General features: G+C 50.7%; 3 protein-coding genes and 1 long non-coding RNA gene across 5 annotated transcripts; 1 reads left to right on the forward strand and 3 right to left on the reverse strand.

Annotated features, from left to right (window-relative positions):
- Positions 1-3,344: 3,344 nt before the first annotated feature.
- On the reverse strand, positions 3,345-46,447 carry LOC150045782 (uncharacterized). The gene is made up of 4 exons (XR_016532728.1): positions 46,093-46,447; positions 23,183-23,327; positions 5,487-5,745; positions 3,345-3,429 (listed from the first exon to the last, which is right to left on the reverse strand). It is a non-coding gene; the product is annotated as an uncharacterized LOC150045782 (long non-coding RNA).
- A 3,286-nt stretch (positions 46,448-49,733) lies between these two features.
- Positions 49,734-71,922, forward strand: Rab4a (RAB4A, member RAS oncogene family). 2 transcript variants are annotated; one of them, XM_090318706.1, is made up of 8 exons: positions 49,734-49,913; positions 59,355-59,435; positions 60,246-60,360; positions 61,508-61,570; positions 62,847-63,001; positions 64,571-64,666; positions 68,737-68,870; positions 69,325-71,922. In XM_090318706.1, exons 1-7 carry the CDS (start codon positions 49,883-49,885, stop codon positions 68,850-68,852), a joined length of 657 nt encoding a protein of 218 aa, XP_090174832.1. In that variant the 5' UTR covers positions 49,734-49,882; the 3' UTR covers positions 68,853-68,870; positions 69,325-71,922. The 2 variants fall into 2 exon arrangements, with proteins under 2 accessions (XP_090174832.1, XP_090174833.1); XM_090318707.1 differs by lacking the exons at positions 49,734-49,913; positions 59,355-59,435 and having other exon boundaries at positions 60,273-60,360; positions 62,885-63,001.
- A 2,952-nt stretch (positions 71,923-74,874) lies between these two features.
- Ccsap (centriole, cilia and spindle associated protein) lies at positions 74,875-84,049 on the reverse strand. Its single transcript, XM_090318708.1, has 3 exons — positions 83,650-84,049; positions 76,387-76,652; positions 74,875-75,100 (listed from the first exon to the last, which is right to left on the reverse strand). The coding sequence occupies exons 1-3, from the start codon at positions 83,978-83,980 to the stop codon at positions 74,927-74,929; spliced, it is 771 nt and encodes a 256-aa protein (XP_090174834.1). The 5' UTR covers positions 83,981-84,049; the 3' UTR covers positions 74,875-74,926.
- A 15,094-nt stretch (positions 84,050-99,143) lies between these two features.
- On the reverse strand, positions 99,144-102,557 carry Acta1 (actin alpha 1, skeletal muscle). Its single transcript, XM_090319161.1, has 7 exons — positions 102,432-102,557; positions 101,841-101,981; positions 101,422-101,746; positions 100,893-101,054; positions 100,585-100,776; positions 100,038-100,219; positions 99,144-99,394 (listed from the first exon to the last, which is right to left on the reverse strand). Exons 2-7 carry the CDS (start codon positions 101,967-101,969, stop codon positions 99,251-99,253), a joined length of 1,134 nt encoding a protein of 377 aa, XP_090175287.1. The 5' UTR covers positions 101,970-101,981; positions 102,432-102,557; the 3' UTR covers positions 99,144-99,250.
- Positions 102,558-104,172: the final 1,615 nt, after the last annotated feature.

Here is a 104,172-nt window from a genome sequence, read left to right on the forward strand (position 1 = left end):
CTGGTGCCTTACCAAGTTGTGCTTTTCTGTTTCATGTGTCAATGACATCAAGTAAAATCTTGTACTTGAAAATGCTGTAAATGAGATGGAGTGAAATAAATTCTGACTGAGGACACAATTGCTTTCGCCTGATCTAACACAAGCAGAAGCTCTTGGCATGGGTTGGGAAGCATTGTGGCATTTAGGTCGTACATCCCACTGATCACACACTTCATACCAAACCTTGTGAAGTCTCAGGATGACAAACGCCTCTGAACCTTCATTCCTGGCAGTAAGAGCTGGTCTCCCATGTGTTGGACTCCAGGCTCCAGGGAGGTTAGTGCTGGGCCCAGAGAGCTCAAGGGCCTCATATGAATACCCTGTTTTTCTTCCCTGGCTGAGGGATACCAGGCAAGCATCCAGGGTCCATAGGCACAGAGTAGAGGGAGGTGGAAGCTAAAAGCCTGGGACACTTAGTGATGGAGCTGAAGCCTGAGATGCCTGTGTTCCCTGGCTGGACCCAGGCTCCCCGTCTGGCCTAGGTTCATAAAACCCCAACTTCCTACTGGGCTCCTTAATCCTGTTCTATTTCAAGATATACCTGCCAGTTAAGCATTTTCAGATACCCTTAGTGTGCCATTTCTTTTCTGCTAGAAGGCTGTTTGATAGAAGCATTGCTGCACCTCCTGTGGTTGCTGTTTAGAGGCCCATAAAATCTGATAGAAAAAAGTCTAAGAAAGGAAAAAGCAGAAACAGAAGCACTGGGTACAACAGAAGAAAGCACAATTGTGGTAATCTGCATACTGATACCATCCAGAGAAGAGAGACCCATCCCAAGAGAACTGCTGGTATACTGAGCTACAGGGTGCACAGTCCCTGAAACAGTGTGTTTCATTGACCTACACACATTACTGCTGTGTGATGTATAAAGAAGAGGTAAAGGAGGGCTGGGAGGGTTGCCTAGTGGTAGAGTGCTTGCCTAGCATGTGCAAAGCCCTGGGCCCTGGGTTCAATTTCTTGGTACCACATGCACAGAAAAAGCCAGAAATAGTGCTATGGTTGAAGTGGTAGAGCTCTAACCTTGAGAAAGCTCAATGACAGTGCTCAGGCCTGGAGTTCTAGCCCCAGGATTGGCAAAAAAAAAAAGGGGGGGGAGGCTAAAGAAGTGGACGAGGCCTATGAGGCGAGGATAGATTTGGGATAAGTGGCTTCTGTGTCCACTCAGAGGTTCTTAGGCTCTAACTTATTCCAGTGGCCCAGAAAGCAGAGGAGGCTTCAGTGGGGGAGAGGACTGTGCTTCAAGTGAGGAACCATTGTAAGAATGTAGGGTCCAGAAAGAACATTAGAGTTGCAGTCATTGCAAGAAAAACCTCAGAGTAATTAGCAGTGTTTGATTGATTTGAGAGTGCTTTGTTGATTACAGCCCTAGAAATCAGAAAATGTTCCTACAAGTAGTCATCACCTCATCAGGCAGCATTCCAGGACATTAAATCATTGGAAATTAAGTACAAGGACAAGTCTAGTGTGTTTCAGCCTGGGGACTGCCTCTGTGCGTTCGTTGCCCTGTGGAATCTACTGGGGCTTAGCTGCAGTATTTGAGATGAATGGACCCTAAATCAGTCCTCCTGTGAGTGAACCTGCCTAGTCACTCCACTCTAAGACTACAGCAACCGGAGAGGGAACCCTGAGCACAGCCCCTAGAATTGTGGTGGGGTTGCACTCCATAGAGGCACTCACCTGCCTTCCTCCACTGGGTATTGCTTAAGGACAAAGACCACATCTTCATTGTTCTTTCATTTTACCAAAAGTTCAGGGATCAACTTACGTTTTCATAGAAAAGGGAGGAGGAAAGGGAAGGAACGACAAAGGTAATGAGAAGGAAGAGATGGAAAGATAAAAAATTTTTCATTAAAGAGATGACATTTGAACTGGCTGAAAGGGCTGTTCAAATTCACCACAAGGAGGAGAAAAGCAGGTGAGGCAAGAAGTCCACCTCTTACAGAGAGTGATAAAAAGGTAGAAAGTAGATCCATCATCCAGGGTGAATTCAAGAGAGATTACACTGGGTATTCCACTGTGACCCACTTGGGAAGACTCAAGGTAGACTAAATAGAGAACTCACAGAGTGGGGAGAATCCATTTGGCCTTGGTTAGAGACAGTCACCTGTCAAGGAAGGTTGAGGAAGAGAAGTCAGGAGGTCAGTCAGGACCTATCATAGTGGCCAAGGTCTGGATGATGACAAGGTAGTGGGGGTGGCAAAGTATAACCTAGTGGATACAGTCTCCAGGAATGGTTAACCTGACAGGAGCTGCAACCCACAGGACTGCTGAGGCACTGAGCTCAAGAGGGAAGATGACTGTCCAGAGGGAAGGTGTATGATTTGGGATTAGAGAAGTATGGCAGACATGCTGTATGTTTCAGGGATGAGAGGATGTGGAGAGAGCTCTGCCCTCTGGCATGGATTGGCACCACCCTGGCCCCCACTTCCAGGCAAGCAGTATCAGTAGATTTCCCACATTTGACCCATCCAGTAGCAGTACTAAACCATGAAGGAACACACTGGCCCCATCACAGCCCTCACCCTCCCATGCTTTCCCTCAAGGAAACTTCAGTCTTGGTTTGGCTATGGGGCTATAACAAACACTTTTAGGACTCCACAACTCATTTCAAAAAAGAAATGCTTTGCATTACACACCCAGCACAGGTCACCTGAGATTGCTCTGTGTCATCATTGCCTCTCTGGGGGAGCTTCAGGAAGGAGTACATGAAGAAGCCTCTGTGTCCTGGAAGCAGGCACTATGGCCAGCACCAGAAACCAGTCACTGGCAGCAGTTACTTCATTAACAAGAGGAGAGTGCCTCTGGAGCCTCCCTCCAGCTTGATTGTGAGAAAAGAATCCAGCAAGCTCACACTGAACACCTAGCAAGGTCTCCTCAAAACTCTCAAGGTCATAAAAGATAAGAAAAATCTGAGAAGTGCTCATGGGCCACAGGCTACGGAGAGATGATTAGCACATGTGCCAGGGATCCAGGATAGCCCTAGAATATAAGAATGTAGGGGAGCTGGTGACATTTCATGCCCTGTGGACTACATCAGCAGTGTCAGACTGGAGCTGTCATATGCTAGCATAGAGAGAACTGGGGTTTATCGGGGGAGGGCAGGGGGAGCTGTGTGCCATCCTTGCTAGTTTTCCGTAAAACATAAAGTAGAATGTTACTTAAACAGAAAAAAAAAAAGAGTGTGCCCTTTTCACTTACAGAACTGACCCAAGAACTGAGCTAGAGCTAGTTACTTGGCAAATCTTATTATTACTGGCATCATGATATTATGGAAGCAAAGTCTGCTTCTCACCTGTAAACAGATGTGCCAAACCCACTGAATGTCATCAGCTACCTTTCACTGAAAGGTCTTCTCTTTTCTCTGCATCTCAGGTGTTCATAGCTTTGTTCCTAGAAAAGAGAGGAACAAGAAACAGGTAGGTCAAGGCTGGGGAGGAAAATGTGAGACTAACAAAACAGAGCCCAGGTCCTGTGATTGACTTCTTTCTTCCCTGTCCAGGAAGAGGAAAGACGAGCAGGTGAACAGCAAGCAAATCAGTTGCAGGATAGGCATTCACCATCTGACAAGACCAGCCCGGGTCTGTGGCAGTACCAAAAAGGATCATGCTTCCAAACCCAGAATCTGGAAAATCCTCAGGAAAGCATTAAGGTGTGAGGGGTGAGGTGGCCTCTTGTCCTTTCCAGCTCTGCCACTTATTAGTTATGTGACACTAAACAAGGAACCTGTCTTTCCACTTTCTGCCTCTATAAATTCATGAAAGCGGGGGGGGGGGAGCGCAAATGACTAGCATTATCTGAAGGTCACTGAAATGCAGTAATTGTGCATTTTTCACTTCCAATTATTGGGAAATACATTTTAAGGTAGCCAGAAAATCTTCAACTGATAAAGGAAAGCTTCACAGAAGAATGTTAGCCAATTAATGCAGAGGGGACAAGTTAGAAAAGATCATTTATTTCAAATTTCTAAGGCAATTATTACATAGGACGAAAAGGGAAAAATTAGAGTAGAATCAAGCAATGATTGATATTAACCCTCTTTCCACCCTAACAACAGGGCTCTTGATTTAAGAGATGCTGATCAGTCAAAGCATCTCGGTAAACAATGGCGGCAAAAGGAGCAGGTTGGAATAGGCGGCTCTGTTCCTCACCGGGCCTGAAATACATCCATATATCTGCTCTTTAATCTGGCAGAATAATAGTAGAGGCAACAGTCCTCAATGAAAGAAAGAGACTGGTTAGAGTTGGGAAGAGAGAACTAAAGTGAAGTACTGAAGAGACTGAGCCATTAGCAACCATCCCGAGACCATGTGCCTATGTGGTGTGGTCCGCACCAGCCTGACTCTTGGGCCAGCTGCTGTACTAGAATGGTCATGTAAGACATGGCAGCCCATCAAGTCCCTCGCACTCTCCAGCGTGATGGGTCCTGCTCTCTTCCCCCTATCTCTGACTGCACAGTCTGTATAGCGACTGGGCACCCTGGGCACACTCGACACCTCCCAGCTAGATCCAGAGCAAACTTCAGTCAGAGAGCCCCGCATTCCCATGGTCGTTCTGAGAACCTGCAAGAAGACCAACCCAGGAGGTGCTGTGGCACCTGTGTGCTGGGCCCTTAGCAGTGCGGCTGTGCACTTGAGCACAGCACAGGACTGTGCTCGCCAGTGAGCCTGGGGAGTGCTGTTCACACAGCCCATGAAAGCCCTGCTGTGCAAGGTTTCCCCTAAATAAACACAACAGCTCTGGGCTGAAGAGGATCCTGCTTCACTTCCTGTGCCATGAGCTCCCTGTAGCTCCACTGGTCTTCATTTCCAACATCGGCAATGGGCCTTTCTAGTTAGGGATTAAGCAAAGGAGACTGGAGGTAAACTGAGACCAGGCTGTTGCTTTGATCTCAACTGTCTAGGAGGAGATATGAGGTCTGCAGGAGAACAAAGCTATAAAAATAAACACAATATATTGTTTGGGAAAACATGGTTGTCTTTTCCAGAGAGGGCCTGAAATCCCTGCACTTGCACAGCCTGACATTTGGGCAGGTTCATCAGTAGCCAGGTTTTCTTGAAATCTTCAGGAACTGCATCTGGTGATGCATTTTCTCAGATGTCAATCCCCCCTCCCACCCAGTTCAGCATAAATCTGAGAGCCCTTTAGCCTGGCTTGGAGACTGCTCTACTGAACGGAGGCCGCAGTTCTCAGCAGTGCCTACTTGTGTGTTAGTACTGGAGACCCAATATAAAAAAATACAGAATCTCTATGAGTTGGTAACATGATAAAATGTTTTGTTTTCCTGAAGTTTTCATACTAATGGAGCACATTGTTTTGTAGCTATCAATCCAGACAGGGTGAAGGGCAACCATCTGCCTGCAGAATGTTTTCCCACACATGTTGGAAGAAGCACTTGCACAAAGGTGGACCCCAAGCTGACCAATGACAGGGGCAAGTTCCACACTCACCCTATGGAAGGAGCTGGTGCTGTGGCTTGCTCCGGATGTGGTGGTGGCCCAGGCCTGGGGATGCAGTGTGCATGCAGGGAGAAGTTACAGAGGAGTCCATTTGGGAAAGCAGGGAAGGACACCATGGAAGTCACCAGTGAATGCCTTGGGAGGGAAGTCCTGGATGCTTCAGTTAGCACGGAGGCACAGACTCAGGCGGGAAGCTGACTCCCCCTCGGCTCCCTGTTCCGTTTGGTTTCTTTCCAGCCTGTTGTAGGGACTGTGAGATGAAGTTACAGGTGAACAGGCAGCAATGGGATCTGCCAAGAGCCATCTGGATACTTTTAATGTCATTTGTGGGCCATACGAAATGATCACTGTAGGCAAATGATACATTTGGTACATGATGGGCAACCAAAGAGAAGCACACACATCTGTGCTGTCATCCACGAAATGGTTGTGCGGGCCTCGTAGGGCCTGAAGACTGAATGTTCTCTGCCCAGCCCCCTCCCTGCCTCTGCTGTTGTTTTCAACTCTGTGGTATCCAGGTTTCATTGAATTTGATGGGATAACTTTAATCACTAGATAACTTTATCATCTGTTTTCATGGCTAATTTAGCAGATCACCGCACAATAAGGCCAAGTCACCTTTTGTGTCATCTGTTCTCTATCTTGCTGTGTTTTTACTTCCCATAAGCCTTCCTAAATGTAAAGCCTCCAGAGCTGGGCAGGTGGGGTCATCACTCAGGTCCTGACTGTTCATCGAACCACTTCCATCTCTGTTCTCAAATGATAGCCAGGGACAGTGTTGTGGCTGAATTAAATGTTAAATGATAGCTGCGGACTGGGGTGCAAGCATTCTACATGACTAAGCACCTCACTACTCTCTCCCCCCCCCATACTCTCCTCCAGCCTGGATAGCCGTCCTCCTCCATTGCCTGTGCCAGATGCCCCCTCCAGAGTTTGCACCCTTGCTGACCAAATGTCTTGCGCCTGACTCTCCGGACTCCTAAGGTGTGCCAGTGATTCACTGCTTACATGTCTTCACTCTGTGGTACATGGAATCCTGTCCCCCCGACAATGAGTACAAGATGCAACGAGAGGAGCCTTGTTTCTCTGGAAATCACCACACTTATCTTTTGGGTGCACTTGCCTACTGCTCCCCAAGAAGGGAGTATCCCTAGGGACTGAAAAAAATCTCATTCTTTGTTTCCTCTGTACCTCCCCCACAGCCTGCCCCGGCCCTAAGCTCAAAGGTCGCTGATAAGCAGGGATCTTACGCATTTTCATATCCCAGAGCACAGAGCCAGGCTGTGCCAGTCCACATGAGAGCAGTCTGTCTGAGGTACACATTCAGTCTCAGGCTCTGGCCTGTCTGCCCAGAGGGGGAAGGGGGGAGGGGTAGAGGTGGGAGTGGGGGGAGGGAGAAGGGGGAGTTGGACTGGATAGTCTATAGGGCAATGTCCTAGGGCTGTGGGCCCTGAGCCCTGATAGCCAAGCTCTGCCAAGTGGTATTCTATTGGGTGGCTTGGCTTCTTTCCTTCCTGCCTTTCTCTCTCTCTCTCTCTCTCTCTCTCTCTCTCTCTCTCTCTCTCTCTCTCTCTCTCTCTCTCTCTCTCTCTCTCTCTCCCTCCCTCTCTCCTTCTTCCCTTCTCCTTCCCCTTCCTTTCTTTATTTCCCTTCTTTGGCACTAGGTCTTCAACTCAGGACCTGGGCACCGTTCCTTCATTTCTTCACTTAAGGCTGGTCACACTTCCACTTCTGGTTTTTTGGTGGGTAATTAGGGATTAGGGTCTCATCAACTTTCCCACACAATCCTGAGATCTCAGCCTCCTGAGTAGCTTGGATCCCAGCATGATGAGACATCCACACCAGCTTCAGGTGTTTTTAACTGGGAACACACTGCAGTTTCCACTTGCATGGAGCCTTCATTCTAGGCCCAAGTTCTGATTACATGTGGTACAAACAGCATTGGAGGGGAAAGGGAAAAGTTCCAGATTGAAACCAGTACTGGATTAATCACTAGGAAGTGTGTTTTGTTGCTAAATTAGCAGCTCTTGGGGCTATAGATATCTGACATTACATGAGCCCCAAGTAGGAAATGGAATTCACATTCTGCATATCTTTAGTTGTGGTGTCAGGACACATGCTAAAATACAGGAATTCCATAAACCCTCTTCCTGAAAATTTCTCCAAGAGCATGGGAGTACTTTCCAGGCTGCTCCCCGGAGTGACTGAAGATTTAATTCAGGGAGGTACAAGAGGGTTCAGTTTCAGATTCTGCTATAAACTGTTCAGGAAGCAGACAAAGAAGTTATCCTTCATGTGATATAACAACAAGGGGGATCCTCAGGTTATATACTGGCAAAGTCCTTCAGCAATGTGAAGCACCCTCTTTACATAACAAAGCTTTGTCATAGGCTGGTAGGAACCAGGTGAAGACACTCTCCTCCTGCCGCTTGTTGAGCACTTTCAACATCTTGGCTTGTTCTTTCCCCGCCCCCCCCCCCTCCTCATCTGATCTGTAGATCAAAACTCTACTTGCTTTGACCTGGAGCCAGAATGGCTTCAAGGGCTGGTGACTCATGCTGTTGCCCTGTAAGCCAGAACATCTGACTGTCCCTGACATAAAGCATGCCTTCCATGTGAAGGCAGGGCCAGGCTGGGCCACTGTCCTCTGGTTATAAACGCTCCCTGTGGTTTTGTTTAGAGATTTAAAACAGGCGTGTCCTGTAGGACTGCTGCCTTCCTTCATGAACCTGAAACACTCAAAGTGGTCACTAAGCTCTGAACGCACCAAGCATGGCAAGTATCTTCCTCCTCCCTGGTCTCCATGTTGTTCTCTGAGAGGTGGGTGCAAGAAACATCTTTTATTCAGAGTGGATGACTTTTGGTGTCCCTGGATGCTTTGGCTAGGCTGGTTGCAAAGGAAAACAATGGTGTATGGCAGGTTTGGACTCCAACCCCACCCTCACTTACAGAAGGAAATAAATAGGGTTGGAAGTAGAGCTGGTCACCCAGTGACAGGGACCAGCAATGCCACTGCATGAAAAGGAACCTCTATTAAAACCAAAACCAAAAACAAACACCAGGGACAGTTCTGGGAGCCTCTAGATGGAGGCTTCTGGAGGGTGGCATTCAAGAAGGCCTAGTGCCTCACCTCTTTCCTGGCCTCATTCTGAATCTCTATAATGGCATCCTTCAAAACGCCCTTCATTAAAATAAGGTAAACGCAACTGTTTTTCTGCATTTTGTTCTGTCGCGTTAGTTGAGCCCTGACCTACAGCCAGCCAGTTAGAAGCTCAAATAAGACACAGAGACTTTCAACTAGTATTGGAAGTGGAGTTTAGGGGACATAGCCTGAACTTGTGGATTCAGACCCTGTCTCCAGGCGGGCGGGGTCAGAATGAGTTGGCTCAGAGGATATCAGCTGGTATCTGTAGAAGAAGCTGAGGAATCTCTTGCATCATAGGAAAAACCCACCCATTGGTGGCCAAGGTCACACAGCATTCTGCATTCAGTGTGCTACGGAACCTGGGTGTGCTTTTCCCGTGACTGACAACCCCTGGCAGGCGCTTACTTTCCATCTGGCCTTAACCTGCAGAGGGTCCACACCTGTCACTTGATTCAAGGCTCTCAGTCTGGTAACTGTTCTCCTTCTTTTGAAACTGAGAACACCCTGAAAAGAAAACTTAATTCTGGAAGAATTTCAAAGCTTCTCAGCACAATCAGACTTACTCTGAGTTTCACAGTCCCATTGCCAATAGTAAGATGAGCTAAGGGGTTGCAAATGCCCTTCTACAGTGCCTGCACACTGTTTGTTCACTTCACAGGTGTCTCCTCAGTATTCCATATCATTCCACATCTGTGGGACAAGAGTGAAGCAAGTATGATCCCATTCTAGGTCCCAGAGCCTAGGTTCCTCTGAATGCTCACTCAACAAGAGATTTTACATCTCTGGCCTTTTCTCTCCGCGAGGAACTGTCTGGGTCCTCACACAGCCTCCAGAGTACCTTTTGACCTGTACCCCTGTTTGCCTCAAGGGGAGGGCATTTCTAGTGGACTGGGCAAGCCCCGGCTTCGGGCTTCACACAGCACTGAGAGCAGTGATGGAGAGAGCAGATGGGACACTGACCAAGGAAGGCAGAGGGCATGGGGTGAGGTCAGCCCACCCTCACTTCCTGGTTGACCTTGGAGCTCCAACTGTGTCCAGAGCTTTGGGAAAAGGTGGACAGGGCTCAGTACTGCCTTCAGCAGCAGCAGCACTGAGACCTAGAGCAGAGGGGGGCTAGCTATCAACACAGCTGCCATCCAGAGCCTTGGCTGACAAAGGTCTGGCAAGGGCCTCCTCCATGCTGGGGTGTGCACGTTACTGTGCAAAGATGACTGAGCTCCAACAAGGGGCAGATGCAAGGCCCACTGCAGAAGTGCCCACAGTCCTGAGGAAGGCCCACTGCAGAAGTGCCCACAGTCCTGAGGAAGGCCCACTGCAGAAGTGCCCACAGTCCTGAGGAAGGCCCACTGCAGAAGTGCCCACAGTCCTGAGGAAGGTACACTCCTGGAGTCCCTCTAACTCTTGTTTCTTTCACTTGGAAATTGGTATTCTAACACCTACATAGAAAACTGTGAAGGGGATCAGTGTGGCCTGTGCTACTGAACCAGGGGAGGGTGTGGCTCCCATCTCCGCAGCCCAGCTCCGACCCTGCTGCCTCCATGATGGCTACGCACTCCATACCCTATTCTGCATCCTGTCCCTCGCAGTGCACAGGCCAAGCTCGTTCTTGCCACCCTCCCCCTCAGCCTCATGACCCGCCTCCTACTCTCTTTATATTCTGTGACGTCTCATGCTTTCTGATTTTCCTCATCCTCCATGTTTGTGTCCTCATCTGAAAGTGTCTATTTCCTCTCCTGAACGTGGAAGTGACTTCTTGTCATTTTCCCTGGGCCCTCACATCTTCAGCCTGCCTGAGTGACGCCCCAGACTTAGTCTGTAGCCCTTCCTCTTCATTCTGCCCAGTATGCCTCTAGCTTCCTGCTGCTCCTTTCCTGGCTCCTCTATAGACGACACTGACCCTTCTGCACCCAGGGCTTCCTGATCTCTCCAGCAGGAGCTGCTTTCCTGGTTAATTCCTGCCCTGCCTTCTGTGTCCCTGCCACCTGAAGCCAATGGCCCTTCTGGATTTATTTTTCTCTGCCATTTTAGTTTGTAGAGTTTTTTTCCTTAGTTATTTCTGCCCTTTCACCTTTCAACTACAACCCCTCATACGCATATCCAGCTTCCAAGCTGCTGCTGGAACCTTAGAGCCCAAATATGTTTCATAGAAGACTCTGCTTTCTCCATGCAGGGATCTATTCCCGGCCACCACCTGGCCACCACCAGCCTTGTCCAGGAAGCCTTTTTCAACACACAGGCTAGACCTATTGTATCCTTTCACGAAGCCAAACAGAACCTTGTTGGCCTCTGAGGCCTGTCTCTGCCTTTGGAGGGACCCTCAGCATTCTCCACCAGAAGAGAGTACATGATGACTCACCAAGAACCTGCAACTCCCGACCTTCCACAGCTGTCTGTGACTTACAGACTCAGAGCTGATCTGACCAAGCCATGCTCCTGAACCAGCCTCTTTATAGCTCCCTTCTCTGTAGCTGTCACTCAGGAAGATTGTCACAGATCAGTAGTTAAGAGTCCTTCTGTTCTACTGAAACAGAAGTTATGAGCGAGGAAAAAGAAGTCCTTCTAGGGCTGGCAGTAACAGGCCCTCGTGTGCTCTAGGCCTAGGGACTGGACTGACAGACCCAGAGACCCAGGACCCCAATCACTGAGATGTTAGAAGCCAGAGACTTAAGACTCCAGGTACGTAGGTGTTAGGCCATTGCTCTAGACGTTAACCGTGGTGATCCCAGCACTTGACAGCTTCCAGCAGCAGCCACAACAGCAACAGCAGCAGCAGCAAGAATCAGAGGCCAGCACTGGCAGCAGTCAGTGACATACTGTTGCAGCTTCCAAAGGCACCTCTAGCGTTAGGGACTTCTGCCCTTAACAGCAGCCAGTGGTGAGCTTTCAGACTTAGAATGACTGACCCTTGGCCTTAACGTCCTGGCTGCTCCCCAGACCTCTTTCAGTGGTGGAGGCCTCTCGTTATTTGTCTCTAGGTTTTCACAGACTTCTTTCTTCAGACTTGGCTCTCTACTCTCTCCCTCTCTCTACTTCCATGGGGCTGCTGCCCCATCCGTCACTGCTGCTTCTAGGGGCTCAATGAGGGCAGTGGCTGCTGCCACCTCCACTTCTGCCACCATCTCCTCTTCATCTTTCCAGCTCAGTCCTCCATTAACGGTTAAGATCAAACAAAGACAAGAAAGAAAGCCTTTAAACCAAGCCCAGTGTAACAATGCCAGGAACGGTACAGGAGAATACCTTCTGGCTGACTAGAAAAGCTAGCCGACCAGCCTGATGATCTAGCCAAAAAAGGAGTGTGGCGAAGGTGTGTTTGCACCAATGACAGCACGATTCTTTGTGCAAATGAACATCCGTGTTCACACCAATTACAAGTCTTCTGCGAGAGGAAGGGGCCCAATGTCCTCCCGCACCCAGCCTTCTTACCCTGGAGCACGAACAGAGACGCCACACGGCCTCATCAAGGCAGGAAGACCTCTCTCTCTCCTTATTCCCTAAATCCCTCCTCCTTATATTGGGTGAGGGAGCCTATCAGTATACAAGGTGGACAGGACAAAGAGATCCACGTGTTTTATCCCTACTACAAGCCTCAGCAGAAAGTTATCAGACACGGCTTTACTCGGCCCCCAACAACCAGGGACAGTGATCTGAGTAAAAATGGCTGAAAAGATTCACTGAGGCTTGTCATGGCAGAAGGTCCATCCTAAGTTGTTTGAGATGGTTGTGGCTGAAACAGTGCCTTCTGGAGCCAGAGTTGTGCTTCAGTGGCAGCCACTGAGGTGGCAGTGTAGCTTCTTCACGGGGTCCCTGGAATGTTCCAAACACCTGGACTGACATAAGGGCAGATTCACCAGCTGCCAGTGCCACCCTTCTTCCACTTGAGGTTGTCTAAGAACCGGCAATTAGAAGACAAAGTTGTCCTGGTCCAACATCTGAGCTTATTTTAAATAAAAACAGATATTAAAGGGGATGCTTTGAATATGTGCCTATCCTTTTAATATTGATAGTGGTTTTATAGTACTTTAACCGTGCTCTATTCTTAGCCTAAAAGCTCTGGGGAGAGTTGGGTCATTTCATTTGTCTACAACTAGCAGCAGGAGCTCTCCGGCTTCTGGGTGTAAAACTGGGTTTGGAGTGCTTCCTACTTCAGAGACGATTGGGTTCAAAATTTTGTTAAGTGATAAATAATGAGAGACCTCTATCCTCTAAGGAAATCCTAAAAACGTGGTAGGAAAGTACACAGGCCCTGCAGTTCTGAGCACTGTCCAAGCCAGCCAGCTTGCTCAGCACAGTCTGCTTAAAAGGGAGTGATTGCTGGAGCAGAAGCTCCACCCGTTTCCTGCTGAGTAACACCGAGCTTGCACAAGGTGAGCAGGCAGGCAGGCAGGCAGGCAGGCAGGCAGGCAGGCGATTCCTAGATTGCTCAAGTCAGCGAGGGGCCGAGAATGAGGCCAGGCATGTATTAAGGGATAATAGATAACAGGAGTCCTCAGAGGCCAGATTTTTTTTCTAACAATACTACTGACAACAAACAGCCAATGCTGTTGATTATTGTCATCAAAACTCACAAAGAACACCACTTCGTGTGTATTCATCATAGACAAGAAACCAGGACCACCAGATCACTACTACATGGAGCAGAACCAGCAGGTCAGACAGCCTCTCCACGCAGCAGGGAGGGGCTGTCTCTTACCCATGCTGAGAAGGGTGATAAAACCTGCAGGTAGTTATTAGAAATGACTTGAGCTGGCTGGATTCCTCTTCCCCCAGCCCTCTCTGCTGCCCCATCTCTGAACTTCCCTCCCTGTTGAACTTCTCCAGTCTTTATAGCTGGTGACTCATTCTGGGCTGTGGCCAACACTGCCCTACACAGACTTCGGTTCCTTTCTCTAATTAAACCACAAACTTTCTGCAGGACAGGGTGTCCATCCAACATTTGCACACCTCATCTCTTAGGAAGAGCTGTGGCTGGTGACCAGATGCACCACGGCAGCTAGAAAGGCCTCCTCAGAAATCTCTGGTGAAGCCCAGCCCCTCTGATGGCAGTTGAGGGGAAGGAAGGCTGGAGTTGATGGCACCTGACTAGAGCTTCTCAGACTGTGGCACACAGTCCGATTCCTGATAATTGGATGGCTGAGGATTTCAACTAGGAGGTTTAATTTTAGGATGGAGCCCAGTTCAAGAGCAAAATGCATCTGCTAACTCACTCAACTTTGGAGCAAGGTACCCTTAGCCAGGTATCCATCCTGAGGCCAAGCCAGGCTACACATGCAGAGGGTACCCCCCAGCAAGATGGAGATCTAAGAGCAGGGCTTGCACCCTCCTGGCAGGCTGGCCTGCTCCCACCAAGAGGAGTCAGCAAAGCTAGAAGGAGAATGCAGTCATTCATCTCCATTACTAAGAGCAGAAAGAAACCGAGTTGTCATGAGAAGGGGAGGCCAAGATGCTGCTGCCGATGACTCCACACACAGAAGGGTGGCAGTTGCTCAACTTGTTACTCCTAGGTGTTTCCTTGGTTGGAATGGCTATTTTCCTAGCCCAAGAGGATTATTCTCAGGACAATAACTGGTTGTCAAAAGTCTCCAAGAGCTTCTCAAAGCCTTGGAAACCATGGTTGTGGCTATTTGCTAGGAAAATGGAGAAGCTAACAAGGCCTGGTGCTTTATCCCTTCTTAGCAAGCCCTTATCTCTGATGTTGAAATACCACAATCACAAAGGACAGAATGTTGCAGAGAAGCAGTGAGCTTGCCTTATCTCCAGGCATTGGGAGACATTTTTCACAGCACACAGAATGCTCACTTCCATGAGGGACAGAAAACGCATGCAAGTATAAAGAGCACGCTGTGCTGTGCTGACAGTGTGCTGTGTCCACTGCTGTGCCATGTGAGGAAGGGCTCTGCACAGGCTGAGCACACCCTGCTGTCCTTAAGACATTCTCTCGGACCTGGACAGAGACCTCCAGACTGAACACTGTCACCATGGAGGAGCACCACTCCGCTATTTGGTATTTTACTAAGATTTACTCAGCTCTTTGATATTTTGTTGAATCACAAATTACTCCTATAAGTGGCCTATAGAGTTAATAAATCTACCTTCATAAAGGTTGAATGTGATTGAGGACACTCATTAGAAGTTACAAATAAAATCTATGAGACCTTGAGGAAGGTGTTTAAAGCAGCGAGTGTGGGACTCTGTAGGATGTCAGGTATGAGAGGACCACAGGGACTTGCACACAAAGTGGGGCACATAGCAAGAGAGTGAGCAAACACACGGGTACTAAGGCTGGAGTTGAATGGAAGTCCACTGCTTCCAAAATTCCCATGTGTGTTTCCGGCCTGATATCATAATTAATTAGTATCAATAATAAGATATGATTACCGTCTAATCTTTGGCTCCCTTCCAATTCCAGAAATGTATACATAGCAAAGGAATACTAAGTCATAATTATGTACCAACAGTCTCCATTTGAAGAGAGTTTATCATTCTTTGAATATAATACTTTACTATCATAGGATGTTTATATCATAACCCTAAACGTGGATTTGCCTGGCATTTCCTCCATGTAGCTTCAGATGGAGTCACTCTGGTGAGAATGTAACAGTGGTGCATTCTTCTCATATCATGTCAGGCAACCCACGGCTTCTATTAATGAGCAATGAGATTGAGCCAAAAATTCTCAATAGTATTTGCAAAATAGAACTCAACAATACATTGAAAAGAATGTATACCAGGGCTGGGATTTTGGCCCAGTGGTAGAGTGCTTGCCTAGCATGTGCGAAGACCCAGGTTCAATTCCTCAGTACCACATACAAAGAAAAAAAGCCAGGAGTGGTTCAAGTGGCAGAGCTCTAGCCTTGAGAAAACCCAAGGACGGTGCTCAGACCCTGAGCTCAAGGCCCAGGACTGGCAAAACAAAAAGAGTACATACTAATGATCAAATTGATTTCACTGCAGGGATTCAGCTATTTGACATATGCAGATCACTAAACATAATATAGCGTATAAACAGAAAGAAAGGGAAAAGTCACATTTTCATCTCAGTAGAATCAGTGGGGCTTGACGAAATAGTGTGTACTGAAGATGATCACCACTCCCTACCTGTCTCACGGCTTTCCCAGGAGGTTTCATCATCTCATTTTACAACCATAGTGTTCAAACTGCCTTCCCCACTACACGTCCTCGAAGAGGGAGCCTGAAGAGCACAAGGTGCTTTATGCAGGAAGGATGTGAGGCCCTCATCTACGCTCATGATCTGGAAGGGCTGAAGGGGCTGGGGCCTCCGGCGGCGGCGGTGAGTACAGGTGCCGGGCCTCCTGAGGCTGTGTGTACCTCCCAGGGCTCTGTCCAGAATGTGATAAAGAACCACTAAAAGCCACAAGAGGCACAACACCCAAATGCCAAACACTCATTTGTGAGTTCATTTTTCTCATCTGGAAAGCCATCAATACTTCTGCAGAAAGAGGAAGAATCAAGAAGAGAAAGGAAAATGAAAACAGAGGGCACAATTATCCTCATCACCTAATACTGACAGCCTCTGAGTACTTACCTTGAGTCCCCGCTGCTGAGAGCCCAGCAACAGTAAAGTAGACAAACCTGTCTCCTTCCTCCTGCACGTGGCTGCCAGGAGCTATACAATGGCCAAGACCAGGGAGCCGTGAGCTGTTGGACCTCAAGGGTCAGGAGGTGGGCAGACTGGTAAAACCCGACCAGGCAGCCCCTTGTCCATCTGCAGAGGGCCTGGCAGAGGTCACAGGGGCTAGCATCCAGGAAGGAGAGGAGAGTTGAAGGCCAGGGCTAAGGACCCCACACAGGCGTACAGGGCTTGCTAGGATGGAGAAGCCTGGCACAAGGACCTGGCACAAGGTGCAGCCATGGACCTGTGAGCCCAGCAATTACCACATCTGTGCCTGCAGGTGGTCACACCGACCTCCTGGACAGGTCACGCAGATTTAGGGTGACAACAAGGGAATGTGCTCACTGTGGAAGATTTGGAGAGCAGCATGTGAAACAGAATGGAGGACTATGGTACAGACCCAGTTGTGGCTCAGGAGCAGGAGAAGAATGTCTGTTCAGAGCATCCCGGCAGCGGGTGTGTGATTTTCCTTCGATGGACTTCACTTAAAAGAGAGGTGCCATCAGTGTGCCACAGGGGTTCCTATGATGAAGGGCTCATCTTTACAAAGACCCTAAGCCTGGGCCCTGTCTGCCACTGGCACATACTTGGGGGTCAAGGAAGGGGCAGGAATGGGGAGGGATTTGCCACCTTCCAGGAGAGGGTCTGTTTTCACTCAGTGTGTGAGGTCATTATCTAGCAGCATGACACAGGACAGCCAGGCTTCTGACATGATGAAAGACATGCTTCCAAGGAAAACAACTTGGAATTAAGGCTGCCTCATCACCACAACAAGCTGCAATTCCAGCTGCATGTGATGAGCTCATAGAAAGTATCCGAGAGGCTAGGTAAGCCAAGGAGAAGCACTCTGCTAGGCTAGCAGGTAGCCCAGAGGCTGTGCTCACCAATGCCATGTGCTCTCCCTGCCTGTGACTTTGTCCTGTGACATTCAGCATAGGTTACAGGCCTATGTCATTTAACACCAGAGAAAATTTCTGAGCAAACAAAAAATTCTGGGCAAACAGCCTAGAGTACTCCACATCAACCTGTGTAGCACAATGTCTCACCGGACAGCCTCTTGGTGCCTCAGGAGACAAAGTCAAGAGGAGGCTGCTACTAGCAGAAATCATTTGGTGATCCGATAGGCCCAACATTATTAGCTACGTTCACTCTGCATACTCTCATCAGAGTGCTTCTTCGTCTCACTTAACAGCTGTCAACACAGCATCATTGGAGCCCATTGTTTTGGATCAGGCTTCTGAGTCCCCACAGACTAGAATAAAATTCAAAATGGGTCCACCCATGCTAAAGTTCCACATCACCGAACAAAGTGCACTGTTATCTGACCTGCCAACACATCAGGACAAATGAGAAGTAACAGCCAACTTTTCCAAACTTCAGTTGGCAAGAGAACGAAGCTTCCTCTCCTAGTCCTTCAGTAGAAGAGCAGCCTGCAGTAGCATGAGGCTAACCAGTTCATTTTCTGTCCATCATCTTCATTCCAGCTTCCCACCACAAAAAGAAGCACACTTTTATACGACTGCTTTGCTTTTTGTGCGTTGTCTTTGCTTTCTTCAATCTTTCTCTGGCTATAAAATCAGCCTCTGGGGTCGGGAGTTTGGCCTAGTGGTAGAGTGCTTGCCTAGCATGCACAAAGACCTGGGTTCGATTCCTTGGTACCACATACTTAGAAAAAGGCGGAAGTGGTGCTGAGGTTCAAGTGGTAGAGCTCTAGCCTTGAGAAAGTCCAAGGACAGTGCTCAGGTCCTGAGCTTAAGCCCAGGACTGGCAAAAAAAAAAAAATCAGCCTCTGCTTTGCCATTAGAGCTGTTCTTCTCTTCTGGGGAATGCAATGTTACCATAATCTTGAATCACAAATAAAGCCACCAAGATTTTTACCCCTTGGGACTGTCCTTTCTTACCCAGTCTACCCAGCTCAGAGTCTGCCATCCTAGCAAAGCAATGCGCCCATGCTGAGCTTCAACTTAAAGCCTGCAGTGATTCCCACCAGCCTGCAGAGTTTGCTAAGTTCTGAGCGAGCAGGCCTCAAGAAGATAGTCTCTTCCCTCCCAGGGCCACCGGCCACTGCCTATCTTATACCTGATCCCTGCAACCACATCTGTTCCTGCTCCCTGGACTTCCAGAGCCATTGCCTGGCAGGTTTCAGCCCCATCAAGGAGCCTGCCCAGAAGACCTCACCCACTGCACAGGCCAGGAGGCCATGGCTCAGGGATGCAACCCCACAGGCTGGGAAACATGTAGCCTGGTGCTGAGCGCACACTAGATGATGTGGATTCTGAAAACATAACTTATTCCTTTAAGATTAGCTTATGAAAAACATTATCCAAACAGAAAAATGTTGCTGGCACTGCAAAAATAATGCATATGATGTAATATGTTCTAATTCAAATCAAATCACTTTTTTCTCATCTGTTTTAAATTATCTGTCTTAGCCACAGAGTAACCTGCTTTAGTCATGAAGCAGAGCTGGACTGTTGGGGGGCAGGAGAGCTGCCTCCTGCATCCATCACCGACACACCGAATTCTCAGGACAGGTTTGCCTGGCCCCTGTAGGAGCCACCAGCTGGACCCGGCAGAAATCAGGCGGCCAGTATAGAAATGTTAGCCATTCTGATAGGTGAGGGTAGAGCCAGTCTTTCTGCTTCCTCAAGAGCACAGGCACACAGGGAAGGCACCAAGAGGAGGGGGAAAAAAAGAAACTGTGCCTCTATGAGCTTGATGTGCATAAACTAGGGTGAAAAGAGGGTGGGGAGCTCAGGCTCAGATGCACCCTTGGGGTTCCCCATCATGGCTTAGCACCATGCTGCAAGGCAAACTGTGTCCATAGGATAAACCAATGCACAGCTACAGGCAAGTTTTGTCTAGTAGGATGGTGCTATGTGCAGGCACTTGGTGTCCATGAACAGAATCCTCAGCCCAAAACCCCAAACAAAACTCTTGCAAGAAGTAACTTCTGAATTGACTCTCAAGAGGCTAACAAAGCTGAAAAAGACAAAGAAATGACGGTAAGAAAAGCCCAGGCATCAGGACGGCGCTCTTTTATTCTGCACAGCAGCCCTGCTGACCTGAGCACTGAAGACCTGGGTCTTGTTAACATGAGTCAATGACATCCACAACTGTGTTCCAGCCTTGGACTGAAATATTATGTTGCAACACAGTTCTTTTCTTTTCTTTTGCCAGTCCTGGGCTTGACAGGACAGGACAGACAGGGCTCAGGGCCTGAGCACTGTCCTTCGGCTTTCTCAAGTCTAGAGCTCTACCACTTGAGCCTCAGCATCAGTTCCAGCTTTATCTATGTTATGTGGTACCAAGGAATAGAACCTGGGCCTTCATGCATGCTAGGCAAGCACTCTACCACTAGGCCAAACTACCGGTCCCCTGTGCAGCACAGTTCTATGCTCAAATTCATTTGATATACATACAACATGCCTTTGCTATCCACAGCCATAGCTATTTTTTAAAACCAACACCATGATACAAACTTCATTTTCCAGTTTCATTAGCCCTGTCACAAGCAATGATCAACCAGAGGTACCATGGAAGGGACTGGTTCTGATCCAGCTGTAAACACTGCTGCCTTTCCTGTGGAAGAAAGAGCCTCTGAACCCCAGGTCAGGAGGGTAGGCTACTGAGAGTATGCCTAGCTGACCAGCGTGGAGATACAGCTGTGGCACCCAAGTGGGCCACAAAGAGCCAGGAGGCCTCTGCCTCCTCTTAGCCCTCCTTGTGAGAGCCCTTACTTGCTCAGTGGAGGGAAGACTTCCAAGAGGCCACAAAACTGCAAGGAACATCCAGCTCATGGAAGGACTACATGAAGCAAGTTCATCCAACCAGTCCTGCACAAGCTCCATTCATGAGAGGGTCAGAGGCTTCAGGGTCCCGATTTCCAGCCAACTGAGTTTCAAACTAAGATCCAAACATCCTGGGTCAGAGACCAGCCAGCTCATCTCTGGCCTTCCAAATTTCTGAGCTGCAGGATAACAAAAGGCTATTGCATGAGGCAGTAAATTTTTGTGTAAGCTCACTGGAAAGCTATAGGTGGGTCAGGGCATTTAGGAAAGGATGTCTCCATTTTGACATCACACAGACAATGTGGCTGACCTTGTTAGCAGGCCGGTAGCTTCCTAAGGGGAGGCCATGGAGGTCCCGGTTGAAGAAGGCTACCTTAAGATAATTTGGAACCATTTACTGCAAGGAAAGAATCTAGATTCTTCTTATTTGTACTAGTATGCAGCTTTAAATGTATGGAGCAGTCTTAAATTATTTATAAAAGACATCTCAATTTTTCCAACTAGATTTGAAGTGTCCAGAAGCCAAAGAGTATCTTATTCTCCACAGTCCAGCCTGGTGTCCTTGAGTCCTCTGAGGTCCCTCAGGAAGACAGTGAGGGCAGTTACTTGTCTCAGCATCCACTGCTGGCCTCAGAAGCAACTGACTGTCTAGATCAGGAAGTGGACAAAGCCAAGGTACGGTTATGGGCTCAAACCAGGCTCACAGCATCTACCTCGTGGTCCTGTCAAGTATCAACTTCTTCAAGCCTCTTTACAGCCTAAAGAGTCATTTTGAAGCTCAAATGAAAGATAAAGGTAAAAAGGCTTCACAAATTGAAATCACCATGTAACTAAAAATGAAGCATTATTATTACTTGTTGGGTACATTTGAAAAAATTGCATTGTCTTGGGCCTCTGTGAAATGATAATTGCATTGATCACCTCTTGCCAGGCTTATTGCAATAACTTCCTAACTGGTCTTCCTATTTCTATTTTTGTGCTGTTAAAAAACATTCTTCACAGAGCAGCTGGGCCATCTTTTTAATATGTAAATCAGGCCATGTCCTTCTGTTCAAAACTTTCCAATAACTTTATGCTGTGGTTAATGCAAATGCTAAGTCCTAGCTTCTCAGAACCTGTGCAGCCCCTTACCATATGGCCTGGTCCTCCACTCTGACCTGATCCTTTGGGTCTCTGTTCTGAACGCCCTATGATTTTAACAGACTGCAAAAGTGGTCTCTGTGCTGCCACATAGGGCACAAATGTGGTCAGCGCAGGATGAGTTGAGCTCTACCTAGTCTTCCATAGACGAAAAGGCACTGTGTGGTCAGCCAGGGTTTCTGAGGTGGAAACCACAGAGATGTGGAAATCTGACCCTTGACCAGCCCTTACTTCAGCTCATACCTGGGTAAATACAGTCCTCTGCAGAAGAGGGGACAGGGGACCAGTTCCAGGGGCAGAAGTTTGGATAGTGGTGTATCCCATGGTCCAAGTAGAAGAAACCAAAACAGTATCCCTCCTACCATGAACTCTTGCATGAATACTGAAAACACTTTGACTGCAAGACCACTCGTTTCAAACTTCCTCAAACTGGCCTCAGATGCTGAAACACAAGAAATATGAAGAAAGGAAATACAACACCTCCAACGGTCAACACCCCACAGCAACAGATACTAAAGATAGTGAAATAAAGAAAATACTAAGAACTCAAAAAAGCATGATTATTAGAATGATAGATTAAATAAAAAGAAAAAATGCATAAAAAGCTGAGTATAAATGAATGAAGAGCCAAATGAAGTAAGCAAACAATGCATAACATGAAAGAGGTATTTAGTAAAGATACAGAAATGCTGAAAGAGTCAAAGTGAAATTCTAAAAATGAAATTTTCAATTAGTCAAAATTAAAAAAAAATCATTTGTGCCAGACACTGATGGCTCATGTCTTTAATCCTAGCTACTGAGAAGTCTAAGATCTGAGGATCACAGTTCAAATCTAGTAAGGGCAGATAAAGCTGTGAGACCTTTATCTCCAATTAAGCACCAGAATACCAGAAGTAAAGCTATGGCTCAAAGTGGCAGAGTGCTAGCCTTGAGCAAAACAAGAAAAAAAGTCTCCAATAGAGTAGATCAAAGGACTACGGAATATCAGGGCTCAGACAAAATAAATGAGAACATTAAATGAAAAAGATTAAAAGATACACAGGGAAATATTAGGACCTCCGGATGCTAATAAAAGACCAAACTTATGAAACATGGGCATGAGAGAGGAAGAAATTCAAATTGAAGGAGTAAAAACCATACTCAATAAAATAATGGGAGAAACATTCTCCAGATTTCCAAATTTTGAGAGAGGAATGGCCATTTGGATATGAGAGGCTTTTAGGTTACTCCGCAGACCATACCAGATAAGAATCACTCCACATTCCTCCAGAGGCCAGTAGAGGCCAGGATGCTGCTTAGAAAGGCCCTGATTTAAAGGATCAGGGCTTTCTCTGGTCCTGAGGTTTCCGTGGTGGTCTCAGGAGGCCTAACACTAGAAACATGGTCACAGTGTTGTCCAATGCTGGGCAAAAATCTTGTCTTTTTATCAGAAAAGCAGAGCTCTTCAGTCAAGAAAAAGAGTGATTCTGACGCTGTTCCAGGGAGGATGGACTTGAGGACAGGCACACGGTGACATAGTGGACATGGAAAGATACACTGCAGCACTCCCTCCTCCAGCTCCCTAGAATTATTAGGTCCACACAAATAGGAAGGAGGATGGGGCAGAAATTTTACATATTTTATATATATATGATTTAACTATGTTTCAAAAACATTATTCCAACATAAGATCACTAACTTTTAAATCCTCTACTTGGCAATGAGTGTTTAGAATCCAGCCATCGCTCAGGTTGGTATTAGCATTGAAAAGTACTCAATGGTCACGTAAGCACCACCAGGAGGGCCAAATCAGGCTCTCACTGGCCTCAGGATGGTAGTGCCGGGCTGGGACCAGCCTGAGAGGAGCTACCCCTGCTACATCCCCATCAGGAGACAGCCTTATGAGGGGAATCAAGTGTAGACAGGTGATTAGGAATCAACAGGTATTGAACATGGGAGCAGCAACCGGACTATGCGGCTGAACCAGTGGGCCCACGCTGACCTGTCCCTGGACTGATCTCATGCAGCAAGTCACAGCACATCACTGGTAGGCCAGCAGGACAGTGAAAGCTGAGTTAAATCATACTGGCTGTGGTCTACAGTATAGCTGGGAAGATTTGCAACTTCGCAGCAGTCCTGCCTCCTTCCTAGGAAAACAAACACAGGGATTAGTAATTCAGCATGAGTATTTTTCATTAGAAACAATCAGCCATATGGCACTTTGTAACAGGCAGACATGTTCAACCCACTCTTCTCTCCCTTAAAAGAATATACTTACCTCCTGCAAATAAATCAGCTTTCCTGTCAGGGCCTCCTGTGAGCAAAGCACCAGACTGGCTACCATTGTTATCCTGTCCCAGTTCTTGAATCTGAAAAGCTGTGTAGGTCTTGGTTCTTGGCCTGATGTTTTGAACATTTGCTTCCCAGAGCAAACTTCTCAAAGGAAAGCTGATGGAAGCCCTGATGTGGTCAGGTTATTCCACAGGGGCTGAAAGGGTTTGGCTGTTTTCCTCCCCTCCAGCTCCTCTGTGGTTATGTTCCTGGAGAACCTCCACTGGAGGCAGCCACCATGGCTGACCTGCAGCAGGAGCCCTCCCACTAACACATCTTGGTACCAAAGGCACCTCTGGACAGCCAGAGATCTGCCACCACGATGGGACAGTGTGGGCGCAAGCCAAGCTCCCAGAGGGAAAGTCTTGACCACTAGAGGCTGACCTATAGGCAGCCACTGGGTGGAGTCCCACCTGCTCACAGGAATAGCCTGGTTCCCCATTCCCCTCATTCAGTCCAGGACAAGCTGAGTGGATCCTGATGATTGGACTTCTGAATCGCCCACAATCCAAGGATGCTCTTAGATAAAACAGCACAGTATTTGCTCATAACCTATGCATCTCTAGAGTAATGCACGGAAATGCTTTGCAAATAGTTGTTTAATATTATTAAACAATATTATTAATAGTTTAATTGTTGTTTATATTTTTGCAGATATTACTTCTAATTATTATATTGTCACATTTTTATTTTTGTATACTTTTTGATCTATGGTTGGTTACATGCAGAAATGCTGATGCCACAGAGTACTGAGTATAAACATACCTAATGAAGCAGGATTCAAAGCCAACTACTGAAGACAGAAGTAATCCAATAAAACTTCTTTTGCCAAAGTAGATTTGGCCACTGTTCAGAGCTTGTGGCCCCCATGATCTATAACACTAAATAAAACCAGTGGGGTTGCTCTGTAAACACAGCCAAGTTCCTAATCCAAGCCCTCTTTATAAACAATGGGGTTGCCCGGCATTCTGCAGAACAATGCCAGCCCCAGCTGAGGACTCTGTTCCAACTCCAGGAACCCCACGGCCAGGGCAGGAGTCACTGGAAACTAAGCCAGTCCTGAAGACAGCCAGAGGGCAGAGGGCAGCTAAGCCCTGGCAGTTGCTCAGAGAGGAAATCGGTTTTCTGGTCTTTCTCCAGAAAAGTGTATGGATAATAAACAGATCAAAGCCAATTAAAATAGGAAGAAAGAGTTGGCTCTGTCACAGTGATTAGCTGGGCAAGACTGGAAATCCCTGCTAGCAGTGAGTAGGGGAGAGGGGATCACCAGGCTACAGGGACCCTGAAGTGTGGGGGGAGACACAGCCCCTTGGGACCCAGGCCGGGGCTGCCCTTGACAGGAAGGCAACAGAGGGGAAACCCTCTCCGGACTCCATGTTTCTGGGAAGGACTCCACAGTCTTGTTTCCTTGAAACTTTCAGGAATGTTTCCACTGAGCAAGAGGATGACAGGAAAAAGAGGCCTTGAAGACCTGAAGGGCAAACTCCCCTGCAATTTCTCCCAGTGCTACTGAGACCATCATGAAGTCCTAATAGAGTCTATTTTTAAAATTTGGACCAGATATGTGATCTCAAAGTAACTGAGAAGGAAACAAAGATTTGAGATGTCTTGTCTAAATCTTATAGTAGGGTGGAGAACTGAAGGTGAACCCAAGAATTCAGGTTGTGAATGATGTGGGTTATTTTATGATATAGTCACACAATAATGTATTATAGACTTACACACACACACACACACACACACACACATGCACACCAGTGAGAGACATTTAATTTAAGGGACTTCATATGTGTGGACACCTGGAAATCTGCAAGCCAGTAGCCTGGAGACAAGAAGAGATGCAGTGGGAGTACAAAAGCCATCTGCTGGCAGAATTCCTTCTACCTTGGGAGATGTTCAGGTTTCATCTGCATCACCCCAATTCTATTGATTTAAGTGGCAATGTTATCTGAAGCACCTATGCAGAAGCATCTAGATATCTGCATTCTGAGGCTCACAGATGGACACGTGAGATGGCTGTCTTATTTCCTATCCAAATCAACAGCATTGCCCAAAGCTCACTGGAAACTTGGAGTCTCAGCACTGCAGACCTGCTGAGTCTGAATCCTAAGTCCTGCTGAGGCTGGGAAGAGCTAGAGGCACCAAGAGGACGATGAGGTCAGGACTCCGGAGGCTGAGCACATACCCCAACCACCACTCCAAACAGTATCAGACACCATGCAGATCCATTTTCATCTGTATCAATTCATAGCATTTTTCTTGGCCCTAGGTCCAAAAAAAAAAAAAGAAAAGAAAAAAGAAAAAGCAGAAAAGGATCCAAGGTCAAAGCACAGGCCTTCAAAGCTCAGGTGGAGTCCCTGCTGCATGCACAGGGGCTGAATGGGTGGGTGCATACTGAATACGTGTTTACCCAGTTAAGACCAGTTAACACTGTCTGGCAAGTCTGCCTGATAAGCCTTTCTGTGTGAGAACATAGTGCTCACCATGGAATTTTCATGAATCCGAAAAATAATATGTTCACTAGAGTGAGACCCAGAAGCTGGCTCAGTTAAAAAGAAATCAGAGACCAGAGACCGGGAGTATGGCCTAGTAGTAGAATGCTTGCCTAGCATGCATGAAGCCCTGAGTTCGATTCATTGGTACCATATACACAGAAAAGACAGAAGTAGCTTAAGTGATAGAGGGCTAGCATTGAGAAAGCCCAAGGATAGTGTGCAGGCCCTAAGTACAAGCCCTAGGGACTGGAAAAAAAAATCAGGCTCTAAGATTTCCAGGCCAACAGAGCACCATAAATGCCAAGAGACCCTGGCCTCCCATTCAGCTTACTGAATATGTCACAGAGGTTCCAGAAAGTGACCTAACAGCAATTCCCATGGAGTGGGTCCTTGAAGAGTCCACCCAAACCAGGATCTCTGATCTCTGATCCAAGGGCTCTGCAGAAACACTGTCATCAAGCCAGTCTTTGTCTAGCCTTGTTTGTTTAGCTGTTTTTGCTTTTGTTTTTTAAGACAAGGTCACCCAGGCTAGCATCAAACTCAAAATCCTCACGCTTCTATATCCCCAATTCTGGGACTACAGGTAGGTGCTGCCATACTCTTTGTTAAGACAAGGAAAGATCTGTCTAGTCTCCCCAGGGAAGTGAGAACAGCTCTTTCAAAGATGCCCAAGATGCATTGCGTCCTGGAGGTGTAGTCTATGGGAGAAGCCAGGAGACAGGCCGGGGAAGGGAGACTCCAATCACTGATGCCCCCTCTGGACAGGCAAGACTGAGTCCTGGAGGGAAATGGGGATAGAAAAGGGGAGCACATGAGGGAAGCTGAGTGGAGGAGTGTGGAAACAGAACTGAGGCTAGAGGGAGAGAGTGCTCAAGAAGGTGACTAGATGGGTGCAGGAGGCTGCAAACAGAAGGGACTGGAGCTCAGCTCTGTGTTGCTTTTTTTTGTTGGTTTTGTGTGTGTGTGTGTGTGTGTGTGCGCGCCACTCAAACTCCGTAGCATATGGAAGGATTTTATTTCTTCTCAAATGTTAATGCTAATTTTGAAATCTTTCTAACAAGACATAACTCTATAATAGGAGAACATGCAGATTGCTACCCAGGCGGCAGTTTTCAGAAGTGGCACCCACATGTTCTCTGTTACACTGTTCTAATGTGGGTGCTGGGTGCCTGGAGCCTCCGTGGCTGCCAGAAGTGTAGGCCCCAGCTTAACCTAAGTCTTCACACCTACCTCCAAACACTGTGAGGTTAAAGGTCACCCTAGACCAGGAAGGAAACCAAATGGCAGTGTGTTTTAATCTCTCGGACCCCAGAATAATTCCTGATGAGTGTCAGCATCCAAGCAGCACTGTGGGCAGGGGGAACCTTGATCACCATCAATTGCTCTGGAGGTTCTACCAAGTGTCAGCATCACATGAAGGAAAGGAGTAAAACCGGAACAAACCTTGTCAGAGCCTCTGGTCTCAGTGTGCATTCGGATTAACTAAATATTCTCCTTCTACGGTAGGATGGCTGCCCAACACACCAGAAGAATCCTACCAGCATTGCTCTTGTTTACACAGGGGATCACCTCTGCTTTCAGGCTGCCTCAGGCAGCCCCCACTCTGGGCCTCTCTGTCCAGCCAGGTTGTGACCACAACCTGCCGATCAAAACTTATAAGGGAGAGGTTAGCCCAGGCTCACAGCGTTCTGTGCTCAACTTTGGCACAGAGTTACTGACATGAGTTACTGAACACAAGAAGCCAGACTGCTCAGCCTTCGTTAAGCCTAGCACCCACCAAAACAGCCTTGAAAAACTGAAGTGCCTGCTCTCCGGCAGCCAAAAAGAAACAAAGCCCCTCCAGCTTCCTCCATCTCTAGAGACAAGACACTGGGCATCCACCAAAACAAGTGTCACCACAGAAGCATCTGTAGAGCTCACCACACAGCATCTCCTGGCCTGGATGCCAGCGTGTGGCTTCCTTCTCCTCACCCACACTCCTGGGCCACTTCCAGACACTGTCTTTGTAATCTTGAAAATGATGGTTACAGCCAAGGCATGATGATAGCCCTGTGTAGCCCCATGCCCAGCTATCCACTGTGGTGGGTTCCTAAAAGGGAGTTCTCGCCAGGGACCTTACAGGACACCTGAGGCACTGAGCCCACATTCAGAAATGCTTCCAAACCAGAGCTCCTGGTCCCCAGAGAGCTTCCTGATCCTGCACTAACTCCTAGCAAGTATCTACTGCCACTCAACTCCGGACCCCTGGCCTCAAGGTACCTTCTTAGACTGCACCACAGATGCTGAGGGGCTGAGCGGCAGCTGCCTTTCCCTGGTCCTCAGCTTCAGTCTGCAGCTTGTCTGCCTTATTGCTCAGGTCTCTGCCTACAGCCAGTGCTGCAGCCCAAGCCTCTGCCCCCAGCCAATCCTTCCCCTAGTCCTCAGTCACTAGCCCAGGTTCTGACCCAACCAGTTCTACAGCCCAGGCTTCTAGCTGTCGCCAGCAGGTTCTGCAGCCCAGGCCTCTGCTCTTGCTCAGCTCTGTAGATTCTCTTTAGCACATCCCCAACCTATACTCTGTCTCCTAGCCCTGAAAGGTCAGATCTTTGGATAGTGTATTCTGGTTCCACTTCAGAAGCTCTCCACTGTCTCCTGTTCACTTTCAGCTCAGCCCAGCCCCTGAGGGAACAGACGAGGCCATGGAGCAGTGTTGAAGCCAGCTCCAGACTACAGAGTCTGAGGCCGCTTCCCCTTGGGATCTTTTCACAGTCCTGGGAAATGGACAGGAATATTCGTATTTTACGGTTAAAAAAAATGAAAGCCCAAAGGCACTGAGGAATGTGCTCCACATGGTAGAGTTTGAACTTGAACCCAGGTCTGCTGCTTTGTTCTTCTGTGCACACAGAATGGTCCCTTGGTGGGAAGCAGGGCAACACACGTGCACAAAGGACAAAGCCAGGTACACAGACTCTGCGATGACCTGACACTATGCTCTGATGTAGACCTAGGGGCCTGACAAAGAGAACCAACTTGCCCACATCACCTCTGCACAAGAAGGGACTGCAGCTGGGTGAGAGAAGCTGGAGTATCTCACACTGACTCCCAGGCAAGGACCTGACCCTTCACCCTTACCTGGTAGGGGAGGGTGCCTAGGCAAGACCCAGCCGGAGAGGCCCAAGTTTTGTAACTCTGAAGGTGACCTACATGTGCTGGTTTCAGGGAACATGGGAAAGCCATCAGATGCCAAATCCACGCCTGCCCCAGCACCCTCAGTTAGAGATTCTGTTTTAGCTCTTGTTTTGTGTTTGCCAGTCGAGGGCCTTGAACTCAGGGCCTGAGCACTGTCCTTGGACTTTTTCAAGACTAGAGCTCTACCACTTGAGCCTCAGCACCACTTCTGGCTTTTTCTATGTATGTGGCACAGAGGAATTGAACCCGGGCCTCCGTGCACGCTAGGCAACACCCTACCACTAGGCCAAACTCCCAGCCCCAGATTTGTTTTTAAGATGACTCTTTTGCCTATTTATTTGGAGAAACTGACCATGTAACATAAAAATCTGACTCCTCCTTCTTGCTTCCTGTTTCCAGGCCACTCTGCTTGTTTCTTCACTCAGGTGCTCGCCAGGGCTGCTGGCTACCCCTGCCTTCATCCCTGCAGAGCTGGCGTGCTTTTGTGAGTCTTGGACCTGGTTCTGGCTTTATTTATGCCATGGGCAGAAATAATTTCTTCTTTCTGGGAGTCATGGCATGCTCTGGAATGTCTGGGGAGAAGACAGCCCAAGGACAGGCATTGGGCCTGGCACACAAGGCGCCCACTTCTGCAGACTGTCCCGATGGCCAAGGCCAGGGCCAAAGGACAACAGAGAAACACACGCTCCTTTTCTCTCAGCCAAGTCTGAGCTAAGAAAATTCTAGTCAGATCAAGACAATCCCAATTCACCCTGTTATCTCACTTCCCCTAAAGACCTAGAGTAACTCTAGGGCCTGGATATGGCTGGGTACAACTTGGGAGTTCCGAGCCTGCCACCCCCTGATGTTCCTTCCCTCCTCTCCCACTTGCAGGATCACCCCCGGAAAAGGATTCCCAGGTTGCTCTGATGCAAGACTTGTTCAGGGGAGGGCTCTAACCCTCAATCTTTGGTTTCTTCGCCGTCTGTTTCCTCTGCATCCCATTTCTACCCCAGGCAGCCTCCTCCACGCTGGATAAAGAGACTGAGAGGCTGGAGCCCACAGCTCCTGCGCCTGCTCACCACGCCCACCGCTGCTGCTGTCTGGGGACTATGATGGCTATCATGCTCGTGTGGCCAGGATTTCCCTGGAAGAGCAGAAGGCCCCGGTCTCCTGCTGTCCCTTCCTCCTAGCTGCCTTCCCTTCTGCATACTTAGAGCCCATCCTATTCTCTTGGTTTCTCCTGGAGCTTCTAGCATATTCCTTAAACACTTGCAGGGTGGAATGGAAGGGTCGAACAGCTTTCCTGTCAAGGAGTAAAAGCCAGCCAGTGCTTGTCCCTGAGTTTCCCTAAGAAGGACACCTGGGGACATGTTTGCATACAAAGACCCTGCTGCACAGAAACAGAGCCAGAAGTGAAGGGAATCAGGCAAGCTTGGAAAAGGACACAAATAAAGCCATTAAGATGAAGACGCTAGTCAAAACACAAGGTAAGAATAAGCGGAGGGGCCATTTCATAGGGTTCACTAGGCAAGTCCCCATTGGTTAACTGTCATTAGAGCAGCAGGCTTGGGGAGGTGTGGGACCAGCTGATTTGGGTGTTGACGTCAGGGGTTGTGTGATCCTGCCAGCTGCAAAGGCCTACGGCCAGCAGTGTCGCTCCCCAGTGCTGGAGTGCAGCCTGTGTGTCACAGTGACTCTGTGACACCAGGCTACTCTTCCTCCTGCTAAATCTCCCTTTGTAGCTCTCAGAGCTCAGGTCATGCTTCGAGATGTCTGTGGATAGTCTGGAGATGGATCTATCATTCCAGAAGTCACCTTTGACAACACAACTAGATGCAAGCATTCCTGAGCACCTATGGTGTGGAAAGGGTCTCTCTGCAGGCAATGGCTGCCCTGACGAGCTCTCCAAGGGCGGGGATGCTCCATGCTCATCACAAGTACACGGGGGTAGTTCTAGGAAGCATGTTGCTCATGCTGTTACAGCAGTGACTTTGTAGGGAGTAAAGCCCCAGGAGGAAATCCACATTCTGAATCTGTGATTGTTCCCACCTTCCTGCTACCAGGTGCCCCTTCTCCCCAGTCACCCACAGAGCTGGTGACACCTTCCCCACCCATGGAGGTCCTCTGGGTCACCTGTGAGATTCATTTTATGGTACAGTCACTGCCTCCCAACTTTACTTGACAGCAGATATGGACAGAGCAGCTGTATTTCAGATTGTGTTACCAGGAAACGTCTTTGTCATACAAAGGGCTGCTTATTCTCTTGGATACATACATTCCAGGCTTGCCCTAAATCTCTGTGCTTTGCTTCTTATGTTGGTCCTCGAAAAGTCCTGATGACAGCCCACGCAGGAGCAGGAACTCCGAGAGCTGTCACCAAATGAGGTCCTATGCTGTCTGCAGTCTCTCTGATGTCATTACCATGTAGAGATAGCAAGACATAGGAATGCCTGAACACCCACAGCTTGTTTTGGGGGGCAGGCAGGAAGCAGTGCCCATTGTGCACTTCCACTCCTAGATGCCAGGTTTTGTGTGGGCAGAGCTGGCTGAGTGTGATTCTACCTGGCTGGACAGCCCCAGCTCCTTTATTCCTGGCTGGGTAGTGATCCCATGGCCTTCCAGCCCTACTGGGGCAACATTGGAAGGAATCATACACACACACACACATACTTCTTAACTGGACAAGACCGTCCCGATGGGTGGGTGTGGGGATTCAGCCAATTCCAGTTCCATTGGCCCTCGGAACAACACACAACATTTCACCAAAAGCATTTTAAAAAATGGAGTATTCCTGTGGCAACCTTGTGGCTCCTGATTTTAGCCTTTCAAGTAATTTCAAATTACTTGAATGTGTTTTAGTTTTATCTGTGCAAAAGCTCACTTCACATGTGTCTATATAGACAACGGGTTGCTGCCAGTGCAAATACATTTGTTAGAACTTTGTTTATTCTTACCTTTCTAGAGCACACACCTGATGTGTGTGCAATGTGCATGCGTCAGTGATTCAAATGGAAGCAATTTATCAGTGGCTCAGTTTTTCTTTGAGCGAAATCTCCAGGTGTGAGATTCACCTGAGGATGTCCAGAGTGGAGCTATCCCAAAGAAGAGAATGGTCTAGACACCTCCTGCAACCCAGGACACTCCCACCAAAGCTCCCACCAAAGGCTCCTAGAATGACCCCTGGCTGACAGAGAGGCTGGTCACTGAGGACACACCACACAAGTCCTGGGGCCACAGCTTCTGAGAGCTGAGAAAAGTCCCTCTAATTAAACTACTGAGGCAAAAGCTAGAGGTGAATGGGCCTGATCGTGAGAGGGCCTGGGAAGAGATGTGGCTTGTTCCCTGCAGGTGTTGAAGAACAAGTGTATGACTTAGGAAAGGTAATACAAAAGCACACAAAGTGGACACGGGGCCAGTTTTCATGTGGTGCTGTGGAACTCACCTGCACCGACACCAAACAGGTCAGCTCTCTGTGAGCAGTAGCTGGGGGAAAGGACCACACCACCCTCTAACCAAGTTCCCATAGACGTGGTGGAAAGAGAAAGCACACTTATGGGTGAGGCCAGGGCACCTGAACAGGACGCTCCCACTGCTGGAGATAACAGTGGCTCTGGCTCCCAAGAGCCTCTCTGTTTACTTGATTATTCCTGTTGGTCCCCCGGTCAGAGCCTGGATGAGAGATGTGCTGCTATATTACTTACTCATGATTCAGAAGCCTTTAGGCACCTTGTTTAAGTAAAGAGCACTGTGAACTATGAGATTAGAATGCTGACCGGATCTGGGCAGTGAGGCAATGATCAGACAGACCAGAAGAGGATGGCTAAGGGACACTGAAGTGGGAAGTGCTGGACCCTGTCTCCAGTCATCTTCTGACTGTACCCACAGTCATGGCCTTGTCTCATGCAAGGAAAGGCATCTGTACAAACCAGGCTTTCAGAAGAAAATTCAATGAAATTTGAAAAGTGGGAAAGGACAAGAGCGCATGGCGATTACTGGCACCACACTCCAGTGCAGTCCTGACCCTGTCCTGGTCCTTTTCTCTCAATACCCAGATCTGGGCAAAGAGCTTCTCCTTTCCTAAATCAATCTATTCTAGATGCTACCCAGGTCTCTCTCTTATTACCTGTCAAAAATATCTCACAATTGATTTCCAGGATGGTGACATGTTCCTTGGGATCTTTCTTTCTTAACCATCAGAATTGGAGCAGGAGAATCTAGGCCTGCTAAGCCCCAGATTCACAGGTGTCAAGGAGACCACACCCACTCTTTGCGTGTCACAGGGACCAGCCAGAAGAGCAAAGAACCCCATCCCAGGACGCTGATGGATGCCAGCCTAGCATGCCCTAATGAAGCACCCCGCAGGGCCAGGGCTGCAGGCAGGGCCTCCCCTATGCACAGACACACAAATTGACTAACGGATAGCATGTTTAGGGGAGGAACCCAAAGATGTAACTCCTCTGAATAACTAATACAAAAATATCAGGAAGTGGCAACAGGTTTGGGAGAAGGGTTGGGGAAGAGGCCACAGGAGTGGAGCAAATGTAGACACTGTATTCAACGTCATCAGGTAAAGAGTCAACTAGGTGGGCAAGGAGCTTGGCCTAGTGGTACAGTGCTTGACTAGCATGCACCAAGAGCCAGGTTCCATTCCTCAGTATCACATACATAGAAAAGTCAGAAGTGGTGGTGTGGCTCAAGTGGCAGAGCTCTAGCCTTGAGGAAAAAAAAAAAATCCAAGGACAGTGCTCAGGCCCTGAGTTCAAGCCCCAGGACTGACAAAGAAAAATTAACTATATAACTTGAAGGTAGGGATGGGAAGGAAGAATGGGAAAGAATGATGGAAGGGGTGGTATTGATCAAGAAGCATTGCACTTATAACCTGACTTATCAAACTGTACGCTCTTTTTATAACTACTTAATCTTTAAAAGAAAAGTTAGGCATACATAGACAATAACAGACACATCAGCCCCAGTTCCCACAGGTAGAAAACTGTGTTGTGAGCTTATTGACAATTTCTGGTCTCCTAAGTGTCAAACAGAAGCTCTGGTGTGCCCAGGCATGTCCCGGTGTCACCAGGTATCATCACCCTTTCACCTGTGTGCCCTGAACTGGTACAGACTAGTCTGGGTCAGCTTCATTTCCTCCTAGCACTCAGCTCAGCCTTGTCTCCTCCCTGTGCCTTGGGGACAGAGTGGCGTCAGAAGCTGTTCAGATCTTTGTTGTCCCAGCTCAAAGTTCAGCTGTAGCAATACAGAATATTCCATAAGCACAATGTGTTGTCTAAGCTAGATAGCAGGCTAGCGAAGCCTGTGGGCCTGGAGGGAAGACAGGCCTGTGTTCCCTGTGTGTCATTTCCAGGGGTCTCTTATGATCATCCACCACCAGTGGATATGCCACTCTGACCCTGTCCGCCTCAGGGCCAGACTCCTGACCCACAGAGTCAGGAGTCATCCCTCCTATTTCCAAAGCACAGGAGGGAATTAGTTTGTAAAATAATCATCGACCCATAGCAAGGGCAGCTGACAACCCATAAATCTAGAAGCAACCCATAAATCCTGGCAACCCTAGAAAATGATTCCATTTCATGTCACCAGGAAGCTATGTGTCCTCTCTGACCACAGGTAAGTAGTGAGGGGCCTTCCATTCCTCACAAAAAGCTCCAAAGGCTGAACAGGCAGAGATGAGTGCTACTTTTCCATAATCCAGCCTCCATGTTAATTCTAGGAGCTGCATTGCTGCATAGCCCAACAGGAGCGTCAACAAGCAACAGACAGAGTCTGTGGGAGCAACTTGTTTGCTCTCTAGTTTATGTGCCTCAGTTTACTCAGGAAAACGACCCAAGCAGATCCATGAGACTTCTCAGGGGGAGGTGCCTGCACAGTGCTTGAGGGAAACAATCGCCCTGGGAAACACAGCACACTCCCTGGAGAGTAGACAGCCCTTGGGAGCCTCCAGGTCTTTAACAAGAATTCAGACTCCCTGATAAGAATTTTGTTGACAAAGATTGGTCTTTACATTCAGCTGCCCAAATTAGAAGCTACTCTTTGTTCCCTGGTGCTTAATTACCAAACATGCAGAAGAGAAAAAGTGTCCTCTGAGGGTGGAGGGTCACTTTATGGAGGAGGACATGTGCATTCCCAAGCCCTTCTGTCTGGGGACTACTTCCCAGACCTGAGTGGAGGATCTGCTGTCAGAGGAGGCAGTGACCCCAGGGAAAACATGAGCAAGCTTGGCTTAGTGGGTGACTACAAGTGGATGGACAGAAAAAGAGGAAGGACAGTTGGGCAGAATCAGACAGAGGAGGGAGAGGGAAGGAGACAGAGCTGTAAGGAGAGGAATGGAAGGAGGAAAGGAACTGATGATGAGTAGAGTGGCAGGAGACAGGTCAAAGGGCTCCTGGGCTCCACAGAGGGGAACCCTCACCACTGGGCCCACTCCGTTACAGCTATGGGAAAGGCAGCTTCTTTCCCCACTGTAGGACTAGATCCCATAAGGCCCTGCTGTTTGTGGACTGGAAGACCCACACAACTTCTGCCTTAGGACTCCTCTGGGGGAGAGGCTGCCCCCTGCTGGCTGCCCGCAGGCAATGGGGCCCCTGGGCTGCCGTGCTGGCCACTGGGCTGTACATGCTAGAAGGCGCACTCCAGATGTGAAGTGCTTGGAATACACAGTCCCGGGGGTGTGAGAAGAAGGGGCAACTCAAGTCCTCTGAGGGGCACATAGTCTCGGCCTGTAGTAGTAGGAAGAGTGATTTACACAGTCTAAGCTCAAAATGCAAAGAAGCAAAAGGTCCTTGATTACTGTGAGAACAACAGGAAAACTTTGTGAATACGCAGAAATTCTTAACAAAATAACATCCCAACTCATGCGGTGTCAGGCACTGTGAGGAGGGCTCTTTGCTAATTCACAGGCTTCTCACAGCAAGCCTGAGGACTGCCTTTCATCAGCTGAGAAATGTGGTGCAGCAGTGCTGGAAAGCAGCAGAGCTGAGACAGACCGTGGTGAGGGAAGGCATGTAGGAGGCAGATTATATAATGTCGCCCTCTGCCATATGTGACATGAGATGTGACATTGTCCCACAAGCAAAGGAGGTGCCTGGTTGTCTAGGGCCTACTTCATCCCTCCTTGGGAACCAAAACAAAGAGTATAAAGTCCAACTGTTAAGTCTGTTTTGTCCTCTGTGGTGGAGAGGAAACCCAGACCCCTGGAGTGGAGAGTTCCTGCCGCCTGCACCCTGACCTTACCCTGACCTCACCCTAACCTCACCCTGACCAAGCAGGGCAGAGGCACGGCACACCCAGGAACTGACTGCATGGGCCACTTCACTGGAATTCACTTGCTTGGGTCTTAGAGGGATTCTGGCTTTCCATGAAGGACAACAAGGATAGTGGCAGAGTTTCAGTCACCTGAATCTTACTCAGGGTCAGCAGAGAGGAAACATTTCCTACTCCACTCTGTCCTGCAAGGGTCTCTGTACTGCCTGCCCAGTGGAAGTCAGGGAGCTCAGGGCAGAGAATGGTAAGAAGTGCAGGGTGTAGGGGGCAGGGACTGTCAGGTGTTCTTTGCAAGGCCTCAAGGTCACCAGGGCCAGGTCCCCATCTGGCCAGAGGAGACACTTCTGTCCTGGAGCAGAGTGCGAATGGTCCAGGAGAATGAGCCTGAACCCTGAAGCTGAAAATGCCCTGGGGACTGCCGCAGGTCCAGCTACAGAGGACCAAGCTCTGCCTTCAGAAGACTACTGCTCTTTGGCAGTGCCCAGTGCTGGGCAGGGCTAAGCTAAGCTACAGCCTGGAACACACAGGGACCACAGTGTGCCAGGCACCTTCCATGAACAAAGCAAGGGTCAAAGAAAAACAAGGCAGCTTTGTCCCTGGCTAGACTGAGCCTCATTGTTTCACCTGGCACAGCAGAAGCCACTGTGTTGAAAGCTCCTTGTCACCTCTGCTGTCAAATCAAGTCTCTCCAAAGTCCAAACATGGAGCCCCAAGTGTGCTGTGAGGTTTTAGTGCCTTGTGGAACCCCAAGCATTCTGTGAGGCCCAAGTTTCTTGTGGAGCCCCAAGTGCTCTGTAACCTTGCTACAGCAGAATTTTAGCAACCCATATCACAAGCGAGCCACGACATTCACCCATCCTTCAAGGGAGATGTTCCATTGCTCTGATCAGCATGGGAAGAGGTCCCAAACCCAGCTAGCCAGGAGTCTGCTGGGCTCCACAGAGGCTGGTTTAGTTTATGGAGGCCTATCAAGGCCGGATGACAGCAGGCCCCTCCCTCCTGCTAATCCCCATCCTCAGGGGACTTCAGTGGAGATAACCACTGGGGCAGGCACTCTTCAACCCTGGGCAACCACTCTTCCACAGCTCATGCCATAACTTCCTGGACACTACCAGCTGCTGCTCACCAACTTAGAAAGCACTCCAACTGGAAATAGAAACTTAGGGAAAGACATGTGGGAAAATAGTTCAAGAGGCCTTATCCTATTGCTATCCTCCAAAGTCAACACCTGCTACGCCAAACAGAATAAATGCTAAATAACTTTAAGACACAACTTCTTCAAACAAATTCTACCACCACTTGAAACCTGCTGGACTAAAGGAATTTTCCAGTTACCCAGGGCTCTTAGAACCCATTATTTTTCTCTCTGCTGTCACATGTCAGATAAAACATTTGAAGTCCATCCTTTGTAAAAGAAGGAAAAGGAAGAGAAGGCAGAGTAAGAGCAGCAGCAATGGCCACCATCATATCAGAAAACCTAACTTTATTTAGGAACATCAAAGTAGTTGGCTTTCCATATAGTAACTACAGTCAAAGGCAAAGAAGAACAAAACAGGTAGACCTAGAATCAGCCAGGAAGTGAAAGCCAGGCTGGCTAGAAACTCAGAAGCCTGGAAGGAAGCAGTGTGAGGGCAAAAGGAAGCTCTAGGGTGATTCTGCCCCCATCAGAGGTAATTTCTTCCACAGCATAAGTCAAGATGTACGTGCAGTTGTTCCATGGTCAGTTAGCATGGAACAGGCCCCCATCCAACCAAACCTCACCATTGTTTGGCGTTTACCTTTGCATTATCTTGGCTTTCCAAGACACAGATCACCCTCAGCATGCAAATAATCTGATCTTACATGCCTTTTTCTTTTTGTTTCTTGAGATATGAAAGGTTCTGTCCTGAGCAGGAAGACCACAGACACACCATCACCCATAGGAGCTCGGTGCTACAACCCAATTTCTCAGATCAGCAATGCTGCCCACCAAGAGCACAGTATGGAGACGCAGCCAATTCTCCTTAGTCACAGGCCAGGCTTGAGGAGAGTGAAAAGAATCGTGCAGGGGAATGATGACCTCCCTAACGGAAGTAAGAGAGATAGGGACAAGATAGAGCATCAGAGCAGATGATTCGCTCCTTGGAATATGTGATGGGACCCAAGCAGCTTAGGTCTGGAGTCATTTGGAGACCTGACATTGTGAGAGACTATGCTTCACCCGACTGTCCAGGGGCATCAGACACAGACTCCGTCTGCATCGCTGCACTTTGCCAAAAGGCAGTGCAAATCCTATCCTTGTTGGTACTCTTTCTTCTACACAGCACAACAAGGGGCTCCTTTTCCCCCGAGTTTGCATTCAGAAATGGCCAGCACTTCCAAATGCAAAGCCCTTCCTCTGTCTAAAAGATAGGCACTGGCTGGAACAGCAACCTTCCCTCCCCTCCTCTCCTCCTCTCTCCTTCCCTTCTTCCTACTTCCTCCCACTCCTTCCCTTCCTCCTCCTCCTCCTTTCTCCCTCTTCTCTCTACCCTCTCTCTAACCTGCTTCCTGTCTGCCATGAGATCACTCTGACCCTAGAATTCCATTTCTGAGTAAATACTCTGAATATAAGAGATGTGCAGTCACCATGGACAAAACCCTGCACACTCACAATGAGGTCACACACGAGAAAAAAAGCACTAAGAACCATTAAGATGGCTAGATTTGTTCATCTCTGTCTTTAAGGCCACCTGTGATTTCCTGTCCCTTTTCTGATCCAATTTTACTCTCACTCTCATTACACTAAAGCTCAAAGCCCCAGGCAGGTAAGAAAGACTCCAACATCCTCCCTCCTATGTGCTGTCTGCTGTGTGTGGCAGGGTAATGACCTGAGGATGTGTGTCACTCTGCTTTTTCCACCCAGCTGGGAATGGCAGACAGCCTTGGGAATTAAAGAATTGATTACCCTGGGAAGATCTGCAGGATTAACTGCTGGGTGAGGTGTTTACACTACGCTGGGGTCCTTCTCTTCCTTCCAAAGGGCTATATTTACTCAGGGACACCAGTGCTGCTGTTTAAAAGAGCAAATAAACACATTAAAATGTCTAAGCTCACCAACAGAGAGAGAGACAGACAGAGAGAGGGGAGGAGGGAAGAAATCTCAATACTGCCTTTAATCCAACCCAGGCAGAAAATTGTAATCGAAAAAATAAATAATATTGTGGTAAAGTGGATATTTAACTTTTCTTCTTTCTGTGTATGTATATTTTCTAAACACTATGAAACAAATATTCATCAATGCAGGAGTAAGAAAAGCAACAAAGTTCATTGTAGTTAAGATCATGAAGTCAGCTAAGAACTGAATGCAGTCACTGGGAAGGAGGCTGTGTGGTTCAGTTTCTCATCTGCCCCCTTGGGGCTGGTCTACTTCCTCCTTAGCCCCATTTGAGAAGAGCGTCCAGCTTAATATCACAGAGGAGAAAGCTGATGTGCTGATCTTCATAGCCCCATTCTGCACTCAACTCTTGTTACTTGCCATCTCAAACTGGGTGGTGGTAGGGCCCTAACAACTCAAGAGTTTTTCCAGCTCTTACTTCCTGGCTCTAATTTCTGGTCTAGCCCTTTTTGGACGTATTGCTCTTAATTCTTCTGTCTCTTCATCTATCTAAACTGTTTCAGTAGAACCATTTCAAGCCCCCTGTAGTTGCAGTCCCAAAAGGAAATAGAAATGATCTAAGACCTAATTCTCAAGAAGTTTAGAAGCTTATTTAAAAGGAGACAGACAGACAGACAGACAGACAGACAGACAGACAGAAAGAAAGCCACAAATCCCTGAAGTCCAGAGAACCTTGAGCAGTATAGACGTGAGAACCACCTGAGTGTGGTCAGACTGTTGAAAACTCAAAGACAGATACAGAGAGGAACCACAATCAGAAAGAACAAGCCTTATGTTGGGCTGGTTTCTGCATAGGCGCCTTGGGAGCTGCCCAGAACCAGAGTGACATCTTCACAGAACTGAAAGGAAAACTTGCTGACCTAGAGTTAAAGGCCAAGAAAACCCATCTTTCAGAATGAAAGCAACATAATAGTTTTTTAAGCTGGCAAAAGTTGAGAAATGTATTGCTGGCATTCTTTCTCTTTAGAAATGTGCAACAAAGTTCTTTAGGGAGAAGGAAAGTGCTGCCAAGGGGAAGACAAAAAGTGCCAGATATGGGAAGTATATGGATAAATAGTTTCACATCTGGCACCCTCAGATGTAGTTCCTAGCTATCTAAAGAAGGGATAAATTCCACCTGCTATCTACCTTTGTACACAGAAAGCTTTATTTATGTGTTAATTTTATTTCTTTGTGCTCCTGACAGGCTTAAACATTGAAACAGAGATGTTGTGGTCTTCAAAACCTGGACTGTATATCATCTGGATAATACAGAGGTTGTGCCCCCTCTGTTCTAAAGCAAAAACCTACCATATGTGTTTATAACAGATACAGGTTATGTGGGCACAAGGAACACACAGGATGGCAGGCAGAAGTGAACTATACTGCATGCAACTTTATACTGTACCTGAAGATTGGCAGTAATGGGTTAAAGAGGTACACTATAGACTATAGTACAACCTCTAACAATAAGAGCAGAGTAAAGAGTCGTTTCCAATGAGCCAAGAAAAGAACTGAAATAAACAGTACAAGTGCTCAAACCTAGAAAAAGAGAGACAAAAGATAGCAGAAACCAAAGGGAAAAAATATACTGAACCTTCCTGTGTCACCACTTGTGGTCTAAATGCTATGATGAAATAGTGAAATTGTTAGATTAGGTTTTGGGGGCTTTGTGAGGTGATTCTTTTTTTTAACCACAGCAATCCCCAAACAAATCCTATCTAGCTATATAACATCTGTAAGAATTTTACTTCAAATGTAAAGACATAAATTGGTTGACAGAAGAAGGCTAGGGAAAGATAAATCATATGGACATTAATCAAGAAAAGAAGTTAGAGAAGCTATATTTGTAATGAGCCTGGCAGGTATCAAGGTAACCAAAAGTGCTGTGGAGAAGGCTGGGCACTGCATTGCAAAGGCGATTCAAGGCTCCAAGAACACAGGACCGAGTTAAATGTGTGTGTGCCACCAACAACAGGCTTGAGATGCAGAAAGCAAAGCCTGAAAGAGAAATGCAGCAGTGGTCCTCACTGAACACTATGTTGAAAATGAATTATATAATTTGTGGGTAAGGACAAGAAGGAAAACCTGGGAGAGAGTGAGGAAAGGGGGTCATGTTGTCCAAACAAAATGTACTGGTGGCCTCATTTATGCAATCTCTAGCCCCATTGTACATCACCTTCACAATAGCAATAAAAATCTTTTTTTAACTGAAAGGGAAGGTTGAGAATGTAGCTTAGTGGTAGAGTGCTTGCCTATCATGCATGAGGCCCTGGGTTCAATTCCTCAGTACCACATACACAGAAAAGGCCAGAAGTGGCGCCGTGGCTCAAGTGGTAGAACACTGAGCCTTGAGCAAAAGAAGCTCAAGGGCAGAGCCCAGGCCCTGAGTTCAAGCCCCAAGACTGGCAAGAAAAAAAAAAAAAACCTGAAAGGGAGAGAAAATAATTGGACTACTCCAACAGTAGTTGGATAAGTAGTTGGTAAGTACACAGAGTTGGTACCATGGGTGAGGATGAGTCTTCGACACCAGTGACTAGGCCCTGCCACCCCACAAATGCTTCAAGTCCATGTTCTCTACAAGCACATTGCCTCAGAGAAGACATGATGCTGGATTGTAAACAGCGAACAAGAGATGCAAAAGAAAGGATTTCACGTGAAATGTTTTCTGATCAGAATAAAATTAAATTAGAAGTCAGCAGCAGAAATACATGATCCTGGCCCATGTTATATGGAGTGGAAAAAACAGTACTTCATAGATGGTGGGCACATGGTCAGTCAGCATGACCTGAAGGACAGCAGCTCTATGTGCCAGCAGTGCAGGACACACGTTCTTATCTGCCTGCCCCACGGAGAGGGGTGCATGCTGAGCAAGTAGTCATGGGTGTGGCTAACGATTTAAGAACCAGAATGTTTTGCACTATGCTCTGCTATGGACAAGACAGTAGTGGATTGATAGTAGATTAAATAACTTTTGATGTAATTAAAATGTGTTACTGAAAAATACTATCATGAGCCCTAGCTGCTGGTGGCTCACCTCTGATGCCCTCACTGCGTTGTGGTTTGAGGACAGCCTGGGCAGAAGGAAAAGTTCACATGAAGAGCTGGATGTGGCAGTACCATCCTGTTAACTGGCAGGATGACTCACAGAGGCAGACTACATCCAGGCCTGCATCAGAGCAAGAGGCGAGACTGTCTCAAGAACAATTAGGAAAGACTGGGGACTCAGTGGTGAGACTGCCTGCTTAATAATCATAAGGCTCTGAGTTCAAATTCTCGGTATCACCAAAAAAAGAAAAAGGAGATAAATACTAGCATGAAAATGTTCGTGAGCTGTTAATGTGAAAGAAGAAGATTGTTACGTAATAAATGCAATTTGTTCTACTAGTGAGTGGAGGCCTGTCCTTGCTTTCTCTTAGAGAAGCAACCCTGGCAGGTAGTTGGCCTTCAGAGGTCACCCTGCTGGCCACTCCTGGACCCTCTCTCTGGGTAGTTGCTGATTGCTACACTGCAGGGTGAAGTGTTGTTAATCAGTGGATACCCAAAGAAAGGAGGGAATGTGGATGAGCATTCATGTCAAGTATACCTCTCCACATGTGCTTGCCAGAGGCCAGCATTGTCCTGACTGGGACTCCGCTGTTAGCAGAATACCTGCACGTATCACCCTTATCAGAGCCCAAGGGCAGCAGGGCCCAAATTTTGCTATTTATTTGTGGTGCTGTTTATAAACTGCACAAGTCATTTCGTTCTCTTTCACTTTGAGCCTCAAAGTAAATGAATGAAGTGCGAGCTAGAAACCAATCCAATCCTCTCTCCGACTCAGAATCCTAGACCCTCTCTGCGTTTATCTGCTGGAGCTATCAGAGCAAAGCAGCTTAAACAATAGGAATACTGCCTTGCAGTTCTGAAGGCTGAAGTCCAAAGTCAAAGCCAGCAGAGTTGGCGCCTGTGAGGGACCGAGCATTCCAGGTGCTTCTCCAGGCTTCTCCAGGTGCCGGTGAACCTGCATACACCGTGTCAGAGACATCACTCCAACCTATGCTCCTGTCCTAACACAGTGTCCCCCTTGCTGCCTCTCTTCTCATCTTAGGAGAACACCGGTCACTATGACGATCACATCTCACCTTCTTAATTACATCTGCAAGACCTCTCTCCAGAGAAGTTCATGCTGGGAAGTACACAATCAAAACCACAGCACTTTTTGAAATTACATCCCTCTGGGCTGGGGGTTTGGCCTAGTGGTAGAGTGCTTGCTTAGCAAGCAAGAAGACCCAGGTTCAATTCCTTGGTACCATATACATAGAGAAAAAAAAAAAAAAGCTGGAAATGGTGCTGAGGCTCAAGTGGTAGAGCTCTAGCCTTGAGAAAGCCCAAAGACAGTGCTCAGGCCTTGAGCTCAAGCCCAGGACTGGCAAAAAAAAAAAAAGAAAAGAAAAAGAAAAAGAAATTATATCCCTTTTCTGCCAAGACAGAGAGCCTCAGTGGCCAGCTCCCTGCTAGCTACAGATGGTTCTGGATAAATTACAGCCTGGAAAAATCTTCTGGAAGAGCACAACACCAGGCCACCAGAGGGGGCCACACAGTCAGAAAAGCACTCATTTTTAATCACATCTATCTTTGAAATTCTATCTTGGAAAAGGGGTCTTCAACTTGGATAATCTAGAGAGATTTGAAAACTTCTGAATATCAATAACTCTTTTTGTTGTTTTGGGATTTTATTTTCATTGTATTTTTAGTCTTTTTTTTTTTTCTCTTTGGTACTGGGAAATCAAACCCAGGACGTTGCACTTACTAGGCAAACTGAGCTACGTCCAAGCCCTCAAATGGCCTTTAAATCCAATTTTTCAGGAGACTTTCTGCAGACTGCAAGGACATTGCCTCACTAATGGGCCTGAGCTTCCCTCCAAGCCGGAGATTCCAGGGAGGTCATGTATCCTCCTGTTAATAAGTCGAAGAGCAAACAGCCAGCCTGGCAAAAGTCTAGTTCCGTCCCCGAAGTCCATTTCACACTGAAGCAGGACTTCCACAAACTATATTCCAGGTCCCTCAGACACATGAGTTTCCTGTCCCTCAGATAAGCCTTCCTGTGCCTTGGGCTCCTGGGAGGAGCTTCAGCCCTCCGGTCTCCCTCTCCAGGTTCTTAGAGCTGAGGACCTGCACTTTCACTCATGCTTCCACAAATATTGTTTGCATCCAGTATGTGTCTGACACTAGGGAAGGTACAAGAGGATGAAAAAGAGCTAGGAAGACCAGATCTCTGCCCTTAGGGCATTTGTCTAGAGCCAGAGGCCAAGTACTCACTCCTCACCTAGCCAGGTAACTCTGTTAGAGGAAGGTCAAGGGCAGAAGATCAACTGTGCTGGTGAGCTCCAGGAAGGAAAGAAACCATTCCAATGGGGTGAGAGGTCCAAGAAGAGCCCTAAGCTAAGACCCTCTCTAGAAAGGTAAGGTCCCTCTGGGTAAGGGGCCACACAGCCCAGAATTCCCCAGAGCAGGTTCCTGCTGTCGACCCCTTCCAGAGTGAGACATGAGGATTCCAATGACACCTGTGGCTGCCTGACCGTGAACACTTGTCAAGACATACATTTGTGTCATTATTACTGGCCCTTCCTCTCAACCATGAGTCCCACCTGTATGAAGGAGTGCTAGGGAAGATGGAGGAGGACAAAGTAGGAGCCATGGGAAGTGCTGGGAGGAAATGCTGGTGATGAGGCAAACACAGAGCCAACATGCCAAGGCTATGTGTGGGTGCAGGAACAGGAGCATTCAAGAAGAAGGAACATCTACCAAGGTTCTGAGGCCAGAGACAGCTTGAAAACACAATCTCCCTGAAACAGGTGTTTAAAAGCTGCTTTTCCAGAAAGCACTGACTATACATGTGGTTCATAAATTCACTGAAAGCACTGACCATGCACATGGTAAATGAATTAACTTAGCAGGAGAAAAGCTTGGCATCTCTGTCTTCATTGTGTGTGTGTCCTTTTTGCACTTACCTTAGAATCTAGGGCAGATAATGTTTTTATGACAAGGGACCAAAACCAGCCCTAAGAAACAATAGGGCCTTCCCAGGACAGGCCACCCGCCAGGCAACAGGGGCTTGTTTTCACCCTTCACGTAATAACAATATCTCTGGAACCTCTCCAAATCAAGGACTGAAAAAACGATCCACGCGACTGCACATTGACCAAGACAGTCTCATCCTTACGTAGACCTCTTTCACTCTGTCTCCAATTCTTTTTCTTTGAAACCTAAAGCTCAAGTCTATACTTTGAAGATGGCTGGTGTCAGGCTGATGCTTGCTCTGCCTCTTCTCCCTGCTGCCTGTGCTGTGTAAGGCATCTCCTTTCTCCACCCCCCACAATGTCTCTTTACTTAGCATGTGGAATTGAGAGAGAGTAGTCATATGGGGTCCTGAGGTCTACCTGGAATAAGGTTGGTTGGGAGACGTAGTAGCACATGCCAAGGCACTGAGGTAAAGTCAGCTTAGAGATCAACCCCTGACCCCTGCAGGCCCAGGGGTCACCTTCCTGTGCCCCCCCCCCTTACCTGCGGCATTAAGCAACATCAACTGTACCTCCCAGCAGCTCCCATGGCTCCTGCTTTATCCTCCTCCATCTTCCCCGACACCTAGACTCCCTCATACAGGTGGGACTCATGGTTGAGAGGAAGGGCCGATAACAACGGCTGCATACACTTGTTCTTCTCTCCTCTCCTTGAGGATGGGAGTTCTGACTCCCTGCCCGTCCTCTGTGGACTGAGCCGGCCCCCGGGCTTGCTCGGCCCGGCTCCGGGCTGCCCTCTGCTGGGCAGGGGACCCGGGCGCCGCCACGAGCTGCCTCTCCATGGAGCTGGGCAGGGAACCCGGCAACTCGTCCCGCTGGCCTCAGGGCAGGTGCGGGCTCACCCATCACCAGGGCCATTTTGTCTGGTGGCAAAGGGCAGGTGGAGGCCACCGCAGTGTCCGGGCAGATCGGTGCCTGGTGTCATGGGTGCCACCGGCCTGGGCGGGCGCTCCCCGAGCCTCCCCCGGCACGCGCAGAGCTCCGGGGCGGTCCTCAGGGGCGATCCCTAGGGGCAGTGTTCAGGCTGTCCTCAGGGGCGATCCCCAGGGGCGGTCTTCAGGCTGTCCTCAGGGGTGGTCCTCAGGCTGTCCTCAGGGGTGGTCCTCAGGCTGTCCTCAGGGGCAGTCCTCAGGGGCTGTCCCCAGGGGTGGTCCTCAGGCTGTCCTCAGGCTGTCCTCAGGGGTGGTCCTCAGGCTGTCCTCAGGGGTGGTCCTCAGGCTGTCCTCAGGCGGTCCTCAGGGTGGTCCTCAGGCTGTCCTCAGGGGCTGTCCTCAGGCTATCCTCTGGGGCGGTCCTCAGGGGTAGTCCTCAGGCTGTCCTCAGGGGTGGTCCTCAGGGGTGGTCCTCAGGCTGTCCTCAGGGGCAGTCCTCAGGGGCTGTCCTCAGGGGTGGTCCTCAGGCTGTCCTCAGGGGCGGTCCTCAGGCTGTCCTCAGGGGTGGTCCTCAGGCTGTCCTCAGGCTGTCCTCAGGGGTGGTCCTCAGGCTGTCTTCAGGCTGTCCTCAGGGGTGGTCCTCAGGCTGTCCTCAGGGGTGGTCCTCAGGCTGTCTTCAGGCTGTCCTCAGGGGCGGTCCTCAGGCGGTCCTCAGGGAGTCCTAAGGCTGTTCTCAGGGGTGGTCCTCAGGCTGTCCTCAGGGGTGGTCCTCAGGGGCGGTCCTCACGCTGTCCTCAGGGGTGGTCCTCAGGCTGTCCTCAGGGGCTGTCCTCAGGGGCGGTCCTCAGGCTGTCCTCAGGCGGTCCTCAGGGGTGGTCCTCAGGCTGTCCTCAGGCTGTCCTCAGGGGTGGTCCTCAGGGGTGGTCCTCAGGCTGTCCTCAGGGGTGGTCCTCACGCTGTCCTCAGGCTGTCCTCAGGGGTGGTCCTCAGGCTGTCCTCAGGGGCTGTCCTCAGGGGTGGTCCTCAGGCTGTCCTCAGGTGGTCCTCAGGGGTGGTCCTCAGGCTGTCCTCAGGCTGTCCTCAGGGGTGGTCCTCAGGGGTGGTCCTCAGGGGTGGTCCTCAGGCTGTCCTCAGGGGTGGTCCTCACGCTGTCCTCAGGGGCGGTCCTCACGCTGTCCTCAGGCGGTCCTCAGGGGTGGTCCTCAGGCGGTCCTCTGGGGCTGTCCTCAGGGGCTGTCTTCAGGCTGTCCTCTGGGGCGGTCCTCAGGCTGTCCTCAGGGGCTGTCCTCAGGCTGTCCTCAGGCGGTCCTCAGGCTGTCCTCAGGGGCAGTCCTCAGGCTGTCCTCAGGCTGTCCTCAGGCAGTCCTCAGGGGTGGTCCTCAGGGGGGATCCTCAGGCGGTCCTCAGGGGCAGTCCTCACGCTGTCCTCAGGCTGTCCTCAGGGGTGGTCCTCAGGGGCGGTCCTCACGCTGTCCTCAGGGGTGGTCCTCAGGCGGTCCTCGGGGGCTGTCCTCAGGCGGTCCTCAGGGGGGATCCTCAGGCGGTCCTCAGGGGCAGTCCTCACGCGGTCCTCAGGCTGTCCTCAGGGGTGGTCCTCAGGGGCGGTCCTCACGCTGTCCTCAGGGGTGGTCCTCAGGCGGTCCTCGGGGGCTGTCCTCAGGGGCTGTCTTCAGGCTGTCCTCTGAGGCGGTCCTCAGGCTGTCCTCAGGGGCTGTCCTCAGGCTGTCCTCAGGCGGTCCTCAGGCTGTCCTCAGGGGCTGTCCTCAGGCTGTCCTCAGGCTGTCCTCAGGGGCTGTCCTCAGGGGCGGTCCTCAGGCGGTCCTCTGGGGCTGTCCTCAGGGGCTGTCTTCAGGCTGTCCTCTGGGGCGGTCCTCAGGCTGTCCTCAGGGGCTGTCCTCAGGCTGTCCTCAGGCGGTCCTCAGGCTGTCCTCAGGGGCTGTCCTCAGGCTGTCCTCAGGGGCTGTCCTCAGGGGCTGTCCTCAGGCTGTCCTCAGGGGCTGTCCTCAGGCTGTCCTCAGGCGGTCCTCAGGCTGTCCTCAGGGGCTGTCCTCAGGCTGTCCTCAGGGGCGGTCCTCAGGCGGTCCTCAGGGGTGGTCTTCAGGTGGTCCTCAGGGGGGATCCTCAGGTGGTCCTCAGGGGCGGTCCTCACGCTGTCCTCAGGCTGTCCTCAGGGGTGGTCCTCAGGGGTGGTCCTCAGGGGTGGTCCTCAGGGGCGGTCCTCACGCTGTCCTCAGGCTGTCCTCAGGGGTGGTCCTCAGGGGTGGTCCTCAGGGGCGGTCCTCACGCTGTCCTCAGGCTGTCCTCAGGGGTGGTCCTCAGGGGTGGTCCTCAGGGGTGGTCCTCAGGGGTGGTCCTCAGGCTGTCCTCAGGGGTGGTCCTCAGGCTGTCCTCAGGGGTGGTCCTCAGGCGGTCCTCGGGGGCGGTCCTCAGGGGAGTCCTGGGGGGATCCTCAGGGGAGTCCTGGGGGTGGTCCTCGGAGGGTCCTCGGGGGGGGGGTCCTGTGGGGATTCTCGGGGGGGTCCTCGGGGAGGTCCTGGGGGGGTCCCCAGGGCCCACTGGAGCCCTCAACTGCGGCATCCGTGCCTGCAGCGTGGGTCCGCCTGCCCACAAGCTTCTCCTGGAGAGAAACAGGAAAACTGGGAAAGGGCAGCGCCTTTCCTTCTCCGTGAGCCTCACTGCCTCGGAAGCAGAGCCGTCTCCGGGAGCCCGATGTTCAGAGCTCCGCGGGAGCCTGCCTCGGCCGGCGACGGAAGGGTCTCTCCGGGTCCTCTCCACAAGGCAGAGCTGCTCTCCTCCTGGCCCGGGCCATTACCCTCTTCTGAACCGCTCTGAGAAGCCGCTGACGGCCGGGAGCCTCACAGCAGAAGACAGCGCCAGAAAGCATCCAGGCCTGCGAGCCCGGGACCCGAAGGCGATACAACACAATCCCGGAGCGACGCGGCTCGCGGGCCTCAGGGCGGCGGGAGCGACGCGGCTCGCGGCTCGCGACTCGCGGGCTTCAGGGTGGCCGCCCCTCCTGCGCGTCCCTCCAGCCACGCCCCTGCGCCCTCAGACCACGCCCCTTCCCCCTCTGGCCCCGCCCCTGCGTCCTCCAGCCCCTCTGATCCCCATTCACAGCCGCTCCTCCCAGCCACGCCCCCTCCCTGGCCCCTCCTCTAGCCACGCCACGCCCCTCTGGCCCCTGCCCCTCCCCGGCCCTGTCCACCGGGCCGGGCTCTACAGGGCGCCGGGCCGGGCTCTACAGGGGAGGCCGTGCGCGTGCGCGGAGCGGAGTCCAGCCGGGCCGCAGCCCCGTGGTCCGCGCACGCCGCGGACGTCGGCCGGGCGCTCCTTCCCTGCCGCGTCCCCGCCCAGCGCCGCCCGGACCCGCGGAGGAGCCCGCCGGGGCCGCGACGCCGCGGGATGGCGCAGACGGCCATGTCCGAGACCTATGGTAGGCGGCTCGGCGCGGGGTCCGGAGCCGGACCGCGGGGGTCCCGGGGGGGTCCCGGGGTCGGCGCGGGGATGGGACCTGGGGTCGCGGCTGCTGGCCGGGCCTGGATTTCTGGGGGCCCGGGAACAAGCGGGGCGCTGCCGGGCTCGTGGGCGGGTATTTGGGCCGGGGTTTCGGGGTGGGTGGGGGCAGGGCCGGGGTCTCGGGGCGTCATGGGTGCAGGGCTGGGATCTCGGGGTGTCCGGGGCAGGGCCGGAGTCTCGGGGTGTCATGGGGGCAGGGCCGGGATATCGGGGTGTCATGGGGCAGGGCCGGGATTTCGGGATGTCATGGGGGCAGGGCCGGGATCTCGGGGTGTCATGGGGCAGGGCCGGGATTTCGGGGTGTCTGGGGCAGGGCCGGAGTCTCGGGGTGTCATGGGGCAGGGCGGGGATCTCGGGGTGTCCGGGGCAGCGCCGGGATCTCGGGGTGTCATGGGGGCAGGGCCGGAGTCTCGGGGTGTCCGGGGCAGGGCGGGGATCTCGGGGTGTCCGGGGCAGGGCCGGGGTCTCGGGGTGTCATGGGGCAGGGCCGGGGTCTCGGGGTGTCATGGGGGCAGGGCCGGGATTTCGGGGTGTCTGGGGCAGGGCCGGAGTCTCGGGTGTCATGGGGCAGGGCCAGGATCTTGGGGTGTCATGGGGGCAGGGCCAGGATCTCGGGGTGTCCGGGGCAGGGCCGGGGTCTCGGGGTGTCATGGGGGCAGGGCCAGGATTTCGGGGTGTCATGGGGCAGGGCCGGGATTTCGGGGTGTCTGGGGCAGGGCTGGGGTCTCGGGATGTCATGGGGGCAGGGCCGGGATCTCGGGGTGTTATGGGGGCAGGGCCGGAGTCTCGGGATGTCATGGGGGCAGGGCCAGAGTCTCGGGGTGTCATGGGGCCAGGGCTGCGATCTCCGGGTGTCATGGGGGCAGGGCCGGGATCTCGGGGTGTCCGGGGCAGGGCCTGGGTCTCAGGATGTAATGGGGGCAGGGCCGGGATTTCGGGGTGTCTGGGGCAGGGCCCGAATCTCGGGGTGTCATGGGGGCAGGGCCGGGATCTCGGGGTGTCCGGGGCAGGGCCGGGGTCTCGGGGTGTAATGGGGGCAGGGCCCGGATCTTGGGGTGTCATGGGGGCAGGGCTAGGATCTCGGGGTGTCATGGGGCAGGGCCGGAATTTCGGGGTGTCATGGGGCAGGGCCGAGATCTCAGGATGTCATGGGGGCAGGGCCGGGATCTCGGGGTGTCATGGGGGCAGGGCCGGGATCTCGGGGTGTCATGGGGCAGGGCCGGGATTTCCGGGTGTCATGGGGCAGGGCCGGGATCTCGGGGTGTCCGGGGCAGGGCCGGGGTCTCGGGGTGTCATGGGTCAGGGCCGGGATCTCGGGGTGTCATGGGGGCAGGGCCGGAATCTAGGGGTGTCATGGGGGCAGGGCCGGAATCTAGGGGTGTGTGGGGCAGGGCCGGGATCTCGGGGTGTCATGGGGCAGGGCCAGGATCTCGGGGTGTCTGGAGCAGGGCCTGGATCTCGAGGTGTCATGGGGCAGGGCCGGGATCTCGGGGTGTCATGGGGCAGGGCTGGGATTTCGGGGTGTCTGGGGTAGGGCCGGGGTCTCAGGGTGTCCGGGGCAGGGCTGGGATCTCGGGGTGTCGCAGCCCAGTGGCGGCTGTGCATAGCCCTAACATTCTGGGCTGTTTCAAGTTTCCTCCTGTGTTTGTCAGGTGCTCCATCGCTGGTTTTTCTCAGCGTTTTATTTAAATATCTCAGGGTTTGGGGAGCAAGTGTGAGGTCTGATTACCCCACCACACATCCATGGCCTGGAAGGAAGGCTTGCTCCACACCTGCTTCTCGGGGTGGTCTGCAAACAGCCCCCCCTTTTCATTGGGGTTAGACCCCCTCCCTTCTCCAAAGGCATCTCCCTTCAAGTCCCCCTCCCCACACTTACTCCTTCTCCCTTGCTTTTGAGACGGATCTAGGTTGCATTATGGCTATTTATAAGCCAAACCATATTTTATCTTTATTCTCCCAGACTCGTGTGTGTGTTACACATGAAATTTTCCAGTGTATGTGCACATCATGTGGGATTGTTTTTTCTAATCCCCTGCATGACAAGAATAACTTGCATCTGAGTTGAGACCCCATCTGCTAGTCACTCTTTAGGTGTCTGTATCCTCAGGTTGATACTTTGACCTGCAGTGTGACAGGAAAGGCTGCTTTGTAAGTGTTTGGACCTCAGAGCTGGGTGTGGCACACCACTCTTGTAACCCAAACTTGGGAGTCAAAGGTCCAATGGATTATAGGTTGGAGTCAAACCTGGCAAAAAATTAGCGAAACTCCCATCTCAATAAAACAGGTAAGGTAGCTCAGAACTGCAGTCCCAATTACCTAGAGGCCTTAGGTAGGAAGATGAAGTCTGCTATCCGCCCCTGGCAAAAACAGGTAAAGTGACTTGGAAAGTGATTCAGAGGAAAAAGGGTGTAGGGCATGGCTCGAGTGGTGGAATACCTGCACAGCCAGCACAGAACCCATAGACACAGACACACACACACAGACACACAGATACACACATGAAGGCTAGACATGAGACCAGGTCAGCCCCCTCTCTGCCTGGCACAGAGCCCTTCCTGTCCTATGTGTGGTTGATTGGTGTCATGCCAGGCGTGCTCCAAGCACTGTGGCTCTGGTGGCACCACAAAGACAGCCCTGGCAAGTCCACAGTCTAAAGTGGAATGGATTGTTCATCTGGTTGTGATGCTAGCAAATGGATGAATGATGAAAAACCAGGCAGCATTTCTGAAGGAATGTGGTCTGCCTCAGACTGGTCCGGGAGGGTCAGGCAGGCAGAACTGCCATCCCTTCCTGTGGGGTGCGGTTGGGCACTACAGGAAGGATGTGGGTGAGGAGGAGCCTTGGAAGCTTGCATTTTGAGAGGTAGGGTCCCCAGGAAGGGCCAAGCACAGCGGTCCAGGTCTACCTCCACTGCTCCCTCCAGTGACATGGGGCATGACGCTGGTGACTGTCAGAACCCATGTTGTCAGCCCTGCAGGTGACCTTCAAGTGCTCTGACTCTTCCGCAAAGAACCATTCATAATCGTCGCTAGCAAAACAATTCCTTGAGCCATTTTTATTTTATTTCACTTTTGCACTCCTTTCCTTTCACCTAGTTAAAGTCCAAGCAAGAGAAGTGGGAGCATGGAAAAAGGAAGAGCTCAGGACAGAGTTTAGCACCTAAACTTTCTTGCAGGAAATGTAAAGCTGTAGGATATTTCAGACAAACATCACAGACCAACTAACTGATCACAAAGCTCTGGCCATTAATGGTCTTATTTTATGGTGCCTTCCACACAAACCTTTACTTTTTACTCACTCTGAATCTTTTCTTTCAATGGAGAAAATTAAAAAGAACTTTAAAAACCCACAAACTAGGGACTGGGAGTTTGGCCTAGTGGTAGTGTGCTTGTCTAGCATGCACGAAGGTCTGGGTTCAATTCCTCAGTACCACATACATTAAAAAAAAAAAAAAAAGAGCAGGGCACCGGGTGGCTCATGCCTGTAATCCTAGATACTCAGGAGGCTGAGACCTGAGGATAAGGTTCAAAGCCTGCCGGAGCACAAAAGGACCTGAGACTCTTATCTCCAATTAACCTCTAGAAAATGGGAAGTGGGGCTTGGCTCAAGGGTAGGGTAGTAACCTTGAGCTGAAGAGCTCAGGGACAGTGTCCAAGCTGAGTACAAGCCCCATGACCCATAAAAAAATAAATAAATAAATAAAGCCAGAAATGCTGCTGAGGCTCAAGTGGTAGAGCGTTAGCCTTGAGAAAGTCCAAGGACAGTGCTCAAGCCCTGAGTTCAAGGCCCAGAACTGGCAAAAGAAAAAAAAAAAAAACAACCCACAAACTAATAAAACGACTAAGTAGATATTCAGCCTTGGAAAGAATAAGTGAGCCAGTCACAGGTGGCTCACACCTGTAATCCTAGCGACTCAGGAGATGGAGATCTGAGGATCACAGTTTGAAGTGTATAAATACGCTCTCTAAGAACCACTGGAGTCACATGATAAATAAAGAATTCTCTCAGCAAAGTGGCCATCACAGGTCCATGTGTGGGGATAGGTGTGGTGCCACAGGGCTGCAGCTCCTCAGCTGCACAAACCACAGGCTCACCACCACACTCCTGTGCCAGTACTCATGGACTCAGTCATCTTTCCCATGCCAGCCCTCTTGGGCTCAGTCTTTCCTATGACAGCACTCACAGGCTCAGTCTTTGGACTCGTTCTACTTAGATGCTCTGGATTGGAATGAATAATATTTAGATGAGATGCTATTCATAAAGTGCTAATAAATTATGAATGTGAGAACTATTTTAGAGAGGTTTATCATTATTTCATATATAAATTTTTAATCAGGCAGAAGAGCAATTTGAGGCTTAAGAGCAAAGCATCTCCTTTCTCATAGCAGGGAATATTATATGTAGAAGTACATGTTTAGTGATGCTGTTTTCTTTTTTTTATTACTGTGGGTTTTTTTTTTGTCAGTCCTGGGCTTGAGCTCAGGGCCTGAGCACTGTCCTTGGGCTTTCTCAAGGCTAGCGCTCTACCACTTGAGCCTCAGCACCACTTCCAGCTTTTTTCTATGTATGTGGTACCAAGGAATCGAACCCGGGTCTTTGTGCATGCTAGGCAAGCACTCTACCACTAGACCAAACTCCTGGCCCGTATTACTGTATTTAATTGTGAGGGTGATATATAGAAGGGTTACAGTTATTGTTTTCTTGTTTTCCTGCCCACACCAGGAATGATGGGAGTGATCACCACATAAATGCATATCTGTACATAGCCTGCAGTGCCTTCTATAGAGGTCTGATCAAATCTTTCTTTCAAGACCAGACAGGAAGGCTCTTTGGGGAGCTGGGAACAGCTTACCTCTGTAACCGTCTGCTTCAGTGCTCTGTGCAGTCCTGAGCATTGCAAACTTCAGGAATGCTGAACCAGGTTATGCTTTGATTCTGTTTAAGAAGAAACAGATGCTCTTGTTACATAATAGGAAGCAAAAGGCTAGAATAAATGGAAACCTTTATTCTCTTCATATTAGAAATCAAACAGATTGTGTTAGTGTAAGTGCGACTCTAATTAAAATGCTTCTATTTATTGCTGTGTCCATTATAAAGAGATTACACAGGCAATCTCTGAGCTTGAAAGTAAGGGAAGATCTGGAACCAGCTCACCCAGGGCTCACAGCAGAGTGGTGGAGCACCTGGCGCTCGAGCTGTAGACTTGGCTTTGCACAACTGGTCAGGAAAGTTCATTGGCCATGTAAGTGAGGGTATATATAGGCACTGCGGAGTGACAGATTTGCCGTGAGCAAAGGAAACAAAGATCTCATCTTCCTCAGCGAGGGCATTTTGCACAACCACCCACAGCATCTCCGCCAGGATGTGGCTGCTGCTGGAGATGAACATTCCCCCCGATTGCTGTTGTGTGCAGGCACACCCCTGCATCTGCCCCACCATCGTAATTTCTATAATTTTGTCATTTCAAGAATTTTACATTAAGGGAAACTTGAAGTTGTCATCTAGGGAAGAGTGGACTTTCTTAGTACAATTCTCTAGCGAGGCATCCAGGCCACAGTATGGGTCAAGGACTCAGTCTTTCTCATAGCTGAGCCGATCCCTTCATGTGAGAGGCTTCCGAATACCCTGCCTCACCCATCGGGGTGCCTGCTGTGTCTAGTTAGGGCTGCCATGAACAAGCTGTAGCTTGTCCACTGCACATCCATGTCTGACCGTGTTTGATGTTACACATTCAGCTTCTTGTCTTATTGGTGGATTCGCTCTTTTCAGTGTGTAGAGGCCATCTGTCTATCTCTTTTTTTTTGTTCCAAAGTTTATTTTATCTGATGTTACTGTGGCTGTGCTTGCATGCTAATCCTTCTTCAGGCCTGCCTGCATCACTATCCATGAGATGCATTACTTTTTTTTTTGCCAGTCTTGGGCTTGAGCTCAGGGCCTGAGCACTGTCCTTGGACTTTCGCAAGGCTAGAGCTCTACCACTTGAGCCACAGCAGCACTTCTGGCTTTTTTCTATGTATGTGATACTGAGGAATTGAACCCTGGTCTTCGTGCATCCTAGGCAAGCACTCTACCACTAGGCCAAACTCCCAGCCCCGAGATGCATTTCTTGACAGCAATTACTGTGTCATGTTTTAAAATCTGTATTGCCAAATTTGTCATTTAGTTGTCAGTTTATGATTGCTGTAATTTTTATATACTGGAACTTTACTATATTTTTTGTTTTCTGTTCCATGCTTTGTTCCTGCTTTTTCCATCCTACCTGGGATGGAAAACTTTCCTTGAATATTTTTAGAGTCCCATTTGATTATCCCAAAGTAGTCTTGAGTGTATCACCCTTTAGTAGTTTAGTGTTTGTTCCAGAAATAACAAAATCACAGTCTACTGCTATCATTTTACCAGAAACAGTGAATTATAGAAACCTTACTTTCTTGCTCCTCCCCAATTATAGCATAATTAGTATTTCCTTTATATATTTCCAGAATCATTTCAGCAAGGTTATCATTTTTCTTAGTGAATTCAAGAGAAGAAAGGCCTGTTGCTACTATTTTTGTTTCAGATTCTCCTTGTTAACATTCTAAGGACCAGGAATTCTACAATAGGCAGGTGGACTCTGTGGGCCCAGTGTACAGAGGGGCAGCAGGACATCTTGCATCTGTGGGGAGCACAGCTTCTGTCTTGATTTCCCATTTCTGCAATTGTATGGTGCACTTATACTTTACAATGTTCGGCTGTATTTTTTGTTGTGCTTGTCGGTCTGGAGCTGTCCCTGAGCTTTTGTGCTGAAGGCTAGCACTCTACCACTTGAGCCACAGCACTACTTTCAGTTTTCTGATAATTAATTGAAGATAAGAATCTCATAAACTTTCCTGCCCAAGTTAGCTTGGAACCATGATGCGCACATCTCAGCCTACTGAGTATCTGAGTGGTGTGTACCACCAGCACCCGTCAACTATATTTTTATTCTGATGATGCCTTTAATTTTCAGTTTTTTAAAACCTCTATTTGCTTTGTAATACTTCAGTGCTCTCAGAAGTTTTTGTTGTTGTTGTTGGTTGTAGGGCTTGACCTCTAGGCCTAGGGCACTGTCCCTGAGCTCTTCTGCTCAAGGCTACTGCTCTAACACTTGAGCCACAGTGCCACTTCCTAATTTTTAATTTTATCAAGTCTCACATCACTACTTCTTGCGAAGTTTCTTTAAGACCAGTTGTAGACCTAGCCCTTCCTTCTGCCTATCTCTACAGTTCCTTGTCCTGTGTTCTCTATGTGACTGACTCTGTACTTTCCTCCATTTTTTTTTTTTTTCGGTCATAAGGCTTGCACTCTAGGCCTGGGTGTTGTCCCTGAGCTCTTCAGCTCAAGGCTACCGCCCTACCCCTTGAACTACAGTGCCACTTCTAGTTTTCTGATGGTTAATTGGAGATAGGAGTCTCAGGGTCTTTAGTGCCCGGGCTGGCTTTGAACCTCCATCCTCAGATCTCAGCCTCCTGAGTAGCTAGGATGACAGGCGTGAGCCACTGTGCCCAGCTTTCCTCCAGTTTTAGAGGTCACTAATTATCTCATCTATTTTGTCCATTTTACTTTTTGTGAATTAAGTATTTACTTGTATTGATAAGTTTCCTTCCAGACTTCCTGCAGTCTATAAGTCTACCCATCCTTCAGTTCTCATTGTCACTGAAGTTTTCGTTTCTGTGTGCCTTGTAGGTTCTAAAGTCCAGTGCATGTCTGGCAGTCCTTCCCAGCATGCCCCAGTAAATCCCACCCTCACTGACATAAACTCGCCTGCTCTAGGGTCTCACGTGAGCACACTCATCCTGTCCATTCATAACTGGCTGGTTTCCCTTCATACTTCCTTTTAAAGACGGAGTAATACTTGTTGTCCATGTCGGCCGTGCTGGCTTATTTATTTATCCACTGAGAGACCTTGGTTGCGTATCCACTTTCGCTGCTGTGGGTAAGAATGATACTGCCATGTATGTGACTGTGGCATGTTCTTAAAACATGCAATGGGAAGCATAAAATGATGTCATTCCATGGCACTGTTCTATGAATTTAATTGCCTATAAACATTTGGAAATGACGGGAAATTGAATGGCTTGATCTCTGCCCAGCAGCTGTCATTCTTAGAACTGATGACAGGACTGAACCAGAGGCCAGTCACCCTGTGTCTTATCTGCAGGGAAGGAGGAGACCAGACGGAGTCTAGGGAGCCTCAGTGTGATCTGGGAAGCTATCTAAAGAGGATGCTTCCTGGTGTAAATGAGGAAATGCCAGGTGGGGTCTCTGCAGCCTCCGGAGACAGGCGGCATGGGGCTGGTGGTGGCAGGCAGATCAGGAGATAGCGCAGCAGTTAATCCAAGGGAGAGAGAGCTTGGGTATGCTATTCCCAGAAGCGGCACAACTAACAATGTTAGGTAAAGACAAAGCAGAGTGAACTGCTGAGGGTAGTGTGAGGTTCCTGATGCTGTCTTGTACTGATTCACAAGTCCTGTCTTAGGAATCCATATTCCTATGTAGTGCAAATAATGTCCTGAATTAAATGTATGACTGTAGGTAAAGAATTGAGTAAGACGTATTGCACAGATCTGAGCTGGGCCTGAGCTGCTGTTCCCACAGTGACCCTGCAGGTCTGCAGCACAGGAACTTGCATCTGTTTCAGAAAAGAGATGGGCTTTTTTCCTGTAGAAAATAACAGAATTTTCTAGGTTGATTGTGCTTGCTTCTTTGTTTGAATAGTGGCTTTTAGGCACAGTTTTATACATTACACAAGTAGTTTTCAGTTTTCCAACTTCAAAAGTTTTTCATCAGCACAGTTTGGAAAAACTCTCTGAATCAAGCATATAAGTGAGATATGAGAAGCTAAGTAAAATGTGATTTTTACAACACATCCAGTTATTTTTTCTGTTAACAACTAAAATTTCATTAAATTCAAGATTGGGTCCAGTGGTTCACACATATAGCCCTAGCTACTCATTAAGCTGAAAAACAGAGGATCTTGGTTTGAAATCAGCTCTTGTGGGAAAGTCTAAATAACCTGCAAAAAACTGGGCTGACAGCCTGGCTCACATGCTCTGCCCTGAGGTTAAACCTTGATTTAAAACAAAGAAAAACAGAGGCCAGGAATATAGCCTAGTGGTAGAGTGCTTTCCTAGTATGCATGAAGCCCTAGGTTCGATTCCTTAGTAACACATACACAGTAAAAGCCAGAAATAGTGCTGTGGTAGTCTTGAGCAAAAGTGCTCAAGGACAGTGCTCAGGCCCTGAGTTTAAGCCTCAGGACTGCCCTCCCAAAAGAATAATAATAATACATTCACAGTATCCATTTTAAAGTTGTGTCTCATAGTCTCTTTTTGTCTTTCAGATTTCTTATTTAAGTTCTTGGTTATCGGAAATGCAGGAACTGGCAAATCTTGCTTGCTTCACCAATTTATTGAAAAAAAATGTAAGTGATACCAAACTGCTACTCATCCTTTTGTTGAGCGCAAGTTTACTGTGGCTCAGATTTGCTAACAGGAAAACTTCTGATTTATTTTTAGCATAAAAGTACTCTTTAAAAGGTTTTTTTTCTTAATGTTAGTAACATGATTAAGTTTTTATTAAGTTAGTATTTCTTTAATCACATTTCAGTATATATAGTAGGTTTATTAAGGCTCAAAAGCCAGCTTGGGCAGAAAAGTCAGATTTTTATCTCCCAATTAAACAAACACCAAACAACCCAAAAGTAGAGATGGCTCCAATGGTAGTGCACTAAACTTAAGCAAAAAAAAAACCCTCTGGGACAGCTACCAGGATTTGAATTCAAGCCCCAAGTCCAGCCCCCGGGGGGGTGGGGGGGGAAGGATCCTGGACGCGGTGGCTCACGCCTGTAATCCTAGCTACAGGATCTAGGTTCAAAGCCAGCCCAGGCACTGAAGTCCATAAGACTCTTATCTCCAATTAACCAGTAAAAAACTAGAAGTGGGGCTGTGGCTCAAGGGCTCAAGGGGTAGGGTGGTAGACTTGAGCCGAATTGCTCAGGGACAGTGCCCAAGACCAACAGAAAAAAAAAAAAAAAAAAAAAGAATAAGGACTACTCGTGTTTAACTTGAAAGTGAATAATTTTATCAGCAATGGACAAAAATGAGAAATGAATGAGTAAAAAAGTTGTGTTTTCCATTGATATTGTCCATGACTCTAATCTTACTTGTTGAACATGAACCTGTTACCCTAATGTTGCAAAATTATTATTTATTTTGTTCTTTTTCTTTTTTAGTCAAAGATGATTCAAATCACACAATAGGAGTGGAATTTGGTTCAAAGATAATAAATGTTGGTGGTAAATATGTAAAGTTACAAATATGGGATACAGCAGGACAAGAACGATTCAGGTAAGTTAATAAAAATATTGGAAAATGGGATTGGAAGTGAACATGTTTGCTGACTATGTAGAATATCAGTGACATTCCCCTATCGCTTTCTCCCTGCACTAAGCTTGGAAATCAACTCCAGTGAGCTGAGTTGGGAGGGGCTCTGGGTTCACACTTAAGACTAAAGTTAAGGCCAGAGCAAAGCACTGGTGCAAATGTTTTTCCCACTATATTTTCTCTTTCTTTTTTTGTTTCCATTTCCTGGGGTTCATTAAGATAAATACTATTTCTTATGAAAAAAGGCACACAGGCATTGCACCTTTGTGTGCCTCCCCTAAGAGTATCCTCCTTTGGTCTCCCTGTATGTGAAACCTAAAGTCCTGTGTCTTTGTTTTTCATCTGTGTGTATGTGTGTGTCCGCGTGCGCACACACATACACATACACACATACACACACACACACACACACACACACACACACACACACACACACACACACACACACACACACCAGTACTGAGGCTTGAACTCAGGGCCTTTCACTCCGGCTTGGCTTTTTCAACTCAAGGCTGGTATTCTACCATTTGAGCCATACCTCTACTTCCTATATTTTCTTTCTGAAGATGAATTTCTCAAGTGCTCCTCTGGGGTCGTGCTCTGTGAACTTACAAGTAGCTGGGTCACACTCTGTAGTCAATGTGGACCCCACAGGTTATTCTCTACCCTCTGCTTCTATGCCAGAGCAGGCAGAGCAAGTAGAGAAGGAAGATACATGCAGGACAGGGCAACTGGGGTGCCTGGCTAGAGGCCTGGTGGTTCCCCTCTAAACGAGGGGAAGGAACAATGCAGGATAGTGGGAAAAATGGAAGCCCATAGAGGGGTCAGGAACTTACTGAGCACACAGTGCCCACTCAACACTTGGGGACAGCCTCTGGCCACGGCACATGCCTGGGCCTCCCTGTGCCCACTCACTCAGAGCCTCCCTCACTTGAGGGAAAGTGTCCTGCCTACTACAGCCTAGCACTGCCTTCTCCAGAAAACACACTGATGCTGAAAACTTGAATCTGTTCTCAGTGCCTGTCTCTGTATTGTGGTTCACAAAGAAAATGAGTTGTGGGTGTAGAACCCTAGAGGATTGAAAACAAAGCCCCCATGGTTCTTCCTCCAGGTCTGTGACAAGAAGCTACTACAGAGGTGCAGCCGGGGCGCTCCTTGTTTATGACATCACCAGGTAAGGCCAGCTCAGTTGCTGAGGCCACTGGTGGTCTGAATCCTGGCCATCTTGGCCAGAGTCCCTGAGTATGCGTGTTTTGTGTCTAGCACCCTTTCAGTGAAATGGTGGGGGGTTTTATTTAGTCCTAACCACTATTGTGTAAGGCAGCAAAACATTCTTTGAGCTGCAGGTAGATACAGCAACTTGCTTGGTTCTTTTGAATTCCATTCTGGACACATACCTCGAGATACACAGAGCTCTGTGATCAGAAGTGAATCCAGAGTCTGGGGGCAAAGGCTTGCACTGCCTGGGTTCAGAACCCATCTCTGGCCACTGGTTCTGGGACTTCCAAGACTGGGCCTCAGCCGGCTGTACTTGGTTTCCTCATCTGTAATAATTATAACTATTACAACTGATAACCCTCTAGGCACCACAGGTCTCACAGAGTTAATATAAAGTGTTTGTATGGGTAACTGTTGGTAACGTGTGGCAACTTGATTGAAATAAGATTAAATTTCAAGCCTTGGTTGCTCTAGCCACGTTTGTGACACTCCATGCCCCATGTGGCTGGTAACCTGGGATCAGCTTTCACAATGTAGTATTCTGCCGGTGAGGAAATCTCACCCAAAGTGCTGACCTGGATTTGTGGCACTGTCCTGGAAATGTCCAGTCCTTTATGGAGAGACTTGTCCAGGGAGGAGAGAGCATATGGCCACCTTCCCCAGAGGGGTGGCAGCTCCTGACACCCTCCTCCCACCCTGCATCAAGAGGGGCCTTGCTCAAGTATAATGGCCTCTGCCATCATTTGTGCCTTCTTAGACCTGGGGGCCACTCAGCAGGTACTGCCAGAGTCAGACCTGACGAGCCACGTCAGGTCAGCTTTAGGACCCCAGCTCCTGGGAGCCAGGAGTGACAGTCTGTCACTGAGCCCCGCTGGGAGTTGTGTGGAACAAGGTACCTGTGCATCTTAGGGCTTGCTAGGTGGGAGGCAGTGATTAGGGTGAGCGTTGTGTCCAGCACAGCATTCTGAGAGATCTGTGAGCTGAACGAGCCCCTTCTCCTTTTGAACTCTGAGCAAACAAAAGCAGTGTCTGCCTTACTGTCACATTTTGTTGAAAACAAAGGGAAACACACTGAGCAGTATGGCACACACATGTTCAGGTTGCCGGCTTACCTAAGGCATTGTGGCCATTCTCAGAAACATTGAAAAGCAGTGTGCATGGTGAGAATGACTGGAAAGAGTTGCTAGTTTTATAAAATACATGTATTATTTCCACAATCTTATGTTACACAGCCGAGAAACCTACAATGCGCTTACTAATTGGTTAACAGATGCCAGAATGCTGGCGAGCCAGAGCATCGTGATCATCCTGTGCGGGAATAAGAAGGACCTGGACGGGGACCGGGAAGTCACCTTTCTCGAAGCCTCCAGGTTCGCACAGGAGAATGGCAAGTGATCTCGCTCTTACAGCTTTTGGAAGGGCAGACCTGGGTGCTATGCATTTCATTCAGTCGATTAGGACGTGTGGACTTGGGCCAGGAGTGTGGCCTAGTGGTAGTGTGCTTGCCTACCATGCACGAAGACCCGGGTTCAAGTCCTCGGTATCACAAACATAGAAAAAAGCCAGAAGTGGTGCTGGGGAAATGTGCACTTGCCATCATAAATTTAGGCTTATTGAGTACATTTCCATTATATTGCCTTGGGCCTACAAAGTTACTGTGTGCCATGTGCTAGCGGCTTAAAGCCAGCCTAGACAGGAGAGTCTGTGACTGTGACACTCTTATCGCTAATAAAATACTCAGAAAAAGCTGGAAGTGGTGCTGTAGCTCAATGGTAGAGTGCTAGCCTTGAGAAAAAGAAGCACAGGGACAGTGCCTGGACCCTAAGCTCAAGCCCCAGGGACAGTGTGTGGGCACGTGCGCGTACACATGTGCACACACACACACAACAAACTGGAGGCATGGTTCACCAGCGCGCGCACACACACACACACACACACACAAAGAACTGGAGGCATGGTTTAAGTGGTAAATGCTAAATGGGAGCAGAAAAACCCAACCACAAGTGTGAGGCCCGGAGTTCAAGCCCTACCACTAGCACAAAGCAAACAGTGCCAGGTGCTAGCGGTTCACATCTATAATCCTAGTTGCTAAAGAGGCTGAGGTCTAGGGATCCCAGTTCAAAGCCAGCCTGGGCAGGAATTTCCATGAGACTCTATCTCCAATTAACCATTAGAAAACCAGAAGTGTGCTATGGCCAAATGGACAGTGTTACCTTGAGCAAGAGTCAGGGACACTTGGTTATCTCATATTGTTATAGCATCTTCCTTTGTTATCTGATAAATTGTATATGTTTATTCGGTTATTTGAAATCAGATATGGAAGGGAGGAAAACAAGATGAGGGGCAGGGGTGGGGGGAGGGAAATGGGGACCAAGACATGAGAAAGGGTATCCATGTTTGTGAAGTAATGCACTTTTTTTTTTTTTTGGCCAGTCCTGGGCTTGAGCTCAGGGCCTGAGCACTGCCCTTGGATTTTCTCAAGGCTAGAGCTCTACGACTTGAGCCTCAGCACCTCTCCAGCTTTTTTTCTATGTATGTGGTACGGAGGAATCGAACCCGGGCCTTTGTGCATGGTAGGCATGCACTCTACCACTAGGCCAAACTCCGGGCACCCAATAATGCACCTTCTATCTGGTGAATATAATGTAACCCTTCTATTAATTACAATTTTAAAAATACATGAAAAAAACAGGGACAGCATCCAGGCCCTGAGTTCAAGCCCCATAACTGACCACCCCCCCCCCAAAAAAAACCCACAAACAAACTGGCTTAGGAGCTAGAGCACCAGCCAGCCAAGCAAGTCTGATGCCCGAGTTCAAACCCCAATACCAGAAAAGGAAGTGGGGAGAGGGTTTGGTTTTGGATCATGTATTCTATTCTGAGAATGGTAAACACCCTTGTGGTAGTTAAAAATCTTGTAAACATGGCTCTATGTCTTGTTTGATGTCCCTTTTAGAGCTGATGTTCCTTGAAACAAGCGCACTGACAGGAGAGAACGTAGAAGAAGCTTTTATGCAATGTGCAAGAAAAATACTTAACAAAATCGAATCAGGTAAAAGTGTTTCCCTGGACATGTTCCTGTAGGTTTTCTGTGGCTTTCCAGCCATGTATGTCACTTTTACCACTTATGCTTTAGCTGGACCAAGCACTGAAATTCAGCTGACAGGTTTGAGGGTTCTGTGTCCACTTTCCAGGATAGCTGCTACAATGACCAAGGGAAATGGGCATCACTGACTAGGGAGGGAGCATGGGCTGGCAACTCGGGTCAGGCTATCCTGACAGCTGAGTCTTCTGGTGGTCAGTCAAGAAGGAAGAACAGTGCAGGGCATGCTGCCACAGTGTTGATCCTGTTGAAATCGTCACCTATGGAGGCGAGGTCAGCTGGGCAAGGAGTTGGTGGCTGCAGGCTGGTTACCATGGCTGTGTGGTTGATAGTAACTGTATTGTTACTAAGTAAGCCTCAATTGACATTTCCTTATTGTTGCCTCGGCATGATTCTTTGTTTTGTTTTTGGTCATGGGACCTGAACTCGGGGCCTGGGTGCTATCCCTGAGCTCTTTCGTTGAAGGCTAACACTCTACCAGTCCCAATTTCAGTTTTCTGGCGGTTAATTGGAAATAAGAGTCTCACAGAATTTCCTGTCTCAGCCAGCTTTGAACCCATAATCTTCAGACCTCAGCCTCCTAAATAACTAGGATTACAGGTGCCAGCCACCAGCACCTGGCTTCAGTATGTCAGTGAGCAGCTGACAAAGTACTATATAACTGTTACTCAGCAACAGGATGAGGAAGAGAACAAACTGCCTAGCAAGGGGGTGGGAAGTATGCAGGCAGAGTCACTGGGAAGCAGAGGCCAGCAGGCCATGTGCTATGTGTTTACAGAAGTATTTCTAGTAAGTGAACAGTGGTAGCACTTTGGTTTTAATACATTGTGAGTGTATAAATGCAAACAATACTAAGAGTATATGCAAGCCAGGTGCTGTTGGCTCACACCTATAATTCTAGATACTCAGGAGGCTGAGATCCGAGGATTGCAGTTTGAAGCTAACCTGGGCAAGGAAATCATGATATTCTTATCTCCAGTTAACCACAAGAAAACTGGAAGTGTCTCTGTGGCTCAGGGAACAAAAAAGCTCAGTTCAAGCCCAACCAATTTAAAAAAGTATCAATGAAACGCCCCTCCTCACCCCAGCCACCCTCAGATGGGTCACTGCCCTGTGACTCCTCTTCCCATCCCTGGTGACACTTAGCACAGCTGTGTGGTCTTCCTCTTTCATCCCACGCATGGTGTCAGGGTCCTTCGTCCTCAGTCCCTCTCAACTAGTCGGAGGGATGGGGCAAAACACACCCCGACCAGTCCAAGCCACAAGAGAAGAGGGCCCACTGTCCTCCCGCACTCAGCCTTCCTTCCCTGGAGCACGAACAGAGACGCCATGCAGCTTCATCAAGGCAGGAAAATCTCTCTCTCCAAAAGAACCCCCTCCTGAGGAAAACCCTCCAGCTAATATACCCTCAACTCTAGGTCCCAGCAGTGATAAACAGTTACACATTTGTAACCAGTCGTCATCAAGTCTTGCACCCTGCCTTGCCTCAGCAGAAAGCTATTAGACATGGCATTACTCGGCCCCCGACATCCCCCCATTTTTATCTTAGAAAAAGGACAAAACCTAGGATATGTAGGGCTACCATCATATCAGATCGGCTGTGCCTGTCTTAGGTGTCTCCAAGCTCGCTCGTCTTCTTACCCGTCATGGGATCACCAAGTCCTTTTGACTTGGCTCCTGTCTTAGGTTGATAGGCTACCAGCCGTCCATTTTAGCAAATCAGACCTGAGGGGATGCACCTATTTCCATGGGAGCAGATGCCTGTTGCATTAGCATACACTTTCTGCGTTGACTTTGTAGGCAAGCAATATTATTACAATTATGGGGCATAAAAATAAATCCAAACCAGTCAATCCTGCCCATCTTTGATCAAGTCCCAAAATAGTCTTAGTCACCCAAAGTTAGAATATTAACATGTGTCTGATTAACAATAATTATTTGTGTGGCTTATTCAAAACATTCTCTGTAGGAACCGCAGTAGCAAGGGCAATACTCGCGGCAGTAACGGCAGCTACAGATGTGGCAATGGCTACCACCACGGCCAGGAAAATACCAAAGTCTTTTTTACCAATGAGCGGGAAAGCATTCTCCTCTGCCTGTACAGGCACTGGTATGAGCTCTGACTACAACAGCCAGAGAAAACAGGGAAACATTCCAACATTAACATTATTGGAAACCAATAGAAAAACCAAAGACTATCACACAAGCCTTGGGGAATAGCAGGGCAATGGAATTAGAAGAGTCTTCCAATCTCCCCCTCTTTTTGTTTTAAACTACTGTCCTATCTCACCTTCCAAAAATGACTCTGGTCCCTTCATTTTAAGGGGGTTACAGGTGAAGATCTATTTTCTGTAACTTCTTCAAGCTGACTCAAGGTTGTTGTCTCTATATTTAGTTAGGGACCCTAAAAAGCTTTAGCTTGTCAACTATGGGAGGTGGCTCCCTATTTTGCAATTCTGCACCCGAGCACAGGCTTTCTAAATCACTACCACTTAATTCTTAAGTATTTTTCCAAGCGTCTCTGCGCTTTTCACTTGTTCTTAAACTGTTTACTCCCGTATAAGTTGAGTTTAGGCTTAGATTTAATCAATTGCCTTTGTTTTTCCAAGTATAAATTTAGCATGCTACTCGCACAAAATTAATATCGGTCATTCTGGTCTGAACCCATTTCGGTTCTACTCTAAAATATCGGTTGTTCCGGTCTGAACCCATTCGGTTCTATTCTCAAGTTGCCTCGCCCTTATACCACTCTGGCCAGAGACTCCCGCGAGGTTCCTCCCTACCGTGCCAAAGTGACCTGCGCTTCGGAGGCGGACTGGGAATGATTAAAATCTTTTACTGTTAAAACACCCAGCTGCTTCTGCTGTGTTTGCCTCTCTGCTTTGACACAGCTGCAACTTCTTTGCCTTTTTTCTCCTTAGCTTTGGGAGGAGTTTTTGGTTTTTCTTTTCCTTAATTTTTTATCTTTTGCCTTTTTTATGGGTTTTTCTTTTTATCTTTTTGCTTTGTGGTTTTATTTTTTTTTTTGTATTTTCCTTTCAGGTACCGAGGAATCGAACCCAGGTCTTTGTGCATGCTAGGCAAGCACTCTACCACTAGGCCAAACTACTGGCCCTCATTTTCCTTTCAGATTTCTCTGGTTTTTCAGTCTGAGGGGTTTTTCTTCTTTGAGTTTTGCAGGTAGTTGCTTCCCTTTCTCTTGTTTACCACCTTTTCTTTTTCTTTCTCTTTTTCTTTTTCCCTGTAAGCAATTTCAGCCTGCATTTTCCCTTCAGGTTTCCCTGGCCTTTCAGTCCCTCCTTTTTCTTTTTCTTTGCATTATCCCCCTTTCAGGTTTCTCTGGTTTTTCAGTCTTTGAGTTTTTCTTCTTTGGCTTTTGCAGGTAGTTGCTTCCCTTTCTTTTGTTTACTACCTTTTTTCTTTCTCTTTCCCCCTGTCTTTTTCTTTTTCCCTGTAAGCAATTTCAGCCTTCATTTTCCCTTCAGATTTCCCTGGCCCTTCAGTCCCTTCTCCCTGTATCTCTCGCTTGGCTCAACACGCCATCGTGCACCTTTCATGCCCCACATTGGGCGCCAGTATGTCGGGGTCCTTTGTCCTCAGTCCCTCTCGACTAGTCGGAGGAATGGGGCAAAACACACCCCGACCAGTCCAAGCCACGAGAGGAGAGGGCCCACTGTCCCCCTGCACTCAGCCTTCCTTCCCCGGAGCACGAACAGAGACGCCACGCAGCTTCACCAAGGCAGGAAAATCTCTCTCTCCAAAAAACCCCTCTCCTGAGGCAGTCCCTCCAGCTAATATACCCTCAACTCTAGGTCCCAGCAGAGAGTGATAAACAATAACACATTTGTAACCAATGGTAATCAAGTCTTGCGCCTTGCCTTGTCTCAGCAGAAAGTTATTAGACATGGCGTTACTCAGCCCCCGACAGCATGGTGCTCTGAATTTCCTTTTCCTTCACTTAATTTGAGGACCACAGAATTGTGACCATTCTCACTAAGGAATGTTTGTTTGGCCCTCAGGTGAGCTGGACCCTGAAAGAATGGGCTCTGGCATCCAGTATGGTGATGCTGCCCTGAGACAGCTGGGGTCACCAAGGCGCACACAGGCCCCGAGCGCACAGGAATGTGGCTGCTAGGCACGGCGACAACACAAGGTGTGTGCCTGACCGAGGAGGGGTGGGTGACAGGAGGCCACGGTGACAGGAGCGGAGAGCCATGGGCACAGGATTTATGCTGGGCAGGAAGGGACAGCAGGACGGCATCCAGAGGGGAGGGTCTAAGACAGAAACCCTTCTCCCTCCACGTGGGAGGATTCCACGTGTGGACCTTTTGCTAAAACCAGCAAACTTCCATGTAACTTTTCAAAGCTTCCTCTTTTCCGTTTACCACTATGGACTTCTTATTTATAGTTAGCATTATCAAGTAGGTGTAAGTAAGCATTCAACAAAAGATGTTCATTAATTCAGACTCTGGGATATATATATATATATGTTAAATATATATTATAATATGTAATATATAATGTGATATAAATATACATTAATCAAATATATATTTAACTTTGCATTTACAACTATGCAGACTTCTAATTGTTCTAATGTTTTCCAGTTTCTACCATAATCTCTGGGACATAGCTGCTGAAACCTGAAGAGTCTGTTTTTACTGCCGTCTTTTTCTACACAGTGCAGTAATTCTTTGTGAGGAAACAATGGTGCCCGCTGGAGGATGTGGCCCAGCTGCCATGTAATAAATTGACTTGATGGACGGTACCATCAGACGTGTACATGTATATAGGACTCAGCAGACAATTCCACTAGACATGTTCGTGTACGTAACCTGTATGCAGAACTCTGGCTGCACCTTCCCCTTCCAGATGACATTTCAATCATAGCTCTGTTCCAAACATATTTCAGTTCATTTCCAAGGCATGTATCTGGTATGTAAGATAGGAAATTGCACTAAACGTTCATTTTTTTTAAATCACAGGAACTGAAAAATGTGAGGTGTGTTTTTCTCATCATGTTGGTTATATTTATGGTCTGATGTTTAAGGGCTCTGGCACCAATAATCAATGCACTCCTTGCTTCTGCTTACCACATTCTTCACTGTTTACATGTCCTACACTCAAAGTGCTAGATCAACAGTCATTCACGAACATTCAAAATGCAATGAAAATTGAGTTTCCTGTGAACTGTCTCACAAGCCGGCCTGTAAGTAGACAGCAGGTCCTGTGCTGCACTGTGTCTTCCGTATCCTGTAACCAATAAGCAGACGTTGCTGGATGCCAGACCTCAGAGCCTGTGGTCGACGATACCACTGCCTCAGCGAAACTAAGAGGGCAATGATTTGGCTTTGGTTAACCCATGAAAAATGTTTACACATGTCCCACAAACCATCACATTTTCAAAAATCTCTTAATGTCTTCTTGAGAACCACTTTTCTAGAAAACGGCTGTCAAGGTCACTTAAGACCTGAGACCCACACATGTGACCATGAGAAACCAGTTTGGGACTGACACTAGTTTTGCTGGACTTATAGCTATGTCTGAGATCTTTAAGAACCTGGGTTCCTAGCGGATCAGTAACTGCTAAAGACTCAGATGCTGAAATCCAAAACCTCAATGATTTGTCATTTGTACTGTGGCCTGGTGGATTATGGTCCACTTTCTGTTGTCTTTGTCTTCTTTCCCTTTTAGAAGAGATAATTAGAACTTTTAAACAGCTATGAACTTTTTTTTTCCTAGTACCAAGTGCTGAGCCACGTCACTAGCATTTTTGTTTTTTGAGATTGAGCATCACTAACTTTGTCCAGACTGGATTCCAAACCATGATCCCCCTGAGATTACAGGGATGTGCCACGACACTCTACCTGTGAACTATGAACAACTCTGTGACATGAGTCTATGTCCTAATCTAGATAAACACAAAGCCCTGCTTGTCAGCTGTTGCTTAGTTACCTCCTAACTGCATTAGCTCCTTTAAGAGTTGTTTTCAGATCTCTTTGAGAATATTAGCCTCACTTTCAGTGAGACAGTGGCAGGTTCCCAGCCTTACCTTCTGAAGTAAGAAGAGAGAAAAATCCCAGAAACTTTCATCTCCAAGTAACCAGCAAAAAGGCAGAAGTGAAGCTGTGTCTTGAGCGTTAGAGTACCAGCCTAGAGCAAAAAAAGCCAAGCAAGAACTCAAGGCCTTAGGTTCAGGCCCCAGTATGACATGTGTGGGTGTACAGGCACATGTGCACAAAGAACAACCTCAAGAGAATAATCCATTTTATTTACCCAGGCAGCTTCACTTTCTTTTTCTTTTTGCCAGTCCTGGGCTTGAGCTCAGGGCCTGAGCACTGTCCTTGGACTTTCTCAAGGCTAGCACTCTACCACTTGAGCCTCAGCACCACTTCCGGCTTTTTGCTATGTATGTGGGGTACCAAGGAATCGAACCCGGGTCTTCGTGCATGCTAGGCAAGCACTCTACCACTAGGCCAAACTCCTTGCCCAGACTTTCTGCTTTTTCTTCCTAATTTCCTTATATCCTATATCTTCCCTTTTCTTCACCTCTGAATAAATTCCTGTAGTATCTTCTGTGGAGTTGATCTTCCTACTTAATTATGCTTAGTTTTCTTTTACTTAAAGCTCTTTATTTTGCCTTTGTTTCTTGAGAGACAAACCACCAATACTGGTGCTTGAATTCAAAGCTTATGTGCTTTCCCATAGCTTTTCTACTCAAGGCCACTGCTCTACAACTTGAGCCATACTTTCACTTCCAGCTTTTTGCAGGCTAACTGGAGATAAGAGTCTCAAGGACTTTTCTGCCTGGACTGGCTTTGAACTGTGATTCTCAGATATCAGCTCCTTGAGTAGCTAGGATTGCAGGCTCATGGCATCAATACTTGGCTTTCATTGACTTAAACAATACAACAAAATAAAAACAGATGTGTGCCAGGTGCTAGTGGAGGCTGGGATCTGAGGATTGTGGTTCAAAGCCAACCCAGGCAGGAAGGTCTGTGAGACTCCAATTAGCTACCAGAAAACCAAAAGTGGCACTGTGACTCAAGTGGTGAGTGCTAGCCTTGAACAAATCTAAGGGCAGCCCTCAGGTCCTGAGTTCAAACCCCACAACCAGCAAACAAACAGCAACAAAAACATAAATGTGTTCAGAAATTTTGTAGGTCACCAAATCATTCAGACATCTCCTAAACACAAGCAGTTTTTTTTTTGTTTTTGTTTTTGTTTTTTTTGCCAGTCCTGGGCTTGAGCTCAGGGCCTGAGCACTATCCTTGGACTTTCTCAAGGCTAGAACTCTACCACTTGAGCCTCAGCACCACTTCCAGCTTTTTCTATATATGTGGTACCAAGGAATCGAACCCGGGTCTTCGTGCTTGCTAGGCAAGCACTTTAACCACTAGGCCAAGTTCCTGGCCCCAACACAAGCAGTTTTAAAAAGGAAAAATAATATTCTTTTTTGTTGTTGTTCATTTCAGTCCAACATATGTTGGGCGCATCCTTAAGGTCAATAATCATCTACTACTTTTTACTTAAAAACAAAAAAATCTTTTTATGGCAAGCAACTTGTTTTTAACTAAGAACTCAAAATCAAATTTAAACGAGACCTTCATGTAGTATATACTTTCATTATCACTGGATTCTTAGTTTAAAATTGATGGAAAAGCCTAAAACTATCTCACTGGCCTACAATTTGTCCCAAAACTTAGGAACATGGCTACAACCACATTGGTTCCTTGAATAAGGAAAGTGGTGTTAGTAAAACCAAATTGTTACAACTTTAAATTTTCCGTAGTATAACCTTTAAAAAAGAAAAAAGAAAAAAAGAAAAGTTGTAGAGTGTGAGGGCTGATAGGAAAAGTTAGTAACAACTTGTTTGTATTGATTTATTCATTGTTCATGTACACCAAAATTCTTTTAAAATTGCATTCATTTGTCCTCAATTTAATTAAAACCAAGGAAAAATTAGCCAGTGTTGCCTTCTCCATGTGCCTCCATCTGGAGTTTCCAGTGGTGAGCATATTAACTGAAGTCTATTTTCTACACCAGAAAAGGCCTGGCTGCTCCATGTGCAGATTTCAGAATCCTTGCTGCCACCAGCATGGCCACACCTCCCCACGCATGATTCTGAGACTGTGCGGTGCAACTTGAAATTGAGTTGAATGGGAAGAACAGACTTATGAGTCCTGGCTTTACATAAATAATTCTCACAATCCTACACCATCCCACCCATTCACAGGAACTCTGGGACCTGCAGTAATTAAAGATGATTAACACTAAGATTCACCAGAATCATTAACAAGGTTGTGTTGGACAACATACAGAATTTCCTCTTATTAAATATACATTTCAGTGATTAGAAAGCTCTCCACATAAAAGAGACTATACAAAACTATGCAAATACCTTTTAAAGTTTTTTTTTAAAAAACATGATTCTTCCAAACGCATTTTCAAAGCTTAATATATTACAAGACAACACTATGTGACGATTTTTTTTTTTTTGCCAGTCCTGGGCTTGAGCTCAGGGCCTGAGCACTGTCCTCGGACTTTCTCAAGGCTAGAGCTCTACCACTTGAGCCTCAGCACCACTTCTGGCCTTTTTTATATGTGGTACCGAGGAATTGAACCCGGGTCTTCATGCATGCCAGGCAAGCACTCTACCACTAGGCCAAACTCCCGGCCCCTATGTGACGATTTTATATGGAATGAAATCAGTTTGTATTCTAAAAAGTGAACACTGACCTCCAAGACACAGAATAAAAATATCCAGGGAATGTTTAGCCTGGTGTCCAACACCAGATTCTCACCCAGCATCTTCAAGTGCAGAGCTGGCACAGATGAAGGGTGGCTCTCTACATGAGAAACCATGGGATACTCATCCTTCTACAAGATCCCTCTCTGCAGCATAGAGAAGACCAGCGGATTGAGGGAAGCCTGTTTTCCTTCAGATCATTTTTTTCTACCCTAAAGGCAAATGCCCTGAAGAATAAGCCACTGTTTAAGTACATCTGTCCCACCTGCCAGCCAGGAATCAAATGGTAAAGTAGACAGCCCAACAAACATCCACCATTGGGGTGGGGAGCAGAGCATAGTGGTAGAGTGCTCATGTAGCATGCACAAAGGGTTTGATTCCTCGGTACCACATACTCAGAAAAAGCCAGAAGTGGTGCTGTGCCTCATGTAGCAGAGCGCTAGACTTGAGCAAAGTGTCCAAGGATAGTGCTCAGGCCCTGAGTTCAAGCCCCAGGACTGCAAAAAAAAAAAAAAAATATATATATATATATATATATGTATATATCCATATCTATCATCATCGAGACTGCAATATGCTCTCTGTAGAGAAAACAGAGGTGGCCATGCCTGGCCCTCATGGCTTCATTAAATGTAAATTTCGACTATACATTCTAAATGCCATTGCCAGCTACTGAAGAAGAGGCAGGTGTCCACAGGGAGTGCGTGGCTAGCCAAACGCCAGACTAACAATAACTGACTGTACCTCATGTGTTCTAAAAACAAACCTTGCAAATTAAAGTTAAAACTCTGACTCAAATCTCATCACTGTTCTAACCCTCTGTATTTACTTAACTCACCAGGATGTATTTAAACTATTAAACTACTACATAAATGCCTAGATGATCATTGAAAGAGAAAGTAACCCTCACCCTGCCCAAATAGTACAATCTACACAGAAAGTGATGCAATCTGAAAAATAAATACGTTGCTTAATTTTTCAGTAGCTACCAAAGTTTTAGTCTCCTTACAAATGGAATAAATTATAGTAATGAAAATCATTTTTCATTTGATACTTCTATGCAAAGAAAACTATACATAGTTAAAAAAGAAAAAATAGAGCACTGTGCTGCAGGACGAAACAACCCCACAAGCAACGGAATGCAGCGCTGCTCAGAACCAAAAGCACTGGGCTCTGCTACACTAAAGGAGATGTCTGTTAGGAAGCATCTGCAGCCGTTTAAAGGCATTTGGTGTATCTTAAAAGATAAAGATGCTTTAAAATTCCTTCAAGAATATCCGAGATTCAGAGACTTGTCTTTGTAAGTAACCAAATGTCTATGGCTTTGACTCTCTCCCTACTACTGAGGTAGGCAACCAATATTCACCAAAATAAATTTCCCTAAGAAAAGCCTGGCATATTCAGCATGTTTCTTCAAACAACTGGTTTCATTTTTCTCTTCTTTTGTGAACAAGCTGGTCCTAGGCCCTTGCTGAGTAACAACGCATGTACTCTGTCATCCATGGGTTCTCAGCAGAGACCTTCACCTTCCTACTCTTGTCCACATCCACAGAGTGAGCACGCTGTCTTTGAGCAGCCAGTTTCCTTTTCTCCATCTGTCTTCTGTTCTTGGCTCTTAACGCTGATTCATGAATCTAAAGGAAGTTTGAAAATCAAGTTGAAGAGCTTAAGTATCTTTATACTAGTTCAAGACCACCTGCAATAAAGCCAGCCACCTATCTCCAGGCACCTGCGACAGACCAGAGACCTACTTCTCGGTCTACATTCTGTATAAAGTGTCCCATAGGGAGTGGGGGCCCCACACTTTACGCTACAGATCACCTATTACTAATTTATACTGGCAAAACTGAGCAGCATAAAATTAAATTTTAGATAGAAATGCATGCAACTAATTTGCATCGAGCTGGCTGTAGAAAACTTTCAGTGTTCCACATTGCAAATAGACAAACATAAAACAGTACACTAAGCATTGTCAAGAGGGTTTACTGTCCTTTATCCTTTGATAGGATAAATCTTTTTATGCCAATCCTGGTGACTTGTCAGGGTCCTTTGTTAACCACAGCTTCTCAATTTTCACTCCAAATAACACCATCTGCTGGGCTCAGAATCTGCTCAGGGAAATTTTTGGTTTTGTTTTTGCTCAGTGGGTTTCTTTGTGTGATATTTAATGGGAATTCCCAGTGCACCCTGTCTCTCTCTGCTTCCTGCGCATGCCTGGTTGGGCCACAGTCATGGCATGAATGCTAACACATATAATAACTGCTTCGTGGTCTCACACACCAAATCTAAACTATCTCAGGCCTCCACAAAGCAAAACATTAGCGCTGTCTCAGAGGACTGAAGCTCCTGGAAGCAAAATGCCTCTGTTGTGGACAAAAAGGGAAACAGCCAAATTTTTATTAGAAAGGCAGAAAGACGTTTCTGATAGGTATCGGGCACCCGGAATCACACAGACACGTCAACAACACAAGCGTCAAGGACACTGGGTTACAAAGTGAAGGAGACCTGAGATGTCTGCAGAGACCAGGAGCCACAGCCAGCTGTGCACCCTGGCGCCCTGTGCCCCAGAAACCTGATAACCATAGCAGGACCACCTCCTTCTCTGGCTCATCTCTGAATACCAGCTAACTACCAGCCTTGGCCCTTGCTCGAGGTGACTGTGACTAAGGAATCTCCTAATGAGATTCTAAGTGTGAGTCCTAGTGTGAGTTTCTCTGGCCCCGGGCCACCTCAACCTCAGGGCCCACAACCCACAATCCCCCACTCCGTCCCAGCCCCTCCCCTCTCCCTCACCCATGGCCCCAAACCCACCCCTCCCAGATAACCAAGTCTCTGGCACCCCAGGACTACAGAGGCAATGCCAGCAGGAGCCATGACAGTGACAACCCATTCTGACTCCTCACTTCCAAGGGAGACGCACCTCATTCACAGAGGCAGACGCACAGACATTGTGGGTCTTCTTATTCCCTGTATCCATCTGTTTCTCTCCCCAGCCATAAAGAGCAAATGGGTGCTTGTTATCCTTTATTTGACTTGAAGACCTCTGGGGACTTCTGACTGGTTTCTTATTCTCTAGAGCAAACAAGGTGCTTGGCTGCTGCCCAGCTTTGACACTGGTGGGTGTCTTGTCACATGTGTCTTTTGTTCTGGGTTCTGGTTTTTCTTCTCCATCTTTCACTGGCAATGCTTTAAAAAAAAAAAAAAAGGATAAAACAAGATAAAAATATTTTAAAATTGGGTTTCAATATAACTATTTGGGCTTAAAAAATGATGCTTCATCAGGTCAGCAACATTTTTATCTATAGCTCATCTTACTTGAAGCAGACATAAAGAAATCTATTTGTATCCCTTTTTTTTTTTTTTGCCAGTCCTGGGCTTGAGCTCAGGGCCTGAGCACTGTCCTTGGACTTTCTCAAGGCTAGAGCTCTACCACTTGAGCCTCAGCACCACTTCCGGCTTTTTTCTATGTATGTGGTACCGAGGAATTGAACCCGGGTCTTCATGCATGCTAGGCAAGCACTTTAACCACTAGGCCAAACTCCCGGCCCCTATTTGTATCCCTTTTAAATCACTTGCCCTACTTTATTTATTTTTTCCCGGGCTTGGGCTTGGGCTCAGGGCCTGAGCACTGTCCTTGGACTCAGCACCACTTCCAGCTTTTTTCTATGTATGTGGTACCGAGGAATCGAACCCGGGTATTCGTGCATGCTAGGCAAGCACTCTACCACTAGGCCAAACTCCCGGCCCCTCACTCGCCCTACTTTAAAGTCAACAAGACGTCAACTAAGCCTAGCCAATTCCAATTCCTCTCACACTCATCAATATGACCCTGCAAAGCCCCACAGCCTTGAGCATTTCCCACACTGCTTCCAGCTGTCACCAGCCTAGTCTGCAAGGCAGACTTGAGCTTGTCCATAGGAGACAGCTGCTGATGTTAGTTTATAGAATTTCAAGGTGGTGGACAGTCCATGATTCTGGGAATCCTGTTCTGCTCTGCTAAGAGCCAGTAGTCATTTGGATCTAAAACCCTGTCACGGTGAGGAGCTGTCTCCATGGCTTCTCTCTACCAGGTGCGGGCTCTGCACCTCTAAAGTGAAAAGCAAGAAAGATGCCAAGACACAGTGGCCTGGTCTTACCAGTCTACACAGCCTAAACTCTGTCTGCCAAGCTGGGTGAGTGCCCAGCCTGGGATAGACATCAGGAATAAGGGACACCCTCCAAAGCTTCCCACAGCTCTTTGGGGATTCTTCCTATCCACCACTTGTTATTAACAGTAGCTATTAAAACACTGTGTTTAAGGGGTGGGGATCAGGGGGAGGGAAATGGGGACCAAGACATGAGAAAGGGTATCAATGTATGTGAATGAATGCACCTTCTATCTGGCAAATATAATGTAACCCTTCTATTAATTAAAAAATATATGGGAAAAAACACTGTGTTTATAAAACACGACATTTGTAATAACCCATGTGCAAGTCTGCCTAGACTCACACTGGAGAGGGTTCCATCTGAGTCTGCCCTTGCCCTGTTGTGTATAGCGGCACCGGGGAAGCTCGGATTCTATGGTAGCTGGAGGAAGATGGCACTGAGGGCTTCTTGAACATAGATCGTGAGAAGATCCGCTGACATGGTATGGCCACCAGGGAGCTGGGAGGACCCGAGGCTTCCATGGGGAGTGGCTGGCCCTGCCCACCCACATGGACAGAAGATGCCTTGATGGTGAAGATGCACCAGGCAGAGCAGACCTACAGAGCAGACCCTGCTGGACACAGCCTTCTGAACATGACGGACATGCAGCTCGGGAGAGATGATGCTGGAGGTGAGAGTTGCCAGTGTAGTTGGGTGCACAGACTCCTAGCACGGATAGGGTTCCCCAGAAGAAATGTAGAACAGGAAGCAAGAAGAGCACACGCAGACAGTAAGACATCTCACGCGTGCCTGAGATCTAAAATGGTTGGTCTCATAGACATTAGCAGTGGAAAGAGGTTCACAGAGACTTGGACAGTAATAGAGAGGGAGTCACAGGAAAAAGTGGGCTAGTGGCTACTAAGTTACAAATAGAATAGAAAGTTCTGGTGTGCCACTGTACAGTGGGGATAAAATACTACATACTTCAAAAGTTACAAGGATTGTAAATGGATTCACCATGAAGAAATGATTTTTTAATTGTATGATTTTTTTAAAATTGTAATTGTACTTTTAATTGTCAGGGTAACATATAGAGGGGTTAGTTATAATCGTCAGGTACTGGGTACCTTACTTTTTGAACATTGATAGCCCTTCTCATAGTTTTCTCCCACTTTCCCTCCCCCTACACCCAGAAACGATGTTTAAGGAGACAGAGATACCGTCTCTGATTCAAACATTCTACAATGAAGACACCTAGATACAGTGTTGATACGTGGCATTCCACATACAGATGGTTGGGTGGTCCTTCTGTTTTGTGCCAGTACTGGAGCCTCCAGGTCTCACCTGGCTTTTCTCCTCAAGGATGGTCCTCTACCATCTGACCAGATGTCCGCCTCTGCTTCCTTCTGATTGCAGAGGGTTCCCTGGATCTGTCTGCGAGGCTGGCTTTGAACCTCCGTCCTCAGATCTCAGCCTCCTCAGTGGCTAGGAATACTAGTGCGCGCCACCAGTACCCAACGCAACTTTTGTTTTTATGTGTAAGAATTAATTAAAACTTATAAAAGAGCCAGGCAAGGTGGCTCAGGCCTGTCGTCCCAGCTACTCAGGAGGCTGAGCTCTGAGGACTGCGCTTCAAAGCCAGCCTGGGGACTCCTGTCTGCAACGAATGGCGCGATGGCTCAGGGGTGGGGGCAGACTGGAGCTGAAGAGCTCAGGGCAGCGCCAGGACCCACACAGACAAAAAAGGGGTCTCCTGAGCCCAGAAGTCCCAGGCCAGGGGGGAAGAGGGGGAAAGGGCGGTGGAGGGGGAAGAGGGAGGGGGAGTAGGGGAGGGGGAGGAGGGAGGAGGGGGGAGGAAGCAAGGGAGGGGAGGGGCGGGGAGGGGAGAAACCCCAGAGAACCCCCAGAGAACCCCAGAGAACCCCCAGAGAACCCCCCGGAGAACCCCCCAGAGAACCCGGAGAGAACCCCAGAGAACCCCCCGGAGAACCCCCGGAGAACCCCCGGAGAACCCGGAGAGAACCCCGAGAACCCCCCGGAGAACCCCCAGAGAACCCCCCGGAGAACCCCCCGGAGAACCCCAGAGAACGCCCAGAGAACTCCAGAGAACCCCGAGAGAACCCTAGAGAACCCCCGACAACCCCACAGAACCCCCGAGAACCCCCAGAGAACCCCGAAGAGCCCCAGAGAACCCCAGAGAACCCCGACAGAACCCCCGAGAACTCCAGAGAACCCCGAGAGAACCCCAGAGAACCCCCAAGAACCCCGAGAGAACCCCAGAGAACCCCGAGAAAATCCCCGAGAACCCCAGAGAATTCCAGAGAACCCCGAAGAGCCCCAGAGAACCTCAGAGAACCCCGAAGGGCCCCAGAGAACCCCCGACAACCCCAGAGAACCCCCGAGAACCCCGAAGAGCCCCAGAGAACCCCGAGAGAACCCCAGAGAACCCCCGAGAACTCCAGAGAACCCTGAGAGAACCCCAGAGAACCCCCGAGAACTCCAGAGAACCCCGAGAGAACCCCAGAGAACCCCCGACAACCCCAGAGAACCCCGAAGAGCCCCAGAGAACCCCGAGAGAACCCCAGAGAACCCCCGAGAACTCCAGAGAACCCCGAGAGAACCCCAGAGAACCCCCGAGAACTCCAGAGAACCCTGAGAGAACCCCAGAGAACCCCCCAGAGAACCCCGAAGAGCCCCAGAGAACTCCAGAGAACCCCGAGAGAACCCCAGAGAACCCCAGAGAACCCCGAAGAGCCCCAGAGAACTCCAGAGAACCCCGAGAGAACCCCAGAGAACCCCCAAGAACCCCGAGAGAACCCCAGAGAACCCCGAGAGAATCCCCGAGAACCCCAGAGAATTCCAGAGAACCCCGAAGAGCCCCAGAGAACCTCAGAGAACCCCGAAGGGCCCCAGAGAACCCCCGACAACCCCAGAGAACCCCCGAGAACCCCGAAGAGCCCCAGAGAACCCCGAGAGAACCCCAGAGAACCCCCGAGAACTCCAGAGAACCCTGAGAGAACCCCAGAGAACCCCCGAGAACTCCAGAGAACCCCGAGAGAACCCCAGAGAACCCCCGACAACCCCAGAGAACCCCGAAGAGCCCCAGAGAACCCCGAGAGAACCCCAGAGAACCCCCGAGAACTCCAGAGAACCCCGAGAGAACCCCAGAGAACCCCCGAGAACTCCAGAGAACCCTGAGAGAACCCCAGAGAACCCCCCAGAGAACCCCGAAGAGCCCCCGAGAACTCCAGAGAACCCCGAGAGAACCCCAGAGAACCCCCGAGAACTCCAGAGAACCCTGAGAGAACCCCAGAGAACCCCCCAGAGAACCCCGAAGAGCCCCAGAGAACTCCAGAGAACCCCGAGAGAACCCCAGAGAACCCCAGAGAACCCCGAAGAGCCCCAGAGAACCCTGAGAGAACCCCAGAGAACCCCGAGAGAACCCCAGAGAACCCCCCAGAGAACCCCGAAGAGCCCCAGAGAACTCCAGAGAACCCCGAGAGAACCCCAGAGAACCCCGAAGAGCCCCAGAGAACCCCGAAGAGCCCCAGAGAACCCCCGAGAGAACCCCAGAGAACTCCAGAGAACCCCGAGAGAACCCCAGAGAACCCCGAAGAGCCCCAGAGAACCCCCGAGAGAACCCCAGAGAACTCCAGAGAACCCCGAGAGAACCCCAGAGAACCCCGAAGAGCCCCAGAGAACCCCAGAGAGAACCCCAGAGAACTCCAGAGAACCCCGAGAGAACCCCAGAGAACCCCGAAGAGCCCCAGAGAACCCTGAGAGAACCCCAGAGAACTCCAGAGAACCCCGAGAGAACCCCAGAGAACCCCGAAGAGCCCCAGAGAACCCCAGAGAGAACCCCAGAGAACTCCAGAGAACCCCGAGAGAACCCCAGAGAACCCCGAAGAGCCCCAGAGAACCCTGAGAGAACCCCAGAGAACTCCAGAGAACCCCGAGAGAACCCCAGAGAACCCCGAAGAGCCCCAGAGAACCCCCGAGAGAACCCCAGAGAACTCCAGAGAACCCCGAGAGAACCCCAGAGAACCCCGAAGAGCCCCAGAGAACCCCGAAGAGCCCCAGAGAACCCCGAGAGAACCCCAGAGAACTCCGAAGAGCCCCAGAGAACCCCGAAGAGCCCCAGAGAACCCCCGAGAGAACCCCAGAGAACTCCAGAGAACCCCGAGAGAACCCCAGAGAACCCCGAAGAGCCCCAGAGAACCCTGAGAGAACCCCAGAGAACTCCAGAGAACCCCGAGAGAACCCCAGAGAACCCCGAAGAGCCCCAGAGAACCCCAGAGAGAACCCCAGAGAACTCCAGAGAACCCCGAGAGAACCCCAGAGAACCCCGAAGAGCCCCAGAGAACCCTGAGAGAACCCCAGAGAACTCCAGAGAACCCCGAGAGAACCCCAGAGAACCCCGAAGAGCCCCAGAGAACCCCCGAGAGAACCCCAGAGAACTCCAGAGAACCCCGAGAGAACCCCAGAGAACCCCGAAGAGCCCCAGAGAACCCCAGAGAGAACCCCAGAGAACCCCGAGAGAACCCCAGAGAATCCCGAAGAGCCCCAGAGAACCCTGAGAGAACCCCAGAGAACTCCAGAGAACCCCGAGAGAACCCCAGAGAACCCCGAAGAGCCCCAGAGAACCCCGAAGAGCCCCAGAGAACCCCAAAGAGCCCCAGAGAACCCCGAGAGAACCCCAGAGAACTCCAGAGAACCCCAGAGAACCCCCCAGAGAACCCCGAAGAGCCCCAGAGAACCCCGAAGAGCCCCAGAGAACTCCAGAGAACCCCAGAGAACTCCAGAGAACCCCGAAGAGCCCCAGAGAACCCCCGAGAGAACCCCAGAGAACTCCAGAGAACCCCGAGAGAACCCCAGAGAACCCCGAAGAGCCCCAGAGAACCCTGAGAGAACCCCAGAGAACTCCAGAGAACCCCGAGAGAACCCCAGAGAACCCCGAAGAGCCCCAGAGAACCCCCGAGAGAACCCCAGAGAACTCCAGAGAACCCCGAGAGAACCCCAGAGAACCCCGAAGAGCCCCAGAGAACCCCGAAGAGCCCCAGAGAACCCCGAGAGAACCCCAGAGAACCCCGAAGAGCCCCAGAGAACCCCGAAGAGCCCCAGAGAACCCCGAAGAGCCCCAGAGAACCCTGAGAGAACCCCAGAGAACCCCCGAGAACTCCAGAGAACCCCGAGAGAACCCCAGAGAACCCCGAAGAGCCCCAGAGAACCCTGAGAGAACCCCAGAGAACTCCAGAGAACCCCGAGAGAACCCCAGAGAACCCCGAAGAGCCCCAGAGAACCCCAGAGAGAACCCCAGAGAACTCCAGAGAACCCCGAGAGAACCCCAGAGAACCCCGAAGAGCCCCAGAGAACCCTGAGAGAACCCCAGAGAACTCCAGAGAACCCCGAGAGAACCCCAGAGAACCCCGAAGAGCCCCAGAGAACCCCCGAGAGAACCCCAGAGAACTCCAGAGAACCCCGAGAGAACCCCAGAGAACCCCGAAGAGCCCCAGAGAACCCTGAGAGAACCCCAGAGAACTCCAGAGAACCCCGAGAGAACCCCAGAGAACCCCGAAGAGCCCCAGAGAACCCCAGAGAGAACCCCAGAGAACTCCAGAGAACCCCGAGAGAACCCCAGAGAACCCCGAAGAGCCCCAGAGAACCCCGAAGAGCCCCAGAGAACTCCAGAGAACCCCGAGAGAACCCCAGAGAACCCCGAAGAGCCCCAGAGAACCCCGAAGAGCCCCAGAGAACTCCAGAGAACCCCGAGAGAACCCCAGAGAACCCCGAAGAGCCCCAGAGAACCCTGAGAGAACCCCAGAGAACTCCAGAGAACCCCGAGAGAACCCCAGAGAACCCCGAAGAGCCCCAGAGAACCCTGAGAGAACCCCAGAGAACCCCCGAGCGAGCCCCCGCGCCCCGGATCCTCGCGCCCCGGATCCCCGCGCCCCCAGCGCCCCGGAGCCCCGAGCCCCGGATCCCCGCGCCCCGGATCCCCGCGCCCGGACCCCGCCAGCGGCCCGCGCCCGTCCCCCTCCCCGCAGCCCAGCCACACCTGACAGCGCCGCGTCCGGCTGGTCCGCGTCTTCGGGGTCCCCGGCCTCCGCGTCCGGCCGCTCCGGCTCCGCCCGCGCCGAGGGCGGCCGGGGCTCGGGGGACGCGGCCCGGGGCGCGGGGCTGGGCGCGGCGGGGCTGGACGCGGCCGAGCCGTCCGAGGCGCCGTCCGGGCCCCAGGCGTCCCAGAGCCAGGGCGCGTGCGCCTGCTCCAGCAGCCGGCGGCCCAGGCGGTAGCGCCGCAGCTCGCGGTAGCAGGCCGCGAACTCGTCCCAGCGCGGCTCCCGGTAGCGCTTCATGTACTCGCTCTTCACGCCGCTGCCCGGGGACATGGCGGCGCCGAGCCGGCCCGCACCGCCGCCCGCGGGGCCACACGACACAGAGGCCGCCCGCCGCGCCGTTCAAACCCGGAGCCCCGCCCGCCCGGCCGGCCGGGGTGGGCGGGGGCGGGCGGCGGGCGGAGCCGGGGCGACGGGGGGCGGCGGGGGCGGCGGGCGGAGCCCGGGTGACGGGGGGCGGCGGGGGCGGCGGGCGGAGCCTGGATGACGGGGCGGAACCGAGGCGGCGGGCGGAGCCGGGGCGGAGGGGCGGAGCCGGGGCGTCGGGGCGGAGCCGGGGCGACGCGGCTGCCGGAAGCGCGTCCGCAGCCCGGGGCCGCGCAGGGAGGGACGACGCGGCCGGGAGTCGGGCCCCGGCCTTCCGAGGCGGAGCCCGGGCCGAGCGCCGCCGCCGCCGCCGCCAGTTCCAGCACAGTCTCCCCCGCGGGGCCCCGCGCGGCGGCGAAGGCGCCCAGCCCCGGGCTCCGCCTGCCCGCGCCCGCCCGGCCGCCCGGCCCTCGCCCCGAGCGCCGCCCGCGTGCGTCTCCGCGGGGATCCCGGCCCGGCCCGGCCCCCAGCCCGGCCGCGCTGCACCCGGCGTCGGCGAGCACACAGACGCCCGCGGGCATTGCGCGGAAAGGGACGCGGCCCGCGGGCGGTGTGCCTTGAAGCGTGCAGCTGGACCCCCGAGGGCCCGGCTCGCGCCCACGGCAGAGGCGACGCCCCCGGGGCCTGGCAGCTCGGCGGGGGCCTCGCCTGGGAGGGAAGGGGAGGGGCTCTGCTCCCCGGTGTCCTGCCGAGGCGCTGCCGTGCTCCCTCCCCCGCCGCCCCGGCTCCCGGCCGCCCCACCTTCCCTCCGCCCCCTCTCTCAACCCCTTGCTTCCCCCTCCCTCCTTCCTAGGCTTCTTGGCAGGGTGCCCCCGCCTCCCCCGAAACCGTCCCCCTTCCCCGAAGCTCCCACCCTCGGAACTACCTACAAACAAAGTGCTGGACGACGAGCGGTCACCTGGAGAAGAGCGCGACTGCCGTGGCGGTTTCTCTGCGTCCCCCTTTCTGAGGGCACGGGCGCGATCCGCATTCGGCCTGCCGAGCTCAACTGCAGCTCCAACTGCAGCTACTCCCCAGAGGATGACGCCCCCAACTCCACTGGGAGCAAGAAGGCCGTTTCCGTGGAGGGTTTCGTGATCGATGATAGACAGGGCTTCCCTGCGGGGCTTCCCTCCTCTGTGGCCGGTCACTGCACTGCCACAGGCTGCATCACTGCCTGGCCCCTCACAGACTTGCTTCTGTGGAGCCGAGCTTGGCTCCTGCCAAGCTCTCCAAGAAACGGTCAAGCAAGTACTTGCCACAGAGCTGAGAAAGTACTATGCGTTGTCCCAGGGTTTGCCCACGGCCTTGCATATGAGATTCCTTCTGCCTCAGCCTCTCCAGAATTAATGTAAAAGGTAATCATGGTAAAGTCAGCAGGAGTATGTAATGTAAAGCTGGACAGATCTCTTGTATATACTGAAGATCTATTAAATCTATCAAGACATATTAAATATCTTCATTGGAAATCAGTAAGTATACTTAAGTCTTTCTTGGATTGAGGGGTATATCTAAACTACAAGAAATTGGGGAAAATAACAATAAATGGACTATATGTTTCTATTCTTTATACATCTGCTATTATTTCAAATATGCGAATGAAAGCAAAGAAGCAGGAAAGGACTTGCTGTGTGAACAGTCACTCTACCTGTGTGGCTGCCAGCCAGAACCATGGCATGCTTTGTGTAGGACAGGTGGCAGCATCAGAGGCCCCACGGTCTATGGCTTTGGCATGACTCCATTCCAGTAGGGTTTAAATCTACTGCATACCTCACCTTGCTGAGGGGAAGCAGGATAAAGGACCCAGCTGCCCAACAAGCATGAGGCCCTGATACAAATCCCAGTAGCATAAAATAAAAGGTTCTGTGGGAGGAACCCCTGCCAGGAGCTGCCCACATACTTCCCATACACCTCCCGTCACACTATGTGTAGTTCTTCCCATGTGCTGGCCCCTCAATTACGAGTTACACTCACAATTGACTTGTGCTCACCCAGATACATGAAGAGTCTCAGCAAAAACTGGACCTGCACTAGTTGAGATAAATGTTTGCCAAGCTGGGCACTGGTGGCTCACACCTGTAATCCTAGCTACTTAGGAGCCTGAGATCTGAGGATCAGCGTTCACAGCCAGCCTCTGCAGGGAAGTACTTGAGATTCCTTTTATTTTTTTTTCCAAGTCCTGGGGCTTGAACTCGGTGCCTGGGCACTGTCCCTGAGCTTCTTTTGCTGAAGGCTAGCATGCTACCATTTGAGCCATGGCACCACTTCTTCTGTTTTTTTTCTGTTTATGTGGTACCGAGGAATGGAACCCAGGGCTACAATCATGCTGTGCAAGCACTCTACCACTAAGCCATTCTTTTTTCCATTAAACTCAGAAAAAGCTGGAAGTGGAACTGTGTCTCAAGTAATAGAACATTCACCTTGAGCACAGACTGTCTAGGGAACAGCTCCCAGGCCCTAAATTCAAACCCTAAGACTGGTAAAAAAAAAAAAAAAAAAAAAAAAAGTGTATCAGACTTGCCAGAGAAAGAGAGAGAAGTGTGGGTACCAGGATCCAGCACACAGGTACAAGGAGTGATCTCAGAAGCCAGTGACACGTGCTCTGAGCCCAGGAGGAGAGACAGATCAGTGAAAGGACAGAGTAAAAGAAACAAATTGCCGGGTGGGTGGCTCACACCTGTCATCCTAGCCACTCAGGAGGCTGAGATCTGAGGATCAAGGTTAAAGCCAGCCCCAGGCACAAAAGGACCTGAGACTCTTATCTTCAATTAACCTCTAGAAAACTGGAAGTGGTGCTGCGGCTCAAGGGGTAGGGCAGTAGCCTTGGGCTGAAGAGCTTAGGGACAACACCCAGACCCAGAGTTAAAGTACCATGATCCACACACACACAAAAAAAAAGGAAAGAAAGAAAGAAACCACCTGCAGACTTCCAATGGGCTGACCCTGCTCAGCGCCTCATCCTAGAAGAAATAGCTACACACAGCTCAGAGACGAGCAGAGCCTCCAGTCCACATGAAGAGGGCGATGTCCCTCAAATCCTCAGCAACTAGATGCTGGCACATGTCAGCTACGGAAGGGAATCTGTGAGGCTCTGCAACTTACCACCAAAAAAGCCAGAGTGGAGCTGTGGCTCAACGTGGAGGGTGCCAGACTTGAGCGAAAACACTCAAGGACAGTGCCTAGATCAGGACCAGCACAAAAATTTACAAAGCATGCAATTAACTACCCCCCAATATAAAATAATAAACGTACTGGCCTTAGCAAGCTCATCTAAAAGAAAACGCTTCTCAGTGTGCAGTGCAGATCTCCCATGCCCAGAGGAAGGTCAGGTTTGCCCTCACCCTAGGGATGCAGGCAATCGCTAAATCTTCAGATTAGCCTTAGGGTACATCATGAGGGGAGCCAGAGACCCTGAGACCAAGGGCCAACACCTCACCTGACCTATTGCCCTACAATTACCATTACTGAGTGTGTGTCCTCACTGACAACAGTCCATTAGACTTTTCAATGTTCTTCTTAAAATGGAAGGAGGCGTACATAATAACGTAAGCCTTGGGGCCAGAAGTTTGGCCTAGTGGTTCGATTCCTTGGTACCACATACATAGAAAAAGCCAGAAATGGTACAGTGGCTCAAAGTGGTAGAGTTCTAGCCTCGAGAAAAGCCCAAGGACAGTGCTCAGGCCCTGAGTTCAAGCCCCACAACTAGCAAAAATAAATAAAGTAAGCCCACAGGAAGAAGGCAGCAACGGCTCCATCCACGAAATGTTCACTGCAGGCTAGTTGGCAAGTTTTGCCTTGAGATAAAGATTTCTTTAACAAGTTAAGAAGGACCAGAGCTGTGACAGGGTGTTCTGCCACAGAAAAGGACGGGAAATTCCTCTGGAAAGCAGCAAACAGAAGGTCAGGTGGCCCTTAGTTTGCCCCATAAGCTGGTGCTCAGCGCTGACAAGTGGACAAAGAACATCATGTTTGCTTGGTTTACCTGCCACCCACTATCTGAGGCCCGCTGTACCTTCCACTTTCTAATCCAGGGACAGCATGGATCAGTCCTCCCCTTCGGGAACCTAGACTGGTTGCTGCAGTGCTCAGGAGAAATGTGGACTGTGGGCCGTTTTAAATCACCATGTCACACGGGGTCTGCTTGACTCTTTCTCTTTCACATTAAATGGCCAAGATGCTCCTCCATTGTTAACAACAACTGATGTCTGTTTTGCCTACATTTTACTTGATCTGAGTCTGCTCTTCCAGGATGTCAATGGAGCTTATGAACTGCATCTGGTCATTACGTGTAAACTGCCATATCAGACTTATACTGACCACAGATCTGAACAGTGTCCAAACACTGTGCCAGAACAGAATGTTCCATTTTCCACTACTATAGCAATCTTTTCTTTTCTTTTTCTTCCTTCCTTTCCTTTCCTCCCTTTCTTCTTTCCTTTCTCTCTCTCTTCTCTCTCTCTTCTCTCTCTCCTTCTTTCTCTCTCTCTCTCTTTCTTTCTTTCTTTCTTTCCTTCTTTCTTTCTTTCTTTTTCCAGTCCTGGGGCTTGATCTCAGGGCCTGGGCACCATCCCTGAGCACCACTTTCAGCTTTTGGTACTGAGTAATCGAACTCAAGGCTTCCTGCATGCTAAGCAAGTACTCTACCACTAGGCCACACTCCCAGCCTGGCAATCTAGTCTTTAAAATACAATTGTTCAGGCTGGGAGTGTGGCCTAGTGGTAGCGTGCTTGCCTAGCATGCACAAAGACCTGGGTTCAATTCCTTGGCACCACATATATAGAAAAAAGCTGGATGTGGTGCTGTGGCTCAAGCTTTGAGAGAAGTCCCAGGATAGTGCTCAGGCCCTGAGTACAAGCCCCACAACTGGCAAAAAAAAAAAAAAAAAGATGAAGAAGAAGAAAAAAAATATAATTGTTCAACCAGTTGACCTTTGCCTGCCCAGTATTGATACCACCCAATCTATATTGCTGTATTTTATTCATAGGATCTTTTTTTTTGCCAGTCCGGGCCTTGAACTCTGGGCCTGAGCACTGTCCTTGGGCTTTCTCAAGACTAGACCTCTACCACAGGAGCCTTAGCACCATTTCCGGGTTTTTTCTATGTATATGGAACCGAGGAATCGAACCCGGTCTTCATGCATGCTAGGCAAACACTCTACCACTAGGCCAAACTCCTGGCCCCACAAGTGAAACTTCTTTAAGTACAACCAGACCGAAGTCTGCAGGTGGAGGTTCCCCCTCTCCTGGCCCAGCCCTGACATCTCCAAACCTGCCAGTTGGGGGCCTCAGGGACTGAGCCTTCTGTGAGGCATCCCCAGGTCAGTAGCCCTGGTGGATTAAAGAGGGCATATCACAGCCAGGTTCCTCCTCTCGGTCTTCTAGCGCTGGTGGTGCCCTCGCCAAGGCTGGAGTCAGGGTCAGGTTTCTAAATAGACCACAGCCTTGCTGTGGTTTGGGATGTTCCCACGAATAAAGGGCACCTCTGAGGTGAGAAGCAGGAGCACTTCAGAATTTAGCTCCACCAGTGGCTTCCTAGGTGACAAAAGCTTCAAGTCAAGAACCTCACTCTAGGAGACTTACACCTGGAGTTTCTGATCACTGGGATCTGCGAGTCCAGCGTGTACCTCCTGTGTGCCCTGACGCAAGGGAAGCCCCAGGCCTCTGACGCTGTAAGGGAAGACTGGCTGCAGGGAGCCACGCACTAGATAAGCAGGCCACAGTGGCTGGGAGTAGGTCAAGCCATCTGCCCCAGAGGTAGAGGACAGCTCAGGTCCCCTCAAGAGCAGGGGGCCCAGAAGCTGATATCCCCGGAGGCTGTGCTGCTGGTGCGAGGATGGCCATATCCTCTGCTGAGCAGTGACGATAAGACACTCCCCACCAGGAGAAGGCCTATGACAGACAGTCCCTGCCAAGAGAGGCTCTCTGGTAGACACTCCCCACGAGGAGAGGGCCCTGGTGACACTCCTCCAGAGGAGAGGGCCCCTGGTGACACTCCTCCAGAGGAGAGGGCCCCTGGTGACACTCCTCCAGAGGAGAGGGCCCTGGTGACACTCCTCCAGAGGAGAGGGCCCTGGTGACACTCCTCCAGAGGAGAGGGCCCTGGTGACACCCCTAAAAAGGAGAGGGACCCTGGTGACACTCCTCCAGAGGAGAGGACCCTGGTGACACTCCTCCAGAGGAGAGGGCCCTGGTGACACTCCTCCAGAGGAGAGGGCCCTGGTGACACCCCTAAAAAGGAGAGGGACCCTGGTGACACTCCTCCAGAGGAGAGGGCCCTGGTGGACATTCACCTGGATACCCCATAGTTCCAGAGCAAAGACCCCCGGGCCGAGATATTGCTATGAGAGGCTGGCTACCTGAAGGCCCAGGGAGGCACCGAGACAGACAGCGCTGTCTTGCTCCCTGTGATGCAGGGCATGTCATTTGTTCTGTCTCCTCCATAGGTATGATGTGGACAGTGCAGGGATGTCTTCACTGGGGGACATGGGTGGGAGTAGTTCCACAGCTTCCAATTTCCAAAAGGAAACAGGCTTAGATCCATATTCTGCACTGGAGGAAGCGTCGTCTCTTGCTCCTGACCTGGGGAATGGAGTGAAGCTGAACTCACTGGTGCAAACGGGGCCTTTCCATTGCAGAATTTTTTCATTTTCAGATGAGTCAGGGGCGTGAACATGAGCTCGAGCTAACTTAACGAAGGCAGAGAGATGATCACAGGTGGACACGTTTGCACTCTGGACTCCAGTGCTGTTTGCAGAGGAATCTAGAAATAATACCTTGCAGAGGCCAGGGCTTCCAACTCTTATCTTTTTTTTTTTTTTTGCCAGTCCTGGGCTTGAACTCAGGGCCTGAGCACTGTCCTTGGACTTTCTCAAGGCTAGAGCTCTACCACTTGAGCCTCAGCACCACTTCCAGCTTTTTGCCATGTATGTGGGGTACCGAGGATTTGAACCCGGGTCTTCGTGCATGCTAGGCAAGCACTCTACCACTAGGCCAAACTCCCGGCCCCCCAACTCTTATCTTTTAACCCCAGAACCGGCCTTCCTGAAGACGGGCAGACTCTAAGCACAGAATGTGTGCATGGCCCCAGAGCCCAGATTGGCAGAAAGTAGGGAAACACCCAGCAAACAGAAGTACCAGGCCAGCTGGGTGCCAGGGTTCACACTCCTGCAGTCACACCTACCCACTCAGGAAGCTGGGCTCTGTGGGTCCTGGTATGAAGCCAGACCAGGCTGGGAAGAGTCTTATCTAATTAACCACGAAAAAGCTGGAAGTGGAGTTGTGGCTCAAGTGGTAGGGACAGTGCCCATGCCCTGAGTTCAGTCACCCTTACTGGCACACACAAGCACAGAAGTACCAGGGCCTATGACTACGCCACAGCCATCTCTGCCACGATGATGCTACGCCAGCAGGCCCAAGCGTCCATACCATCTTTCTAACCAGCCCCCACCTTGGAAAAGTGATAACAGCTGTGGTGGTTCAAAGGGGTCTGAAGTGTTTCCAATGACTGCTTGCTTACAGGTGTTACTTTTGTGTTCTGGCCTATCAAGCAAAGTTTCCACATAATTTCCTTTTTGCAGAGCATGGCAGTATCCCAAAGCATTACAGAGAACCCCCACAGCCAATGGCTCCAGGCTACCCCAGGCACCTCACCCGGGACTGACAGCGTGGGAAAGGGACCAAGCAAAGGGCTGCAGTACTGGTGTCACTTTAGGCAAATTCCAGAGCCAAATAATGAGGCCTGGGGATCATGGGTACTTGCTGCACCGATAGGAGGACTCAGGGCAAAGGAGATACAATCCAGGCTGGCTTACAGCTAGGCCCTGGGGCAACTCACTGTGAAGGGGACCACAGTCCCACTGAGGTCTACAGGTCCTTACTGGATCCTCCCCACCAACATTCACCCATGGCCCTGGGGCCCCGAGCCCCGCCCACCACTTAGAGCCAATGTGAGATCAAGGCCCCCTCTCCCCCCCACCCCATCAGCTCCCTAGAGCTCCGGTCCCTTCTCTGGGGCCCTGTGCTGCAGCCTGGCCTCCTTCTGGCTGGGTGAATAAGTGGGAGGGGTGGGTGGGCTCCATGCTATGCTGTGGTGGGCACCCCGCCCCCGCCATCTTCAGATTGGTACACAGGACAGCATGCAGCCCTCTGCCCAGTCAGCCCGCGCTGGTTCTACGTGGACACAGACCTTCCAGCTCCCAAAGTGGAGGCTCCTGGTAACGACATACTGGAATGTTACCAATGGAAAAAGCAAGCAGGACCTTGCCAGGTTACGATACAGGATGGGAAGGGAGTGCCTCCAGGTGTCGGGGAAGGAGAGCTGAGGGACCTGGGCCCAGGTCCAGACCAAAAGCAGCAAGGAAAGCCACCAGAGCTACCCATGGGGAAGCCTGAGTCTGATATGGAGCAAGTACAAGGCCCAGCCTTCAAGCTGGGCTAGAGAACCCTGACCAAGCTTGGGGGCTCAGGGTTAGTGCCCTACCCACACTGGGCCCCAACCCCTGCTCCCCAGGCTGTGCAATTCCTGGGACCTAATAATACACACAAATCAGAAGGCAGGCCACAAGCCTGGCCATGCAAGGACACAGAGAAAGCTGATGCCTGTCCTGGCTGTGCCCTTGTCTTGCCTGAGGTTGCAGGGCTGCCTGGGCCGGCAGCACCTATATTGAGAGCATGAGTGTGCCAGAGGGAATGGCCAGCATGTGCCCAGCTGTCCCGGGCCCCACCCACCCTTCTGCCCAGGCCGGGAGCCCGCTTACAGTCCCGCCAGTGAGCTCATCCACACAGCACCAGGCAGCAGCACCAGGGAGGGAAGGGGTGCCCGTATCTAAAATTTAAGTTGGCACTTGGGGGGAACCGCGGTGGAACCATGACCCACTCAGTCCACCCCGTCACAGTGATTGCCCGTTGATTTCTGCAGCGCCCCCAGGCCTGTGGGACTCCAGGGCAAGAAGGAGGCTGTAACCGTGCCCTTGACACAACAGTCACAGTGACTCAATGGCATTACAATGTGCTTCCAGCCTCCTTCTCCAAACCTGTGAAGTAGGGATTTCTGAAGCGGCCCTGGGGCTCAGGTCATGATGAGCAGAGACCACCCCCGCCCTGCCCTTGGTGTAAGGGGCATCCAGGGCGCCCAGGGCCCCATCATGAGGGTCACCTCGTCTGCAGAGGCCCCTGAGATTAAGAAGACCTGGCTCAGAGACAAGGGCTGAAAGGTGGTTGTTCCAGCAGCTCCAGGCAGGGCCAGCAAACCACCACATGTCCAGGGCATGCTCCCATGGGTCCATCAAAGGAAGAGGATTGGGACAGTTGGTGATTAGGCCCCTGAACTGTGCTGACCACACCTGGAGGCATGGAGAGGTGCATCCAGGCCACAGCTTCTCCATAGAGAAAGGAGCACAGGGAAGGGACAGCAAAGAGCTGGGTTCCTGTGTAAGTCTGAGACTATTTTTTTTTGCCAGTCCTGGGCTTGAGCTCAGGGCCTTAGCGCTGTCCTTGGACTTTCTCAAGGCTAGAGCTCTACCACTTGAGCCTCAGTACCACTTCTGGCTTTTTTCTATGTATGTGGTACCGAGGAATCGAACCCGGGTCTTCATGCATGCTAGGCAAGCACTCTACCACTAGGCCACACTCCCGGTGTCCTGTGTAAGTCTGGGGTGTCCATGGCAGCTACTCTCAGTCCCAAGTGTGCATTTTGAGATATGATTACTGGAACAGAGGAGAGACAAAAAATGGAACAGTCCTGATTATGAAATAGTAACCCCTCTGTACAATGCCTTAACAATAACAATAGTTATTTAAAAACAAAACAGGCTGTAGTGCCTTCTGCTTCTCTCTTTGGCCAGGCAGCATGTTGAAGGAGAGCTCAGTACTGCCAGGAGTCCCCAGACCCTGAAGCTTGTATGGGCAAGGGGAACTGGCTGATGAGGGCCTAGCTTTCCAGGCATTGGAGTGGCATTGGGGTCCTGACTGTGCCTCAGCCGACAAGCAGGCTCTAGTCATCTCAGCATCTAGTCCCATATGCAGGGCTCTTCCCCAGGAAGGACTGTGCTCTGCCTCTTTTCCATGGGGACCGTGAGCTGGCAGTGAGCAGCAGCCAAAGCCTGTCCTGGGATTTGAAGCACACATCAGTTCTGGCTGTCCACACTCTCTGGCAGGACAGAAAAAAAAAGTACTCTTGGCTCCCCTGAATCTCTCCCAGAAGAAAAGCCCTAATTGTCCTCTGAGTAGCTACTGGGAGAAACCAGGAACAAAATACTGAATGTCTCCCTTCTGATTATAGATCCATTAACATGGAGAAGCAGGATCCAGCCAGGAATGCCTATAATCCCAGAATGCGGGAAGTTGAGACAGGAGGATGCGCTTAGGACAGCTTAGGTTACATAGTGAGACCCAGTCTCAAAAAATAAAAACATACAAGCCGGGTGCCGGTGACTTACACCTGTCAACCTAGCTACCCAGGCTGAGATCTGGGAATTGCGGTTCAAAGCCAGCCAGCCTGGGCAGGAAAGTCTGTGAGACTCTTATCCACCTCCAGTTAACCACCAGAAACCTGGAAGCGGTGCTGTGGCTTAACGTGGGAAAGTGCAGAGCTCAGGGACGGCACCCAGGCCCAGAGCTCAAGCCCCACTACTGACAAATAAATAAATAAATACAGTAAAAATGAAGTAAGAGGAAGGTTCCACACAGCACAGTGAGGTTTCAGTCTCAGAGGGGACGAGATGCTGTCTTAGTCTCCCATATTTGAGACAGGAAGGCTGAACCCAGAGGGGCTCCAGGTCCTGGCCGGAGGACAGGGCAGAGCATCTGTGCCCTCAGTTCTTTCAGCAGTTCGGAAGGTCTTCTGTGCTTGGCACAAAACTGGCCCCAGTACCCCTTTTTCAGTGTGGGGGCGGTGGCCCCAAGATACAGACTGATCTTCACAAGGTAACAGGGTTTACAGAAAGGCAGCCCTGTGTCCACAAAAACAGCAGCAGCACAGTTGGTTTTTTCTGGCCATTCACCTTGTCCTGGGTGGCTCAGGAGCCTCGCAGGCTGTGTCAGCTAAGTGTGGGTGCCTGCTACTTCTAAGCCCTCAGTACCTGCTCTGGTGCCCGAGCTGGCTGCTGTTCTGTAGGTTCTGTAATCCCTCTCCAGACCCACCACTGCCCCAAGGATGGCAGCTCCACAGCTCAGCCTGGTTACTGAAAAGGCAAAGAGATCTCAGTAAGAAGATGAATCCCTTTACAATTCCTGTTTCCATATTGTTTCCACAGTCCTCCCCCTCTGCCTGTCAGATTCCCTTCCACCAGCTGGAAAGATTATTTAACATCAGATACGAGCAAGCGCTGATATAAAAATAGAGACAGGCAGTGGGCACTGTGGTGACTCACCATGGCAGGCGGGCAGGCAGGCGGGCAGGGAGGGAGGGAGGGCCCTGCAGACAGCTGCTGCCTGTTCCCCTCCTTCTATCCCAGCTTCTCCACCTCCCTACCTCATCCCTGGCCTCTCCTCTCTACCTCCTCTCCTCCCACTGCTGCCAGCTGCCTCTTCTCCTCTCCCACCACTTTCTCTGCCTATTCTCTCCATCCTCCCCTCCCCCTTCTTCCTTTCTCCTGCTCCCCCTTGGCCTCCCAGAGCCCCTGCCCCAGATAAGACTCTAAGTGAAGGAGGCTCCACTTACCCTTAGACATCTCCCACCTGGTTACAGGAGAAGACCAAGGCAACAAGACCCCCATCCTCCTGCATTGTCTCAGACTTTCCAGGGAGAACATTCCTGTTCTGCTAATCCACTCTGACAGCCCCTAGGCTCTGAAAGAGCAAGAGGAAGCCAGAGAATCGAGGTCCAAATGAGCGTCATCCCAGCCTCAGCCCCCGTCCAGGACGCCAGCTCTGGTAGATACCAGGAGAGCATCTCAGAGCTCATTCCAATTAGTTCCCAAGTCCCAGCCAGACCCCTTCCAAACCTGCCTGAGACAGTTCAGTAGCTTTCCACTGTTCTTTCAATGAGTGAAAAGCTGCTGCGCCTCCCTCTGCACCTCCCCCAGGCCAGCCTGGGCTTGCTGGAGCCCCTTGCTCCAGTCACCACCAATCTCCTCTGGGACCCCCTCACCCCCTCACCACACATCCAGGGATCCAAGACCCCTTGACAACTGAAGTCAAGATTCTTTTGTGACACTTGTGAATTTGCTGCACATTGTAGGCACTCAGCAAAGTTTGTAAAATAAACTAGTTGAGGCTGAGCATCTGTATAACAATAGGCAGAGAAATAGTCTCAGGGGCTCTGGATCCCTGGAGCATGAGCTAAGTCAAGATCTGGGGTGTCTTGATGTACCTAGAGAACAAAGCCCGGAGGCTGGGGGAGGACCCGGGGACAGCAGACTCTTCTGTGGCTGGACGCTGGGATTCTCCCGAGGCCTGGAAGAAAATCCAATCTTCTCTCCTCTCTTCCACACCTGGGCACCCTTGGAAGGAGCAGGCCTGCGTTCAGGGCTGTGAGTCTGGAAGCAATGGCTTCCACCTTGCTGTATCTAGCAGCACTGGAGCCACTGGGGAGAGGGAGGGTCAATAGAAAGACATTCCTTATGTGATTTCTGAGGTGCCAGCCCCAAGTCTGGCTTCTAATTATCATCGGCCTGCAATACTGGTATGGGGGGGTGGGGACACAAGTGTGTCTGCTCCCTGGGGAAGGGAGGGTGTCTGGAGGCCTCCTCCAACCAGGGTCTCAGCATGCGTTTGCTGGGCTCCCCAAGCCAGCCCTAGGCTGCCCTCTCCTTCATTTGCCTGCCATGAGCTGAACACTAGGGGATGGAATGAAAATTAGAGAAAACCCAGGCTGCAGAGACAGAGAGGAAGTGCCCTGCATCTCATAAGCTTTTGTGAAAGTTGGATCCAGATTCATAGATATTGAAGTGGGGGGAGGAAAGGAAGGAGAGAGGAAGGGAGGGGACACCTTGAGCACCCTTGTTTCTGGAGGACAAAAGGAGGCACCACAGCCTTTGGGAACATCCAGAGGAAGTTGCAGGGTCAGGACCAAGACTTTCCCCCATCCTGCAGACCCCCACCTCGTATGCGCTCCAGTCAGTAAAGCCCAGCCCAGGCCACCTTGACCCCTCACTAGGGGCCAGAACTCGCCTCCCTCGCACTGCTGCAGGCTTTGTGCACACACTCTGGAACAGACTCTTTCCTGCTCTGGGCCCTCCTTGTACCTCCCAGCCCAGCCCCCAGCACACCCTCAGGACAGACTCCCAAGATCTACCCAAAGATCCAAGGCTGGACTCCCAAGCTCTACCCGCACCTGTCCCTCATTCTGGTGATAGAATCAGGGCTGCTGGATTCACAGGACCTTTTCTTTCTGTTATTTATTAATTTTCACTTTAATATTTAAAATACTAGGCAAGAAGCCAGTGGCTCACATCTATAATCTTAGCTAATGAGGAGGCTGAGATCCAAGGATTGAAGTTTGAAGCCATCCCAGGCAGGAAAGCCCATGAGACTGTCTCCAATTAACCACCAGAAAGCTGGAACTCGATCTGTGGCTCAAATACAACAGTGTTAGTCTTGAACAAAAATGCTCAGAAAGGGCCTGGAGTGTGGCTTAGTGGTAGAGTGCTTGTCTAGCATGCATGAAGCCTGGATTTGATTCCTTGTTACCACATATATATAAAAAGCCAGAAATAGCACTGTGGTTCAAGTGGTAGAGCACTAGCCTTAAGAAGACAGTGTCCAGGCCCTGGGTTCAAGCCCCAGGACTGGCAAAAAAAAAGGGGGAAAAGAAAAAAAAACATGAAGTATAAAAATGACAGGAAGCCAAGTATAGTGGCTCACACCTGTAATCCTAGCTACTCAGGAGGCTAAGATCTGAGGATCACAGATCAAAGCCAGCCCAGGCACTCAAGACCCTAAAGACCGTGAGACTCTTATCTCCAATTAACCACCAGAAAACCAGAAATAGAGGTGTGGCTCAGGGCCAGGGAGGTTTTTCATGGTTCTGCTGATTCTGTGGACACTCTTGGTACATTAGCTGTGGGCTACACAAGCTCCAGGTCCCCCAGCCACACAGTCCACATCAGATATCCCTGTATATGTTCAGTATTATTGATAAAAGCTGGGTATCTCTGAAAATCTAGACTGTAACCCATCTTAACACTTCTGGGGGCTGGGAGTGTCGTGGCCTAGTGGTAGAGTGCTTGCCTAGCATGCACAAAGCCCTTGGTTTGAGATCTTGGTACCACATACACAGAAAAAGCCAGAAATGGTGCTGTGGCTCAAGTGGTAAAGTGCTAGCCTTGAGCACAGAGAGGCTCAGGGACAGTGCTCAGATTCTGAGTTCAAGCCCCAGGACTGGCCACACAGAACAAAACACTTGGGTTGACATGGTGTAGAGCAAGCCTGCCTGGTGCTCAGAGAATGCGGCCGTGCCTGCTTTCTAAAAGGCGGGTTCTGGGGATCACTGGATCAGGCGACATTTTCACCTCAGAGGCTTCAGAGATTCTGAAAGGAGCCGGGGGCAGGAACGGGCACGGGCATGGGCGGTGAGGCAAAGGCGGGACTTGTTTCTGGTGAATTTGTTATGGTTGTGTTATGTAGCCATGCTGGCAAATGCTGGCTTGGAAGGCTAACGTAGTGTCAGGAACCTGGCGGGCTGTTCCTCCCCAGCGTGTCTCACCCTCGGTTGGGGGCTCCCCGCCCCTCTATGGCCACGTTGAAGGCTGTGGTTTCTGGAGGCTCAGCCCGCTCTGGCCTCCTTCCACTGGACCCTCGGTGGATAGGAGGGGCGCTCCCTCGTGCTGTAGGACTTCCCGGGGGACAGAAAGTAACCACTGGCGGCCCATCAAGGCTCACGCGAGCCTGCATCCGCCCGGCAGATCCTGCTGCGCGCCTAGGGCGCGGCTGGAAGCGCCCAGGGCGGCCGCGGTCAGCGCGGCGCTGCGCTGCGGCCCCGGGGCCCTGGGCGCGGTGAGCAGCCAGCTTCCCAGGGCTGCAGAGCAAACCGACCCGCAGAGGAGCTGCGCCAGTGCGCACGACACAGGCAGGTAGGGCCCCTCCTGCTGTCCTCTCCCGCACCCTCCCGAATACAGACAGCAAACACCACTGCGGCGATCAGAAAGGCTGGTTTTAATGTGTCACGATTTCCATTTCCTTCCACAGGGCTTCGATTGAGAAATAACAAAATGAGGTAAAACAGGGGGCGCGCGTGCAGCGCGGGCGTCTCGGGCCCTGCCTAGAAGCACTTGCGGTGCACGATGGAGGGTCCGGCCTCGTCGTACTCCTGCTTGGTGATCCACATCTGCTGGAACGTGGACAGCGAGGCCAGGATGGAGCCGCCGATCCACACCGAGTACTTGCGCTCCGGGGGCGCAATGATCTGGAGACAGGGGGTCAAGTGAGCCTCGCCCGCCCCGCGCGCCCCTTGCGCCCCGACCCCCTGCGCCCGGCCCCCCCCTGCGCCCCGGGCCCCTGCGCCCCGGGCCCCTGAGACCCGACCCCCTGCGCCCCGGGCCCCCCTGCGCCCCGGGCCCCTGCGCCCCGGCCCCCTGTGCCCGGCCCCCCCTGCGCCCCGGCCCCCTGCGCCCCGACCCCCTGCGCCCCGGCCCCCTGTGCCCGGCCCCCCCTGCGCCCCGGCCCCCTGCGCCCCGACCCCCTGCGCCCCGGCCCCCTGTGCCCGGCCCCCCCTGCGCCCCGGCCCCCTGCGCCCCAGCCCCCTGAGCCCCGGGCCCCTGAGACCCGACCCCCTGCACCCCGGTCCCCTGCGCCCTGGACCTTTGCGCCCCGGCCCCCTGCGTCCCGGCCCCCCCTGCGCCCCGCCCCCCCTGAGACCCGACCCCTTGCGCCTCGGTCCCCTGCGCCCTGGACCTTTGCGCCCCGGCCCCCTGCGCCCTGGGCCCCTGAGCCCCGACCCCCCTGCGTCCCGGCCCCCCCTGAGCCCGGGCCCCCTGCGTCCCGGCCCCCCCTGCGCCCCGCCCCCCATGAGCCCCGGCCCCCTGCGCCCCGCCCCGCCCCGCGCCCACCTTGATCTTCATGGTGCTGGGCGCCAGGGCCGTGATCTCCTTCTGCATGCGGTCGGCGATGCCGGGGTACATGGTGGTGCCCCCAGACATGACGTTGTTGGCGTACAGGTCCTTGCGGATGTCAATGTCGCACTTCATGATGCTATTGTAGGTCGTCTCGTGGATGCCCGCCGACTCCATGCCTGGGTCCCAAGGGGGAAAGCGTAAGGGGGAGCCCGTGGGGGGCAGAAGATTGCGGGCGGGGGACACTACGGGGGCGAGGGGCCACCACGGGGGCAGAGGGGATGCCACGGGGGGCAGAGGGGACACCACGGGGAAAGAGGGGACACCACGGGGAAAGAGGGGACACCACGGGGAAAGAGGGGACGCCACGGGGCAGAGGGGACACCACGGGGCAGAGGGGACGCCACGGGGCAGAGGGGACACCACGGGGCAGAGGGGACGCCACGGGGACAGAGGGGACGCCACGGGGCAGAGGGGACGCCACGGGGCAGAGAGGACACCACGGGGACAGAGGGGACGCCCGGGACGAGGGCTGCGGACGCACCGATGAAGGAGGGCTGGAAGAGCGTCTCGGGACAGCGGAAGCGCTCGTTGCCGATGGTGATGACCTGGCCGTCGGGCAGCTCGTAGCTCTTCTCCAGGGAGGAGGAGGACGCGGCCGTGGCCATCTCATTCTCGAAGTCCAGGGCCACGTAGCACAGCTTCTCCTTGATGTCACGCACGATCTCACGCTCGGCTGCAGGGGGGGGGCAGCGGCCTCAACACCGGCCAGACCGACAGACGGACAGACGGAGGGACGGACGCCAGCCCCCCCACCTCACCCCCTCCCCGGCCCCCCGGCTCCCCGCTCACCGGTGGTCACGAAGGAGTAGCCGCGCTCTGTGAGGATCTTCATCAGGTAGTCTGTGAGGTCGCGGCCAGCCAGGTCCAGGCGCATGATGGCATGTGGCAGTGCGTAGCCCTCATAGATGGGCACGTTGTGGGTGACACCGTCGCCGGAGTCCAGCACAATGCCTGAGCGGGGCAGGCGCCCAGTGAGCCGGGAGTCCAGGCAGGGATGGAGTGGGACGAGGGGCTGGGGGTGGAGGGGCCTGGGGTGGAGGGGCCTGGGGTGGAGGGGACTGGGGGGGTGGACGGGGCTGGGGGTGGAGGGGACTGGGGGGTGGAGGGGGGTGGGGGTGGAGGGGACTGAGGGGGTAGATGGAGCTGGGTGTGGAGGGGACTGGGGGGGGTGGAGTGGGCTGGGGGGGTGGAGGAGGCTGGGGGGGTGGAGAGGGCTGGGGGGTGGAGGGGACTAGGGGAGTGGACGGGGCTGGGGGGGTGGACGGGGACAGTGACGGGGACAGGGACGGGAGGGGGCAGCGCTGGCCTGGGCACTCACCGGTGGTACGGCCGGAGGCGTAGAGGGACAGCACCGCCTGGATGGCCACGTACATGGCGGGCACGTTGAAGGTCTCGAACATGATCTGGGTCATCTTCTCGCGGTTGGCCTTGGGGTTCAGGGGGGCCTCGGTCAGCAGGGTGGGGTGCTCCTCCGGGGCCACGCGCAGCTCGTTGTAGAAGGTGTGGTGCCAGATCTTCTCCATGTCATCCCAGTTGGTGATGATGCCGTGCTCGATGGGGTACTTCAGGGTCAGGATGCCCCTCTTGCTCTGGGCCTCGTCGCCCACGTACGAGTCCTTCTGCCCCATGCCCACCATGACGCCCTACGAGCGGAGATGGGGTGTGGGTTATGGCCGCTCGGCTGGGCAGCCTGGCTGGGCAGGGCGGCTGGGCCCTCGGGGCGGGCGGGCGGCTGACCTGGTGCCGGGGACGGCCCACGATGGACGGGAACACTGCCCGGGGCGCGTCGTCGCCAGCAAAGCCGGCTTTCACCAGGCCGGAGCCGTTGTCGCACACGAGGGCGGTGGTCTCATCTTCGTCACACATGGTGTCTGGCTTCTACAAGAACAGGGCCACAAGGGGGCGTGGGAGGAGGCCAGGCCGCCGGGGCGACCCCCATGGAGACGGAGCCCCCCAACCCCGGGCCGCAGATGACGCTGCCTGGCCTGGGATCCTGCAGGAGCTGGGCTCCCACACCCGTCTACACCCATCTCATCCGAGGAGGAGTTCAGGCCCTGGGCCAGCAGCTTGGCTAGTGTGTGGGTTGGGAGATGTCCGCAGATGGCTCTTGGGAGATGGAAACCCACATGACCTTAATGGTCCAGATTCAAAAGTGAGTCCGAGGAAGGGGGACCCATCCTGCCCTGCTGCCCCTGGGGCTTAGTGCTGGGGTGGGAGGCAGCAGTCTGTGAAAGCAGCCCCAGGAGCAAGCCTGGGCTGGCAGCTGGGCTGTCCAGTCCCTCAGGTTCCCACTGCGGTCCTTGGTCCAGTCTTCCCCACCTCCCCTACCTGGCTGCTCTCCGGCTAGGCCCTGTCCACCACAGGAGGGGAGGCTCCGGGGCTCCACTGGGCGCTGTCTGCTGTGTAGGGCAGCTCCCCTGTCCAGGTTTTATATAGCCCACGGGCACCCCCTCCCTCCCCGCAGGAATGCCGCTGCCCTTCCCAAGCCATATTTGGGTGTTGGGCACTAGAGCCCCCTACTTCTGCCTGTCCTCCCCTGGGCCCTGCCCGGGTCCCCTGTGCTGACCAAAGAAGGAGTGGGCTGGCCCCAGCCCAGGTGGTGCTGACCAGGCCATATATGGAGTGTCTCCCTGGCCCGGCAGCCCCTCCCATGGCACGGGGCAAAGGTCACAGCTGGCTATCAGGGTTGGTGGCCTGAGGCTTTCTGAGCTACACCTGTTACAGGGGTCTTCTGACCCTGATCTTCTCACCAGGCGCACGGGCTCTCCCACGATGGAGACTGGCCTCCAACACTTTACTCAGATCCCCCACCCCAAGCTCCAGTATGAAAGGGGCCCTGTAGCCCCAGCCCCCTGGCGAGCAGACAGGGAGGGGGAGCTGGGCCTCTCCCACTGGCCCCTCCCCCACCTGAGGGCCAGGCTGAGGCTGCAGCTGTCACTGGGCTGACAACTGGCACTGGGAGGGGGAGAGGAGGAGGCAGGCTGTGGCGGGGACCACAGGCCTCAGGGTCCCTGCGCTCCTTGGGGGAGTTGGGAGTAGTGCTCAACCCTGCACCCCACACCTTCTTGGGAGCACTGAGTGTCCCTCTCTCTGGGTGAAAGGAGCCTGGAGGTGAGTGAGGACGGAGGTGGCCATGGGTGTCCTTTGGAAAGGCCAAGCCACTACACTAGCAGCGCTCATCTTTATATTTAGAGGATGATGTCTTTCAGTCCACCTTTAGAACCACCACCTGCTTGAAGGCCTCCATGGGCTCTATTTATACTAATCTGTGAGGGTCTGCCTTTCACATTTCTGGTACTTAAGGCGGGTGGGGCTGGGGTCAGTGGAGGCCACTGCCTCAACCCCATGGGAAGCAAGAAAGCTGGAAGGAAAGAAAAGGAATGTGTGAACCATACGGAACGTTTGTTTAAGTGTTCCCAATACAGCTGAAATTCACGTCTGGTGGTAGAACTACGCAAGCGGGACAGGTGTAGATTCTCCCAAAAGAGAAAATAAGGGTTGCTGAGGCACTGCTGTACCACGAACAATCCCTACAACCCTCCGCAAGGGCCACGTCGGTCAGCGTGAGCCTAACATCTAGGCCATGTCAGCTGACAGCTGTTAGCCTCACCTTTAGTCTTTGTGATTATTTCAGAGATAAACAAACAAGGAAAGAGCTGTGACTTTCAATACCCAATGCTCTCCTCATCACTGGGTATGAGAGATGTTACACAGGGTAAGTAAGGACACTTAAACTCAGGCTTCAGACAGGAAGGCACGGACACCTCCAAGTCTGGTTGGGTCTGTCACTATTACTCGTGCTCTGTATCACTGGTAACCGCTTCCAAAAGCTGGCTTTTCCAGAGGCCATGGCTCAGCAAAGGAGGGGGAGAGCCCAGACACTTGCAGATGGAGCTCATGAGAAGTCAACTCAAGACAGCCAGCCGGCCCCTCACTGCTCTAGAAGCTGAGAGGTCATGGATGTTCAAAGACCATTCCTTTCTGTTTTCAGTATCTTTGGCTTTCCATTGGCAGAGGTCACAGGAGGATCTCCCTCTGCTTCTGGACCAGCTCCAGAGCTGGGGAGCCC

This window comes from Megascapheus bottae, chromosome 26 (genome assembly GCF_031878675.1).
Source record: "Megascapheus bottae isolate mThoBot1 chromosome 26, mThoBot2.hap1, whole genome shotgun sequence".
Classification (NCBI taxonomy): Eukaryota; Metazoa; Chordata; class Mammalia; order Rodentia; family Geomyidae; genus Megascapheus; species Megascapheus bottae.

Coding starts and splice junctions, on each gene's coding strand:
- Rab4a (XM_090318706.1), top strand. CDS start 49,883: ATGGCGCAGACGGCCATGTCCGAGACCTATG. Junction 59,436..60,245: donor CCAATTTATTGAAAAAAAAT/GTAAGTGATACC, acceptor TTTCTTTTTTAG/TCAAAGATGATTCAAATCAC. Junction 60,361..61,507: donor GCAGGACAAGAACGATTCAG/GTAAGTTAATAA, acceptor TTCTTCCTCCAG/GTCTGTGACAAGAAGCTACT.
- Ccsap (XM_090318708.1), bottom strand. CDS start 83,980: ATGTCCCCGGGCAGCGGCGTGAAGAGCGAGTACATGAAGCGCTACCGG. Junction 76,653..83,649: donor GCCGGACGCGGCGCTGTCAG/GTGTGGCTGGGC, acceptor TTTTTTTTAAAG/CATTGCCAGTGAAAGATGGA. Junction 75,101..76,386: donor CGTCTGCCTCTGTGAATGAG/GTGCGTCTCCCT, acceptor AACTTCCTTTAG/ATTCATGAATCAGCGTTAAG.
- Acta1 (XM_090319161.1), bottom strand. CDS start 101,969: ATGTGTGACGAAGATGAGACCACCGCCCTCGTGTGCGACAACGGCTCC. Junction 101,747..101,840: donor TGGGCCGTCCCCGGCACCAG/GTCAGCCGCCCG, acceptor CTCCGCTCGTAG/GGCGTCATGGTGGGCATGGG. Junction 101,055..101,421: donor CGCCTCCGGCCGTACCACCG/GTGAGTGCCCAG, acceptor TGCCCCGCTCAG/GCATTGTGCTGGACTCCGGC.